General features: G+C 44.9%; 3 protein-coding genes and 1 long non-coding RNA gene across 5 annotated transcripts; 2 read left to right on the forward strand and 2 right to left on the reverse strand.

The window, feature by feature from the left end:
- Positions 1–28667: 28667 nt before the first annotated feature.
- On the reverse strand, positions 28668–49968 carry LOC140065568 (uncharacterized). The gene is made up of 4 exons (XR_011847955.1): positions 49821–49968; positions 45361–45425; positions 37554–37592; positions 28668–29130 (listed from the first exon to the last, which is right to left on the reverse strand). It is a non-coding gene; the product is annotated as an uncharacterized lncRNA (long non-coding RNA).
- A 9568-nt stretch (positions 49969–59536) lies between these two features.
- On the reverse strand, positions 59537–88839 carry LOC140134626 (zonadhesin-like). Of its 2 annotated transcripts, XM_072155071.1 has the most exons (5): positions 88598–88839; positions 69416–69515; positions 68823–68885; positions 60143–60181; positions 59537–59973 (listed from the first exon to the last, which is right to left on the reverse strand). In XM_072155071.1, exons 3-5 carry the CDS (start codon positions 68857–68859, stop codon positions 59612–59614), a joined length of 438 nt encoding a protein of 145 aa, XP_072011172.1. In that variant the 5' UTR covers positions 68860–68885; positions 69416–69515; positions 88598–88839; the 3' UTR covers positions 59537–59611. The 2 variants fall into 2 exon arrangements, with proteins under 2 accessions (XP_072011172.1, XP_072011173.1); XM_072155072.1 differs by lacking the exon at positions 69416–69515 and having other exon boundaries at positions 88598–88838.
- A 10076-nt stretch (positions 88840–98915) lies between these two features.
- LOC140134629 (uncharacterized) lies at positions 98916–102714 on the forward strand. Its single transcript, XM_072155074.1, has 9 exons — positions 98916–99022; positions 99588–100007; positions 100316–100354; positions 100638–100682; positions 100894–101022; positions 101131–101181; positions 101389–101899; positions 102024–102175; positions 102304–102714. Exons 2-7 carry the CDS (start codon positions 99589–99591, stop codon positions 101447–101449), a joined length of 744 nt encoding a protein of 247 aa, XP_072011175.1. The 5' UTR covers positions 98916–99022; position 99588; the 3' UTR covers positions 101450–101899; positions 102024–102175; positions 102304–102714.
- Positions 102715–126267: 23553 nt separating this feature from the next.
- On the forward strand, positions 126268–130298 carry LOC140134628 (uncharacterized). Its single transcript, XM_072155073.1, has 12 exons — positions 126268–126322; positions 126426–126459; positions 127023–127442; positions 127750–127788; positions 128038–128082; positions 128294–128422; positions 128516–128566; positions 128778–128834; positions 129223–129258; positions 129382–129521; positions 129650–129985; positions 130091–130298. The coding sequence occupies exons 3-10, from the start codon at positions 127024–127026 to the stop codon at positions 129428–129430; spliced, it is 825 nt and encodes a 274-aa protein (XP_072011174.1). The 5' UTR covers positions 126268–126322; positions 126426–126459; position 127023; the 3' UTR covers positions 129431–129521; positions 129650–129985; positions 130091–130298.
- Positions 130299–144179: the final 13881 nt, after the last annotated feature.

Raw genomic sequence — 144179 nt, forward strand, 5'->3', positions numbered from 1 at the left:
CATATACCGGGAAGAAGGTGAACTCCTGCGGACCTGAGCGGGGGAGCGACACATGCAGGATATCGGGCGCACAATCTTAGTGAATCCTGGCACAGGGCATTATCGTCGGACAATGCACTTTTGTGAGCTCCGCAGGACCGGGTAAGTAAATGTGCCCCCATTGTGTACACTGCTGCCACCCCGGTGTCCCTCAGTACAAAACCCCTTCCATACATCCTATATGTGATCTTAACCTTTCAATAATAAGATATTCTGATGTAGTGCTGGAAATCATATATGATCTATATATATCACAGCACAGACCTCCTTCATATGTTACAGTAGATCCGGGGATTGTGGCGCTGTCCACTGCTTGTGGTGCTGAATTACACCGATCAGAAAAGTTGCAACATATATGGTATATATCACATTGGAATAACTATCCAGGATGTATGTGAATGGATGTGTAATGTAATTATGACATGTCCTATCACTATATAATCCTAAATCTGATCAGGTGGGGTGCAGCGTAACATTGGGAATGCTTCATCTGTTAGTTACGGCACAGAGCTTTGCATTATGACCCAGAGCACTTGCTGGGAATGTGGCCGCTCTTGTGATACTGGTCTACATAATAAGAATAATTCTGTATTTATATATCACCTACAGATTATGCAGCGCTGCATGGAGTTTGCCAAATCAGTCCCTGTCCCCATGGGGCTCACAATCTAATCAACCTACCAGTATGTTTTGGAGTGTGGGAAGAAACTGGAGGACCCGGAGGAAACCCACACAAACGTGGAGAGACCATACAAACTTTTTGCAGATGTTGACCTGGATGGGACCCGAACCCAGGACCCCAGCGCTGCAAGGCTGTAGTGCTAACTTCTAAATATGTGACAATAAACTGTGTACAATCTACCTGCCCTATTAAGCATTAGGGGTCACTAGGTAGGACGTGGCAACTGAATATTGTGGGCGATACTGTGGCTGATTCTTCAAAGCAGGAGAGGCTTCGAGGGTTATTTATCATTTCCTGGGCTTTTGTGGCGTAAAAAAGTCTCAAAGTAGTCACATTTGAGACTTTTCACTGCTAAAAAGTCTCTCAGGATTATATACACCTCTTCATTAATCTGGGGTAAAGATAGAACTACTGCTAGAACAACACCAAGCAAAGCAGAGTCATGACTTGGGTCTTTTGCAAAAAGTCTCACAAAAAGTCTCATAGTTACTCCAGTCCGCTGCTGGTCTATGTGCTGAGACGTTTTATGTATTTTGAGACTTTTTTGGGACTTTTTGAAAAAAAAAATCACAAACAGAAAATAGACCATAAGAACATTTATTGAAGGGCCAAAGCCACTTTAATGAATCTGATGGGCAGCAGATCTCCAAAATTAGACATATAGCTGTCCCAAGTAGCTGATCTAAGGATAAATAACCCCCTTGGTGTTAGTGGGCTCTGTGAGGGTGGACATGACTTTCATTTTGCTGAGGAACATGAAGATGAATGTACTAGGTCTTCAGTGAGGATCAGGAACAATGGAGTTTTTCTGGGTTTCTCCTGGTATAGAAAGTTATTGGGCCACATTGGACCATGCGCCAGTTTTCTGGCGGACTTTCTAACATTGTTTTATGTTCAAACTGCTTGCACAGGTATTTCATCTGGTCCATTGTCTATCAATCCCTAATGATCAGGTAAATAGTAATACCGTATAGATAAAGTGGTTGTGTGCATACATGGGCCCCACTCCATTCATAGGACCGTAAGTGATCACCGATAATGGAAGTGAATGGGGTGGTACCTATGCATTGGCACTCAATGGCAGTGGCTTAAGTTGGCGTAACAACACCAGAGGTGCTATAGGCCCCTGACTATAATGTATGGTTTATATTACTAGTGACACCTAATGGGCCCCTAAGCCTCTTTGGCCCGGTTGCAACCTCTGCACCCGCTCAATTTACACCCCAGCTCAATGGCATTGAAGGGAGTTAGAGAACCCTATTTCCTAGAAAAAATATCTATATGGTTGGAGAATCTATTATACACCGTGTTATTACCACTCCTCTAGAGGCTAAAAGGTCAAGAAATAGACTTTTTTGGAGTCTAAAACCAAAAAATTCCACAGGAAGACAATAATTACCCCCCTTACCGCTGCCCCTTACCGCTGTGTTGTAGCCAACAATTCGTCCTACAAAATGTCACCATCCTTACACACCCATCCTCATACCTAGAGGTATATAAACAGCATCAATAATGGGGCTCATCGCCCGCGGGATACGGACAGGTAAGTAAATGTGCCCCAATATGTTACTGCAGAGGAGATACATAACTTATCAACATTACAGTCCAATAAATCCACCACAGATTGGCCGTGATCTGATTGGTCAGATATTCATCACAGATCTGTGGATGGAGTCACAGCCTAGAAATCAGTCAAATAGATAAAAACAATGTTTGATAATTTTATTTGCATTAGACGCATCTCCAGAACTTTGGATGAGGTCCCTGTGGATGTGGACAGTGTGGTGGAGTATTGTAGTATTTAGTACTCTGGGCAGTCCTCGGGTAGGACGCATCTCTTGGAGCCACATGAGTCGTGTGTATATCCAGGGCGACAGAAGCAGCCTTCAAAACATTGACTTGAACACATTACTTGAGGGTCCCCAGGTTTCTTGCAGTAGAGGGGGCAGTCATTGCCACATTTGGAATATGTAGTGTTCCCCCCGGTGCAGCAGGCTTCTTTTTTTTACACATTTTCCAGTATTATCCGCTACCGTGCCTTTCTTACACACACATCCGGATCTACAATCAAAAGTGCACATAGGGGTGAGGTTATCGCAGGTCGCCGGGCAGTGGGCCCGACAAGGGCTTATCTCTTTACCTTCTTCACAGGTCACTACAAGAAGCAAAAATAAGTTAGTAAGATTAGAAAAATATGTTGATGGGAACCTGATCCCCCCCAAAGCTCAGTACGGAATCAAACATTGGGGCACATTTACTTAGGCTTTGCATCACTTTGCGAAGCACTTTTTTCGGGCTGTGTCTTATCTTCTATGGGAAAACGGCTTGCACAGATATTTAAGAAGTTGGTGCGCTGTGATTGTGTTGCTATTGACCCCTTTTGCGGCGCAGCTGTGCCGGCTTCCATGTGACACAAATTTGTGGGCGTCCCGTAGGACGATCTGACTGATTCGGACTGAGCGCAGGATTTACCTTTCAAATTGTGTCGCAAGCCCAAGCACTTAGATTTATCGGGCGCGCGATCTTAGTGAAACGCGGCACAGTTCATTATCATCGAACAGGTAAGTGAATGTGCCCCATTGTGTTTCAGGTCTGATCATGCCTTAATGATAAGTTATGACCAATAATAATTCAATGTATATGTTTTAACGTCACATAGAGTAACAAATTTGAATAAAAACTCCCCTAATTCGGTATATTCTGATCACTGAGACCCTTATCCAACACATCCCATGATGGAAGGGGTTGCTGCGGAGTGGACCCCTCCTTGTATCACAGCAAATCTTCTGATTCTGACCTCAAACAGGAGGCATCCTTCCCTGCTCTCTCACAACTGTTGAATACTTTTCACAGGTTGACCAATTTTAAGATAAAATTGCCACAAGGGGGTGGATTAAGGGGCAAAAAGATTTAGCTCCCTTCTCATGGTCCACCTCTGACAGAACAGTCCAATATTGCTGGATGGAAAATACCCTTCAACTCTTGGCTGGGCTGCTCAAACCTTCCGAAAATTATAGTAATACCCAAGGTCACTTACCTACTGCAGCCTCTACCTATTCACCTCCCTTATTCATTCTTTTGATGGGGAATTATCTTCCACTATGTCATGGATGGAATAGACCATGGAGTGGAATATCTTGGGTTATTCGGTCCCAAACTCTATGTAGAGTAAGATGTGGAGAGAAATTCAGTGATCCAGCTCTTGATCCCTCAGCATAAGAAGAGCTTATGCTTCAACCCAATTTGAACCCCTTGATCAAGAGACCGGGCAAGTACGGCACAAACTCTAAAAAAAATTGACATTATTTGGCATCACCAGTCATCCTTGACTAGATTGGGTGATTTGCTAGACCTTGGAGCACCTGGTGGCTGTCAGTGGGGTGGTCAACGCTGGTTAGTAGAGGCTTTCTATAAATCTTTCTCGATTTTGTATTGGATAAGGAGCCATCGTGAGGGATGTTGTGAGAATCTTTTGCTTCTACCTCCCCACCTCATACCAAAACAGCTTGAATGTATGAGCTCATTATCCAGGAGGAGAGCCACCAATGTTGCCCCTAGATTTATAGTTGCATAGAAAAGTGAACTGATGGTTAAGTTTACAGATCATGGGGTGAAGTTCATATTCCAAAATAGTTTTGGTTCTTCCAGAAAACTATCTATAAACTAGTGAGTGGGGGGTGGGGATGGCTACACAACACATTCACCGCATTACTGACCTACTGGGTGTGTTAGGTTTCCCCAACTGTGTAGAGTAGAGGATCTCAGTGGTCTACATCTTCATAGGTGTAAAATGTTTCAGAAGACCTGGCCTCGGTGGGCAGTAGCTATACGAGACCCATTGGGTGGAATTACCTTATATACTCGAGTATAAGCCTAATTTTTCAACACAAAATTTGTGCTCAAAAACCCTAACTCGGCTTATACTCGAGTCAACTAAAAAAATAAAGTCAAAACTCACCTTTCTGACATCATCTGACATCATAGGTCCTCTTCTGTCTGAGACAGTCTGAGACAGAAAAGGACCTATGGGGGACGTCGGAAAGATGAGTACAGTGTTATTTTTTTTCCTACTACAGGGGTTGGGCAGGCTGTATTCTACAGGGGCTGGCAGACTATATACTGGGAGGCTGTAACCAATGCATTTCCCACCCTCGGCTTATACTCGAGTCAATAGGTTTTCCCAGTTTTTTGTGTTGAAATTAGGGGTTTTCGGCTTATACTCGGGTCGGCTTATACTCGAGTATATACGGTACCACTTCTGTTCTGACAAATAATTTCCCTTAAGATGTTTCCACCCCTTAATAAGATAGTCCATGACTCCACAAATGTGATTACATTCTTCCCTCCCATCCTATTTGGACATTAGGAAATTGGGCACCTTCTTCTACGTATAACTCAGTTTTGTTCTATTGATGCTGTTTTGTGTTGTTTTAATTAAGTTGAATTTAAAAAAAAATACTATAAAAATCCATCTGATAAGAAAAATGAATAAAATCAACTAATCACATCTTTATAGGGTCACATCCTTACTCTTTTCAGCTTTTGAATATACCATCAGGAGAAACAGGCCTGCAAAAAAAAAAAAAGACAAATGGAAATTTTGGATATCAGGAGTGAAAATCCATCTTTAGAGCATCATTGTTTAGTCTTAGTAGATGTTTTACAGTCACTAAAGTGTTTTGAACACCCGTAGAAATCCGGCAGCAGATTCAAACGCCCCTAAGTTGGGCTCTGTAGCATCTGTATGCTTCTGATTTCATTGTAAAGATTAGAATCTCATCTTTCCAATCACTTCAGGATGGAAACTCTAAGTCTACAGAACTAGAAATACAAGTTTGTAAAGATATAGCTGCAGACTATGGTATAGGGACTGGGCCTGACCGGAACCTCCCCTTCCATCCTATAAAATTGACATTTCTCATCTGAAGTTCATATGATTTCAGGTTTTTTTTCGTTATTAGGAAATCAGGCCCACAAGTGAAAATGTGGATCAACCGGTGGGGCCCTGAGCTTTGTGGGGTATTGCTGGCTCACAGTTAAGAGGGACTAAGTTCAAAGCAAAGACCAGACAGCAGGTTACTGATAGGGCTCCCGGGTCCATAACAGTCCAAGGCAATAACTATAAAAGCAAACTATGGTGTAGAGCAGTGGGGCCTATTAAAAGATTTTACTTATGGGCCCTAGTCATTGCACTCCCCCAACGATGGACCCTTTAAAGGAAACCTACCATTTGATTTCATGCATTATGAAGCAAACATACCTTGAGAATGCTGTAGCGACACTGATGCAGAAACATATCATGTTAACTCCCTGATCCAAGTGGTTTTGCTGAAAAAACTATTATAAAATTATGAAATGATAATGAGCCTCTGTCGCTCCTATGACTGCCCCGGTGCTTCTCCTCTTACCCTAATTATCCACTGCTTCAGAGAGTGATGTATTCACTGTGTTGTCCCCGACAGGCATAAGTAATAAATTGCTGCACCCTCCAACCAGCTGCTGTCTATGAGTCATCAAACTCAACTTGATTAGTCCTGTCTGGACAGCTCAGGAGACGCTGTGTAATGTGTTTATGAACGCCAGCCTGTATGCAACCAAGCTTTCCCAAAGCCCTGAATTTAAAATATTTTTTTAAGTAAAACCACTCGGATGAGGGATTAAACAAGATATGTTTCTGCATCAGAGTATTAGTATTCTCATAGTATGTTTGTTTCACAATGCATGAAAATATATGGTAGATTTCCTTTTAGTGGGGTAAAAGCTGGTGACAGAATCCCTTAAAAGTGAAACTTTAGGTTTAATTTTTAAGATGCTTATTAAATGAGTTTTATATATATCGTAAGAAATAGATAGAGAAAGAAACAACAGTATACCAATATATACTATGGGGCAGATTTATCAAGCAGTCTGAAAGTCAGAATATTTCCAGTTGCCCATGGCAACCAATCACAGCTCAGCTTTCATTTCACCAGTGCTCATGAATATTTTAAAGGGGAGCTGTGATTGGTTGCCATGGGCAATTGGAAATATTCTGACTTTCAGACTGCTTGATAAATCTGCCCCTATATGTTTTATATTAGATATTGATTAGTTTTTAGTACAATAAATCAGGCATACATATCATGTACAACAGATACAGATACATAACACCTCCGATACATATCACTGGGCATAAAAATGTCCTGGTCTTGTGCCTTATACAGAATACCAGAAATAAAGAAGAAATAAATTAAAAAGAAAGCAGATAAAACACAGATATATAATGTATTCTACTCACTCAGGGATGACAGGAGCCCCGAGGTGGGTTGCACCATCTTTAGTTTACAAATTCTGACTTTTCTTTTCTAAAATTTGAATTAATTTGATTGGTGTTAAAATAAAAAATTGCTATTTTTGACAGTAGTTACCTTATATACTCGAGTATAAGCCTAGTTTTTCAACACAAAATTTAAGCTCAAAAACCCTAACTCGGCTTATACTCGAGTCAACTAAAAAAATAAAGTCAAAACTCACCTTTCTGACATCATCTGACATCATAGGTCCTCTTCTGTCTGAGACAGTCTGAGACAGAAGAGGACCTATGGGGGACGTCGGAAAGATGAGTACAGTGTTATTTTTTTTCCTACTACAGGGGCTGGGCAGGCTGCATGCTACAGGGGCTGGGCAGGCTGTATGCTACAGGGGCTAGACAGGCTGTATGCTACGGGGGCTGGGCAGGCTGTATGCTACAGGGGCTGGGCAGGCTGTATGCTACAGGGGCTGGGCAAGCTGTATGCTACAGGGGCTGGGCAGGCTGTATGCTACAGGGGCTGGAAGGCTATATACTACAGGGGCTGGACAGGCTATATACTACAGGGGCTGGAAGGCTATATACTACAGGGGCTGGGCAGGCTGTATGCTACAGGGGTTGGGCAGGCTGTATGCTACAGGGGCAGGGCAGGCTGTATGCTACAGGGGTTGGGCAGGCTGTATGCTACAGGGGCTGGGCAGGCTGTATGCTACAGGGGCTGGGCAGGCTGTATGCTACAGGGGCTGGGCAGGCTGTATGCTACAGGGGTTGGGCAGGCTGTATGCTACAGGGGCTGGGCAGGCTGTATGCTACAGGGGCTGGCAGACCAGGGCCGATTCTAGCATATTTGCTGCCTGAGGCGAATATTAAAATGCTGCCCCCCCCCCCCGCTCCCTCTTAAGTAAATGCGGAAAACTTTACTAACAAGTAACAACCCTACAGACAGCTCCCTGACACTGTGTGACTGACTACAGGATCTGAGAGATATTAGTGGCATCTAGTACCTTATAGATGACAATCTCTTCCATCAGGAGGACTTTATTCCGGATTCTCCAATCCATGACGTATCACTGCTGAATTCACGGCCGGATATCTTCAGCTCCGTGCAGCATCTCCACCCGGGACCCTAAAAATACCACAGTCACTTACAGTATAAAGTCTCCTGGATAACAACACTGCGCTCCTAAATAAAATATACCCCTCACAACACAACTGATCGCACGCTACCAACTTATAAAACATCCCTTCATTATATATATTCTACTGGAATTATAGCAGGCACAGCACCAATCAATATACAACACCCCCAATTTATTAATACAGACCCCTAACATTTTGTTTAAATTATGCAAAGTAATCTATGGTATCCTATAACTAATATATCCCATCCTGTTATTATGTTACATGATTTTACATACAGTGCAACCCTGACCAATGTGAATATATAGCACCCCCTAATATACAGCCCCCCAGCTTAGTAATATACTGTATCCCATATACAGCCCCCCAGCTTAGTAATATACTGTATCCCATATACAGCCCCCCAGCTTAGTAATATACTGTATCCCATATACATCCCCCCAGCTTAGTAATATACTGTATCCCATATACATCCCCCCAGCTTAGTAATATACTGTATCCCATATACAGCCCCCAGCTTAGTAATATACTGTATCCCATATACATCCCCCCAGCTTAGTAATATACTGTACCCCATATACAGCCCCCCAGCTTAGTAATATACTGTATCCCATATACAGCCCCCCAGCTTAGTAATATACTGTACCCCATATACAGCCCCAGCTTAGTAATATACTGTATCCCATATACAGCCCCCCAGCTTAGTAATATACTGTACCCGATATACAGCCCCCCAGCTTAGTAATATACTGTATCCCATATACAGCCCCCAGCTTAGTAATATACTGTATCCCATATACAGCCCCCCAGCTTAGTAATATACTGTATCCCATATACAGCCCCCCAGCTTAGTAATATACTGTATCCCATATACATCCCCCCAGCTTAGTAATATACTGTACCCCATATACAGCCCCCCAGCTTAGTAATATACTGTATCCCATATACAGCCCCCCAGCTTAGTAATATACTGTATCCCATATACATCCCCCCAGCTTAGTAATATACTGTACCCCATATACAGCCCCCCAGCTTAGTAATATACTGTATCCCATATACAGCCCCCCAGCTTAGTAATATACTGCATCCCATATACAGCCCCCCAGCTTAGTAATATACTGTATCCCATATACAGCCCCCCAGCTTAGTAATATACTGTATCCCATATACATCCCCCCAGCTTAGTAATATACTGTATCCCATATACAGCCCCCCAGCTTAGTAATATACTGTATCCCATATACATCCCCCCAGCTTAGTAATATACTGTATCCCATATACAGCCCCCCAGCTTAGTAATATACTGTACCCCATATACAGCCCCAGCTTAGTAATATACTGTATCCCATATACAGCCCCCCAGCTTAGTAATATAGTGTATCCCATATACATCCCCCCAGCTTAGTAATATACTGTATCCCATATACAGCCCCCCAGCTTAGTAATATACTGTACCCCATATACAGCCCCAGCTTAGTAATATACTGTATCCCATATACAGCCCCCAGCTTAGTAATATACTGTACCCCATATACATCCCCCCAGCTTAGTAATATACTGTATCCCATATACAGCCCCCTCCCAGCTTAGTAATATACTGTATCCCATATACAGCCCCCTCCCAGCTTAGTAATATACTGTATCCCATATACAGCCCCCCAGCTTAGTAATATACTGTATCCCATATACAGCTCCCCAGCTTAGTAATATACTGTACCCCATATACAGCCCCCCAGCTTAGTAATATACTGTATCCCATATACATCCCCCCAGCTTAGTAATATACTGTATCCCATATACATCCCCCCAGCTTAGTAATATACTGTATCCCATATACAGCCCCCCAGCTTAGTAATATACTGTATCCCATATACATCCCCCCAGCTTAGTAATATACTGTACCCCATATACATCCCCCCAGCTTAGTAATATACTGTACCCCATATACATCCCCCCAGCTTAGTAATATACTGTATCCCATATACAGCCCCCCAGCTTAGTAATATACTGTATCCCATATACTGCCCCCAGCTTAGTAATATACTGTATCCCATATACAGTCCCCTCCCAGCTTAGTAATATACTGTATCCCATATACATCCCCCCAGCTTAGTAATATACTGTATCCCATATACATCCCCCCAGCTTAGTAATATACTGTACCCCATATACATCCCCCCAGCTTAGTAATATACTGTACCCCATATACATCCCCCCAGCTTAGTAATATACTGTATCCCATATACAGCCCCCCAGCTTAGTAATATACTGTATCCCATATACAGCCCCCCAGCTTAGTAATATACTGTATCCCATATACAGCCCCCCAGCTTAGTAATATACTGTATCCCATATACAGCCCCAGCTTAGTAATATACTGTACCCCATATACAGCCCCAGCTTAGTAATATACTGTACCCCATATACATCCCCCCAGCTTAGTAATATACTGTACCCCAAATACATCCCCCCAGCTTAGTAATATACTGTATCCCATATACAGCCCCCCAGCTTAGTAATATACTGTATCCCATATACAGCCCCCTCCCAGCTTAGTAATATGCTGTACCCCATATACATCCCCCCAGCTTAGTAATATACTGTATCCCATATACATCCCCCCAGCTTAGTAATATACTGTACCCCATATACATCCCCCCAGCTTAGTAATATACTGTATCCCATATACAGCCCCCCAGCTTAGTAATATACTGTATCCCATATACAGCCCCCCAGCTTAGTAATATACTGTATCCCATATACAGCCCCAGCTTAGTAATATACTGTACCCCATATACAGCCCCAGCTTAGTAATATACTGTACCCCATATACATCCCCCCAGCTTAGTAATATACTGTATCCCATATACATCCCCCCAGCTTAGTAATATACTGTATCCCATATACAGCCCCCCAGCTTAGTAATATACTGTACCCCATATACATCCCCCCAGCTTAGTAATATACTGTATCCCATATACAGCCCCCCAGCTTAGTAATATACTGTATCCCATATACATCCCCCAGCTTAGTAATATACTGTACCCCATATACAGCCCCCCAGCTTAGTAATATACTGTATCCCATATACAGCCCCCCAGTTTAGTAATATACTGTATCCCATATACAGCCCTCCAGCTTAGTAATATACTGTACCCCATATACAGCCCCCCAGCTTAGTAATATACTGTACCCCATATACATCCCCCCAGCTTAGTAATATACTGTACCCCAAATACATCCCCCCAGCTTAGTAATATACTGTACCCCATATACATCCCCCCAGCTTAGTAATATACTGTATCCCATATACAGCCCCCCAGCTTAGTAATATACTGTACCCCATATACATCCCCCCAGCTTAGTAATATACTGTATCCCATATACAGCCCCCCAGCTTAGTAATATACTGTATCCCATATACAGCCCCAGCTTAGTAATATACTGTACCCCATATACAGCCCCAGCTTAGTAATATACTGTACCCCATATACTGCACCCCCAGCTTAGTAATATACTGTATCCCATATACAGCCCCCCAGCTTAGTAATATACTGTATCCCATATACATCCCCCCAGCTTAGTAATATACTGTATCCCATATACAGCCCCCCAGCTTAGTAATATACTGTATCCCATATACAGCCCCCCAGCTTAGTAATATACTGTATCCCATATACAGCCCCCAGCTTAGTAATATACTGTACTCCATATACAGCCCCCCCAGCTTAGTAATATACTGTATCCCATATACATCCCCCCAGCTTAGTAATATACTGTATCCCATATACATCCCCCAGCTTAGTAATATACTGTACCCCATATACAGCCCCCCAGCTTAGTAATATACTGTATCCCATATACAGCCCCCCAGCTTAGTAATATACTGTATCCCATATACAGCCCCCCCAGCTTAGTAATATACTGTATCCCATATACATCCCCCCAGCTTAGTAATATACTGTATCCCATATACATCCCCCAGCTTAGTAATATACTGTACCCCATATACAGCCCCCCAGCTTAGTAATATACTGTATCCCATATACAGCCCCCCAGCTTAGTAATATACTGTATCCCATATACAGCCCCCAGCTTAGTAATATACTGTACCCCATATACATCCCCCCAGCTTAGTAATATACTGTATCTCATATACATCCCCCCAGCTTAGTAATATACTGTATCCCATATACAGCCCCCCAGCTTAGTAATATACTGTATCCCATATACAGCCCCCAGCTTAGTAATATACTGTATCCCATATACAGCCCCCCAGCTTAGTAATATACTGTATCCCATATACAGCCCCCCAGCTTAGTAATATACTGTACCCCATATACATCCCCCCAGCTTAGTAATATACTGTACCCCATATACATCCCCCCAGCTTAGTAATATACTGTACCCCATATACAGCCCCCCAGCTTAGTAATATACTGTATCCCATATACATCCCCCCAGCTTAGTAATATACTGTATCCCATATACAGCCCCCCAGCTTAGTATTATACTGTATCCCATATACAGCCCCAGCTTAGTAATATACTGTATCCCATATACATCCCCCCAGCTTAGTAATAAAATGTATCCCATATACAGCCCCCCAGCTTAGTAATATACTGTACCCCATATACAGCCCCCCAGCTTAGTAATATACTGTATCCCATATACATCCCCCCAGCTTAGTAATATACTGTATCCCATATACATCCCCCAGCTTAGTAATATACTGTACCCCATATACAGCCCCCCAGCTTAGTAATATACTGTATCCCATATACAGCCCCCCAGCTTAGTAATATACTGTATCCCATATACAGCCCCCAGCTTAGTAATATACTGTACCCCATATACATCCCCCCAGCTTAGTAATATACTGTATCCCATATACATCCCCCCAGCTTAGTAATATACTGTACCCCATATACATCCCCCCAGCTTAGTAATATACTGTACCCCATATACATCCCCCAGCTTAGTAATATACTGTATCTCATATACATCCCCCCAGCTTAGTAATATACTGTATCCCATATACAGCCCCCCAGCTTAGTAATATACTGTATCCCATATACAGCCCCCAGCTTAGTAATATACTGTATCCCATATACAGCCCCCCAGCTTAGTAATATACTGTACCCCATATACATCCCCCCAGCTTAGTAATATACTGTACCCCATATACATCCCCCCAGCTTAGTAATATACTGTACCCCATATACAGCCCCCTCCCAGCTTAGTAATATACTGTATCCCATATACACCCCCCAGCTTAGTAATATACTGTATCCCATATACATCCCCCATCTTAGTAATATACTGTATCCCATATACATCCCCCAGCTTAGTAATATACTGTATCCCATATACATCCCCCCAGCTTAGTAATATACTGTATCCCATATACATCCCCCCAGCTTAGTAATATACTGTACCCCATATACAGCCCCCCAGCTTAGTAATATACTGTATCCCATATACATCCCCCCAGCTTAGTAATATACTGTATCCCATATACAGCCCCCCAGCTTAGTATTATACTGTATCCCATATACAGCCCCAGCTTAGTAATATACTGTATCCCATATACATCCCCCCAGCTTAGTAATAAAATGTATCCCATATACAGCCCCCCAGCTTAGTAATATACTGTACCCCATATACAGCCCCCCAGCTTAGTAATATACTGTATCCCATATACATCCCCCCAGCTTAGTAATATACTGTATCCCATATACATCCCCCAGCTTAGTAATATACTGTACCCCATATACAGCCCCCCAGCTTAGTAATATACTGTATCCCATATACAGCCCCCCAGCTTAGTAATATACTGTATCCCATATACAGCCCCCAGCTTAGTAATATACTGTACCCCATATACATCCCCCCAGCTTAGTAATATACTGTATCTCATATACATCCCCCCAGCTTAGTAATATACTGTATCCCATATACAGCCCCCCAGCTTAGTAATATACTGTATCCCATATACAGCCCCCAGCTTAGTAATATACTGTATCCCATATACAGCCCCCCAGCTTAGTAATATACTGTACCCCATATACATCCCCCAGCTTAGTAATATACTGTACCCCATATACATCCCCCCAGCTTAGTAATATACTGTACCCCATATACAGCCCCCCAGCTTAGTAATATACTGTATCCCATATACAGCCCCCCAGCTTAGTAATATACTGTACCCCATATACAGCCCCCTCCCAGCTTAGTAATATACTGTATCCCATATACATCCCCCTCCCAGCTTAGTAATATACTGTATCCCATATACAGCCCCCCAGCTTAGTAATATACTGTACCCCATATACAGCCCTCCAGCTTAGTAATATACTGTATCCCATATACAGCCCCTGCAGCTTAGTAATATACTGTATCCCATATACATCCCCCCAGCTTAGTAATATACTGTATCCCATATACAGCCCCCCAGCTTAGTATTATACTGTATCCCATATACATCCCCCCAGCTTAGTAATATACTGTTCCCCATATACATCCCCCAGCTTAGTAATATACTGTATCCCATATACATCCCCCCAGCTTAGTAATATACTGTATCCCATATACAGCCCCCCAGCTTAGTAATATACTGTATCCCATATACAGCCCCCAGCTTAGTAATATACTGTATCCCATATACAGCCCCAGCTTAGTAATATACTGTATACCCCCAGCTGAAATCTGGACCCATATAAATATATAACCCCCCAGGAAAAGAATAATCTGGCCTCATACAATATATACAGCCCCCCAGTATAAAATTATTCTGGCCCCATATAATATATAGAGCACCCCCCCCCCCGCCCCAGTTTAAATGTATCTGGCCCCATATAATATACACAATACCCCCCCCCCCCCCCTGCCCCAGTTTAAATGTATCTGGCCCCATATAATATACACAATACCCCCCCCCCCTGCCCCAGTTTAAACAATTCTGGCCCCACAAAATATATACAGTACCCCCCCCCCCAGTATAAAACAATTCTGGCTCCATAATACAATATATACAGTAAACCCCCACCCCCCCCCCCCCCAGTATAAAACAATTCTGGCCCCATAATACAATATACACAGTAACCAAGACCCCCCCCCCCCAGTATAAAATAATTCTGGACCCATACAATATATACAGTGACCAACCGCCCCCCCCCCCCCCCGCCCCCAGTATAAAACAATTCTGGCCCCATGTAATGTATAACCCCCCCCCACACAGTATACATCAATTATGGCCACATATAATGTATACAGTGTTCCCTCCCCCCTCCCACGATAACGACACCTCCCCACTCCCCCACATAAAATAAATGACAGCACATGAAAAATAAAAAAAAATCACACTCACCTGCAGGCAGCTGCTCCCTCGGCGCGCGGCCCCGGTCTTCACGCGGCTCTTCTGTGAGACGCGGCTCCGCACAGTGACACAGGCGCATGACGTCATGACGCCTGTGTCACTGATTAGAACGGAGCGACGCAGCTGCCGGAAAGGCGCTGCGTCGCTCCGCATATAAATCGCGCCTGTGTCTTAAAGAGACAGGCGCGATTTATTTAGCTGGTGGGCGATTCGGGCGTAATGGACACCCGAATCGCCCACTTTAGAGCGGCGAATTTCGCCGCCCTTTACAGGGACCCGCATTCTGCCGCCTGAGGCGAGATTTTCATCTCGCCTCATGGCAGATGCGGCTCTGTGGCAGACTATATACTGGGAGGCTGTAACCAATGCATTTCCCACCCTCGGGTTTCGGCTTATACTCGGGTCGGCTTATACTCGAGTATATACGGTACATTTAAAGAGTGCAGATATTTCAGGTATTACTGCGAATGTGCTTCTATTATTCATTGTTCTTTTTTGTTTCCTTCACCCTTGCTGTATATGAGAACCAATGGGGCACGCTTACTTACCTGGTCACCAGAGTCCAATGATAATGCCCTGTGCCCGAATCACTAAGATCGTGCACCCGATATCCTGCATGTGTCGCTTCCCCGCTCAGGTCCGACATCTTTCTCCTGGTGCATGTAAGTTTGCAACACAATTTTAAAGTTAAGTCCTGCGCTCAGTCTGAATCAGTCGGACCGTCCGACGGCACGTCCCCTAAATTGTGTCGCATAGAAGTAGCGCAGCTGTGCCAAAAGTCCAACATGTGTGCCAAAATCCCAGCGCAGACACTAGTTAAATACCTGTTCAAGCCATATAATGGGGGTCATTTACTAAGGGCCCGAATCGCGTTTTTCCGTCGCATTACCAGAATATTTCCGATTTGCGCCGATTTTCCCTGAATTGCCCCTTTTTTGGCGCACGCAATCGGATTGTGGCGACGGAAATGCACGCGACGGAAATGGGGGGGGCGTGGCCGTAAGATAACCCGACGGATTCTGAAAAACCGTATTTAAAAAAGCAAAAGTGTCGCTTGACACGCGCTTACCTGCACCCAGGGTAGAACGGTGAACTTCCGTGAACTCCGACGGAATTCAGCGCAGCAGCGACACTTGGTGGACATCGGGCGCACTACCTTAGTGAATCGCCGGAAGACCCGAATCCTCCACTGAGAACGCGCCACTGGGTTCGCGACAGGACCGGGTAAGTAAATCTGCCCCATTGTCCGAAAAAAGGTGCACAGTCTGACGAAAGTGCGATCCGTGACCCACAGCAAATGAGCCCCTATGTGCTGAATCTGTTTATATTACGGCTCTTTCAGCACAAATTCCCCTCATTGTACACCGAGAAAAATAAGTATTTGACCAACTGCAGTTTTCTCACCTAAAAAGAAAGAAGACGTCTATCATTTTATAACTTCAACTGTGAGAGACCGGTTATCACTTTGTATCGAGGAAATAACATTGGATCATTTCTTCAAAATGTATTTACATTTCATTGCATGAACATTTGATACAATTGAAACACAGAACTTAATATTTGGTACAGAAACTGTACTATTGGACAGGACCTAATTAGTTGGGGGTGGCCTTATCTTTAAGTATCCCGCGTTGTCACGCCGCGCACAGTTAGCCCGAACCCCTGATGAAGCCAGTTTACTGGTGAAACATGTTGGGGGGCTAAAATTTGCATGTTTTAATCAGCAGTGTGTGTGTGTCCATTGAGCGAGACAGCTAAATCCATACATATGGTTAGCTCGATATAGGGTGGTTGAGGGATTTTTAGGGTAGTCTAGGGTAGTCAGCTAATATCTAACTTCACTATAGGGTCAGGAGAATAAGTAATAATCACAGCTTCACCTCTTTAGCTGCCACACTACCATAGCGGTCCCGTATTGGGGATCACGGTGGCAGCCCTCAATAGGGCAAACTTGCCCAGAGAATTTCCACAGTAATAACATCGTAGTGTGCACAACAATCTGTGTGATTGGATACCCCCTGTGAGGGTTACAGAGTGTGACTGACATATGACAATTACTTGTGTCTATCGCCATCTCTAGTCCCTATAGACTATTACCATCCTTTACACTCGTTCCCTGGCTACCTATTCACTACCAGCCTGAGCAACAATCACTGTGACTGTCAAAGACTATGGGGGTCATTTACTAAGGGCCCGATTCGCGTTTTCCCGACGTGTTACCCGAATATTTCCGATTTGCACCGATTTTCCCTGTATTGCCCTGGGATTTTGGCGCATGTGATCGGATTTTGGCTGGCACGCACGCGACGGAAATCGGGGGGCGTGGCCGAATGAAAACCCGACGGATTCGGAAAAACCGCCTCCTTTAAAAAACCGGAAGTGTTGCGGAGCTTGCACTTACCTTCATCCATGATAGGCCGGTGTATTTGAGTGCGTTCCGATGCTCAGCGCCACCTGGTGGACGTCGGAGGAACTACCTTGATGAATCCCGGCCGGACCCGAATCCACCGCAGAGAACGCGCCGCTGGATCGGGAATGGACCGGGTAAGTAAATCTGCCCCTATAAGCCAGCTGATAAACATGTGCAGATAGCACCCTAAAAGGTGCGTGTTCAGCTCACCCCACAGTGTGATGGTCCACAGTCCTCTGGTATCAGCCATGGTGCACGAAAAAGGAAAGACTACCGCCAGGTCTGCACATGTTTTTCGTTTGCTACCGTTCGTGTTCCTGCTCCCCACTAGCTGGTCTATACATTTAAACATGTCTCAATCCGGAGCACTGCCTGTTACTGCTAATGACATGTCGGGTGTTGCCAATAATGATGGATTTGTATCAAGACGCCATAGAGCTGCGGAAATTTTTAATACTATTGCGGCAACGTGCAACCCAATGTCGGAATCTTTTGTTATGTGGGATAAACTACTGAAACTTTCAGAAAAGGAAGTACGGACTTGGTGGGACTGTGAAACATTAAATTCATATATCAGTAAGGATAAAAAAAACTTCCGACCACGGAATATTCTCCTACATTTATGGAAACTTGGAATACAATATTAAGTAAATGCTCACTGAAACTCATGCATTTAACCCCATAGCGCAATAAGACGTACCTGTACGTTTTATTGCGCATGGGGTAGTATGAAGAGGGTTCACGGGCTGAGCCCTCTTCATACACGCCGGGTGCTTGCTTCACAATGAAGCAAGCACCCGTCGCTAACACCCGCGATCGGTCCTTGTACCGATCGCAGGTGTTAACCCTTTCATCGCCGCCGACAAAGCTGCCGGCGGCATTAACGAGCGTGGGCGCCGCCATCTTGGCTCCGATCGCCGCTCCCCGTGACGTCATCGGGGAGCGGCGATCCATTGCCATGACAGCCTCGGATCACACAATGATCCGAGGCTATCATGTTTTAGGCCATCTATTACAATGTGCGATCAACAAGGCATTTCCGCCCACAGAACTGCCGCTCACTGGATGTTTTTTCTTTTTCGGACCATTCTTTGTAAACCCTAGAGATGGTTGTGCGTGAAAATCCCAGTAGATCAGCAGTTTCTGAAATACTCAGACCAGCCCTTCTGGCACCAACAACCATGCCACGTTCAAAGGCCACAAATCACCTTTCTTCCCCATACTGATGCTCAGTTTGAACTGCAGGAGATTGTCTTGACCATGTCTACATGCCGCCATGTTATTGGCTGATTAGAAATTAAGTGTTAACGAGCAGTTGGACAGGTGTACCTAATAAAGTGGCCGGTGAGTGTAGATTCTAAATTTATTTTACTCACTCAGTGTGAAACCTGGGCCTGTTTCGATAAACACAAAACGGATATCCTGGCACGAATGGTGGAAAGACGCACACAAAGCTCTTCCTCAACAGTTCTCAGTTTCTCCCTGGTTTTAGTATACGGTGCTGATTATTATGTGGCTCATATACTGCAATATAAAGGAGTAGAATGAGAAGTACTATGGCCATGAGGCCAGAGTACAAGTGCCAGCTCATATACTCAGCATATGAGTTGGTACTTGTAGTACTCCAGCCTCATGACTATAGTATTTCTCATTGTTATATGCAGTATACTGCTGGAGTACTACAAGTACCAGCTCATATGCTGAGTATTCTGCCAAGAGTTCATATACTCAGGCAAAAGTTTATATAGTCAGCATTATTGGCGGGCATTACCTTGGCGGTGGGCAAATGCGAGAGTCTCTCCACTCTCAGGATGATGCGCCGGCCTCGGTGATATCATTTTGTCGCGCGAGGTTCAAAGCTTGCGCATGTGTTATTGTACACGTCTGCTACATTGTAAGAAGCCGTGACAGTGCATCGCTGCGCATTGCCGGGAAACAAAACACAGGGGGCACCATAGTTTGGGGAATTTTCCCCGCGGCACATCCGACCATGTGTCACGGCACACTGGTTGAAAATCACTGATCTAATCAATCAAATGATACCTCCTCCAACCAACGTGAAGATCAACAGAACAGAGACATTACCACACCGCGGTCAAAAAACGTCACAGGAGGGGGGGAAGGAAACATAAACGGCGGAACCGCAAGGAGACAAAGAAGTAACAAATAATGTCTTGAACTTATCGGCTAACATCTTGACACAACCACAAATCGATGTATTAGCCAAGGGGCTTAATTTCTCACCTAGCTGTGACTTTGATTTATTTAGGACGATTCTAGATGTTAATAAGTTGGCTAGAGACATTACGGTCAGGATGCATTTTGATAATAATGTGAATGAGGACCAATCTGATGTTTCTTATGAAAATGAATACATGAATGACTTAATGGCACCTACTCACAATGTGGTACGGGCAGACCTTTCTCCACACGCAATCCTGATTTCTACCCAGTGACGTCTAGCCCGTCCATTTTGGATAGATTTCAGGAGCTTGTGGAGGGGGATAACATTAAAGCCAGAAGGCACAATTCCAGTCAATTCAGGTATAGGGGTAACTTAACAAAGAAAGAAAGGGAGTCCCTAAAACAATTGAGCGATAACCCCAATATAGTAGTGAGACTGGCAGACAAGGGGGAGTACAATGTTGGTCAGGGACTCTTCCTTATATAAGTATTTGAATGAGGAGGCGTTACGGGATGACACCACCTCCCGCCCTTTGTCCAGCAATCCGACAGATGTCTTTTCGAATAAGCTGAGTAATCTATTGGAGGAAGGGGAACACTTAGGTATAATTACCACTAAACTTAGGAAGTATTTGATGGTGGACCACCCTATATCCCCAGTCTTTCACTCGCTCCCCAAAATCCATAAGGGGATTTTCCCCCCTCCACTAAGACCGATAGTTGCCGGCATTGGGAGCTTAGGAGACAAACTGGGGGAGTGGGCCGACCACCACCTACAACCTCTTACACGAGTCACGCCCACTTTCTTCCAGGATACCAAGCACGTACTCCAGATTATGGAAGACTTTCGGTGGGGCGATGAGTAGAAGTGGGCGACATGCGACGTTGCCGCGCTGTACTCATCCATCCCGCATAAGTTGGGCCTACACTTCCTAAAGTTACACATGAACAAATACAGTACCGATGGGGATGACTTAAAAGAATTTATTTTGTTGCCCACTGAATTTTTCTTGTGCATAACTTTTTCATTTTCGACGGTAGATGTTACCTACAGGTGGAGGAGGCCCCTATGGAGGTTGAGATTCACATATCAATTTTGGGGCGACAACATCAATTTCCTCGATGTGAACCTGGCAGGTAGAGGAAGCAAAGTAGTCATCTCTCCCTATAGGAAAAGCACTGGCAGTAACTCAATGGGGCAGATTTACTTACCCGGCCCATTCGCGATCCAGCGGCGCGTTCTCTGCACAGGATTCGGGTCCGGACGGGATTTATGAAGGTAGTTCCTCCGCCGTCCACCAGGTGGCGCTGCTGCGCTGAAAATCATCTGAACGCGCCGGAATACACCAGCTTGGACCAAGTGAAGGTAAGCGCTTCCCAAGCGACACTTTTTCGGTTTTTAAATGCGGCGGTTTCTCCGAATACGTCAGGTTTTCGTTCGGCCACACCCCCCCCCGATTTCCGTCGCGCGCATGCCGGCGCCGATGCGCCACAATCCGATCGCGTGCGCCACAATCCCAGGGCAATTCAGGTACAATCGGCGCAAATCGGAAATATTCGGGTAACACGTCGGGAAAACGCGACTCGGGCCCTTAGTAAAATACCCCCATTTTTGTTGGCATCTTCGTAAAGAAACTATAGCGAGGCTGACCGGTTTCATACAGAAAAAGAAGCAGTGAAAAAACGATTTGTATGAACGTAAATATAACAAGAGTGATGTCCTCAAAGCCGAAAAGAAAATTTCAGTTGTGTCAATTAGATTTATTGCGTAACAATAAAGTAGCTGTACGTGGCAGTAACAAGGAGAAACCATTCGTTTTTTCAACCATGTATAGTGATCAGTTCTCCGAAATTTTGTGTGTCCAAATAAAGTATCTAATTGGTATTTTGTTTCTTTTTACTTTTCTGCAGTTTTATGTCATGTCCCCTTCTTATCGATCTTCCTCATGTAAGTACACAGTGACTCATCTGACTTGTCCGCGAGACGTCCATTGTTACAGTTCCTCTTCCTTTGTCTTTCTTTTTTGGCTGCAGGAGAATTTTATGAGTTTGCCAAAATCTCCGGCTCAAACATTACATTTTCATTCTATTTTCTCCTTGAGTATTTGCTTCTTAATATCTACAGACACTTCTTTATCTGCATTACTTCTGAGCACAGATTTTACACTATTTATAATAGCAGTCCCCGGGTTATGTACAAGATAGGGTCTGTAGGTTTGTTCTTAAGTTGAATTTGTATGTAAGTCGGAACTGTATATTTTATTATTGTAACCCCCAGCCATATTTTTTTTTGTTCTCTGTGACAATTGGATTTTAGAAATGTTGGATTGTCATAAGAACCAGGATTATCAATAAAGCTTCATTACAGACGCCTGTGATAACTGTTACACCTGTCACCAGAACACAGTTTTTAGGTTCTCCCGCGTCCTCCCAGTCAATACCAAGCATATCCGAAAACAATATTTGACAGATTTCAGGCTTGTTTCTTTCAAACAATAACTTTTATAAAACTTTACCTAGTCGTCCCGTGGGAGTGGTCATCATGGCTCAAAGTAAGTGCCCCCTTTCCACCAACAGCTCGTCCTCCTCGATTTTGAATTTAGAAACCCTCCCACCTCCCTCCGCTACTTTGCTTCATGCCTCCGCCTCCTCGAGGACAAAGCAAGCGATTCTAGCGCATGCGCTGTCAGCAACAGATTGCGGACATGCGCAGATAGGAGTGGAGAAGTGCCATGGCTTCCGCTCTACCTGCGCATGCGCCAGATTCAGCACAGAGTTGGTAGACAGTGAGGCGGATGCAGGAACGCAGACTCCGCAGCGAGTTGCGTCTAGCCATTGCAACCCAGTGCTCAACGAGTTGAATGAACAGGTCCGCGAGAGTATGCAGGAAGGCAAGGAGCAATGCAGGGGAGGGAGGTGGGAGGGGTTTTTTTTAATTCAAAATCAAGGAGGACAAGCTGTTTGTGGAGAGGGGGGCACTTACTTTGAGCAACGATGACCACGCCCAGAGGACGACTAGGCAAGGAGCAAGGTAAATTGTTTGAGAGAAACAAGCCAGAAATCTGATGAAAACTGTTTTCAGGTATGCTCGGTATTGACTATGAGGACGTAGGGGAACCTAAAAACAATGTTCTGGTGACAGGTTCCCTTCAAGCAAAGTGTCCTTCTTAAATATCCCTTAAAGGGTTATTCCCATCTGGGCCTTTACATTTATTTTAATTCATTTTCCATATGTAAAAATTTCTTCAATTGGATAATTTAAAAAAAAACGTTCCTGTGTGAAGATAATTTCTCATAAATGTAGTCATGTTGTCCCTTGGAAACCAGATAGCTTCCTTGGATACGACCACCTCACACTCTGGCAGCGGTGGCCAGACATGCGCTATAGAGTCCACCAGGATTCAGCAATGGGTGTGCAACATGCAGTAATTCCCGGACATTTTATATACAATAACGTTTTTTTTTTTTTTGTGCAATCCCGCCAGCAGAGGTGGCCGTATCCAAGGAGTCAGTCTTGTTTCTAAGGGACCATATGACTACATTTATGAGAAATTATCTTCACACATGTAAATTATTTTAATAACATCTAATTGAAGAAATGTTTATATATCTGGCAGATTAATGAATCTGGATGTGAATGCCCAGACGAGACGAGAATACCCCTTTAAAGATCAATTGAAATACCCAAAACATTATATACTGTAATTTTGAATTCGGTGCCATATTTGTGTAAATAGGAAAAGATGAGGCAGAGATAGGAGATGAAAATATAAACGTTACAAACACTGGAACAGCTAATACTAGGGGAAAGGTAACGCTACATATGGAATGAAGGATGGAAGGAACATACTGGGGCTCATTTATTAAGGGCTCCACGGACGCAATTTCGTCAGGTTTCCCGATTTTTTTCTTTTCTGCGCCAAATTCTGATGGATTTTGGCGCAAGCGATTGGATTTTGGCGCAAGCTTTTTGCCGCCGGCTTTCACACGACAGAAATCGGAAGGGGCGTGGCCACTGGAAAACCCGACGGATACGGAAAAAAACAAAAAATTTAAAAAATAAATTGTGTCTCAAAATCAATCACTCACATGCACCGGGAATAGGTTGGTGAACTCCAGCGGACCTCGGCGGACTTCAGCGTAGCTGCGACACCTGGTGGACATCGGGGCACGGCCTTAGTGAATCGCCGGAAGACCCGTATCCTCGTCTGAGAACGCGCCACTGGATCGTGACAGGACCACGTAAGTAAATCTGCCCCACTGCCTCTGGTGATGGAGTACTGGACAATGCCACTATACTATACACTACATAGGGATCCACATGGTATCACCATCACCATGGATTCCTGTATATACTTTGGAAAGGGGTTATTCCTGATTTTTAAGCTCCTCTATGTTAAGGAACAGTTTTTGGGGTGAGTTCAGCAACAGTTGGCTATTGGGTCAAAATTATGACCATAATCGGCCATTGTTGCGGGGCCAGTAGGTATATAATGTCCAGCAATGGGGGGGGGGTCATGGTTTCTCCTATGATCCCGTGGTAGTTATGTATATAAAGTAGGTGATGTCAACTATTCAGCCCACAAGTTCAGGACCATTTGCTGCTGCTCTCCACCCGATCCTGCGTACGAGTGGTCACTTAAGGAGTAATCTGAGCTTACGGCTAGGTTAAATTCAGTGGTTTATGGTTATGGTTTTTAGTATGAAAGGTTATTACAAATTATTGTAGATATCCAAAGGGAAAGGGTAACATCCGGCACTCCAAAAAAATATACTAGAAATTCTTAAAAATACTAATGTATCCAGTTCTTATTCATGATCTCAGACCATGAATGAGAACTGGATACATTAGTTCGAAACGCGTAGGTCATCCTTCTGGAGCATGGAGCATATGTCCTTCTTTTAAATCAAATGCAATAAATATTATGTATTTTTAAGATTTTTTAAGTATATTTTTTGGAGTGCCGGATGTTACCCTTTCCCTTTGGATATCGACAATTACTATAGCTGATCGTCACTGCTTCCTTGCACCCTCCACCATAACAGGACTTCTTATTTTGGTATACGTGAGTTAGCTGGCTATTTTTTCTTTTTTCTGGATTAAAAATTATTGCTCATTTTAAAACTTTAACAAAACAACTTATGTATTCAGCTGTATTGCTTCCACTTGTCTTCTTATTGCTAAAATTATTCATAATTGTTATCAAAATGGGTGTTTGAGGAGTTTAGGGTGGGCATGTGTTATGTATATTACCAGGTGGGATCCCGGCTAGCAGATGCACACAAACAAATGTGTATAGATACATAATAAGAAAAAAAGAAGAAAGCAGAAAAAGTGTCATCACTCACCTCAAAATATCAAGAACAGAACAACTTTGTGATGTTGTAACAGATTGGTTGTGATGGGAACAGGTCCAGGGATCTGTTATCAGGGTGGAAAGTAATGATGCAAAAGAGAAAACTGCAAATGCTTATACCCAAGAGGGGTAGGAGGAGGAGAAATGTAAACAGAGGAGGAGAGATGCAGAGGGAGGAGAGAGGAGGAGAGATGTAGAGGGAGGAGGGGAGATGTAGAGGGAGGAGGGGAGATGTAGAGGGAGGAGAGCAGAGGTGAGATGTAGAGGGAGGAGAGAGGAGGAGGGATGTATGTATAGGGAGGAGAGAGGAGGAGAGATATAGAAAGAGAAGAGAGGAGGAGAGATGTAGAGGGAAGAGAGATGTAGAAGGTGGAAAGATGTAGAGGGTGGAGATAAGAGGAGACATGTAGAGGGAGGGGAGAGTTGGAAAGATGAATAGGGAGGAGAAATGTAGAGGGAGGAGAGCTGAGGAGGGAGGAGGAGAGATGTAGAGGAATGAGAGATCTAGAGGGAGGAGAGAGGAGGAGAGATGTAGAGGGAGGAGAAAGGAGAAGGGATGTAGAGGGTGGAGAGGAGGAGAGATGTAAAGGGAGGAGAGAGGAGGAGAGATGTAGAGGGAGGAGAGATCTAGAGGCAGGAGAGCAGAGGCGGGATGCAGAGAGAGGAGAGAGGAGAAGGAATGTAGAGGGGGAAGAGGAGGAGAGATGTAGAGGGAGGAGAGAGAAGGAGAGATGTAGAGGGAAGAGAGATGTAGAGGCAGGAGAGAAAAGGAGACATGTAGAGGGAGGAGAGAGCTGGAGAGATGAAGAGGGTGGAGAAATGTAGAGGGAGGGGAGATCTAGAGGGAGGAGAGCAGAGGCGAGATGTAGAGGGAGGAGAGAGGAGGAGGGATGTATAGGGAGGAGAGAGGAAGAGACATGTAGAGTGAGGAGAAAGGAGAAGGGATGTAGAGGGGGAGAGGAGGAGAGATGTAAAGGGAGGAGAGAGGAGGAGAGATGTAGAGGGAGGAGAGAGGAGGAGAGATGTAGAGGGAGGAAAGGAGGAGAGATGTAAAGGGAGGAGAGATGTAGAGGGAGGAGAGAGGAGGAGAGATGTAGAGGGAGGAGAGATATAGAGGGAGAAGAGATATAGAGGGAGGAGATAGGAGGAGAGATGTAGAGGGAAGAAAGAGGAGGAGAGGGAGGAGAGATATAGAGGGAGGATAGAGGAGGAGAGATGTAGAGGGAGGAGAGAGGAGGAGAGATGCAGTGGGAGGAGAGTGGTGGAGAGATGTAGCGGGAGGAGAGAGGAGGAGAGATGTAGAGGGAGGAGGAGGTGGAGAGATGTAGAGGGAGAAGAGAGGAGGAGAGATGTAGAAGGAGGAGAGAGGATGAGAGATGTAGAGGGAGGAGAGAAGAGGAGAGATGTAGCAGGAGGATAGAGGTGGAGAGATGTAGCGGGAGGAGAGAGGAGGAGAGATGTAGCGGGAGGAGAGAGGAGGAGAGATGTAGAGGAAGGAGAGAAGGTGGAGAGATGTAGAGGGAGGAGAGAGGAGTGATGTAGAGGGAGGAGAGAAGAGGAGAGAAAAATTCTTTTTTTGAAACTTCTTGGGAAGAGGAGTTGTTGATGAACCTCTATCTGGAGAGCAAGCTGCGGCGCTCTACCATAGGACATGGCTGATATGTAACTTGTTGCTTTATTGGAATAAACCTCAAGAAATATCGCTCAGTGCTTGTCTTCTCTGATCATGAGGGTCTTTCATGACACACCCTACATTAGCACCTCCACACTGGTGCACCCTACATCAGCTCCTCCACACTGGTGTACCCTACATCAGCTCCTCCACACTGGTACATCCTACATCAGCTCCTTCACACTGGTACACCCTACATCAGCTCCTCCACACTGGTACATTCTTCATCAGCTCCTCCACACTGGTGCACCCTACATCAGCTCCTCCACACTGGTGTACCCTACATCAGCTCCTCCACACTGGTACATTCTTCATCAGCTCCTCCACACTGGTACACCCTACATCAGCTCCTCCACACTGGTACATCCTACATCAGCTCCTCCACACTGGTACATTCTTCATCAGCTCGTGCACACTGGTGCACCCTACATCAGCTCCTCCACACTGGTACACCCTACATCAGCTCCTCCACACTGGTACACCCTACATCAGCTCCTCCACACTGGTACACCCTACATCAGCACCTCCACACTGGTACATTCTTCATCAGCTCCTCCACACTGGTACACCCTACATCAGCTCCTCCACACTGGTACACCCTACATCAGCTCCTCCACACTGGTACACCCTACATCAGCTTCTTCACACTGGTACACCCTACATCATCTCCTCCACACTGGTACACCCTACATCATCTCCTCCACACTGGTACACCCTACATCAGCTCCTCCACAGTGGTACACCCTACATCAGCTCCTCCACACTGGTACACCCTACATCAGCTCCTCCACACTGGTACATTCTTCATCAGCTCCTCCACACTGGTACACCCTACATCAGCACCTCCACACTGGTACACCCTACATCAGCTTCTTCACACTGGTACACCCTACATCAGCTCCTCCACAGTGGTACACCCTACATCAGCTCCTCCACACTGGTACACCCTACATCAGCTCCTCCACACTGGTACACCCTACATCAGCTCCTCCACAGTGGTACACCCTACATCAGCTCCTTCACAATGGTACACCCTACATCAGCTCCTCCACACTGGTACACCCTACATCAGCTCCTCCACACTGGTACACCCTACATCAGCTCCTCCACACTGGTGCACCCTACATCAGCTCCTCCACACTGGTACACCCTACATCAGCTCCTCCACACTGGTACACCCTACATCAGCTCCTCCACAGTGGTACACCCTACATCAGCTCCTTCACAATGGTACACCCTACATCAGCTCCTCCACACTGGTACACCCTACATCAGCTCCTCCACACTGGTACACCCTACATCAGCTCCTCCACACTGGTACACCCTACATAAAGGTTCTACCCCCCTGGTTCTCAGAGAACAGATTTGCATAGGCTCAGAATTCCAAGGGGACCCTGTGTCTGACTATATGGAGGCCTAGTGAGGTTCAGTGTGGTATCTATTGTTTGGTGTTGATCTCTGTTTTCAGCTGCAGCCTGAGATCCTGATAAATGAATGAATATAAATATCATAAAACTCAATTTCACAATTATTTAATTTCATTGTGACTTTTCTTCATATCATCGGACAAGGTCACCTTACAGCTTGTCACTGGATAATAAAATGTACAGTATATGGGACATTTTAGCCACTTTTGGGGGCGGGGCAGTCCTGAGGAAGGACACATTTGTTGGTGCCCGCTGGTATCCAGTATCCGTCTTTACAACCGCAGCCTATGTCACATAAGTAATTACAGAGTGATGTAGGATCATAATATCTTGCACAAGATTGCTCACATCTGTTAAAACAATTTTTATATGTGTAGTTGCCGGTGCAGCAGTCTTCCTTATTCACACACGTGCCGGATTCGTTTTCTAGCGTGCCGCTTTCGCAGAAACATTTGGACACACACCCTCCCTGGCATTGTTTATAAAGGGAATCGCAGCTTCTTGCACAGGGGTCTTCACACGCCACATATTCTTTGCCTTTTTCACAAATCACTTGAAAAAGAATTGCATTTAATAAAGTTTTCTTTGTCAATATTTTGATATTTATAGATATAAACTTTGCAATCATAGTTTAATTAACTCCTTTTTGTAAATTACCTAATTGTAACCAATGATTTATGCTTATTCTTTGCTTGTGTGCTCAACTCATAGACCTCCTCTTGTTCATGGAATTTAGTTGTGAGCTGGTGCTAGTTCAAGGTTGATGAGAAAATTCCCCTCCGGCACTCGGATAGACGATAAAAACCTCACTTTATTTTATATATAAAAAATACAGTGGGGCACATTTACTTACCTGTCCGGAGGAGTTTAACAGAAAGTGCATTGTCCGTGTATAATGCCCTGTGCCGCGATTCACAAAGACTGTGCGCCTGATATCCTGCATGTGTCACTTCCCCGCTCAGGTCCCCGGAGTTCACCTTCTTCTTCCCAGTGCATGTAAGTGCATTGGATTGTGACACAATTTGAAAGTTAAATCGCCGAGCCCAGCCTGAATCAGTTGGATCGTCCGACAGCCCGCCCCCCAATTTCTGTAGCATAAAAACTGCACCAAAATTCGATCGCGTGCGACACGATCCCCTGTTAAATATCTATCACAGCTGTGCAAAACCCGAAAATGTCGGAAAGTCTGAAAAAAATGCATCCACAGACTCTTAGTAAATAAGCCCCAAAGTGTTCACATTTGCGGCTCAAATCAGATCAATGGGGCACATTTACTAAGGGTTACGGAATACACTTTTGTCGGTTTATTGCTGTTTTCGGGATTTGCGCAGCTTTGCCAGGTATTTAACAGGGATTTGCGCTGAGATTGTGTCACATGTGTTCGCATTGTGGTGCAGTTGCGCTAGTTTTCATGCGACAGAAATCGAGGGGGCGGGCCGTCGGACATTCTGACTGATACGGACTGAGCGCGGGATTTAATCCCTAGGCGCACCAGGGCGTTATAGTACGTCCCCGGGGCTAAATGATAAGCGCACGGGGACGTTCTATAACGTCCTGCTTCTCGCACCGGCTCACAAACGGAGCCAGCACCAGAAGCAGCGGCTGTCAGCTGTCTATCACAGCTGACAGCCTGCGCTAACAACCGCGGATCCGATCGCGGTCGTTAACCCCTTACACGCCGCGGTCAAGCATGATCGCGGCGTGTAGTGGTGTTTGCGCTGTGGATCGGATCCCCTGTGCCGCTTACCGGGGGATCCAATCCTCTTCTGGGCAGCTCCGAGGACTGGCATGTGCCCCGGAGCTGCCCGGTCTCCATGGCAGTCAGACCCCTTCCGGGTCTGACTGTAAAGTGTCTGAGCATGCGCGAGCATGCCAGACAGATTACACTGCTCTACAATAAAATAGAACTTGAACAAGCAATCAGAGTATCGCTGATTCAAGTTCAAGTATGTATAAGTAAAAAAACACTAAAGTTAATACATTAGAATAAATAAATAAAAAATAAATACATAAAAATATAAGCCCCTAAAACGTCACTTTCCTATAAAAACACTTAATAAAGTATAAAAAACACAAAAAAAAACCTGCATATTTGGTATTGCCGCGTCCGTAACAATCTGTATTAAAAAAACAGAATTGTTACTGGACCCGCACAGTAAACGCCGGAGAAAAAAAACGCAAAAACTTCCCGAAAAAATATTATTTTTAATTAATGCCCTATAAAAAAATGCTCTAAAAAGTGATTTAAAAAATGTTATGCACTCTAAAATAAGCCCACTAAAAAGAACAACTATTATCGCAAAAAATAAAAAAGTTATGCATATGAAAAGATGGTGATGCTAAAATGAACAAGATTTTCTCCAAATTGGTTTTTATTCAGTACAATTGAATAAAATACACAAACCCCCACATATTTGGTATCGCTGCGTCCGTAACAATCTGCATAATAAAACAGAATCGTTATTAGATCCGCAAAGTGAACCCCGTAAAAAAAAAAAGTAGCTCCAAAAAAAGATAATTTTCAATTATTACCCTATAAAAAAATGCTCTAAAAAGTGATTTAAAAAATGTTATGCACTCTAAAATAAGACCACTAAAAAGAACAATCCTTCTCGCAAAAAATAAGCCCTTAAACAGATTTGTGAGGCGAAAAATAAAAAAGTTCTGCATATGAAAGACGGTGATGCTAAAATTAACAACATAATGGGGGTCATTTACTAAGGGCCCGATTCGCGTTTTCCTGACATGTTACCTGAATATTTCTGATTTGCGACGATTTTCACTGTATTGCCCCGGGATTTTGGCGCACGCGATCGGATTGTGTCGCATCGGCGCCGGCATGCACGCGACGGAAATCGGGGGGCGTGGCCGAGCGAAAACCCGAAGGATTCGGAAAAAGCGCTGAATTTAAAACAATAAAAGTGTCACTTGGGACGCACTTACCTTCACTTGGTCCGGCTCGGTGAAGTTGAGTGCGTTCAGATGCTTTTCAGCGCAGCAGCGCCACCTGGTGGACGGCGGAGGAACTACCTTGATGAATCCCGGCCGGACCCGAATCCACCGCAGAGAACGCGCCGCTGGATCGCGAACAGACCGGGTAAGTAAGTAAATCTGCCCCACAGTATTTGCCAAATTACTTTTTATTCAGTAAAAATGGGAAAAAATAAAAAAACTCTATATAAATGAGGTCTTTTTGTAATCGTGGTGACCCATAGAATAAAAATAATATACTATTTTTATGGTATGGTAAAAAAAAAACATAAAAATGTTCCTAAAAATTGATAATTTTCATTTCCTCCACCAACAAAGAGTTAATAAAATCTCACCAATTAGCTATAGATGCCCCAAAATTACGTACCAGAAAAGTGCATCTCATGTGGCAAAAGAAATAAGCCCCTGTAGGTCCTCAATAAAAAAAGAAAGAATTATAGCCAGTACAATGTGACATAGCAAATCTGATCTGCACGGCGCCTCCTTCCCTTCTATGCCCGGCCGTGCGCCCATACAGCAGGTTACCAGCACATATGGGGTATCGGTGCATTCGGGAGGAATTGGGTATCAAACTTTGTGGAGCCTTTTTTCATTAAATCCATTGTAAATGTTTAATTTTCCACCCAAAATGAGTGTATTGTCAAAAAATATTACAATCTGCAGACTGCACCTCCATTTTGTTTTAACCCCTATAAAACACGTAAAGGGTTAACAAACTTCTTAAAAGTGGTTTTTCATACGTTGAGGGGTTTAGTTTCCACAATGGGGTAATTTACGAGTCTCGCTATTATTTAGGCCTCTCAGTGTCAATTAGAAGTTGAGCAGGTCCATCTAAATACGGGTTTTGGTGATTTTACGAAAAATGTGAAAAATGGCACCTAAATTCTGAGCCTCATAACATTCTAGTAAAATATGTGGAATCTTAAAAAACCATGCCAACATAAAGCAGACATTTGGGAAATGTAAGCTATACATTTATTTGGGTGCTTTGACTATCTATATCAAAAGTAGAGAATTTAGAACTTTTAAAATAAAGAATTTTTCCAAATTTTTGCCAAATTTTGTTTTTTTTTTCATAACTAAACGCAAAAGATTTCATTCAAATTTTTTTACAAATTTAAAGTACAATGTGTCACGAGAAAACAATCTCAAAATCCCCTGGATATCTCATAGCGTTCCAAAACTATAACCACTTATAGTGACACAGGCCAGATTTGAAAAATGGGAGCGCGTCCTTAAGCCCAAAAGAGTGCCGAAGGGGTTAAGATGCAAATTGTGTCACAAGACAATGCACTTGCATGCACCAGGAAGAAGAAGGTGAACTCCTGCGGACCTGAGCGGGGAAGCGACACATGCAGGATATCGGGTGCACGATCTTAGTGACTCCCCGCACAGCGCATTATACACGGACAATGCACTTACATGCACCAGGAAGAAGAAGGTGAACTCCTGCGGACCTGAGCGGGGAAATGACACATGCAGGATATCGGGCGCACGGTCTTTGTGAATCACGGCACAGCGCATTATACACGGACAATGCACTTGCATGCACCAGGAAGAAGAAGGTGAACTCCTGCGGACCTGAGCGGGGAAATGACACATGCAGGATATCGGGCGCACGGTCTTTGTGAATCGTGGCACAGGGCATTATACACGGACAATGAACTCCTCGGACCGGGTAAGTAAATGTGCCCCAAGGTGTTTAGTTTACAAACAGTCTGAATCATGGTCTGGGGTAACTAAGGAAGCACCGGGTGTTTCTGGTAACTCCTCCCCCAAAGTATCATTATTGATCAGTATCGGTGTCAGTATCAGCCAGGGGCAGGGTCTAATAGGCAAATGCTTAGGACAAAGCAGGGGGTCTTCATTAGGCTTTTCTTGCTTATAATATCACTTAGCTATCATGCCGTGGGATGTTGGCACAGGTAGTCAGATTGTTCTCTCCATACATTATAGATCACTAAGCATTGTCGGTCCTACCCAGAATTACCAGCAGTGTGTAGCATGGCCGGTACAATTCTGGGGTGAATCCAGCGCTGCCTTTTTATATCCTACTCAGCATTTTTTTGTGCAGAACAAGAGGACAACGAAAACACTAGACAGGGTTAACTTTTTTTTACAGAACATTGCCTAAGGCAAAGATAATGTACCCATATTCAAGTGTCATTAAAATGTAAATTTTATTTTAATCAAAGTAAAAAATTCCTAAATTGTTTGAAGTGAATAAACTCTTTTAAAAAACCCAATGCTGTGTGGACTGTATTATTATGGCCTTTCAGAAGAAATAGTAACTAGTAGTTGTTTTACATTCAATATGCTGTAACATATTTCTTCATCTGCTGCTGTGTAACGCTAATTAAGTTGTTGGATACATTGTAGCATGTGTGTCTATTGCTGACACTAGATGTCAGTGTTGTTGTGCTTCTGACTAAGCCTGTATATTCCGATATTAACTTTTTACATAGCAGCCTGGTTTATAGTGGCCAATAAATATTTTTTGGCACTGTGTAAGCATCATTTAAGAGTGAATGTACCCTACTATTCAACAGGTTTAAGAATAGAGGCTATCCCAAAACACATCTATATAGAGCATACCCCAGAGCCAAAAGAACTGAACGGGATACACTTATAAGAACTACTGAGAGGAAAGAACATCAGGACCAAATATGTTGCATAGCAACATCAGATCTCTGGAATCATCAAAAAATACTGGCCTATCCTGCTGGCGGATAACGATTTGAAAGATAAACTCACTACATACCCAGCAATCACCTATCGGAGAGGAAAAAACCTGAGGGACTACCTGGTGAGGAGCCACTTTACAAGAGGACCCATAAATGAGACCTGGCTGCACTCCATCCAAATAGGGTCATATCCATGTGGGAATTGTACCTTTTGTAAATTTATGCCCCCAACCAGAAAATTCACTAACCCCAGTAATGGTGAAGAGTTCACCATTAGACAATATATGAACTGTAAAAGTGAGGGGGTCGTGTATGCAGCGCAGTGCACGTGCCCCCTACTCTATGTCGGAAAAACCGTTCAAGAATTGCGCAGACGCATATCAGGACATCTGAGTTCCGTCACCACCAATAAAGACACCCCAATTTCTAAATATATCAGACTGGTACATAGGGGAGATGTCAATTGTTTGAAATTCTGGGGAGTGGAGAAGCTAAAATTGGGTCCCAGAAAAGGTAACCTTGACAAACTGTTGTTACAAACGGAAGCACGATGGATCCACAAACTAAAATGTAGAAGCCCGCAAGGCTTAAACAAAGGCTTTACCTTCCTATAAAAAATACTGGCTGCCCTCTCTATACACCTCTTTAAAGGAAACCTACCACTTCTGAAGGTAGGTATGAGATGCAAACACCGGGCACCAGCTCAGGGTGAGCTGGTGCCGGTGCTTAGTTTCGTTAGTGTTAAAACCGCGGTATTGCGGTTTTAACACTTTTTAAACTTTATAGCAGAAACTGCTATAAAGTTTAAAAAGTGTTAAAACCGCAATACCGCGGTTTTAACACTAACGAAACTAAGCACCGGCACCAGCTCACCCTGAGCTGGTGCCCGGTGTTTGCATCTCATACCTACCTTCAGAAGTGGTAGGTTTCCTTTAAGCTCTATGGATCTGTGAAAAATTGATTATAAATTAATTCAAATTTCCCCTTGGTAGATAATGTATAGTCTGAGATGAATCAAAAGGGTGTAGAGAATCACTCCACTAATGGACAATGGCAAACATAAATGGAAGAATGAGAATCCCTTGAAAAATTAACTTCACAAAAATACTTTAATTAGAATCTACACATTGCTGATAACTTACACATAGTGAAGTAAATAACCATTAAAATCATCTTAATGTTGGCCATAACACGAAATCTGAGAACAGAGTTATAATGAACTGCTATCATTGGAAATGATCGCCCCCCATCAAATCTCTTATCTGTGATACAAATCACAAACATCTGTCCATCAAACAGCAATGATTCACAAGAAAGGGATTGTAGCTGAATATACACCGATGTCTCCCCAACGCAGAGCCCTATGGAAGCTAAACACGTGAGTTAAAGGACACCTGTCATCAGGTCTCTGCCACTAGTCCTGTCACCTCTACCTGTTGGAGCAGCTCACAAGGATCCCATCCCAGCCTTTATCTAGTTATTTCATACATTATTCATTGTAAAATCATCTATTTTTTATCATGTGAATGAGGCTGGTCACATGGTCAGAGGCAGTGATGTCACCCCTGTTACCCCTCCCCTCTCCTCCCCCTGTTCATGTCTGTGTGTAATGTATAGTAAAGCATGGCTAGTGTGTGTGCTGCATCTGCTGACATGCTGCATCCTCCTAATATACAGGTGAGAGACACAGACATCAGCTACACATGAATCTGACATGTTCTGCTGTAACATGGCTGCAGCCTGGAGCTGCTGTATCTCTCCTATACACACACACACACATGCACACACAGGCTGCAGGGGGCTTGGCCACCAGCACCAGGAAGCACATCATTATACAGCCTCACATCATTATACAGGCTGTCAGTCATGCACTGGGGGTGTGGCTGTACCTCCCACTCATGAATAAGGTGGACAGCTTGAATATGCTAATGCTTCATTGGACATCTCACAGGTCATTTGCATACAGCTTTAGGACCTCATTGCTTAGGTTTACAGGCATGTAGAGGGACAATGAAGGGATAGAGGCAATGTTCTCTAATGGCAGTTTATGAAAATATATTTAGTTTAGGGGGTTATTTTGCATGACGGGTTCTCTTTAAGTTCATGAGTAGATACATTAAAATCTGTAGACCGACTGTGAGCAATACTCTAGTTGATATATGAACATAATATACTTACCTTGTATGGCACGAACTAAGTGCCGGAGCATGTGCACATATAAATTCAGATGGCACGAACTAAGTGCCGGAGCATGCGCATAACAATCACGGGTGGCACTAACTAAGTGCCGGAGCATGCGCACATATAAATTCAGATGGCACGAACTAAGTGCCGGAGCATGCGCATAACAATCACGGGTGGCACTAAGTGCCAAGACATGCGCACCAGAGATTCGGGATCCGCATATTTCTTCGGCTCGCATGCGCCGAAGACGGGCAGCCATTGGGGAGAGGACCCACGATAATCGATCGACATTGGTTAGCAATGACATGTAGTCATTGCGGTAAGTGATTATTATTTGTTTAAAAATCTGTCATTCAATTAACGGACCCATGAGGTTAACCTAGACGGTGGAAACGACCACTGAATGGCTAAACAGTATACGGGGGAGGACCACTAAAGTTTATATAACCCTAGATTAAGCACGCCGCCACTACCTATAGCCCATTACCCCTGAGGAAGCCACGTTAACTGGCAAAACATGTTGGGGGGCTGATAGTTCTTGGTTTTAATATCAATGTAGTGTGGAACGTAGCTAAACAATAGCAAAAAGTTAGGCAGCTCAGAGCTGCAGATCGGAGCTAGCCATTAGTAGGCACACAGTGCCAAAAAATATTTATTGGCCACTATAAACCAGGCTGCTATGTAAAAAGTTAATATCGGAATATACAGGCTTAGTCAGAAGCACAACAACACTGACATCTAGTGTCAGCAATAGACACACATGCTACAATGTATCCAACAACTTAATTAGCGTTACACAGCAGCAGATGAGGAAATATGTTACAGCATATTGAATGTAAAACAACTACTAGTTACTATTTCTTCTGAAAGGCCATAATAATACAGTCCACACATCATTGGGATTTTTAAAGGAGTTTATTCACTTCAAACAATTTAGGAATTTTTTACTTTGATTAAAATAAAATTTACATTTTAATGACACTCGAATGTGAGAACTCAGCATTTAGCTCAAAAATTTGGATGCAGCAATAATGATTTTTATGATAAGGTCCTATGGACAAATACCCTAGGTGATAATAAGTTAGGTGATAATAAATAAGTAAGATAAATACTTACTTTCTACCGGTTGTACAGTTATCAGCATGAGGAGCACACCTGCAAAATATAAAAAAAACCTCTATCTTGGTATAAAGAGCTAAAAGCGTATAGAATATAGAAAATTAAAGGTCAATTGCCGGGAACAAAAGGAAACCAGATATGATAGTATCAACAGTTTCAAGGAAATCTACCACCAGGATGAAGGATTGTAAACCAAGCACACTTACATACTGGTGTGAGCCCCCTCTGTGTCACTGGTGTCCCAGCAACCCATGTCCTGGGTCGCCTGCGCACCCATGCCCCTCTCTTTACCCCAGTACCCCTGCCATCTTACTCACCTCGCCTCAATCCAGCGCTGGCTTTGGCAGTCCGGCGCGCACGTCCCACCCCCTTGGTCCGGCACGCAGGTCCCACCCTCTTGTGCCGGCTTCCGAAGATGCCAACCATTATGTTTAATGCCCTGCGCTGTTATGGTGATTTCCTGTTGTGACCCTGGTTTCGTTCCTGACTGCTGCCTTCCTTGACCTATTGCTATGTCCCAGTGTTGGGTACTCTGATCCTGTGCTGCCTGTCCTGACCTCCTGCCTGTCCAAGACTACGGTTCTGCCTAACGTTTCTGTACCTCGCCTTGGCTTCCAACGCAGAAAAAAGTTACAACTGTGGAATGACCTGGGGGTACCACGCGCACCATGTACTACCCGCTTTGCGGCGGGCTCTGGTGAAAACTGGGTACCACTTAGATTCTTTTTCGTTTAAATCTTTTTTATTGAAATTTTTGTGGTACAAAATTATTATACATTCACTGTATCACCAAATACATTTATTGTATCAATACATACAATGTATATCACGCTTAGTCTAATTTTTTATATATGATCTGTATTTGTTTATATAGCTATGACATAGCGTATTTCAAATAATTCCATGTAATCAAAGATGGTAGCGTTAACATATAAAACACAAAGAAACCATAAACATGTGAACATGTGAACATAGGCTCGTCCAAGTTTACGCTTGTTGAAGGATAAAAGATCTATATGAAATTGTAATTGAAATTGAAAGAATATTCTCCTTTTTTATTATTTTACTCTACACTTTATGGATACGTCTTCTCCCGAACATATTGGTCCTTGAGGCTTGTTAACACTTATTGTGCTGGTTTATGGGTCAGCCATGGAGCCCAAATTTCTTCTATAGGTTGTTTACGAAGTAGACCAAAGGCTAAGTGTTTCTCATATTCATAAGTAGTATTTACACTTGCTATGAATTCTGAAAAGGGGGGACATGTGGGGCTTTTCCAGTGTCTCGCTATTATAAGTCTTGCTATGGCTAGAGTCTTGCAGCTCAAAATTTTATGTTTCCATGAAAGGTTATGGAGGTCTAAGCTTAATAGTGCTGTTGCTGGGCTGCACTTAAGTGAATTACCTATCATTAGATGCAGCAAGTTGAAAACTCTGGTCCAGTATGACTGTAACATTGGGCAGTCCCAAAAAATATGTAATAGAGTACCTTTATTTCCACCGCACCTCCAGCATGTGGGTGATGAGAGTGGGTATGCTTGGTGAATACGGTCTGGGGTATAATACCACCTCAGTATAATTTTGATGGCATTTTCTATGTGAGTAGTGCATTTTAGAGCGGTGTGGGTGATGCCAATTGCTTTATTCCAGTCCTCTGGAGGTATTTTACAGCCTAGATCTCTTTCCCATAATCTAAAAGTATAGAAATTTTGAAATTGCATGAGAGAAGTTATATATGAATATATGGGTTGTAGACCTCTCAAGGGTTGTTGTATCATGGTATGAAGGCGAGGGTTGTATATATGAGTTAACTCTCCAGTTTTGTCAATAAAATGTTTCACTCTAAGATAGGTGAATAATGCATTACTAGGAAGGGTATAATGTCGCTGTAAATCACAGAAAGTTTTGATCTTGTTTTCCTCCAGTAATTGCTTAACGGTCTGGATCCCTTTATCTCTCCAGACTTGCATATTGAGATCTGGTAAAGCATACTCCATTGTTTCAATTGACATATCCGATAGTTTTAAGTTGGTATGTTTTAGTGTTGTAGATTTATGTGATTGAGCCCAGATGTCCAAAAGATTACGTGTCATAGGGAGCATTGACTTGGGATGAGGGAAGTTCCATAGGGAGGCTGACAGTAATGTATCTATTTTGGTGTTACTTGCTGTGACTTCCTCTATGTGCATCCAAGGGAGTAATGTTTTGGTTTTAAGCCACTGCGATGCTTGTTGGAGCACCGTGGCGCAGTAATATCCTTTAATATCTGGGACTCCCAGTCCTCCTGCGAGTTTGTGTTTGGATATGATTTTGTGTGAAGTACGTGGTTTATTTCCTTTCCAGATGTATGAGGTCATGATGTTGTGGGCTCTAATAAAGAACCTGTTCGGGAGGGCCATAGGTAGAGTGCGGAACAGATAAAGTAATCTAGGGAGGAGAAGCATCTTATAGGCAGCTATTCTGCCCAGCCAAGATATTTCTTTATTTAACATCAGTTTAGCTTCTTTGTCTAGTTTGTTTAATAAAGTTTCGTAGTTCTCTGTGTAGAGTTTAGTGGATGGAAAAGTAACTTGTACTCCCAGATATTGAATATTATGTGTTTTCCAGTCAAAGGGATATTTCTTTTGTAAGAAGAATAGGGAGTCTGGTTTTATGTATAATGGAAGGGCTTGGGTTTTGGTGGTATTGAGTTTATAGTAAGAAATGTTTCCAAAGGCTTGTAAGATGGACATTGCTGCTTCTAGGGAGTCTTCAGGATTGGTAAGGGATAGGATAATATCATCTGCATATAATGCAATTACATGTTTCTTATTACCTACATTAATACCCTGTATTGAGGGAGAGTGTTGGATAGTTTGAGCAAGAGGTTCCAATGATAGGTTAAAAATCAGGGGGGATAGGGGACATCCCTGTCGTGTGCCATTCGATATGTCAAATGGCTTCGACAAGGTACCGTTGGTATAAACTCTTGCAGAAGGTGCAGAGTATAGATTTTTTACTGCGGAAAGAAAGGTCCCCTCGAAACCCATGCATGTGAGAGCCGAGAAGGCGTACGACCAGTGGATGCGGTCAAACGCCTTCTCGGCGTCCAGAGCTAGCAATACAGCAGGTGTTTTTTGTTGTTCCAAGAGATTGACTAAATCCACTATTTTCCTGGTATTATCCGAAGCTTGCCTATTTTTTATGAAACCTGTCTGATTGTCATTTATCAGACTAGGTAGGTATTTCATTAGGCGAGAGGCTAGTATTTTTGCATAGATTTTAGTATCAATATTTAATAATGATATTGGCCTGAAGTTTTGGGGGCATTCGGGTGCTTTACCAGGCTTCGGGATGGTGACTATTAGAGCCTCTTGATTTTCTTTTGGGAAACATTTTGAAGTTATCATGGTGTTAAAAGTTTTTGTCATATGTGGTATGAGCAACTCTGAGTGTAATTTATAATATTCCCCTATGATTCCATCTGGTCCTGGGGCTTTATGTGATGGGGTTTCTCTAATGGCTTGTCTGACTTCATCTAAAGTGAATGGCAGATTTATGTGTTCCTTTTGGGATTCTGATATAGCTTTAAGTTGAAGCTTGCTTAAGAAGGCATTTATTTCTTGCTGGGAAGGTTGGTAGGTGAAAGGGTCTTTCTGTAGATTATATAGGGTTTCATAATAATCCCTGAATCTGTTAGCTATGTCCTCCGGAGTTATTAATTTTCCCTTATTATCTGCTGTGAAAAGGAATGGTATTTTTGCCTTAAGTTGTTTGTTTTTAAACTTTTTGGCTAGGATCTTTCCTGCCTTGTTACCTTGGGCATAATATAAGGCTCCAGTTTTTTGGAGTCTCTTTTCATATACATGTAATAAGAGCATGCGTAGTTGTTCCCGTTTGTTTAAGATTTTTGTTGCTAAGTTTAGGTTTGGGGATTGTTTATTCAACACCTCCAATCTTTGTATTTCCTGTGTAATGGCTTCTGCTTCTTGTGCTCTGCGTATTTTGTCTTGGATTCCCAATTTAATGAATGTGCCTCTAATATATACTTTATGGGCGTTCCATAATAAGATGGGGTCTGGGACAGACGTAGTGTTGAACCTAAAATATTCCTTCAGATCTCTTTCAAAGATAGCTTTGTATTTAGGTTGTTTCAATAAATATTCGTTGCATTTCCAAATATAGGTAGGTGTTTGTTCTTGTGTGTCTGATATATTTATGGAAATGGGAGCATGGTCCGACCATGTAATAGTGGCTATGTTAGTTTCATCCACCCTGGTGAGCAGATTTTTGCTAATTAAGAATAGATCAATCCTAGAATAGGAATTGTGTACAATGGAGTGGAAGGTGTAGTCTCTCTCTGAACTATGTTGGGCTCTCCATATGTCAAATAGGTTTGTTTTGCTAATGGCGTGGTTCAGACTCTGCGTACGTCTAGTGGGGGCTGATGTACTATCCATGTCTGGGTCTGGAATTATATTAAAGTCTCCTCCCATAATTATTTCCCCTTGTGAGTGTTTTTGTATAATGCGCATCATTTTATGGAAAAAGTGTGTTTGGTGTTTGTTTGGTGCGTAAATGTTGATCAGAGTAAACACTTCATTGTTAATCATACATACAAGTAAAATATACCTTCCCATTGTGTCCTGAATTACCTTAATTTCTTGAAAAGCTATGGAGTTTTTGATTGCTACAATAACACCTCTACTTTTTGTACGAAAATGAGAATGATATATCTGGGTAAACGCGGGGTTATGAATTCTATGTGCATCTTTTTCCAGAAGATGCGATTCTTGCACATATAAAATATCAGCTTTTTGGTCCCGCATTTCTTTCCAAAGTTGTGCCCTTTTAAATGGGCTATTAAGGCCCTTGGTATTAATCGATATGATTTTTACTCCCATAGCATATTCAATATTTGAGCTAATTCTGGACTTACAATCCCCTTAACTGTTTGGATAGATGGAAGAATATCTTCAATTACTTTTAACAATGTACATTTTACTTTGGTTATGCATATTGAGCCTTTTTTAACGAAAACATAACTGTAATAAAGAACAAAGTTGAGCATACTAATAGCTCCTATGTGAACTAAGGATTGCAGCATATATGCTGCTCAGGTTGGGGTATGTAACACAGTTCGGGTGTAACGTTACCAGTCCTGTAGATTGAGTGAGTAATGAAACAGGTGTCAACTCCTCTCCGAACTTCAGGTGTTTCTTTTGTTCTTTGACCCGACTTTATGCCATTCTTCTTGTATTGCAGCTGGGGGGTTTCTTGATTTCGTTAGGTTCTCCGGAGTTGGGATTCCCCATCTTTTAAGTAGTGTGGTCCCCTCTTCTGTTGTCTTCACCACCGAGATGATACCATTTTTAGAGATGAGTAGTTTCGTGGGAAAACCCCATTTGTATGGGATTTGATTCTCTCTGAGAGCAGTAGTAATAGGCGTCATCATTCTTCTGAGTCTCAGTGTTGCTGCTGATAAATCGGTATAAAGTGATATATCTTGAAAAGGTTGGGGGAGAGTACCTTTCTTCCTAGCAGCAAACATGAGTCGGTCTTTGACCGTGTAAAAATGGATCCGTGCCAAAACATCTCTTGGGATTTCTTCCGCCAAGTGTCTTGGCCGTGGTAGTCTGTGTGCTCTGTCAATGGCCATGTCTGCATTTGTGCAATCAGGAATTAGGGTCTTAATAAGCTTTTGGATATAAGAGGTTAATTCATTTTGAGGTATCAGCTCTGGTATGCCTCTGAATTTTATGTTATTCCGGCGTGACCGGTCTTCCAGGTCAGCCAGTTTGGCTTGAATTTGTTTGACCTCTTCCTCTAGTTTATAATGATCATCGATAAGTTCATTGTGGGATTTTACAACTTCTCCCATCTTATCCTCTATATGATGCACTCTATTCCCCATTTCTGTCATATCAGCTTGGATAGGGGTTATTAGCTTGTGTATGTCTCCCTGAAATGAATGTCTCAGAGCACAAAGCATGGTCTTCATTGCTGACTCTGTAATTACCTTATCCGATGCTGGAAAGGATTCAAAGGCATCTTGTAGCATAGTGCCAGGGCTCTCTGCATGAGGCGCTTCATCCTCGGAGAGGTCCTGGTCAGGGCATAGTCTCGGCCGCTGCTTTGCCGGGCTTTGGCCTGTGGGAGATGGTAGCGGCGGCCATGTTTTGGCGCTTGTGAGCTCCATGAGGTCCGGGATGCTTGCCGTCGGCTCATTTTCAGCTCTTTGGCTCATTAGTCGGGACTCCGATATCGGTGATGACGGCATCGAGCAGGATCTTCTGCTGGTTTGTGAGTGCTGGCTGTCTGTCTCCTCCGCGAGATAGTTTGTTCTCACAGACCTCGTGCGTGGCCGCTCAGCGCCATCTTGTTTCATCTCCGGAGTTTGGGAAAGGTAGAAATCCATAAGTTTGTGGGGTTTGTGGTCGTTCCCCCTTTTCTTTGTGGTTTGCCTACTCTTATAAGCAGGGTTAGAGCTCATTTTGTCGGGTATTAGCTGTGAGAAGCCGCTTCAGATCTGGTTCGGAGCCGGAGCTAGCACCTCATGCGACCGTGCAGTCCGGCAGTCAAGCCACGCCCCCGTACCACTTAGATTCTGGTCCAAGGTGTCAGCTTACGTCACCGTCCATCATGGTCCAGTGGGTCCAGTACCCCTGGAGCTTGACACTTTGTCAGGATCCACTCTTATTTTAACCTCTTATACCCTCGTTTTAACAAAAAAGGGGCTTTAAAAAATATGCAAAAGATCCTAAGGGGCTCCAGGCTCAATTAACATCTATGGAGCCCAGAGCCCTTCAGACTCATTTGCATAAATTTTAATACCTTGTTTTGTAAAAACAAGGGCATATAAAACTAAAAGAGGGGGCACACACCAGTATGTCATGGTGCTTGGTTTACAATCCTTCATCCTGGCGGTAGATTGCCTTTAACTACATTATTTAGAACTACTGAGGTTAGGTAAGTTTCCATGATATTATGTTATATCCTACTTAAAACCTTGAATATCTTCCAGAAAAAAAAGCATTTGTAATAGTGAGGAACAGAGACATTGAAAAAAACTTACATATTGAAGCTTCATTTGTGAATGTTCAGCCTGAGCTTGGTCCTTTACCTAGATCACTGAACCCTATTTCTGCTTAGCTTAATCCCACCGTATAATACTGCATTTTCTATCTGAAGGGTCAATGTCCCAAAATCTATGAAAAGGCAGCTTGAAAATTTTGGATTCAGCCTTTCTTCGTTAATCTTATCACAAACTCTGCACTAATATAGAAGACAGGGTGTAATCGGTTGACAGGATAAACCCATGGCTGCCCCATCGACCATTCTTCCTAATAATCCGGTACAAGAGAGGAGTCTCCTGAGCATTTACATTGTCAATCCAGGACCAGACAGTGACTGTACTATTGCTCATTTTAAAGAAAATAATGGAACACCTTGCACCTTGAATAGGAGCAGACCCATTGTAGAGCCGTGGAGCCTTCTGCCATCTGCTGAATCCTGTTCAATGTGCAAGCACCAGGGGCAGACCTGAGAGGCGGTGGTATTATGCTTCTGTATGTGGCGTCACCTTAGAATTTTACCATGGAATTATATTCCAAACCAATGTTGGTGCAGTTTTGCTTACAATTTGTGTTTCATATCATGCTGAGACTTCCTGCTGTGAGAGGGGAGCAGAGAGCTGCTAGAGTCTACAATCTGAAAACTTTACCTATTGTGTATAATCATAACCCTTGTGGAAAATACTTCTTTACAATTGTGACATTTCTCTTATAGTGGACACAGTAGTAAGCAGTATGATATAGGCAACTTACCCCAGCATAACATCTGCACCACATGGATTTGTGTCATCTTCATCTTTAAGATTCAGACTGTTTACCTATTAATTGTGATTGAATCATTTATTAGATACAATGAAATGTCTGTAATTCAGGATCAGTACAGGATAATTAATGTCATGTATGTACACAGTGACTGCACCAGCAGCAGAATAGTGAGTGCAGCTCTGGGGTATAATACAGGATGTAACTCAGGATCAGTACAGGATAAGTAATGTCATGTATGTACACAGTGACTGCACCAGCAGCAGAAAAGTGAGTGCAGCTCTGGGGTATAATACAGGATGTAACTCAGGATCAGTACAGGATAAGTAATGTCATGTATGTACACAGTGACTGCACCAGCAGCAGAATAGTGAGTGCAGCTCTGGAGTATAATATAGGATGTAACTCAGGATTAGTACAGGATAAGTAATGTCATGTATGTACTCAGTGACTCTAGCAGCAGAATAGTGAGTGCAGCTCTGGGGTATAATACAGGATGTAACTCAGGATCAGTACAGGATAAGTAATGTCATGTATGTACAGTGACTGCACCAGCAGCAGAATAGTGAGTGCAGCTCTGGGGTATAATACAGGATGTAACTCAGGATCAGTACAGGATAAGTAATGTCATGTATGTACACAGTGACTGCACCAGCAGCAGAATAGTGAGTGCAGCTCTGGAGTATAATATAGGATGTAACTCAGGATTAGTACAGGATAAGTAATGTCATGTATGTACTCAGTGACTCTAGCAGCAGAATAGTGAGTGCAGCTCTGGGGTATAATACAGGATGTAACTCAGGATCAGTACAGGATTAGTAATGTCATGTATGTACAGTGACTGCACCAGCAGCAGAATAGTGAGTGCAGCTCTGGAGTATAATACAGGATGTAACTCAGGATCAGTACAGGATAAGTAATGTCATGTATGTACACAGTGACTGCACCAGCAGCAGAATAGTGAGTGCAGCTCTGGGGTATAATACAGGATGTAACTCAGGATCAGTACAGGATAAGTAATGTCATGTATGTACACAGTGACTGCACCAGCAGCAGAATAGTGAGTGCAGCTCTGGGGTATAATACAGGATGTAACTCAGGATCAGTACAGAATAAGCAGCAGATTAGTGAGTGCAGCTCTGGTGGGGGGGGGGGTTGCTGGTGACAGGTTCCCTTTAAAGGAAATCTACCACCAAGATGAAAAATCGTAAACCAAGCACACTAACATACTGGTGTGTGCCCCATCTGGAGGAATTCAATCTTTTTTTTAGCTTCTTATACTCTTGTTACACAAAAAAATGCATTAAAAATTATGAGCCTTAGGGGCTCCGGGCTCCATGGATGTCATTTGAGCCCAGAGCTCCTCAGGGTCCTTTGCATAATTTTTAAAGTTTTTTTTTTGTAAAATCAAGGGCATAAAAAATTTCAAGCAGATGCTGCCAGAGGGGGCTCACTCCAGCATGTACATGTGCTTTATTACACAGAAAGGAATAGAATGGGGAAAAAGGGAAAAAGTGGTGAGTGTCTGATATAAAATGTAACCTTTATTGAATCAACAGATAAAATTGTATCTTTTTACTTATTAAAACAAACAACTAAACGTTGTGGCATTTATGTCTCTGTGCCACCTAAAGTGATACATTCACAGCTCCAGGGATCATAACGGAGAGGTCCCCTTTCTTGGATTATTAAACTCTCCTTTATGTAGGTAGTTAACCCTTATCAGTGCAGTACGCAGAGGCATCTATAAATAACAGGCTAGGTTGCCGCGACAAGCTGGGAAAACAAACCCGACCAGACGGAGCTAATTCCACATCAATGTAGTATACTATAATGTGACCCAGCCGCTACACTAATATATGAAGCCAGAGGCTTCAGTGCTCCTACAGCGGAGCTGTAACACTTGGCAAGCGTGTGCGTCCAGACACTCGCGGCAGCTCCCAGCGCGATACCAGGAAAGAATGCCAGTATGCCAGCTAGTGGAGTTATCTTATAGTAAGTATGGATTCCCTAAGCTGTGAATGTATTTTGACAGAGTCCTGACACGTGTTTCGCCAGGTCTCCCCGGCTCCTTCTAGGGCGGTGGTTCTCAACCTTTCTAATGCTGTGACCCCACAATACAGTTCCTCATGCTGTGGTGACCCCAAACCATGCAACTCGCAGTAAAAACACAGTAAAATTGCGGCTCCGATGGCTTTAGGCGACCCCCGGTTTTGGTCATTCGACCCCCGCTGGGGTCCCGACCCACAGGTTGAGAACCACTGTTCTAGGGGGAGACAGACATATTGGCCAGCAAGTACCCGGGATTCTTTCCATGTGGCACATGCTCTGCGTGCCAAGTCCTGATACAGATGAAAACCTTTCAGGACAAAGATGGGGATACATATGAGATAAAGGAGCATATTACTTGTTCTTCAGTTGGGGTTATCTACGCCCTACAATGCCCGTGCAATCTTTTGAACATAGGCAAAACCATCCGGGAACTGAAGACCAGAATAAGAGAGCATCTAAATAACATCAACAATTATGATAAAATGAAAAGTGAAGCGCTGAAAATAAAATTGCAGCCCACACCAATTGCAGAACATTTAAAAAAATGTCATATGTGTAGTCTGAAAGGGCTCAAAGGATGGGCCATCACCCAAATAAGGGAGGGAAGGTTGGAGCTAACTAGGATGGAGAACTCAGCAGCAGCCAGGTGAAGCTCAGACATGTCTCAGAGTGAAGCTAGGTTGGAACCCATGTGCATCATGCACATCTGCCAGGGAGCAGCAGAGCCCCCCAGCCCAGCGCCCCTGGACACGCCAGCCATTACCCAAATAAGTTTGGGCATTCGAGGTGGAGACCTGGATGCCACACTCCTGGTTAATATTTGGATGGGTTAATAACCTCTTACCTCTCTGAGATAATGTATGGAATACAGAATGATATTAGTAGTGAAAATGAAGGGAATATCACATAGAACGTTTCACTTTATTTTGAAGGTCATTTAACTATTCATGTACTGGTGGTGTACAATTCATTCCTTATGCTTTGCAATATGCTTTACTTAATATGACACTGTTTTTGCAACCTGTGATAATACAAAATATTATTTTTACACAAGATGAGCATTGGTATCGATTTCCGTTATGCCAGCGTAATGTATACTGTTTAATCTACCTCACTTTTCCTGCTGTTCCAAACAGCCAATGAAGTAAGAGCTTCATCTCATAAGTTGCCTGGGACTGCAGGAAGGTTTGGTCCTGTTTGGTGAACTCTGTCCTGTGGTGATGGCCTGAGTGCCCACAGAAAGGGCTCTGAGTGCCACCACTGGCTCCCGTGCCATAGGTTCGCCACCACCGCCCTAGAAGAAGCCGGGGAGACCCGGCGAAACACGTGTCGGGACTCTGTCAAAATACATTCCCAGCTTAGGGAATCCATACTTACTATAAGATAACTCCACTAGCTGGCATACTGGCATTCTTTCCTGGTATCGTGCTGGGAGCTGCCGCGAGTGTCTGGACGCACACGCTTGCCAAGTGTTACAGCTCCGCTGTAGGAGCACTGGAGCCTCTGGCTTCATATATTAGGGTAGCGGCTGGGTCACATTATAGTATACTACATTGATGTGGAATTAGCTCCGTTTGGTCGGGTTTGTTTTCACAACTTGACGCGGCAACCTAGCCTGTTATTTATAGATGCCTCTGCGTACTGCACTGATAAGGGTTAACTACCTACATAAAGGAGAGTTTAATAATCCAAGAAAGGGGACCTCTCCTTTATGATCCCTGGAAGATTTAACTCAGAAGCTGTGAATGTATCACTTTAGGTGGCATAGAGACATAAATGCCACAACGTTTAGTTGTTTGTTTTAATAAGTAAAAAGATACAATTTTATCTGTTGATTCAACAAAGGTTACATTTTATGTGAGACACTCACCACTTTTTCCCTTTTACCCCCATTCTATTCCTTTCTGTGTCATGGTGCTATACTATAGGTAGTGACCACCGTGAGTGTGTTCTGTTTAGGATTAACACTTTGTTTACCAGTGTAAATGTGCTTTGTTTGCAATCCTTCATCCTGGTCATAGATTTCCTTTAAAGATTAAATGAAACGCTATAACATTATATTAGACATCTCTGAACTTTATGTTGTAGTTATGGAACTAGGAACAGGTGCAGGAGGAGAGAACAGACTTTGCTAGACGCATATACTATTATAGTAGAATTATAGTATAGTATATAGTATATACTGCACTGGTCGCATAGAGCTGCTCAGATCTACTTCAAAATAGGAAGGATCTGACAGTAATGAAGAGAAAGGAGATGGGAATATACAGAATAGACACAGGAAGACTAGGAGAGAAGTAACACAGGAAACATAGGAAAGGATGGATGGAGGTGCAGGCAGTTTACCGGATAATAGCACTATAGTGTTATCTACAGAAATAAAAAGGGTCATCACTCACCCCAAAATACAAAGATGAGAAGAGTTTTGAGATCTTGTAGACAATGGCTCCAGGGATCAGGTCTAGTGATCTGTTAGCAGGATGGAAGGTAATGATGCAAGAGAGGAAACTGCAAAGACTTAAAGACCAGAGGGAGGAGAGGAGGAGGAGAAGAGGAGGGATGTAATGGGTGAGGATAGGTGGGACACCATAGGGATGGATATACTGGGGTGGACTGAATAGGGCTGCACCCTGAGCTAAAACTGGTTTCTGCATTTTGGAATTGCTTCAAATGAACTAATTCTGACTTGGTGAAAACTTAGACAACAATGGGGCACATATACTAAGGCTTTGGGCCCCTTTGCGACCCTCTTTTTTTCAGACTGTGCCCTATCTTCAATGGAAAAGCGGCTTGCATGGGTATTTAAGAAGTTTGTGCACCGTGATTGTGGCGCACGCAACCCTTATGTGCGCTGGCTTCCATGTGACACAATTTAGGGGACGTGCCATCAGAGAGTCCGACTGGTTCAGACTGAGCCCCATTCAGTGCAGAAATTTGTGTTGCAAGTAGAACAGTGTAGCCGTGAAACAAAAAGGATTGTGTGCCACACAAATGTGGCATTTACACTTCTTATGTACAAGCAGTTTGCACTAGAAAAAAAGTGCAACGTCCGACGGAAAACAGGCAAAAGGTCAATAGTAAATGTGCCCCATTATGTCTCCCATACAGGAGTGAACTTAAAGGAAATCTACTTCCAGGATTGGGGATTGTAAACCATCACACTGACATGCAAGTGTGTGCCCCCCTTTGCGCTCTTCTTTTAGATTCTTATGCCCTTATTTTTATTAAAAACAGGCTTTGAAAATTATGCAAATGAGTCTGAGGAGCTCCGGGCACAATTAACAGCTATGGAATCCGGAACTCCTCGGGCTCATTTGCATAATTTTTAAAGCCTTAAATCAAAGACATAAGGAACTAAAAGAAGAGCGGATCATAACAAGGGGCACACACCAGTATGTCATTATGTTTGGTTTACAATCTTTCATCCTGGTAGTAGATGTCCTTTAAACTCTGCCTGAGGCGAGCTATACAATGTCAGCCCCTCTGACAGTCCAGTAGTAAAATATAAGGTTATTTTTTAGTATTTGGGTTCTCCATGTAGTGTCTTACTTCAATGCTAGCATCAAGTATGAAGAGACACTGGGGCTTATTTACTAAGGGTCCGCGGATCACATTTCCATCGGACTTCCAGACATTTTCAGGATTTGTGCCACTGTGACAGGGATTTAGCAGGGAATTGTGTCACATGCGATTGGATTTTGGTGCAGCAGTGCCGGCTTTCATTTCACAGAAATCGGGGGGCGTAATGCACTTAAATACACCAGACAATGACAATGCACTTAAATAGACCAGGAAGAAGAAGGCGACACACATGCAGGATATCTTCCTGAATCGCGGCAGATGTGCATTCTGGTCGGACAATGCACTTTCGGGTATCAAGCAGGACGGGTAAGTAAATGTGCCCCACTATTTTTAATTCCCAGTTCCTGTTTTGTAGTAGTTAATTACACCCCTGATGCTGTCCCCAATCTTTAGTCACGGGTGCTCCCAGGACCCATATCGCTGGTGGCAGGCTAACTCGTATCCCTCTGTGCCAGCCTGCACAATGCCCGTGCTTCTCACCTGTCCTCGTTCCTGCCTCCGGTCCATCAGCTCTGTGCTCGCATCCCCGGCTCCTAGTGTCCCCAGACCTGTTCTTTTTTACGCTCCTCCACTGCCAGCCCTGACCTTCTGCTCTGCATCTGCATCTGACCCTGAACCTTTACTGCCTGTCTTGACCTCCTGCCTGTCCCTGACCACGAACCTGCAGTCCTTTTCTGTACCTCACCTTGGCAGCCACCACAGACAAAGTTGCTCCCGTGGAATGACCTGGTGGTACCACGCCGCAACAAGTCAAACCCGCTTTGTGGCAGGCTCTGGGGAAAACCGTGTGCCACTTAGACTCTGGTCCCAAGTGTCGACTTAGGTCATCATCTGCAGTGGTCCAGTTAGTCCTCTACCCCTGGAGCCTGACAGCTTTATCTGGTGCTGCCTGAAGGAAGAGGCTCAACTGACCTCATGGCTGGTGCACACCTGCTCCCATACACTGCACACAGACAGAAGGAAAATCTGCCACGTAACTTTCTTTTTTAGAAGCAAAAGCAGCTTCAGGCCCAATATTCAGCAGTAATACCCTAAACTAAAATGAGTCAAGCACAAGACGATTGGGAATGTTTTGGACAAATAATCAAATCTTCTGATACAAACCTTCTGAAAATATAGAAGGAAGACCCAGTCCAGGGGAATATTCCATGACCCAGATCACTGATGTGCCAGGTAGTGGGTGCCCTGGAGGAGTCAGAGCGAGCCAAGAGTGAACAATAGAGTCCAATATTCTCCATGGTAAATAGCTGGAGGGGTTTTGGTATTTCCTCCTGTTACTTAAGACTATCATATGACATTGAAAACATTTGCCAATACTTCTGTGCAGACTATTGCAGCCGTGTAATTTATTCCTTAAAGGAGTCTGGTACAATATAGTGTCACCGTGGTGGTTTTAGTTGATAAGTAGAGATGAGCGGGATTGCTTTTAGGTTAGGGGGTTTTGCTGGGCTGGCAGCCGTGGAGCCAACTACGACAAATTGATGCTCATACCTATTGACTCTGGCTGTGATTGGCCAGGATCTTCTACTTGCCTGCCTCACTACCTGCCATGGGACGATCCCTCCGGTGAGAGCTTCTGTTTCAAAAGATGATCCTCCAACTGCACCGGATGTGAGCTGGAAGTTACAGGCATCTGAAGTTACTACCTGGCTGCGAGCAACCCGTCCTGCGTACCAGCTATCTCCTACCAGCTTTCCAGCCTGCTGAACCTGCTTCTGATGTCAGGGCTGTTGCCTGTTGTTTGAAGTTGAATAAAGAACTGTAAGTTATTTTGCACAACGTTGCCTTCATCTGATCCCTGGATACGGCTGTCTACCACCACGGCTCCCGATCCATCACCAAGAGACTCATCCTACAGACACTCAGGGGTTACCCCAGGGAGAACCAGTACTTCAACCTCTCCCTCCATATTTCTTACACACACCACCTGCTGGAGACCTGCCAGATTGTAGGAAAATCGTCTGGTCCCAATACCTAGCACCGTGACTACAGCGTGTTCAAGGCCACATAAGCCAACCACTCCGGTATTCTGGACCCCGACTGTCTACAACCACCAAAGAAAGGCCAGGCCCCAGGGTGGGATTTTGCACTGTGACAGTGATTCACTTATATCAGTGAGAGAATGCCCACCAAGCAGTACTCAATCACAATCTACATGCAGCATGCTTTTCATGCTAGGCTAGGCTAACACCACTGCCACTGACTTTGCCATCTTGGCCGGTAGCTGGGCCAACACCACTGCCACTGTGCCATCCAAACCAGCAGCTAGACTAACACCACTGCCACTGTGCCATCCAAACCAGCAGCTAGACTAAAACCACTGCCACTGTGCCTATCAGACCTAACACTAGGCTAACACCGCTGCCACTGTGCCATCCAAACCAGCAGCTAAACTAACAACTCTGCCACTGTGCCAGCTAGGCCAGCAGCTAGGCTAACACCACTGCCACTGTGCCAGCCAGACCAGCAACTAGGCTAACACCACTACCACTGTGCCAGCTAGACCAGCAGCTAGGCTAACACCACTACCACTGTGCAAGCCAAACCAGCAACTAAACTAACAACTCTGCCACTGTGCCAGCTAGGCCAGCAGCTAGACTAACACCACTGCCACTGTGCCAGCTAGGCCAGCAGCTAGACTAACACCACTGCCAGTGTGCCAGCCAGACCAGCAACTAGGCCAACACCACTGCCACTGTGCCAACCAGACCAGCAGCTAGACTAACACCACTGACACTGTGCCATTTATACCAGCAGCTAGACTAACACCACTGCCACTGTACCAGCTAGACCAGCAGCTAGACTAACACCACTGCCACTGTGCCAGTTAGACCAGCAGCTAGACTAACACCACTGCCACTGTGCTAGCCAGACCAGCAACTAGGCTAACACCACTGCCACTGTGCCAGCTAGACCAGCAGCTATGATAACACCACTGCCACTGTGCCAGCTAGACCAGCAGCTAGGCTAACACCACTGCCACTGTGCCAGCTAGACCAGCAGCTAGAGTAACACCACTGTCACTGTGCCATCTATACCAGCAGCTAGGATAACACCACTGCCACTGTGCCAGCTAGACCAGCAACTAGGCTAACACCACTGCCACTGTGCCAGCTAGACCAGCAGCTAGACTAACACCACTGCCACTGTGCCAGCTAGACCAGCAGCTAGGATAACACCACTAACACTGTGCCAGCTAGACCAGCAGCTATGATAACACCACTGCCACTGTGCCAGCTTGACCAGCAACTAGGCTAACACCACTACCACTGTGCCAGCTAGACCAGCAACTAGGCTAACACCACTACCACTGTACCAGCCAGGCCAGCAACTAGGCTAACACCACTACCACTGTGCCATTTATACCAGCAGCTAGACTAACACCACTGCCACTGTACCAGCTCGGCCTGTAGCTAGACTAACACCACTGCCACTGTGCCATCTATACCAGCAGCTAGGCTAACACCACTGCCACTGTGCCAGCTAGATCAGCAGCTAGGCTAACACCACTGCCAGTGTGCCAGCTAGACCAGCAGCTAGGCCAACACCACTGCCACTGTACCAGCTAGACCAGCAGCTAGACTAACACCACTACCACTGTGCCAGCTATACCAGCAGCTAGACTAACACCACTGCCAGTGTGCCAGCTAGACCAGCAACTAGGCTAACACCACTACCACTGTGCCAGCTAGGCCAGCAGCTAGGCTAACACCACTACCACTGTGCCAGCTAGACCAGCAGCTAGGCTAACACCACTACCACTGTACCAGCTAGACCAGCAGCTAGGCTAACACCACTACCACTGTGCCAGCTAGACCAGCAACTAGGCTAACACCACTACCACTGTGCCAGCTAGACCAGCAGCTAGGCTAACACCACTGCCACTGTACCAGCTAGGCCAGCAGCTAGGCTAACACCACTACCACTGTGCCAGCTATACCAGCAGCTAGACTAACACCACTGCCAGTGTGCCAGCTAGACCAGCAACTAGGCTAACACCACTACAACTGTGCCAGCTAGACCAGCAGCTAGACTAACACCACTGCCAGTGTGCCAGCTAGACCAGCAACTAGGCTAACACCACTGCCACTGTGCCAGCTAGACCAGCAGTTAGGCTAACACCACTGCCACTGTGCCAGCTAGACCAGCAGCTAGGCTAACACCACTACCACTGTGCCAGCTAGACCAGCAGCTAGGCTAACACCACTACCACTGTACCAGCCAGGCCAGCAACTAGGCTAACACCACTACCACTGTGCCATTTATACCAGCAGCTAGACTAACACCACTGCCACTGTGCCAGCTAGGCCAGCAGCTAGGCTAACACCACTACCACTGTGCCAGCTAGACCAGCAGCTAGGCTAACACCACTACCACTGTACCAGCCAGGCCAGCAACTAGGCTAACACCACTACCACTGTGCCATTTATACCAGCAGCTAGACTAACACCACTGCCACTGTACCAGCTAGACCAGCAGCTAGACTAACACCACTGCCACTGTGCCATCTATACCAGCAGCTAGGCTAACACCACTGCCACTGTGCCAGCTAGATCAGCAGCTAGGCTAACACCACTGCCAGTGTCCCAGCTAGACCAGCAGCTAGACTAACACCACTGCCACTGTACCAGCTAGACCAGCAGCTAGGCTAACACCACTGCCAGTGTGCCAGCTAGACCAGCAGCTAGACTAACACCACTACCACTGTACCAGCTAGACCAGCAGCTAGGCTAACACCACTACCACTGTGCCAGCTATACCAGCAGCTAGACTAACACCACTGCCACTGTGCCAGCTAGACCAGCAACTAGGCTAACACCACTACCACTGTGCCAGCTAGGCCAGCAGCTAGGCCAACACCACTGCCACTGTACCAGCTAGACCAGCAGCTAGGCTAACACCACTACCACTGTGCCAGCTATACCAGCAGCTAGACTAACACCACTGCCAGTGTGCCAGCTAGACCAGCAACTAGGCTAACACCACTGCCACTGTGCCAGCTAGACCAGCAGCTAGGCTAACACCACTACCACTGTACCAGCTAGACCAGCAGTTAGGCTAACACCACTACCATTGTGCCAGCTAGACCAGCAACAAGGCTAACACCACTATCACTGTACCAGCTAGACCAGCAGCTAGGCTAACACCACTGCCACTGTGCCAGCTAGACCAGCAGCTAGGCTAACACCACTACCACTGTGCCAGCTAGACCAGCAGCTAGGCTAGACCAGCAACTAGACTAATACCACAGTCACTGTGCCAGCTAGACCAGCAACTAGGCTAACACCACTACCACTGTGCCAGCTAGACCAGCAACTAGACTAATACCACAGTCACTGTGCCAGCTAGACCAGCAACTAGGCTAACACCACTGCCACTGTGTTATCTAGACCAGCAGCTAGACTAACACCACTGCCACTGTGCCAGCTTGACCAGCAACTAGGCTAACACCACTACCACTGTACCAGCTAGACCAGCAACTAGGCTAACACCACTACCACTGTACCAGCCAGGCCAGCAACTAGGCTAACACCACTACCACTGTACCAGCTAGACCAGCAGCTAGGCTAACACCACTGCCAGTGTCCCAGCTAGACCAGCAGCTAGGCTAACACCACTACCACTGTGCCAGCTATACCAGCAGCTAGGCTAACACCACTACCACTGTGCCATTTATACCAGCAGCTAGACTAACACCACTGCCACTGTACCAGCTAGACCAGCAGCTAGGCTAACACCACTGCCAGTGTCCCAGCTAGACCAGCAGCTAGACTAACACCACTACCACTGTACCAGCTAGACCAGCAGCTAGACTAACACCACTGCCAGTGTGCCAGCTAGACCAGCAACTAGGCTAACACCACTACCACTGTGCTAGCTAGGCCAGCAGCTAGGCTAACACCACTACCACTGTGCCAGCTAGACCAGCAGCTAGGCTAACACCACTACCACTGTGCCAGCTATACCAGCAGCTAGACTAACACCACTACCACTGTACCAGCTAGACCAGCAGCTAGACTAACACCACTGCCAGTGTGCCAGCTAGACCAGCAACTAGGCTAACACCACTACCACTGTGCTAGCTAGGCCAGCAGCTAGGCTAACACCACTGCCACTGTGCCAGCTAGACCAGCAGCTAGGCTAACACCACTACCACTGTACCAGCTAGACCAGCAGCTAGGCTAACACCACTACCATTGTGCCAGCTAGACCAGCAACTAGGCTAACACCACTACCACTGTACCAGCTAGACCAGCAACTAGACTAATACCACTGCCACTGTGCCATCTAGGCCAGCAGCTAGGCTAACACCACTACCACTGTGCCAGCTAGACCAGCAGCTAGGATAACACCACTACCACTGTGCCAGCTATACCAGCAGCTAGGCTAACACCACTACCACTGTGCCATTTATACCAGCAGCTAGACTAACACCACTGCCACTGTACCAGCTAGACCAGCATCTAGGCTAACACCACTGCCAGTGTCCCAGCTAGACCAGCAGCTAGGCTAACACCACTACCACTGTGCCAGCTATACCAGCAGCTAGACTAACACCACTACCACTGTACCAGCTATACCAGCAGCTAGACTAACACCACTGCCAGTGTGCCAGCTAGACCAGCAACTAGGCTAACAACACTACCACTGTGCTAGCTAGGCCAGCAGCTAGGCTAACACCACTACCACTGTGCCAGCTAGACCAGCAGCTAGGCTAACACCACTACCACTGTGCCAGCTATACCAGCAGCTAGACTAACACCACTACCACTGTACCAGCTAGACCAGCAGCTAGACTAACACCACTGCCAGTGTGCCAGCTAGACCAGCAACTAGGCTAACACCACTACCACTGTGCTAGCTAGGCCAGCAGCTAGGCTAACACCACTGCCACTGTGCCAGCTAGACCAGCAGCTAGGCTAACACCACTACCACTGTACCAGCTAGACCAGCAGCTAGGCTAACACCACTACCATTGTGCCAGCTAGACCAGCAACTAGGCTAACACCACTACCACTGTACCAGCTAGACCAGCAACTAGACTAATACCACTGCCACTGTGCCATCTAGGCCAGCAGCTAGGCTAACACCACTGCCACTGTACCAGCTAGACCAGCAGCTAGGCTAACACCACTACCACTGTGCCAGCTAGGCCAGCAGCTAGGGTAACACCACTGCCACTGTGCCAGCTAGACCAGCTGCTAGGCTAACACCACTACCACTGTGCCAGCTAGACCAGCAGCTAGGCTAATACCACTGCCACTGTGCCAGCTAGACCAGCAGCTAGGCTAACACCACTGCCACTGTACCAGCTAGACCAGCAGGAAGTCTAAAATGTAATAGGAGAAAGTTTAGAATATGAATTGTAATTTAGAATAACAAGTTATATATACCCCACTGGCACTGGTTCTCCCTACATTATGTGGGTGCTGCTGGTTAAAATACCTCCCTATTCAGGTACAACGGGTTTGAACAAATAAAAAAAAATGTAACTTTAACCGCGCTTCCGGTAAGTATAGTTCACACACTAATAGATTCCTTTCTTTAAATGGATCATTTCCAAGTGTCTTGCATACTCCTCGATGTAGTGAAATCCTCGTATTTGGTACCGTTTACCTGGAGCGCGGTTAAAGTTACATTTTTTGAGATTTATAATTTGGTTTTGTGTACCACTGTCTGGATTACATTTGGTGTAACCTCTAGCTTAAAGTGGTTGTCTTGGAGCCGGGCTGGGTCACGCTTTTTAAATAAAAATGTTTATTCACCTCGTCAGATGCTCCAGGTGTCCTGCACCAGGGTCCATCGTAGTTGTGCCCCTTTATGTTTAGAGGGACACGGAGGCTCTGTTCTGTCTACTTTCTGGCAGCTAGGCATGCCCAATTGTCACACTGGGGCAGATTTACTTACCCGGTCCGCTCACGATCCAGCGGCGCGTTCTCTGCGGTGGATTCGGGTCCGGCCGGGATTCATCAAGGTAGTTCCTCCGACGTCCACCACGTGGCGCTGCTGCGCTGAAGAGCATCGAAACGCACTCAAATACACCGGCCTATCCTGGATGAAGGTAAGTGCAAGCTCCGCGACACTTACGGTTTTTTAAATGCGGCGGTTTTTCCGAATCCGTCAGGTTTTTGTTCAGCCACGCCCCCCGATTTCCGTCGCGTGCATGCCTGCGCCGATGCGCCAAAATCCAGGGGCAATACAGGGAATATCGGTGCAAATCGGAAATATTCGGGTAACACGTAGGGAAAACGCGAATTGGGCCCTTAGTAGATGACCCCCTATGTCTCAGCGCCTAGTGCAGTGGACTGTTGGGCATCTCCACTACTCGGAAGTAGATGGAGCGGAGTGGCTCTGGCGCCACGGGACACCGGGATCCCCGGACAAAGTGGGTATACATTTTTTTAAAAAGTCTGCCTCATACTATGCAGAAAGAAGAGGTGCGCTTGTACTCACACAGATAAGTATGTAGTCAGATGTGTGGGCATGACATGTATGTGTATGTAGTAGCAGCCTCGGATATAGAAGAACAATGTTTGACTATGATTTTTATTAGACACATCTCTATAGCCTTGGACAAGGTCTCCTCACATGTGGACAATGTAATGGATTACTGTAGTTTTATTATGGGGCAGTCCTTAGGAAGGACGCATCTCTCGGAGCCATATGACAAGTGCTGATATCCATCGATACAGAAGCAGCCCGGACCACACTCTGTTGGACATACTATTCCAACTCTGAATGGTGAAGGGCAGACGTTCCCGCAGTTCTTGCCACAATCGGAATATGTAGTGTTCCCCTCGGTGCAGCAGTCTTCCTTCTTCACACATTTTCCGTTTCCATTATCTATGGTGTCTCCCGTGCAGAAACATCCTGCTGTACATTTAAAGGGACATTTAGGCTGAAAGTTATTGCATGTTGGGGGACAGGGGCTCCCACATGCATTATGTTTTTTTCCTTCTTCACATGTATCTGCAAAAAGTAATAATAAAGTAAAAAATGTAATTACACTATAATAATAGTAGCACTTTTCTCCAATAAGATAAATCAGCCATCTGGTTACTCTTACACAAAAGATGATTTCTAAGGAGTAAAACTGAGACAAGAAGAGACCAAATGAATAAGAACATTAAATCCTTACCCTTGGGGTCTTCTGTGGTTACCATCAGGAGGAGCAGACCTAAAAGATGAAAGACAAAATGAAAATCATTGGGGGGTTAAGAAAAATCCAACATGTACAATGAGACGTTTTAGAGATTAACCAGAGGACATAGGATATAATAGTATCAGCATCCAACAAGATGAGATGTATGAGAGGAACTACTGAGGGTAGGTAAGTATCCTCTATATTACACTCCTCCCTCTATAACTTTGATGTATTTGTCCTGGAATGATAAGGCAAGGGATAAAGATGAGACGACTGAGAATTTACATTCCCCAAAAAGAACCAGATATTCACTGTTGCTTTACCTCTAAACTAAACCAAATGGACTTGGGTTGAAGAAATAACTGGACAATTATGTACTAAATAGTGAACTACTGGGTAAAGCTGCAGCTGAAATATACTTGGGGGAATTGTTGGACAGTAAACATAATTTTAGTGATCTGTGCCAGGTGTCAGCTGCTAAAGAATAAAAAAATATGGGACGTATCAAGAGAGAAATAGATTCACACAATAAGGATATAGTTGTACCTTTATCAGGGCTGGCACCAGCACTGGGCATGGCTGGGAATGTGCTGGGGCCCAGGGATAAGAAGCACATAAGGATTCCCTAGTGGTTGAGAGGGGCTGTATATAAAATAACCATGATGTTTGGGATGATAAACTAAGGAATATTTTAGGGAACAGGAGACTGTATTAGTTTCGGAATTTGTAATCCCGCCACGTGAGTTCACTGCAAAGGGGCCCACTGTGGCTCTGTCGCCCAGGGGCCTACTGAAACCTGGAGCCGACCCAGACAAGTCACTGGTCAGGCCACACATGGAATATTGGGGCTCATTTACTCAGAGTAGCGCTGTGCACTTTGTGGCAGATGCAACATTTTTTGTGCCAGCGCTGCGCTGGCTTCCATGCAACACAAACTGGGGGGCGTACCATCGGACAGAACGTGGGATTTAACTTTCAAATTGTGTCAAAGCCAAAGCACTTAGATGCTCCACTATAAAGATGGTGAACTCTGTCAGAGCTGAGCGGGGAAGCGACACATGCAGGATATCAGGCGCACAATTTCAGTAAATCACCGCACACTGCATTATAGTTGCACTTTCGGTGAACTCCGGTTACCGGTTAAGTAAATGTGCCCCATTGTGTACAGTTTTGGGCACCAATGTATAAAAAGGACAAAATTCAACTAGAACGTTTACAAAACTTGGAGTTATCTAGCTCTGAAAAAGACTGTGCAATGTAAAAATATTGGAAGCAGAGCATCCTCTACACCTAGGGCAGAGGCGGTTCTACAATCACCATAGAAAGTGGACATCCTCTACACCTAGGGCAGAGGCGGTTCTACAATCAACATAGACAGGGGGCATCCTCTACACCTAGAGGAGAGGCGATTCTACCATTACCATAGACAGGGGACATCCTCTACACCTAGAGGAGAGGTGGTTAACCATCACCATAGACATGGGACATCCTCTACACCTAGAGGAGAGGAGATTCTACCATCACCATAGACAGGGGGCATCCTCTACACCTAGAAGAGAGGAGGTTCTACCATCACCATAGACAGGGGGCATCCTCTACACCTAGAGGAGAGGTGGTTAACCATCACCATAGACATGGGACATCCTCTACACCTAGAGGAGAGGAGATTCTACCATCACCATAGACAGGGGGCATCCTCTACACCTAGAAGAGAGGAGGTTCTACCATCACCATAGACAGGGGGCATCCTCTACACCTAGAGGAGAGGTGGTTCTACCATCACCATAGACAGGAGACATCTTCTGCACCTAGAGGAGAGGTGGTTCACCATCACCATAGACAGGGGACATCCTCTGCACTTAGAGGAGAGGAGGTTCTACCATCACCATAGACAGGGACATCCTCTACACCTAGAGGAGAGGAGATTCTACCATCTCCATAGACAGGGGGCATCCTCTACACCTAGAGGAGAGGAGATTCTACCATCACCATAGACAGGGGGCAACCTCTACACCTAGAGGAGAGGAGGTTCTACCATCACCATAGACAGGGGCATCCTCTACACCTAGAGGAGAGGAGATTCTACCATCACCATAGACAGGGGGCATCCTCTACACCTAGAGGAGAGGAGGTTCTACCATCACCATAGACAGGGGGCATCCTCTAGACCTAGAGGAGAGGTGGTTCTACCATCACCCTAGACAGGAGACATCTTCTGCACCTAGAGGAGAGGTGGTTCGCCATCACCATAGACATGGGACATCCTCTGCTCCTAGAGGAGAGGAGGTTCTACCATCACCATAGACAGAGAGCATCCTCTACACCTAGAGGAGAGGAGATTCTACCATCACCATAGACAGGGGGCATCCTCTACACCTAGAGGAGAGGAGGTTCTACCATCACCATAGACAGGGGTCATCCTCTACACCTAGAGGAGAGTTGGTTCTACCATCACCATAACCATGGGGCATCCTCTACACTTAGAGGAGAGGAGGTTCTATCATCACCATAGACAGGGGGCATCCTCTACACCTAGAGGAGAGGCGGCTCTACCACCACCATAGACAGGGGGCATCCTCTACACCTAGGGCAGAGGTGGTTCTACCATCACCATAGACAGGGGGCATCATCTACACCTAGAGGAGAGGTGGTTCTACCATCATCATAGACAGGGGGCATCCTCTACACCTAGAGGAGAGGAGGTTCTACCATCTCCATAGACAGGGGGCATCCTCTACACCTAGAGGAGAGGTGGTTCTACCATCACCATAGACAGGGAACATCCTCTACACCTAGAGGAGAGGAGGTTCTACCATCACCATAGACATGGGGCATCCTCTACACTTAGAGGAGAGCAAGCTCTATCATCACCAAAGACAGGGGGCATCCTCTACACTTAGAGAAGAGGTGGTTCTACCATCACCATAGACAGGGGGCATCCTCTACACCTAGGGCAGTGGCGGTTCTACCATCATCATAGACAGGGGACATTCTCTACACCTAGAGGAGAGGAGGTTCTACCATCACCATAGACATGGGGCATCACGTACACCTAGAGGAGAGAAGGTTCTACCATCACCATAGACAAGGGGCATCCTCTACAAATAGAGAAGAGGTGGTGCTACCATCACCATAGACAGGGGGCATCCTCTACAACTAGAGGAGAGGTGGTGCTACCATCACAATAGACAGAAGGCATCCTCGACACATAGAGGAGAGGCCGTAATACCATCACCATAGACAGGGGGCATCCTCTATACCTAGAGGAGAGGCGATTCTACCATTACCATAGACAGGGGGCATCCTCTACACCTAGAGGAGAGGAGATTCAACCATCACCATAGACATGGGGCATCCTCTACACCTAGAGGAGAGGAGGTTCTGACATCACCATAGACAGGGGGCATCCTCTACACCTAGAGGAGAGGTGGTTCTACCATCACCATAGACAGGAGACATCTTCTGCACCTAGAGGAGAGGTGGTTCACCATCACCATAGACATGGGACATCCTCTGCACCTAGAGGAGAGGAGGTTCTACCATCACCATAGACAGGGGGCATCCTCTACACCTAGAGGAGAGTAGATTCTACCATCACCATAGACAAGGGGCAACCTCTACACCTAGAGGAGAGGAGGTTCTACCATCACCATATACAGGGGCATCCTCTACACCTAGAGGAGAGGAGATTCTACCATCACCATAGACAGTGGGCATCCTCTACACCTAGAGGAGAGGAGGTTCTACCATCACCATAGACAGGGGGCATCCTCTACACCTAGAGGAGAGGAGGTTCTACCATCACCATAGACAGGGGGCATCCTCTACACCTAGAGGAGAGGAGATTCTACCATCACCATAGACAGGGGGCATCCTCTGCACCTAGAGGAGAGGAGGTTCTACCATCACCATAGACAGGGGGCATCCTCTACACCTAGAGGAGAGGAGGTTCTACCATCACCATAGACAGGGGGCATCCTCTACACCTAGAGGAGAGGTGGTTCTACCATCACCATAACCATGGGGCATCCTCTACACTTAGAGGAGAGGAGGTTCTATCATCACCATAGACAGGGGGCATCCTATACACCTAGAGGAGAGGCGGCTCTACCACCACCATAGACAGGGGGCATCCTCTACACCTAGGGCAGAGGTGGATCTACCATCACCATAGACACGGGGCATCCTCTACACCTAGAGGAGAGGTGGTTCTACCATCACCATAGACAGGGGGCATCCTCTACACCTAGAGGAGAGGAGGTTCTACCATCTCCATAGACAGGGGGCATCCTCTACACCTAGAGGAGAGGCGGTTCCACCATCACCATAGACATGAGGCATCCTCTACACCTAGAGTAGAGGCGGTTCTACCATCACCATAGACATGGGGCATCCTCTACACTTAGAGGAGAGCAAGCTCTATCATCACCATAGACAGGGGGCATCCTCTACACTTAGAGGTGAGGAGGTTCTACCATCACCATAGACAGGGGGCATCCTCTACACCTAGGGCAGTGGCGGTTCTACCATCATCATAGAAAGGGGACATTCTCTACACCTAGAGGAGAGGAGGTTCTACCATCACCATAGACAGGGGGCATCCTCTACAACTAGAGGAGAGGTGGTGCTACCATCACTATAGACAGGGGGCATCCTCGACACATAGAGGAGAGGCCGTAATACCATCACCATAGACAGGGGGCATCCTCTATACCTAGAGGAGAGGCGATTCTACCATTACCATAGACACGGGGCATCCTCTACACCTAGAGGAGAGGAGATTCTACCATCACCATAGACATGGGGCATCCTCTACACCTAGAGGAGAGGTGGTTCTATCATCACCATAGACAGGAGACATCTTCTGCACCTAGAGGAGAGGTGGTTCACCATCACCATAGACATGGGACATCCTCTGCACCTAGAGGAGAGGAGGTTATACCATCACCATAGACAGGGGGCATCCTCTACACCTAGAGGAGAGGAGATTCTACCATCACCATAGACAGGGGGCAACCTCTACACCTAGAGGAGAGGAGGTTCTACCATCACCATAGACAGGGGCATCCTCTACACCTAGAGGAGGGGAGATTCTACCATCACCATAGACAGGGGGCATCCTCTACACCTAGAGGAGAGGAGGTTCTACCATCACCATAGACAGGGGGCATCCTTTACACCTAGAGGAGAGGTGGTTCTACCATCACCATAGACAGGAGACATCTTCTACACCTAGAGGAGAGGTAGTTCGCCATCACCATAGACATGGGACATCCTCTACACCTAGAGGAGAGGTGGTTCTACCATCACCATAGACAGGGGGCATCCTCGACACATAGAGGAGAGGCCGTATTACCATCACCATAGACAGGGAGCATCCTCTACACCTAGAGAAGAGGCGGTTCTACCATCACCATAGACATGGGGCATCCTCTACACTTAGAGGAGAGGAGGTTCTATCATCACCATAGACAGGGGGCATCCTATACACCTAGAGGAGAGGCAGCTCTACCACCACCATAGACGGGGGGCATCCTCTACACCTAGAGTAGAGGCGGTTCTACCATCACCATAGACATGGGGCATCCTCTACACTTAGAGGAGAGCAAGCTCTATCATCACCATAGACATGGGGCATCCTCTACACTTAGAGGAGAGGTGGTTCTACCATCACCCTAGACAGGGAGCATCCTCTACACCTAGACCAGTGGCGGTTCTACCATCATCATAGACAGGGGGCATCCTCTATACCTAGAGGAGAGGAGGTTCTACCATCACCATAGACATGGAACATCATGTACACGTAGAGGAGGTTTTACCATCACCATAGACAGGGGGCATCCTCTACAATTAGAGGAGTTGTGGTGCTACCATCACCATAGACAGGGGGCATCCTCGACACATAGAGGAGAGGCCGTAATACCATCAACATAGACAGGGAGAATCCTCTAAACCTAAAAGAGAGGTAGTTCTACCATCACCATAGACAGGGGGCATCCTCTACACCTAAAAGAGAGGTAGTTCTACCATCACCATAGACAGGGGGCATCCTCTACACCTAGAGGAGAGAAGGTTCTACCATCAACATAGACAGGGGGCATCCTCTACACCTAGAGGAGAGGTGGTTCTACCATCACCATAGACAGGGGGCATCCTCTACACCTAGAGGAAAGAAGGTTCTACCATCACCATAGACAGGGGGCATCCTCTACACCTAGAGGAGAGGAGATTCTACCATCACCATAGACAGGGGGCATCCTCTGCACCTAGAGGAGAGGAGGTTCTACCATCACCATAGACAGGGGGCATCCTCTACACCTAGAAGAGAGGTAGTTCTACCATCATAATAGACAGGGGGCATCCTCTACACTTAGAGGAGAGGAAGCTCTATCATCACCATAGACAGGGGGCATCCTCTACATTTAGAGGAGAGGTGGTTCTACCATCACCATAGACAGGAGGCATCCTCTACACCTAGAGGAGAGGAGGTTCTACCATCACCATAGACAGGAGGCATCCTTTACACCTAGAGGAGAGGAGGTTCTACCATCACCATAGACAGGGGGCATCCTCTACACCTAGAGGAGAGGTGGTGCTACCATCACCATAGACAGGGGGAATCCTCGAAACATATAGGAGAGGCTGTAATACCATCACCATAGACAGGGAGAATCCTCAAAACCTAAAAGAGAGGTAGTTCTACCATCACCATAGACAGGGGGCATCCTCTACACCTAAAAGAGAGGTTGTTCTACCATCACCATAGACAGGGGGCATCGTCTATACCTAGAGGAGAGGTGGTTCTACCATCACCATAGACAGGGGGCATCCTCTACACCTAGAGGAGAGAAGGTTCTACCATCACCATAGACAGGGGGCATCCTCTACACCTAGAGGAGAGGTGGTTCTACCATCACCATAGACAGGGGGCATCCTCTACACCTAGAGGAGAGGTGGTGCTACCATCACCATAGACAGGGGGTATCCTCTAACCTTAAAAGAGAGGTAGTTCTACCATCACCATAGACAGGGGGCATCCTCTACACCTAAAAGAGAGGTAGTTCTACCATCACCATAGACAGGGGGCATCGTCTATACCTAGAGGAGAGGTGGTTCTACCATCACCATAGACAGGGGGCATCCTCTACACCTAGAGGAGAGAAGGTTCTACCATCACCATAGACAGGGGGCATCCTCTACACCTAGAGGAGAGGTGGTTCTACCATCACCATAGACAGGGGGCATCCTCTACACCTAGAGGAGAGAAGGTTCTACCATCACCATAGACAGGGGGCATCCTCTACACCTAGAGGAGAGGTGGTGCTACCATCACCATAGACAGGGGGCATCCTCTACACCTAGAAGAGAGGTAGTTCTACCATCATAATAGACAGGGGGCATCCTCTACACCTAGAGGAGAGGCTGTTCTACCATCACCATAGACAGGGGCATCCTCTACACCTAGAAGAGAGGTAGTTCTACCATCATCATAGACAGGGGGCATCCTCTACACCTAGAGGAGAGGCTGTTAGGCTGTTCTACCATCATCATAGACAAGGGACATCCTCTACACCTAGAAGAGAGGTAGTTCTACCATCATCATAGACAGGGGGCATCCTCTACACCTAGAGGAGAGGCTGTTAGGCTGTTCTACCATCACCATAGACAGGGGCATCCTCTACACCTAGAAGAGAGGTAGTTCTACCATCATCATAGACAGGGGGCATCCTCTACACCTAGAGGAGAGGTGGTTTTACCATCACCATAGACAGGGGACATCCTCTACACCTAGAGGAGAGGAGGTTCTACCATCACCATAGACAGGGGACATCCTCTACACCTAGAGGAGAGGAGGTTCTACCATCACCATCGACAGGGGACATCCTCTATACCTAGAGGAGAGGAGGTTATACCATCACCATAGACAGGGCCATCCTCTACACCTAGAGGAGAGGAGGTTCTACCATCACCATAGACAGGGGGCATCCTCTACACCTTGAGGAGAGGAGGTTCTACATTCACCATAGACAGGGAACATCCTCTACAACTAGAGGAGAGGAGGTTCTACCATCACCATAGACAGGGGACAACCTCTACAGCTAGATGAGAGCAGGTTGTACCATCACCATAGACAGGGGACATCCTCTACAACTAGAGGAGAGGAGATTCTACCATCACCATAGACAGGGGGCAGCCTCTACACCTAGAGGAGAGGGGTTTCTACCATCACCATAGACAGGGGGCTTCCTCTGCACCTAGAGTAGAGGCAGTCCTACCTTCACCATAGACAGGGGGCATCCTGTACACCTAAAGGAGAGGAGGTTCTACCATCACCATAGACAGGGGGCATCCTCTGCAACTAGAGGAGAGAAGGTTCTACCATCACCATAGACAGGGGGCATCCTCTACATTTAAAGGAGAGGAGGAGCTACCCTCACCAAAATTTTGTTATGTCAGATATTTAGTGTCTCTGAAAAAGTATTTTTGGTCATAGAAAAAACGATTTTTTTAATGTTGCATTTAGTTGCAGTCGGGAAGGGATGTTTCCTTATTGTGAGACTATTAGCATCAACCTTGTCATTTTTTTCACGTTAACACAGTAGGTTTTATATGTATTGGTTGCACTTGATGAATTGACATATTTTCCAACTATTTGCACCAGAATACTACTCACTCAAGGATGACAATAGCATGAAATATGTTCGGATCATCTTTGGCTCTCAGGTTCAGACTCTTCCTGTAAATTATAGAATTGTCCATGTAAGTATATTTGGCTCCTTCGAGAGTCTTAGCCTTTTCCTGTGCTCCACATGCTGCCCTCTGTATATATATACACAACTTCCTGTTTCCCTCTCCTCCAGGCCCTCCTCCTGGCGTCACCCACTGTGCCTCCTTCTCTCACAGTTCATCTCACTCTCAGACACAAGAAGAGGGGAGGGGGAACGAGCAGGTGGAGTCATAATTTTCCTGCTACAGCTCCTCCTGCTCAGAATTAATGCTCAGAAACCTAGCTACAGAACGATCCATGGTGAGTCTACAGAAAGTCCAAAAGTAAGTTTCAGGAATGCTGTATCACTTGATGAACATTCAGTGATTCCTATTAAGGCAGTGAAAGCAAGTTATTTCAAATTTATTGCCCCACCCTCAGTCCCCAAGTAAAACCCGAGCTAGATGTTAGCTATGGGGTCTTCTCTGTCACATACACCTTATATAGGGACATATATATATATATATATGGACAAAAATAGTAGAAGCTCTGGTACTTACCTGGGTGATGCTCTGGGTGCAGGCTCCTTGTGATGCAGATACTACTAGTGCCTCATATATATACTGAGGGTTCAGGTGTGTCCTGGGTGTAACCTGTAACCTGAATTTAGTATATAATTTAACACCAGATAATTTGCAGTCTGTGATTGTGTAAGTTACAAAAATAGATGCAATCTATAAAAATATTCTGCTTAGAACAAATATTTTATGGAAATATGATGCTGCTTTCTTTACTAGAACATCTCCAGTGCTAGTAGATAATGTCCTACATGTAATACCCCATTCCTACTGTAATACGCTCTGTAGGAATCACATGTAACCCTTACCATACCATTTCTCAGCAATACCCACTGATCAGCAGGGAAGACTGAAGCCAGATCTTATATTAGAGGACCAGCCTCTATATGATATATAAGACATGGGGAGAGAGAACTCCACCCAGAATAGGTTTATACTGTTCTTCATATCTCACAGCTGTCAAAAATTGCAAAGAGGAACTAAATTTACAGTATTGTATCCCCTTACCCGGCCCCATATGCCCAATCATTGTATAAAGAAGATCAGTGGAGAATGTGTTTTGTGACTGACTCTGGCACTCAAGGATGATCCAGACTTGTGCAGACCCACAATTCTCTTCTTGATATATTTGCTGATTTCTTTAGACTTTTCCATTATAATAATACAAAGAAGCAGTGGCCCATATTTAATTTAGTGTTTGCATTAGTTTTCTGTCTGACAAAGCAGAAAAAAATGTGCACCAAAAGGACCGTTGTAGTGCTTAGTCTGACCATGCACCAAGATTCTGTCTGCACCACAATTCTGCACCCAAAAAAATGGTGCATTCTTCCAGAGCAGTGTAGGGGGCCCCAGATTCATGAATGCTGTGCGCCACATTTCATGAATCTGTCACCCACTGCACACTCTACAGGCAGATCCTGGTACCGTGTGCTGCTCCCCAGTGGGAAGGGTGGTGTATCGGTGCCAGGGGCAGTGGTGGTCGCTCCTGTAGCTCACAGCGCTGCGGCTGCTGTTTGCTCTGGTAAGCAGGCACGATGTGAAGGAGCTGCTAGGGCTAGTGACAAAGCTACAGGAAGAGGAGACTGAAGGACAGGAGGCTACAGGAGGAGGCTGGAGGACAGGGGGCTACAGGAGGAGGATGGAGGACAGAAGGCTACAGTATGAGGAGGATGGAGGACAGAAGGCTACAAGAAGAGGAGGCTGGAGGGCAGGAGGCTACAGGAAGAGGAGACTGAAGGGCAGGAGGCTACAGGAAGAGGAGGCTGGCGGACAGGAGGCCACAGGAGGAGGCTGGAAGACAGGAGGCCACAGGAGGAGGCTGGAGGACAGGTGACTACAGGAAGAGGAGACTGGAGAACAGGAGGCCACAGGAGGAGGCTGGAGGACAGGAGGCTACAACAAGAGGAGGCTGGAGGACAGGAGGCTACAAGAAGAGGAGGCTGGAGGACAGGAGGATACAGGAGGAGGCTGGAGGACAGGAGACTACAGGAAGAGGAGACTGGAGAACAGGAGGCCACAGGAGGAGGCTGGAGGACAGGAGGCTACAACAAGAGGAGGCTGGAGGACAGGAGGCTACAAGAAGAGGAGGCTGGAGAACAGGAGGCTACAGGAGGAGGCTGGAGGACAGAAGGAGGCTGGAGGATAGGAGGCTACAGGAGGAGGCTGGAGGACTGGAGGCCACAGGAGGAGGCTGGAGGACTGGAGGCCACAGTATAATAATAATAATAATGGAACAAATTATGAGGGAACAAATAATCATCTCATTAATAAACCCTGTACTAAAACCACCCTGCTGGGACTGAATTACCTCATGTAGTGGGTGATCTTCATTACCAATATATTTGTGCACTTTCTCTACGCTGTAGTGTACTATCCCAGTCCTATAACACCAGACCCACAATTGAGGCTGATTTTCTGAATATTTTATTCAATCTTTTATTATCCCTAACCAAGATACAGTCCCCCCTGCAGCGAAGGCAAATAACACGGCACTTATAACCACTGTAGGGTAAAAAGAGCAAAGCATCACCTTATGCACATTAAAATATCGCAATCTGCGTAAAAAGAATAGTTTGCTCTGTCCCCGTCTGTGTTGTTTTTCTACTTGCTGATGCCATTTTAATTTATCATCAATTATGATGCCTAAATATTTGTAGCTTCGCTCTCTCTCCACCTCTGTGGTACCAATATATAACGGTTCACTAGAACCTGTAACCTTCAGCGAAAATTCATTTCTAGCTCCTTTGTCTTACTAACATGCAGCTGCAGGGAATTATATGGACACCGGCTTGGAAATTACCCCACCGCTTCTTTATAGACTGTGGGGGCACGAGCGCCAGCGTATGATTGCCCCGCCGCTGCCTATTCGCAGCAGCATACATCAAGAGGCGGAAGGCTATAGACGTATCGGGGCAGGAGGCTGAGCCATGTTTATTTTACGCCAGACAGTAACGCCCCGCGCTGGCCCACTCCCTCCGCACCACTGGCTACGCCCCCCCCCCCCCCATGCCCCTTCACGCCCCACTGACATGAAGGTGGCAGAGAGGGCTAAATAGTTGCAAGTGCTAGCAATACTGACGTGGCGCAGAGGTCCTGATAAATATGCCCCTGTGTCTACACCAATCCCACCAATATTTTTGTAAGAAACATTCAGTTTAGTTTTTCCTGAAGTTAGATGTGTAGATAATAAATAAAAAGGGTGCCAAAACCGTCCCCTGCAGAGCACCTATGCTACACACTGCCTAGTCCGACCATGTGTATGTGGAGGCTGGAGGAAAGGAGACCACAGTATGAGGAGGATAAAGGACAGGAGGCCACAGTATGAGGAGGCTGGAGGACAGGAGGCCACAGTATGAGGAGGGGAAAGGACAGGAGGCCACAGTATGAGGAGGGGAAAGGACAGGAGGCCACAGTATGAGGAGGCTGGGGGACAGGAGGCCACAGTATGAGGAGGATGGAGGACAGGAGGCCACAGTATGAGGAGGGGAAAGGGCAGGAGGCCACAGTATAAGGAGGGGAAAGGACAGGAGACCACAGTATGAGGAGGCTGGGGGACAGGAGGCCACAGTATGAGGAGGGGAAAGGACAGGAGGCCACAGTATGAGGAGGATGGAGGACAAGAGGCCACAGTATGAGGAGGATAAAGGACAGGAGGCCACAGTATGAGGAGGCTGGGGGACAGGAGGCCACAGTATGAGGAGGGTAAAGGACAGGAGGCCACAGTATGAGGAGGCTGGGGGACAGGAGGTCACAGTATGAGGAGGGTAAAGGACAGGAGGCCACAGTATGAGGAGGCTGGGGGACAGGAGGCCACAGTATGAGGAGGGGAAAGGACAGGAGGCCACAGTATGAGGAGGATGGAGGACAGGAGGCCACAGTATGAGGAGGGTAAAGAACAGGAGGCCACAGTATTAGGATAACAACGTGGAACCGGCACAACACGAATCACTTCACAGGGGTAAGGTGCCAAATTCTTCTTCTTTATTGGTTAAAAGTCACACAACATGAGGAGACAAATCGGTTGACGCGTTTCGACGGTTCCCCGTCTTAATCTTAACCTGTCTGTTGTAAAAACACGCTCACCTTTATGGAGGATCGGCTGAATGAATAGGAGAGGGGAACGCCCTCTTTCCTGTGTGGTTGCCCGGATCGAGCCGCGCCCCCGTGATCACATGACAAATCACATGATCGGGAGCGAAGCTCGGCAACGGGACAACCACAGAGCTATACAATGCTCGGACATCGGGCCGCGTCTCCAATACCTCGCGATCCGCTAATATCGGGTCAACGAGATCGGAAGAGCAATCCGAAATCCAAAATAACAGGTGAGTATGTACTTTAAAAGAAAACAATTATAGAATAAAAATTGTCACAGCTTGTTACACGAATGTATATATACTAGCTAGACATACGATTTGTCGTACTAGGGAACTAGAGAAGTAAATTCCTATAGACTATAAAAGTGCTGTACTAGCACTATCAAAGTGCTGCGTCACTTGTTGCATGAGCCAAAAACTGAGGAAAACTTATGTCACAAGGTTGTTGCACATACCTAAACCATTTGAACAATTATAAACATTATGGAAGAGGCAACAGAGTAAGTATAGAATCCTATGTACCAACTGCTACAGCAACGAAAATAAAGAAAGGGGTTATAATTTCTCTTAATATGTCAATATAATGTCCTGTCTCTTGTTCATACCATGTGGTACTCTGCTCTCCAAAACAAAAATCCAATAGCTCTCCCTATTCAATAATTTTCTCTTCATATTACCGCCCCTAATTGGAAGTGTGACCTTTTCAAAGCCCGTCCATGTGAAGTGACAAGTGGATTTGCCATGTATCTCTCTAAAGTGTCTTGACGCTGCTGAGATGCCAACTGATTCATTGGTGATGTCTGACAGATGTCTACGGATCCTGGTTTTTAGAGGACCCGTAGTGTGTCCTATATATTGTATCTTACACATATTACATTTGATAGAGTAAATGGCATTGTTGGTGTTACAGTTAAGGTATGACTGAATGGGGTAGCTTTTATCAGTACTGCAAGATTTTATATTGGTGTCTACTGTAATGTACCCACAGGCCTTACATAATGTGTGTCCACATTTGTAGCAACCCTTGGTGTTTAACCAAGTCTTATTGATTTTTTGGCTTTTAAATAAACTTGGTGAAACGACACTACCTATCGTGGGAGCTCTCTTAGCCACACATTTGACACCGTCGTTTAATAAAACATGGAGAGTTGGATCTTGTAGTAGAATCGGGACATATTTTTGAACTATTCTAGTAATATCCCTAAATTGTTTGCTGTATGTTGTGGAAAAGATTATAGGGGACTTTTTCTTCTCTATAGCATTACTGTCCCTTGTTTCTCTCTGTTCCAATTTATCTGTTAGTAAATCTTCCTGTTTCAAGCTATGTACTCTGTTTATAGCCTTTTCTACTGTTACATTACGATATCCTCTCTGATTGAGTCTGCCTTTAAGATTCTTTATCTCTTTCTCAAAGTCACCATCGTCGGAGCAGTTTCTTCTGAGACGTATTAGTTCTCCATAAGGTATATTTTGTGTAACATGGGGAGGATGACATGAGGATGCTAATAGGGTGGTATTCCTTGACATTTCTTTCCTATAGGGCACCACCCTAACCCTATTGTATTCTCCAATTAGGGTAACATCCAAAAACGGGATTGAATTCCCTCCAAACATGGATGTGAACTTTAGGTTCATTGGGTTGTCATTAAGATAGTTGACAAATTCTGTAAACACAAATTCTGTACCCCTCCAAACCCACACCAGGTCGTCTATGTAACGGCCAAACCAAACTATAGACTCCCGGTGCGGGTTGGAGGGCGAAAAAATGTATGTCTCCTCCCATTGTGACATATAAATATTGGCAAGGGAGGGGGAAAATTTTGCCCCCATTGGGGCCCCCTCCACTTGCAAATAATAAGTGCCATCAAAAAAGAAAAAGTTGTTTTGGAGTAAGAATCCGGTAGTAAGAATTAAATATTCTTTTAAAGCTGTACTGTATGTACTGTACCTATCCAGATGTCTCCGCAAAAAGAAAAGACCTAATTCGTGCGGAATAGAAGAATATAAGGCAGTGACGTCACAAGATGCCCATTTGAAATCCTCCTGCCATTCGAAATTTTTCATAATTCTTAACAAATGCTTGGTGTCTCGTAAAAAAGAGGGAGTGACCCTAGTAATTGGCTGGAGGAAATGATCCAACCATTCACCCAGTCTCTCACCCACTCCCCCTATCCCCGCCACTATAGGTCTTAAAGGTGGCGGAAAAAGGTTCTTGTGAACTTTGGGGAGTGAATGAAAGACTGGAGTGATGGGGTCTGTGACGTATAAATAGTCTTTCTCTCTTTGTGTAATAACACCCAGTGTAACACCTTCCTCTAGTATTTTTAGTAGTTGTTTCTGAACTGTGTTCGTGGGATTGGATTCCAAGGTCCGATACGTATTACTATCTTTTAATATGTTCTCATTGAGAATCTTATAGAGGGCGGCATCCATCACCACTATGGCCCCCCCCTTATCTGCAGACCTAATAATTAGATCTGGGTCCTCCTTAAGTTGTTTTAGAGCCTCCCTTTCCCCTTTTGATAAATTCTGACGTGTATGATGTGAACAATTATCCCTCATTTTTTTATGTAATGCTACCAATTCCTTCTCAACTATGTCCTGAAAATGATCTAAAACAGGAACTCGGGAGTTGATAGGATAAAAATCCATATTTTTGGTACAGAATTCATTATTGACACAATCATTACTCTCTCCTTGCCCACATTCTAATAACCTTAATGTCAATACATTATCCTGTTCTTGAAATTTACTCATAATGCCGTCTGTTCTCATAAGATCTGCTATGTATTCATTGTGGCTATTAGAAGTGGAAGTGGAACTCCCAATACTGTCTGCTTCCACTCTATCTGATACATTAACATCATTAAAATGTTTTTTCACCGTGATATTACGAGCTAATTTATTGATATCCAAAAGTGTGTTAAATAAGTTAAAGTCCACTGTGGGAGAAAATTTTAAACCTTTTGTTAATACTCTAATCTGGTTATCAGACAATATTCTACTAGAGAGATTGATGACTGGTTCCATTAGGTGTTCTTCTTGGCCCGAGTTTTCACTCCTGGATCTCTTGTGTTTGCGACCTGCCCGTCTAACCCGTTTTTTGACGGTTTATTCGATTGCTTTTGGTTCTCTCCTGGTTTTGACTTCTGCACTGTATCTTTATTTTTGCGTCTCGCCCCCGTTCGCTCTTCCTCCACTTGTGAAGACATCTGGTTCGAAACAACACTGTCTCTGGATTCCTCTGTGTCCGAAAAACTGACTCTGGAGTTGTAGTATCTCTTATTGCCCCTTTTATTCCGCTTCTTCAGAATGGATTTGGGGGTACTTGTGTTGGTGTATGTACCTTGTTCCCGTCGTTTCCATACATAAACCTCATCGTTCTGGTAATCAATAACATCACGTTCAAATTTCTTTCTTTTAATTGCGGTGATGTTATCTTCCATCGCTTTGACTTTTTCAGCCACAATGGATGTCTGTTGCATGTACATTGACTCCGGCAACTCCTTTTGTAGTGAGTCTCTTATGCCATTGATTTCTGCTTTGATGTCCATCAACAATGTTTGTTCTTGTTCAATTATTAATCGCATCAATTTCATTGAGCATTCACTTAAGGCTTCATGCCAATTCTTTAGAAAGGTCTTAGAGTACTCGGTAGTGGGTATCTTTTTAATTCTCAACCCTCTGGGTATCATGTTTTTTTCTACATAAGAACTCAAAGTTTCAGAGTCCCACCATATACGAGCCTCTTTTTCACACAGTTTCAATAGTTTGTCCCATAGTACAAAATCACTAGACATAGAGTCAGAGTTTGCGGAGCCTATATTGAAAATAGCTGCTGCTCGGTTTCTCCTAGTATCATCTTCGGAAATATTCGTGCTTCCGGACTCTATGTCTGACTCCTCTAGTTGTGACATGTTGTTAAAAATATCAATTTAAGGTCTAGGATTTACGGGGAGACTACGGCTTCTGGCTATGTATAGACACAGATAAAAAATATGTATTACAACCTCCACTAAGAGTAGCAAAGGGTAACAAAATAAAGCCGGCTCACCCAACCTTCAGACCTTCTTGGCCGTACTCTCACTGTGGCGGTGTCCTGGTGCTCGGCAAAGGCAAACCATAGCCATGTAGCATAAGTGAAAACAACGTGGAACCGGCACAACACGAATCACTTCACAGGGGTAAGGTGCCAAATTCTTCTTCTTTATTGGTTAAAAGTCACACAACATGAGGAGACAAATCGGTTGACGCGTTTCGACGGTTCCCCGTCTTAATCTTAACCTGTCTGTTGTAAAAACACGCTCACCTTTATGGAGGATCGGCTGAATGAATAGGAGAGGGGAACGCCCTCTTTCCTGTGTGGTTGCCCGGATCGAGCCGCGCCCCCGTTGACCCGATATTAGCGGATCGCGAGGTATTGGAGACGCGGCCCGATGTCCGAGCATTGTATAGCTCTGTGGTTGTCCCGTTGCCGAGCTTCGCTCCCGATCATGTGATTTGTCATGTGATCACGGGGGCGCGGCTCGATCCGGGCAACCACACAGGAAAGAGGGCGTTCCCCTCTCCTATTCATTCAGCCGATCCTCCATAAAGGTGAGCGTGTTTTTACAACAGACAGGTTAAGATTAAGACGGGGAACCGTCGAAACGCGTCAACCGATTTGTCTCCTCATGTTGTGTGACTTTTAACCAATAAAGAAGAAGAATTTGGCACCTTACCCCTGTGAAGTGATTCGTGTTGTGCCGGTTCCACGTTGTTTTCACTTATGCTACATGGCTATGGTTTGCCTTTGCCGAGCACCAGGACACCGCCACAGTGAGAGTACGGCCAAGAAGGTCTGAAGGTTGGGTGAGCCGGCTTTATTTTGTTACCCTTTGCTACTCTTAGTGGAGGTTGTAATACATATTTTTTATCTGTGTCTATACATAGCCAGAAGCCGTAGTCTCCCCGTAAATCCTAGACCTTAAATTGATATTTTTAACAACATGTCACAACTAGAGGAGTCAGACATAGAGTCCGGAAGCACGAATATTTCCGAAGATGATACTAGGAGAAACCGAGCAGCAGCTATTTTCAATATAGGCTCCGCAAACTCTGACTCTATGTCTAGTGATTTTGTACTATGGGACAAACTATTGAAACTGTGTGAAAAAGAGGCTCGTATATGGTGGGACTCTGAAACTTTGAGTTCTTATGTAGAAAAAAACATGATACCCAGAGGGTTGAGAATTAAAAAGATACCCACTACCGAGTACTCTAAGACCTTTCTAAAGAATTGGCATGAAGCCTTAAGTGAATGCTCAATGAAATTGATGCGATTAATAATTGAACAAGAACAAACATTGTTGATGGACATCAAAGCAGAAATCAATGGCATAAGAGACTCACTACAAAAGGAGTTGCCGGAGTCAATGTACATGCAACAGACATCCATTGTGGCTGAAAAAGTCAAAGCGATGGAAGATAACATCACCGCAATTAAAAGAAAGAAATTTGAACGTGATGTTATTGATTACCAGAACGATGAGGTTTATGTATGGAAACGACGGGAACAAGGTACATACACCAACACAAGTACCCCCAAATCCATTCTGAAGAAGCGGAATAAAAGGGGCAATAAGAGATACTACAACTCCAGAGTCAGTTTTTCGGACACAGAGGAATCCAGAGACAGTGTTGTTTCGAACCAGATGTCTTCACAAGTGGAGGAAGAGCGAACGGGGGCGAGACGCAAAAATAAAGATACAGTGCAGAAGTCAAAACCAGGAGAGAACCAAAAGCAATCGAATAAACCGTCAAAAAACGGGTTAGACGGGCAGGTCGCAAACACAAGAGATCCAGGAGTGAAAACTCGGGCCAAGAAGAACACCTAATGGAACCAGTCATCAATCTCTCTAGTAGAATATTGTCTGATAACCAGATTAGAGTATTAACAAAAGGTTTAAAATTTTCTCCCACAGTGGACTTTAACTTATTTAACACACTTTTGGATATCAATAAATTAGCTCGTAATATCACGGTGAAAAAACATTTTAATGATGTTAATGTATCAGATAGAGTGGAAGCAGACAGTATTGGGAGTTCCACTTCCACTTCTAATAGCCACAATGAATACATAGCAGATCTTATGAGAACAGACGGCATTATGAGTAAATTTCAAGAACAGGATAATGTATTGACATTAAGGTTATTAGAATGTGGGCAAGGAGAGAGTAATGATTGTGTCAATAATGAATTCTGTACCAAAAATATGGATTTTTATCCTATCAACTCCCGAGTTCCTGTTTTAGATCATTTTCAGGACATAGTTGAGAAGGAATTGGTAGCATTACATAAAAAAATGAGGGATAATTGTTCACATCATACACGTCAGAATTTATCAAAAGGGGAAAGGGAGGCTCTAAAACAACTTAAGGAGGACCCAGATCTAATTATTAGGTCTGCAGATAAGGGGGGGGCCATAGTGGTGATGGATGCCGCCCTCTATAAGATTCTCAATGAGAACATATTAAAAGATAGTAATACGTATCGGACCTTGGAATCCAATCCCACGAACACAGTTCAGAAACAACTACTAAAAATACTAGAGGAAGGTGTTACACTGGGTGTTATTACACAAAGAGAGAAAGACTATTTATACGTCACAGACCCCATCACTCCAGTCTTTCATTCACTCCCCAAAGTTCACAAGAACCTTTTTCCGCCACCTTTAAGACCTATAGTGGCGGGGATAGGGGGAGTGGGTGAGAGACTGGGTGAATGGTTGGATCATTTCCTCCAGCCAATTACTAGGGTCACTCCCTCTTTTTTACGAGACACCAAGCATTTGTTAAGAATTATGAAAAATTTCGAATGGCAGGAGGATTTCAAATGGGCATCTTGTGACGTCACTGCCTTATATTCTTCTATTCCGCACGAATTAGGTCTTTTCTTTTTGCGGAGACATCTGGATAGGTACAGTACATACAGTACAGCTTTAAAAGAATATTTAATTCTTACTACCGGATTCTTACTCCAAAACAACTTTTTCTTTTTTGATGGCACTTATTATTTGCAAGTGGAGGGGGCCCCAATGGGGGCAAAATTTTCCCCCTCCCTTGCCAATATTTATATGTCACAATGGGAGGAGACATACATTTTTTCGCCCTCCAACCCGCACCGGGAGTCTATAGTTTGGTTTGGCCGTTACATAGACGACCTGGTGTGGGTTTGGAGGGGTACAGAATTTGTGTTTACAGAATTTGTCAACTATCTTAATGACAACCCAATGAACCTAAAGTTCACATCCATGTTTGGAGGGAATTCAATCCCGTTTTTGGATGTTACCCTAATTGGAGAATACAATAGGGTTAGGGTGGTGCCCTATAGGAAAGAAATGTCAAGGAATACCACCCTATTAGCATCCTCATGTCATCCTCCCCATGTTACACAAAATATACCTTATGGAGAACTAATACGTCTCAGAAGAAACTGCTCCGACGATGGTGACTTTGAGAAAGAGATAAAGAATCTTAAAGGCAGACTCAATCAGAGAGGATATCGTAATGTAACAGTAGAAAAGGCTATAAACAGAGTACATAGCTTGAAACAGGAAGATTTACTAACAGATAAATTGGAACAGAGAGAAACAAGGGACAGTAATGCTATAGAGAAGAAAAAGTCCCCTATAATCTTTTCCACAACATACAGCAAACAATTTAGGGATATTACTAGAATAGTTCAAAAATATGTCCCGATTCTACTACAAGATCCAACTCTCCATGTTTTATTAAACGACGGTGTCAAATGTGTGGCTAAGAGAGCTCCCACGATAGGTAGTGTCGTTTCACCAAGTTTATTTAAAAGCCAAAAAATCAATAAGACTTGGTTAAACACCAAGGGTTGCTACAAATGTGGACACACATTATGTAAGGCCTGTGGGTACATTACAGTAGACACCAATATAAAATCTTGCAGTACTGATAAAAGCTACCCCATTCAGTCATACCTTAACTGTAACACCAACAATGCCATTTACTCTATCAAATGTAATATGTGTAAGATACAATATATAGGACACACTACGGGTCCTCTAAAAACCAGGATCCGTAGACATCTGTCAGACATCACCAATGAATCAGTTGGCATCTCAGCAGCGTCAAGACACTTTAGAGAGATACATGGCAAATCCACTTGTCACTTCACATGGACGGGCTTTGAAAAGGTCACACTTCCAATTAGGGGCGGTAATATGAAGAGAAAATTATTGAATAGGGAGAGCTATTGGATTTTTGTTTTGGAGAGCAGAGTACCACATGGTATGAACAAGAGACAGGACATTATATTGACATATTAAGAGAAATTATAACCCCTTTCTTTATTTTCGTTGCTGTAGCAGTTGGTACATAGGATTCTATACTTACTCTGTTGCCTCTTCCATAATGTTTATAATTGTTCAAATGGTTTAGGTATGTGCAACAACCTTGTGACATAAGTTTTCCTCAGTTTTTGGCTCATGCAACAAGTGACGCAGCACTTTGATAGTGCTAGTACAGCACTTTTATAGTCTATAGGAATTTACTTCTCTAGTTCCCTAGTACGACAAATCGTATGTCTAGCTAGTATATATACATTCGTGTAACAAGCTGTGACAATTTTTATTCTATAATTGTTTTCTTTTAAAGTACATACTCACCTGTTATTTTGGATTTCGGATTGCTCTTCCGATCTCGTTGACCCGATATTAGCGGATCGCGAGGTATTGGAGACGCGGCCCGATGTCCGAGCATTGTATAGCTCTGTGGTTGTCCCGTTGCCGAGCTTCGCTCCCGATCATGTGATTTGTCATGTGATCACGGGGGCGCGGCTCGATCCGGGCAACCACACAGGAAAGAGGGCGTTCCCCTCTCCTATTCATTCAGCCGATCCTCCATAAAGGTGAGCTTGTTTTTACAACAGACAGGTTAAGATTAAGACGGGGAACCGTCGAAACGCGTCAACCGATTTGTCTCCTCATGTTGTGTGACTTTTAACCAATAAAGAAGAAGAATTTGGCACCTTACCCCTGTGAAGTGATTCGTGTTGTGCCGGTTCCACGTTGTTTTCACTTATGCTACATGGCTATGGTTTGCCTTTGCCGAGCACCAGGACACCGCCACAGTGAGAGTACGGCCAAGAAGGTCTGAAGGTTGGGTGAGCCGGCTTTATTTTGTTACCCTTTGCTACTCTTAGTGGAGGTTGTAATACATATTTTTTATCACAGTATGAGGATGGTAAAGGATAGGAGGCCACAATAGGAGGATAAAGGACAGGAGGCCACAGTATGAGGAGGATAAAGGACAGGAGGCCACAGTATGAGGAGGGTAAAGGACAGGAGGCCACAGTATGAGGAGGGTAAAGAACAGGAGGCCACAGTATGAGGATGGTAAAGGATAGGAGGCCACAATAGGAGGATAAAGGACAGGAGGCCACAGTATGAGGAGGGTAAAGGACAGGAGGCCACAGTATGAGGAGGATGGAGGACAGGAGGCCACAGTATGAGGAGGATGGAGGACAGGAGGCCACAGTATGAGAAGGATGGAGGACAGGAGGCCACAGTATGAGGAGGATAAAGGACAGGAGGCCACAGTATGAGGAGGATGGAGGACAGGAGGCCACAGTATGAGGAGAATGGAGGACAGGAGGCCACAGTATGAGGAGGATGGAGGACAGGAGGCCACAGTATGAGGAGGATGGAGGACAGGAGGCCACAGTATGAGGAGGATGGAGGACAGGAGGCCACAGTATGAGGAGGATAAAGGACAGGAGGCCACAGTATGAGCAGGGTAAAGGACAGGAGGCCACAGTATGAGGAGGGTAAAGGATAGGAGGCCACAATAGGAGGATAAAGCACAGGAGGCCACAGTATGAGGAGGGTAAAGGACAGGAGGCCATAGTATGAGGAGGAAGGAGGACAGGAGGCCACAGTATGAGGAGGATGGAGGACAGGAGGCCACAGTATGAGAAGGATAAAGGACAGGAGGCCACAGTATGAGGAGGATGGAGGACAAGAGGCCACAGTATGAGGAGGATGGAGGACAGGAGGCCACAGTATGAGGAGGATAAAGGACAGGAGGCCACAGTATGAGGAGGGTAAGGGACAGGAGGCCACAGTATGAGGAGGGTAAAGGACAGGAGGCCACAGTATGAGCAGGGTAAAGAACAGGAGGCCACAGTATGAGGATGGTAAAGGATAGGAGGCCACAATAGGAGGATAAAGGACAGGAGGCCACAGTATGAGGAGGGTAAAGGACAGAAGGCCACAGTATGAGGAGGATGGAGGACAGGAGGCCACAGTATGAGGAGGATGGAGGACAGGAGGCCACAGTATGAGGAGGATGGAGGACAGGAGGCCACAGTATGAGGAGGATGGAGGACAGGAGGCCACAGTATGAGGAGGATAAAGGACAGGAGGCCACAGTATGAGGAGGATGGAGGACAGGAGGCCACAGTATGAGGAGGATGGAGGACAGGAGGCCACAGTATGATGAGGATGGAGGACAGGAGGCCACAGTATGAGGAGGATGGAGGACAGCAGGCCACAGTATGAGGAGGATAAAGGACAGGAGGCCACAGTATGAGGAGGGTAAAGGACAGGAGGCCTCAGTATGAGCAGGCTAAAGGACAGGAGACCACAGTATGAGGAGGGTAAAGGATAGGAGGCCACAATAGGAGGATAAAGGACAGGAGGCCACAGTATGAGGAGGGTAAAGGACAGGAGGCCACAGTATGAGGAGGATGGAGGACAGGAGGCCACAGTATGAGGAGGATGGAGGACAGGAGGCCACAGTATGAGGAGGATGGAGGACAGGAGGCCACAGTATGAGGAGGATAAAGGACAGGAGGCCACAGTATGAGGAGGATGGAGGACAGGAGGCCACCGTATGAGGAGGATGGAGGACAGGAGGCCACAGTATGAGGAGGGTAAGGGACAGGAGGCCACAGTATGAGGAGGGTAAAGGACAGGAGGCCACAGTATGAGCAGGGTAAAGAACAGGAGGCCACAGTATGAGGATGGTAAAGGATAGGAGGCCACAATAGGAGGATAAAGGACAGGAGGCCACAGTATGAGGAGGGTAAAGGACAGAAGGCCACAGTATGAGGAGGATGGAGGACAGGAGGCCACAGTATGAGGAGGATGGAGGACAGGAGGCCACAGTATGAGGAGGATGGAGGACAGGAGGCCACAGTATGAGGAGGATGGAGGACAGGAGGCCACAGTATGAGGAGGATAAAGGACAGGAGGCCACAGTATGAGGAGGATGGAGGACAGGAGGCCACAGTATGAGGAGGATGGAGGACAGGAGGCCACAGTATGATGAGGATGGAGGACAGGAGGCCACAGTATGAGGAGGATGGAGGACAGCAGGCCACAGTATGAGGAGGATAAAGGACAGGAGGCCACAGTATGAGGAGGGTAAAGGACAGGAGGCCTCAGTATGAGCAGGCTAAAGGACAGGAGACCACAGTATGAGGAGGGTAAAGGATAGGAGGCCACAATAGGAGGATAAAGGACAGGAGGCCACAGTATGAGGAGGGTAAAGGACAGGAGGCCACAGTATGAGGAGGATGGAGGACAGGAGGCCACAGTATGAGGAGGATGGAGGACAGGAGGCCACAGTATGAGGAGGATGGAGGACAGGAGGCCACAGTATGAGGAGGATAAAGGACAGGAGGCCACAGTATGAGGAGGATGGAGGACAGGAGGCCACCGTATGAGGAGGATGGAGGACAGGAGGCCACAGTATGAGGAGGATAAAGGACAGGAGGCCACAGTATGAGGAGGGTAAAGGACAGGAGGCCACAGTATGAGGAGGCTAAAGGACAAGAGGCCACAGTATGAGCAGGGTAAAGGACAGGAGGCCACAGTATGAGGAGGGTAAAGGATAGGAGGCCACAATAAGAGGATAAAGGACAGGAGGCCACAGTATGAGGAAGGTAAAGGACATGAGGCCACAGTATGAGGAGGCTAAAGGACAGGAGGCCACAGTATGAGGAGGGTAAAGGACAGGAGGCCACAGTATGAGGAGGGTAAAGGACAGGAGGCCACAGTATGAGGAGGGTAAAGGACAGGAGGCCACAGTATGAGGAGGTTAAAGGACAGGAGGCCACAGTATGAGGTGGATGGAGGACAGGAGGCCACAGTATGAGGAGGATGGAGGACAGGAGGCCACAGTATGAGGAGGATAGAGGACAGGAGGCCACAGTATGAGGAGGATGGAGGACGGGAGGCCACAATATGAGGAGGATGGAGGGCTGGAGGCCACAGTATAAGGAGGATGGAGGACAGGAGGCCAACATATGAGGAGGATGGAGGACAGGAGGCCAGAGTATGAGGAGGATGGAGGACAGGAGGCCACAGTATGAGGAGAATGGAGGACAGGAGGCCACAGTATGACGAGGATGGAGGACAGGAGGCCACAGTATAAGGAGGATGGAGGATAGGAAGCCACAATATGAGGAGGATGGAGGACAGGAGGACAAAGCATGAGGAGGATGGAGGACAGGAGGCCACAATATGAGGAGGATGGAGGACAGGAGGCCACAATATGAGGAGGATGGAGGAAAGGAGGCCACAGTATAAGGAGGATGGAGGACAGGAGGCCACAATGTGAGGAGTATGGAGGACAGGAGGCCACAGCATGAGGAGGATGGAGGACAGGAGGCCACAATATGAAGACAATGGAGGACAAGAGGCCACAGCATGAGGAGGATGGAGGACAGGAGGCCACAATATGAGGATGATGGAGGACAGGAGGTCACAGTATGAGGAGGATGGAGAACAGAAGTACACAGTATGAGGAGGTTGGAGGACAGGAGGCCACAGTATGAGGAGGTTGGAGGACAGGAGGCCATAGTATGAGGAGGCTGGAGGACAGGAGGCCACAGTATGAGGAGGATGGAGGTCAGGAGGTCACAGTATGAGGAGGATGGAGGACAGAAGGCCATAATATGAGGAGGCTGGAGGACAGGAGGCCACAGTATGAGGAGGATCGAGGACAGGAGGTCACAGTATGAGGAGGATGGAGGACAGGAGGCCATAATATGAGGAGGCTGGAGGACAGGAGGCCACAGTATGAGGAGGATGGAGGACAGGAGGCCACAGTATGAGGAGGCTGGAGGACAGGAGGCCACAGGAGGAGGCTGGAGGACAGGAGGCCACAGGAGGAGGCTGGAGGACAGGAGGCTACAGTAGGAGGAGGATGGAGGACAGGAGGCCACAGGAGGAGGCTGGAGGACAGGAGGCTACAGTAGGAGGAGGATGGAGGACAGGAGGCCACAGGAGGAGGCTGGAGGACAGGAGGCCACAGTATGAGGAGGATGGAGGACAGGAGGCCACAGGAGGAGGCTGGAGGACAGGAGGCCACAGGAGGAGGCTGGAGGACAGGAGGCTACAGTAGGAGGATGGAGGACAGGAGGCCACAGGATAAGGGGAATCACATGGATAGGGTAGCCAAAAAACGGGTTGGTGCACGATGCGCTGCCTGTAATTAAGTTAGATTTAGTTAGATGTAGTTAAGTTAGATTTCTTTTGTTGAAAGTTTAATCATATAGATAATGGACTATATGTTTTGGGGGTGGACCACCTCCTTTATCACGTCTGTAAGTGGTACTTTGGATGAGTTTGCTAGGGGCCGGCAGGGAGCAATATCAGATGCAGGCTAGCTCTGCAAGAAACAGTTGAGCTGGAGTGGCAGGTCTGTACAGCCTGCTGCGTGTGGCCCTCCATATTTTTGTATTCTGTGTTTGTTAGTTTGTATATATATATAAACCTATGATGATATCTGTATGGGGTGGAGTGTGTTTATGTTCATTTATGTTAATTGATTTCTTTGTGGGTGTGTCTTGTCTTTTAGGTTGGGTGCAGCTCATGGTATTTAGTGTTTATTTTGGTGTGTAATAAGTTATTGTTATCTCTAGGTGTTTTTGCTAAGTGTGAATGGGGCTGGACCAGCAGGTGAGTTATTGTATATACAGGCAGTCCCCGGGTTATGTACAAGATCGGTTCTGAAGGTTTGTTCTTAAGTTGAATTTGTATGTAAGTCGGGACTGTATATTTTATAATTGTAACCCCAGACACAATTTTTTTGGTCTTTGTGACAAATGGATTTTAAAAATGTTGGGTTCTCATAAGAACCAGGATTAACATTAAAGCTTCATTACAGACACCTGTGATAACTTATAGTTGACCATTGTAGCGTAAGGATAACGTACAGTAAATTACCAACATCCAGAGGTCCGTTTGTAACTAGGGGTTGTCTGTAAGTCGGGTGTTCTTAAGTAGAGGACCACCTGTAGTTTGTATATATTGGGGGTCATTTACTAAGGACCCGATTCGCGTTTTCCCAACGTGTTACCCGAATATTTCCGATTTGCGCCGATTCTCCCTGAATTGCCCCGGGATTTTGGGGCACGCGATCGGATTGTGGCGCATCGGCGCCGGCATGCACGCGACGGAAATCGGGGGGCGTGGCCGAACGAAAACCCGTCGGATTCGCAAAAAACGCCGCTTTTAAAAAAAATATCTGTTGCACAGCTTACACTTACCTTCACTCAGCCCGGCTCGGTGAACTCCATCGCGTTCCGATGCTTTTCAGCGCAGCAGCGCCACCTGGTGGACGGCGGTGGAACTACCTTAATAAATCCCGGCCGGACTCGAATTCAGCGCAGAGAACGCGCCGCTGGATCGCGAATGGACTGGGTAGGTAAATCTGCCCCATTGTATATTATGTTTGGTTTATGTTATGCATTGTTGTTATGTTTTCTATTTTCAATTTTAATAACAGATCTACAGAATGTAACTCAGGTATGTAATGTACTGTCATGTAGACTCCCAATGTCTCACTAGTAAGATGTCTTTTAGACACTGTTCTTGTCTTTCGCATTGTTATCCTTCCTCTTGTGAGTTCGCCAAGATAAAGCTGAGACTGTATTTACATCTTACATTTAGAACAGTTGCTTCTCATTCTCTGCAGCCTCTTCTATATCTGTACTATCTACCATAGGTGATTTTTACAGTTCTACTCCAGAGACCTGTTTGATCAGTGATTATAAATCTGCACATTCCGCTTCCATTTATGATCCACATTCTATCAGCTATAGCACAGTTTGTCTTGGTGCAAACATCCCTTAGACTAGAGCAAATGACAGTCCAAGAATATATAGAAGACAACAATTAAGCATAAGTTATACACAAGGAAATAGTAAGGAGAGAAAAGCCAAGACTCACATACAGCAGTGATCACATAAAAGCGATAAAACAGGAGGCTCTGACACAGAGGAAGAAATATAAAAAGAGAAAAAAACAGACGGTACACAATGAAGATATTTAAGACTAAGAAAGAAATAACACATATTAATTGAAGGATGGCAATAGACAGCAGCATAACCCCTCCGGTAATGGAGCTCTGGATATAACTACATGTGATATCCCGGCTTAAAGATATAGAAACTCTCGGAAGAGAAAGGTAAAGAAATAAAAGCAGAAAGAAACTATAAGCAGAAAAAAAAAAACAAAAGAGAGGGATAAAAAGTGACACCTTCTCACCTTAAAATATAAGGAAAGGAAAAGTTTTGTGATCTTGTAACCAATGGCTCCTGATGGGATAAGGTGCAGTGATTTGTTTTCAGTGTAGAAGGTAATGGTGCAGGAGGAGAGACTGTTACTAGGTATATCCAAGAAGGAGGAGACAGGTGAAGAAAAGGAAGAAGAGAGGAGGAGAGATGTAGAGGAGAAGAAGAGATGTAGAGAGAGGAGAAATGTAGAAGGTGGAGAGATGTTGAGGGAGGAGAGAGGAGGAGAGATGTACAATGGGAGAAGACATGTAGAGAGGGGAGAGATGTAGATAGTGGAGAGTTTTAGAGGGTGGACAGATATAGAGGGGCGAGAGAGGAGGAGAGATGTAGATTTGGAGAAGATATGTAGAAAGAGAAGAAAAGTACAGGGTATAGGGAGGAGGAGAGATGTAGAGGAGGAGAAGATATAGATCATGGAGAGATGATTAGGGAGGAAAGATTTAGATAGAGGAGGAGAGAAGTAGATACAAGAGAGTGGAGGAGAGATGTAGTGGGAGAAAAGAAAAAGAGAGATGAATGGGGAGGGGAGAGGAGGAGAGATGGAGAGAGAGGAGAGATACACATAAATGCAGTATAAACACACTGGGGGTCATTTACTAAGGGCCCGATTCGCGTTTTCCCGACGTGTTACCCGAATATTTCCGATTTGCGCCGATTGTACCTGAATTGCCCCAGGATTTTGGCGCACGCGATCGGAATGTGGCGCATCGGCGCCGGCATGCGCGCAACGGAAATCGGGGGGCGTGGCCGAACGAAAGCCCGACGTATTCGGAAAAAACGCCGCATTTAAAAACCGAAAATGTGTCGCTTGGGGAGCGCTTACCTTCACCTGGTCCAGCTCGGTGTATTCCGGCGCGTTCAGATGATTTTCAGCGCAGCAGCGATATCTGGTGGACGGCGGAGGAACTACCTTTATAAATCCCGGCCGGACCCGAATCCAGCACAGAGAACGCGCTGCTGGATCGCGAATGGGCCGGGTAAGTAAATCTGCCCCATTATATACACACATACAGCATATACATACAGCATATACACACATACAGTATATACAAACATATACAGCATTTTCATACACACCATATAAATTCATAAAATTTATATAAAATATACAGCATTTACATAAACACACATAGAGCAGATACACACATACAGCAGATACACACATACAGCACATGCATATATTTGTAAGTGAGCACAGAATAAAAATGTAAATGAGATCATTGTAAAAATCAATCATCAAAATTATGGGTCAATATCTTTATTGAACAAACTGTTGTACAAATCTTTTTCAGAAATGCAAAGAACAAAATACACTTGTGCTCATATTGGTTTATTGATTTACATTTGCAGATCAGTTCCTTTCTGAGTAAGAACACCTACTGAATATCAATAGTACAACACATTCTTCTATGATAGGGGCAGCTGCTGAAAAGTGCTGTCACGTCTGAGAACCCCTCGCAACATTGATGCAATGTACATGTATAACAAATATAAACGTTTGGGGATACACATGAGGGAAGTGGGTGAGGAAGGGATGGAGTGAGCGTAATATACTGTTTTATTCACCTGCTGTTGTGTTCCAGGATTACAGGGGTACGTGTCATGAAAGTGGGATTGAATGGGGCACATTTACTTACCCGTCCCTGGCGCGATCCCCGATCTGGAATGTCCAACGATAATGAACTCTGCCGCTATTTACTTAGATTGTGCACCCGATATCCTGCATGTGTCGCTTCCCCGCTCAGGTCCGCCGCAGTTCACCTTCTTCTTCCCGGTGTATGGAAGTGCTTGGCTTGCGACACAATTTTAAAGTTAAATCCCGCGCTAAGTCTGAATCCGAAGCCCCCCCCATTTATGTCGCATGAAAGCCAATGCGATTGCACTGTGGCACCTCCCTAGATGAAGAAGTGTAAAGCCCCTGGCACTGTGGCACCTCCCTAGATGAAGAAGTGTAAAGCCCCTGGCACTGTGGCACCTCCCTAGATGAAGAAGTGTAAAGCCCCCGGCACTGTGGCACCTCCCTAGATGAAGAAGTGTAAAGCCCCTGGCGCTGTGGCACCTCCCTAGATGAAAAAGTGTAAAGCCCGTGGCACTGTGGCACCTCCCTAGATGAAGAAGTGTAAAGCCCCTGGCACTGTGGCACCTCCCTAGATGAAGAAGTGTAAAGCCCGTGGCACTGTGGCACCTCCCTAGATGAAGAAGTGTAAATCCCCTGGCACTGTGGCACCTCCCTAGATGAAGAAGTGTAAAGCCCCTGGCACTGTGGCACCTCCCTAGATGAAGAAGTGTAAAGCCCCTGGCGCTGTGGCACCTCCCTAGATGAAGAAGTGTAAAGCCCGTGGCACTGTGGCACCTCCCTAGACGAAGAAGTGTAAAGCCCCTGGCACTGTGGCACCTCCCTAGATGAAGAAGTGTAAAGCCCATGGCACTGTGGCACCTCCCTAGATGTAGAAGTGTAAAGCCCCCGGCACTGTGGCACCTCCCTAGATGAAGAAGTGTAAAGCCCCCGGCACTGTAGCATCTCTCTAGATGAAGAAGTGTAAATCCCCTGGCACTGTGGCACCTCCCTAGATGAAGAAGTGTAAAGCCCGTGGCACTGTGGCACCTCCCTAGATGAAGAAGTGTAAAGCCCATGGCACTGTGGCACCTCCCTAGATGAAGAAGTGTAAAGCCCCTGGCACTGTGGCACCTCCCTAGATGAAGAAGTGTAAAGCCCATGGCACTGTGGCACCTCCCTAGATGTAGAAGTGTAAAGCCCCTGGCACTGTGGCACCTCCCTAGATGAAGAAGTGTAAAGCCCCCGGCACTGTAGCATCTCTCTAGATGAAGAAGTGTAAAGTCCCCGGAACTGTGGCACCTCCCTAGATGAAGAAGTGTAAAGCCCATGGCACTGTGGCACCTCCCTAGATGTAGAAGTGTAAAGCCCATGGCACTGTGGCACCTCCCTAGATGAAGAAGTGTAAAGCCCCCGGCACTGTGGCACCTCTCTAGATGAAGAAGTGTAAAGCCCATGGCACTGTGGCACCTCCCTAGATGTAGAAGTGTAAAGCCCATGGCACTGTGGCACCTCTCTAGATGAAGAAGTGTAAAGCCCATGGCACTGTGGCACCTCTCTAGATGAAGAAGTGTAAAGCCCATGGCACTGTGGCACCTCCCTAGATGTAGAAGTGTAAAGCCCATGGCACTGTGGCACCTCTCTAGATGAAGAAGTGTAAAGCCCATGGCACTGTGGCACCTCCCTAGATGAAGAAGTGTAAAGCCCGTGGCACTGTGGCACCTCCCTAGATGAAGAAGTGTAAAGCCCCCGGCACTGTGGCACCTCCCTAAATGAAGAAGTGTAAAGCCCCTGGCACTGTGGCACTTTCCTAGATGAAGAAGTGTAAAGCCCCCGGCACTGTGGCACCTCCCTAGATGAAGAAGTGTAAAGCCCCCGGCACTGTGGCACCTTCCTAGATGAAGAAGTGTAAAGCCCCGGCACTGTGGCTCCTCCCTAGATGAAGAAGTGTAAAGCCCCCGGCACTGTGGCACCTTCCTAGATGAAGATGTATAAAGCTCATGGCACTGTGGCACCTCCCTAGATGTGGATGGAAAATAAAAATTGATAAGGATTTCAATGCAAAATTGTGCGGATGAGGATAAAGAACCTCGACTAACATCCAAACAAGTCCAAGCTGCCCTGCAGCCCGAGGGCACAATAGTGCCATCTGTACTATCCGTTGGCGTCTGAATGAAAAGGGACTGTTCGGTAGGACTCCCAGGAAGACCCCACTTTTTACACAGAAACATAAAAAAAGCCAGGCTGGAGTTAGCCAAAACTTACCTCAGAAAGCCTAGAACGTTTTGGGAGAATGTAGAAAAAGTAGAGCTTTTTGGGAAAAGGCATCAACATAGAGTTTATCGGAAATAAGAGGCCTTCAAAGAAAAGAACACGGTCCCTACAGTCAGACATGGCGGAGGTTCCCTGATGTTTTGGGGTTGCTTTGCTGCCTCTGGCTCTGGACTGCTGGACTGTGTGCATGGCGTTATGAAGTCTGAGGACTACTAACAAATTTTGCAGCATAATGTAGGGCCCAGTGTGAGAAAGCTGGGTCTCCCTCAGAGGTCATGTGTCTTCCAGCAGGACAGTGACCCAAAACACACTTCAAAAAGCACAAGAAAATGGTTTGAGAGAAAGCGCTGGAGACTTGTAAAGTGGCAGCAATGAGTCCAGTCCTGAACCCCATAGACACCTGCAGAGAGATCTCACAATGGCAGCTTGGAGAAGTCACCTTCACATCTCAGGGACCTGGAGTAGTTTGCCAAAGAAGAATGGTGTAACATTCCTGCAGAACCTTGTAAGAAACTCATTGATGCTCACCGGAAGCTCACTGTCATTTTATCTAAAGGTTGTGCTACCAAATATTAGGCTGAGGGTGCCAATACTTTTGGAGTTTTTGGAGTTTTGTGTAAAATGTTCAATGATTTGATGTTTTTTTCATTATCTTTTGTTTTGTTTTTTTCAATGCAAGCAAAATAAATAAAGATATTAATACAATTTCTGGATGAAAACAAGTATTATCTGACAGAATTGTAATGGTGCCAGTACTTTTGGCCACCGCTGTAGGTTGCTGATGTATTCACATATTCACAGTAAATGTACAAACACACACATATATATATATATATATTATAGACAGATGTATACATTACCACTCGTATAAAATATATGTATCTAGAAAAAATGGAATAAACTTAACTTTGTGTAATTCATAGGGATCCATAATGGAAGGTTTGGGAATGTTCAGTTTAAGTTCTTGTACAGATAATAGAGATCCTCTGACGTTGTAGGAAATACAGGAGACGGGTGAAGACTCCAGATGGCAGAGACAGAACATAACAGGTGACGCTGTGCCAGGTGGTGGATGCCCCGCAGCAGTCAGGGTGAGCCAAGTAAGTACAAGGAGTCCTGTATTGTCTGTGGTACATGGCTGCAGGGGATCGGTATTTCCTTGTATTCGGTGGCATAAACAAGATACCATTGGCCCTGGTGTGAAATTTGGATAAGGGCCCCATATACCTAAACCGTTGCTGCTGCCGTCATCCCACGCATTACATTTGAGAATAAACCAATCTGCTACACAGACATATACTCACAGCACCAAAAATATATACCATGTATATACTGTCTAGGAATAGCACCTTATATAACTTCTTTGCAGAAGCCCCACTTATTCATATACTGCGCAGCAGCCTCTCCTCACACATGTTATGTGAAGCAGCCGCCACTCATAAATGAAATTTCCAACAAACTTTCTTCACAAACATAATGTCCATCGGCCTCCCCAAACAAGAAAAATGTGCAGCAGCTCCCCTCACTAATGAAATGTCCAGCAGCCTCCCCTCACTAATGAAATGTCCAGCAGCCTCTCCTTATTAATAAAAATGTCCAGCAGCCTCCCCTCACTAATTAAATGTCCAGCAGCCTCCCCTCACTAATTAAATGTCCAGCAGCCTCCCCTCACTAATTAAATGTCCAGCAGCCTACCCTCACAAATGAAATGTCCAGCTCCCTACCCTTATTAATGAAATGTCCTGCAGCCTCCCCTCACTAATGAAATGTCCAGCAGCCTCACTAATGAAATGTCCAGCAGTCTACCCTTATTAACCCCTTCATGCTCCGTGGCGGATATAGCTGTGAAGGGTGTATGAAAAGGGCTCACGGGCTGAGCCCTCTTCATACAGAGATGGGCTTGGCTGCATATCGCAGCAAAGACCCGTCACTAACACCCGCGGACGGTGCTTGCACCGATCGCGGGGGTTAACCTGTTGTTTGCCGCCGGCAAAGTCGCTGGCGGCACTGTAAGCATGGCGGCGCATGGGGCCGCCATCTTACCTCCGAACACCTGAACATCATCAGGGAGCGGTGATTGGTTGTGATGGTAGCCTCGGGTCTTTGTTTGACCTGAGGCTCAATGGCTTCTGCATATTCATTACAATGACCCAGTGGCTCATTGTAATGTATAGTGTGCAGAAATGCCATATACTGCGATACAGTAGTATTGCAGTATATGGTAGGAACGATCAGACCATCTAGGGTTAATGTACCCTATATGTTCTAAGATATAGGGGAAAAAAAACAGAAAAAAAAATGTCAAAAATTAATATTAATTAATAAATAAAATATTAAAAGTTCAAATCACCCCCCTTTCCCTAGAAGTGATATAAATTTTAATAACCAGTAAAAATCACAGACACATTAGGTATCGCCACGTCCCAAAATGCCCCATCTATCAAAATATAAAAACAGTTATAATCGGCGGAGACCTCCGAGACGGGAAATGGCGCCCAAATGTCCAAAATGCAACTTTTACACCTATTTAAATGTCATAAAAAATATTTAAAAAATTTATCAAAATGTCACACAGTCCTCAAAATGGAAGCATTGAAAGCGTCGGCTAATTTCTCAAAAAATAACACATCACACATCTCTGTACACCAAGGTATAAATAACATCGCAGGAAAGTAAAATTTGTTACGCACAAAATAAGCCCTCAGACATCTCTGTACATGGAAAAATGAAAAAGTTTTGGATTTTTGAAGATGAAGAGCGAGAAATGAGCGAAAATACCCTGCGTCCTTAAGGGGTTAATGAAATGTCTAGCAGCCTCCCCTCACTAATGAAATGTCTAGCAGCCTCCCCTTACTAATGAAATGTCTAGCAGCATCCCCTCACTAATGAAATGTCTAGCAGCATCCTCATTATTCAAATGTCCCCACTGGGCCCCTTATCCTATTAAAAGAAAAAAATAAACTACCACAAAATGTACTTACCTCCCATGCTCCGGCTTCCTCTTCTCCCTCAGTAATGCTGCAGAGTAGACATAGACACGTCCATGCATCCTATGGCGGCGGTATTAGTGAACATACATGTCTCTGCCTTGGAATCATAGAATGTGTATTTGTTTCTTATGTGCAGGAGCATAACAAAACTCCGTTGGGCCCTGATGTGAACTTTTGATTGGGGCCCCATATACCTAAATTCTCACTGCCACCCCCATCCTGCTCATCACAATTGGGAATATACGTATGTATTCACAGCACCGTACTCTAACTCTTACCAAACTCTTATCATACTCTTATCATACTCTTACTCTTACCATACCGTACTCTTACCATACTCTTATCATACTCTTATCATACTCTTACCATACTCTTATCATACCGTACTCTTACCATACTCTTATCATACTCTTATCATACTCTTACCATACTCTTATCATACTCTTATCATACTCTTACCATACTCTTACCATACACTTACCATACTCTTACCATACTCTTACCATACACTTACCATACTCTTACCATACTCTTATCATACTCTTATCATACTCTTACCATACTCTTATCATACTCTTACCATACTCTTACCATACTCTTACCATACTCTTACCATACACTTACCATACTCTTACCATACTCTTATCATACTCTTATCATACTCTTACCATACTCTTATCATACTCTTACCATACTCTTACCATACTCTTACCATACTCTTATCATACTCTTATCATACTCTTACTCTTACCATACCGTACTCTTACCATACTCTTATCATACTCTTACCATACTCTTATCATACTCTTACCATACTCTTACCATACTCTTACCATACTCTTACCATACTCTTACCATACTCTTATCATACTCTTACCATACTCTTACCATACTCTTATCATACTCTTATCATACTCTTACCATACTCTTACCATACTCTTATCATACTCTTACCATACTCTTATCATACTCTTATCATACTCTTACCATACTCTTACCATACACTTATCATACTCTTACCATACTCTTATCATACTCTTACCATACTCTTACCATACTCTTATCATACTCTTACCATACTCTTACCATACTCTTATCATACTCTTACCATACTCTTATCATACTCTTACCATACTCTTATCATACTCTTACCATACTCTTATCATACTCTTACCATACTCTTATCATACTCTTACCATACTCTTATCATACTCTTATCATACTCTTATCATACTCTTACCATACTCTTATCATACTCTTACCATACTCTTATCATACTCTTATCATACTCTTACCATACTCTTACCATACTCTTATCATACTCTTACCATACTCTTATCATACTCTTATCATACTCTTATCATACTCTTACCATACTCTTACCATACTCTTATCATACTCTTACCATACTCTTACCATACTCTTATCATACTCTTATCATACTCTTACCATACTCTTACCATACTCTTATCATACTCTTACCATACTCTTACCATACTCTTACCATACTCTTATCATACTCTTACCATACTCTTACCATACTCTTATCATACTCTTACCATACTCTTACCATACTCTTATCATACTCTTACCATACTCTTATCATACTCTTACCATACTCTTATCATACTCTTACCATACTCTTATCATACTCTTACCATACTCTTATCATACTCTTACCATACTCTTATCATACTCTTATCATACTCTTATCATACTCTTACCATACTCTTATCATACTCTTACCATACTCTTATCATACTCTTATCATACTCTTACCATACTCTTACCATACTCTTATCATACTCTTACCATACTCTTATCATACTCTTATCATACTCTTATCATACTCTTACCATACTCTTACCATACTCTTATCATACTCTTACCATACTCTTACCATACTCTTATCATACTCTTATCATACTCTTACCATACTCTTACCATACTCTTATCATACTCTTACCATACTCTTACCATACTCTTACCATACTCTTATCATACTCTTATCATACTCTTACCATACTCTTATCATACTCTTACCATACTCTTACCATACACTTATCATACTCTTACCATACTCTTATCATACTCTTACACCAGAGATCAAAATTAGAGAGTAACACACAATTTCCTAAATGTCAAGGCCCTGGTGTTATGAAATGTGCTTAAAATGCTCATTTTACTCATGTTATGATATAGTCTGCTTGTTCATACTATATACTATAATACTACTGCAATGTTACTGATGATCTCTAATAATCTGTGATTTATCATTATGATTATACATGGAAAGCCTATGAGTCTCTATGAGACTACAGGCTGCCGTGACAACCGATCGCCACCCTCCAATGATTTCACGGGGGGCAGCAATCGGCTATCCAAGATGGCAGCGCCCATCAGCTGCAATATCCACACTTAAAACTGCCTAAAGAACGAGAGGGGGGGGGGGGGGGCTGGCTATGACATCCATGCTAGAGGCGTGCATATTTAAGATAATACCAAAGCACCAAGCCATCTGTATTTTTTCTTTGCGGAAAATGCTTATTCACAGTATAAGCCAAGATCAGATCCTGGATCAGTATAACAAATGTTTAGTTAAAAAAGCCCCTTCCCAAGTGGTAGATATCTTTATATAGACAATCTTTATTAGTAGTTATACCCACCACTAGGAGTAGTTCTACACATAACCTTGTGATAAGTTGTAACTAAATTGTAACCAGAGTCTCCGGTTAGGACACGATCTGTTACAGGTTCTGACCACGTGGAAACATTGTAGCAGAAGTAGTTTATAGAATTGGTATAAAGATGAATCCGCTCAGAGATTGTACAACACTGATATCTGCTTAGTAGGTGAGATATAAAGTACTGGGCAGATATTTCTCCTCCCGCTTTGTGCTGTAGGTAATGATGGAGGAGACGTCAGTGATAATAACTCATAGTAAATGTCCTTTATGTATCTGATACAATAACCTGATCTTTGTTTCTATATCTTTCACTTATCATCAGTTTATTTTCCTAGTTTTCAGGTTTTCTATTATATTTTTTATAGGGAAAATGATGAAATAACAGAAGAAATAACATAAACCCTATAAAAATCCTCCACATCTTCCCATTGTACAAAGACTTTTATGTACAATCCCCGAAACAATTCTTTCCGTTGTTATTACCAATAGCAAAGCAGCCGGAAATAATATATATGGTGGAAAACAAAACACTTTAAATAAAGTTTATTGATAATAGAATGTGGTGTTGGCTCCTCCCCTTACATCACCCTGCTTTTTGATTGGCTGCCTTATCATTCTAGAAAAGCTTCTGCTGCTTATGATGTCATGGAATGTTGTGGCGCTGGCTCCTCCCTCCTACAATATGACATCACACGGCTTTATAAGGAGCTGCGGAACTAAGAATCCTCTGAGGGTTTGTTGTAGGTGTTGGAGGTAAGTTCACTATGTCCTCAGCTCCAGTTTTGTCCTTCATTTTCTTCTATCGTGTCTCCTCCTCTTTAGTAATGGCCACTTCTTTCTTTTTCCTCTGTTGTAGAGTTGGTGTCGGTGAGATATAGAGTGCGATTGCGGTAAGTTCATCTTTCTTGTAAATGTACAATGTCTTCCTGCAGCCACCACTAGGGGGAGCTCACTGTATACAGGTCCCTCTGTATATAATAATCAGTGTATAAGTCTGTATGTAGTGAGCGCCCCCTTGTGGTGGCTGTAAGATGCATATTAAGAACTAGATGTGGCAACCCCACCCCCCTGAGTTTTGCTCTAGAGCCCCTCTATATTACTGATAACTGTGGACAATAGAGGGAAGGGTATTGAATGCAGTTTTATAGTAAATTGTATTTTGGGTCCCCATTGGTACCTTTTCTGGGTTCATGAACCTTTCACTGAACCGTTGGGTGCTGTAGAGGTCCGCTATGGTTGTTAGATATCAGGGTCTTATAGATCAGGTATAGTAGAAGGGATACTGAGAGAGGACTAAAGATGATGATGAAAAATCAAGCCAAAAATAGAGGGAACCATAAAGTCTTCACATCTTAGGTTGAGATATTGGGTACAAGTTGATGATGTCTATTATGTCTCCATCTATAGAGATCGTAGAGGATGTTCTGGGCACTAATTATCTTTTTTTACTTACAGAATGGATGACTACGAGGAGGCAGAGGTGGAGGAGTTTGTGATGGAGGAGGATAATAACATCGGAGAGGAGGAGATGGAGGAGACAGGAGTGGAGGCGATTTACATCAGGCCGGAGGAGAGTGATGAAGAGGAGGGTAACATCGGAGATGATGAGGAGGAGACGGAGGTGGAGGAGACAGGAGTGGAGGCGATTTACATCAGGCCGGAAGAGAGTGATGAAGAGGAGGGTAACATCGGAGAGCGAGAGGAGGAGGAGGTGGAAGAGACAGAAGTGGAGGCGATTTACATCAGGCAGGAGGAGAGTGATGAAGAGGAGGGTAACATCGGAGATGATGAGGAGGAGGAGGTGGAAGAGACAGGAGTGGAGGCGATTTACATCAGGCCGGAAGAGAGTGATGAAGAGGAGGAGGAGATGGCGATGTAAGTAAATCTGTGACTCATTTCATTATTTACTTAGGACATTGTGTAGAGGAAAGTCCAATCGATAATATGCAGCTTATAATATCCCGACCATCATATTCCCCAGCGTCACCATCATACATGAGACACCTATAGAGGAAAGACCCCAATATCTCTCCCAGTGTAACACAGGACATAGAGGCACATGAGGTCTTGTACATGATCTGATTGGTTGTTCCGATGGGAATATATAGTGACGTCACATTGTATTATGTCTATGACGGAGAATCTCCTGTATATATCATGTATCTCATCATGTTCCCCAACAGGTGGTGGAGGCGCGTGGCCATGTCTGACCAGCCAGTACGGTAATTACATGATACTACTGTTCTGTATAAGATTCTGAACTTATATGAAGGGGTTAATTCTGTTGGTACTTTATAGATAATACATATGGATATAGATATTTATTATAATTTGATATAATGGATATAGATATTTATTATAATTTGTAAATTTCTATTTTGGGAACCAGTCATAAAGGAGATGTAGGGTATAGGGGGGACATGAGGTCTAAAAGGGGATACAAGGGGTAAATGGGGGACATGTACGGGGCAGTTCCAGTAACCAGCGCTGTGTTTTCTATTTTAGGATAAGAACAGTGATGAAGTTGAGACCATTTGCACTTGATACCATGTAAGTTTATGATCTCACAAACTTTGTTACATCCTATAACAGTTACCATCACACACTGGATTATTGTGGTTCATCCCATTCTGTTATATGGAGGAATATAGAACCACTATAGACAATTCTTATCCAGTCTTCATATAATCTGCACCTAGTAGTGGTTATAGAAAAATCAGATTCATCAATAGAGAAATCATTTATGTTTTGTATCGTATAGCGAGGAGGATGCACAGGAAGAGGAGGAGGGTGCACAGGAAGAGGAGGAGGATGCTCAGGAAGAGGAGGAGGAAGCTCAGGAAGAGGAGGAGCAAGTGGTTGCAGAGGTGGAGGAAGTGAGTCCGAGAAGGTGAGTGTACAGAGCTCAGATATTAAAAAATGTTTATATACAGAGTATATACTATATATATACTTAGTACTAATGATCCTACATTATTTTCTGTATTTTCTGTTATAGACCTTTAGGACAGGAGGTGATGGAGGTCGGGGCGACTGAAGAGTCTCCCCTGTAAGTATATAAAAGAAATAGGACTGAATATATATTGCTGGAGTGCACATAGGGGGTCACATACTTTTCTGTGTTGAGCTCTGCCACTCTGAGTATCCACAGAACATGACCCAGAACAATGTCAATGTATAGAACCTCCTAGACTGTTCCTGGGACACGTCCTCCATGATATGGAGATGGTTTATCTACTTATTTTTTTTCCTTTAGGCCAAGACGCAGGTGGTGGAGACCAAAGTGTTTCCAGAATGGAAGCAGCAAGAAGAGGTAAGTGATATTTCTCTTGAAGGGATTTTCCCAACAAGTTAGGCCCTGTCCACTAGATAGGCGATCTCCGTCAGCTCCATAGAGATGTATGAAGCAGAACGGTCATGCACGGACGTCTGCTCCATCAATCTCGGAGGGGACAAGGGGTCCGACAGAGGTACCTGGGACCACATCGGACCCCTCATTTTTGTGATCTGTGGTGGTCTCCTCCACCGGTCAGCCAGTTAGTCCCTAACTTGCTTGGTGGGAAAACCCCTTTAAAGAGTCTTGCAAATGTATATATAGAAAGCCCCCATTGTGTATCAATTCTCTTCTCGGGCAGGAGGGTACGGGGTGTACATGTTCTAGCACCAGGGTCTCCCCTATATGTTCCTATACAATGACATATTAATAATGAAATATTATCTTTCTGCAGCAGAAGCAGCAGCAGCAGGGGAGAGAGAAGACCTTCAAGGTAAATACCCAACTTTCTAAAACTCTTTTCACTTCTATCTTATGAGGCGATATTCAGATGATGGTAGAGGGTCTCCACATCAAGTCTCATCAGTTATATTGTCACTTGGTCTTGTCTCTTGCAGGTTCCTCAGATTCCTCCTGTGTTGCATCAGCATAGACACGGTAGAGTAGAAGAACCATGAAGATACATGAGGAGGACAAGTCCCTGGGCCCTGACTACTGTAACAGCTCTCCAGATGCTGCCACCCTCACCTAGACATTAATGGGATCCATGGTAAGTCTTCTCCATGTAGTGGTGCTCCTTTCCCAGGTGGAAGACTCCCAGCATCATAAGGCTGATGGTAGAGGGTCTTCACATGAGGACTCACCAGTAACAACTTCTCTTGGTTTTGTCTCTTGCAGGTTCCTCCATTTCAACTACTAAAAACATGGAGTAGAACCACCAGATCCTTGGCTCTGCCATCCTGAAGGAAGACATGAACGGCATCAATAATCACCGTTCTTATAGATGGAAGAGTCTCTTCTGTGTCTTCCATTGGGCAGAGCCTCTGTTACTTTGTTCCTGGTTATTTCTTCTGCATCTGATATGTTGGAATTGATCTGAAAGAGGAGAGAAGTTCTGCTCCACTCATCAGCAGAAGACTTCCAGCGTAGGATACAGGAGAAAGACAAGTCCCCTGCCTTCTGTAAAGCCCTCCAGATGCTGCTCCCCTCACCAAGACATTGCTGTGATCCATGGTAAGACTTCTCCTTGGAAGAGTCCAAGCAGCTTCAAGATGATGGTAGAGGGTCTCCACATCAGGGTTCACCAGTAACACTTTCTCCTGGTCTTGTCTCCTGCGGGTTCCTCCGGTTCCTTCTTTGCTGCCGCCATCTAGAAACTATGGAGAAGAAGCATCTGATCCCTGCTCCGGCCATCCTGTGGGAAGACATGAACAGACCCATTTCTATAGAGAGATGACTTGGAACCAGCACAGATGTGTCATCCTTAACTGCATCCAGTGTTAATTATACTACATTATATATATTACAAAAATAAAGCACTAAAATATAATGAAGGAGTTTTTCAGTCCTTTATACAACATTTGAAAACCTCCACTGAGGGTCATAGTTGCTTCACTGTCACGGAGCCCCCACAAGATGTATCTGCATCACATCCAGTATCCAGTGATGTATGTAGCAGGGCTGTGTGTGTTCTGTCACATGAATAATCCTACAAGACAGTGAGAGGAGGGGTAATTGTTCTGTGTTACATACTATAAAGGGGCAATCTAGTTCCGGATGCTTTAAAGGGGATGTAAAAAACGGTCAAAACCGGTTGCGCTTTTAAGCAGACTGAAAATGCATGCCTAAAAACGGACCAAAAAAAAGTAAGAGACCGGCTCCAACACTTCATCAGGCACTGCTTTTTATTCAGTGATAGACAATTGATACTAGATACAGGAGAGATATACTACAAGAAAAAACATGTGTATATAGGACCAAAAATGCTTTATTAAACAATACAAATGATAAAAACACTAAAAAAGCTATAAGAAGCTCAACAATACAAATCCTGTGTACAGGGCAAAATAGAAGGTACAAATAGACGGCAATGTGCTAATTAGCTCCAAGGAAGCTCAATAATATGGTACCAAAGAATCAATAAACATTGGAGCAGAGAAAGGGCATTAGTGCAGAATCAATGTTACAAACATCATGAGATAGTTACATAGTATTACATAGTTTTACAGTCATGTGGTCATGAGTCAAAATAGCCCATCTGAGACACAGGAGAGGAACCCCACGCGTATCGCCTGACAAGCAGGCTTCCTCAGGGGATGTCCGTGCACAACAAACAGTGCGCCCTCTTATAGTCGCTATGGCCTGGGAGGAGAGACCGGTAGGGAGATCACATCCGGGTGCCGGCCACGCCCACCAGATGCCGTGACTCAGACAAAGTAAAAGATATAGTAATTAATAAGAGGTATGTCATGGAGCATATTACATCCACATCTAAGCTAAGTCTAATGGTCAAACACTGAAGCAGCAAAGTTTACACATCCCCAATGTATAATGTTCGCCGACCGGAAGTACGTCATATGCGAACTTTTTTCTTGTAATATATGTGATTTCTTGATGTGTGGATGTGATATTACATAAAAATCCAGTCCCCGTTTATTTTGAATGTGTATAACTCTTGCAGGAGGCTTGGAACCCCAATGCCCCTGTGTTTCTGGACTGTTTTTGATATTTATTTTTTTAACAATTTTTTTGGTGACCACTTCTTATTCTGAAATATTCTCTGTAGTAGGTGCGTCTTCACAAGTGGACACACGATGGATTTGCAGACGAGGGCAGCATCATGGAATACTCATTCTGTGGGCATTTTTAACGAACGTAATGACAACACTGGAAATTTGGAGTTTATCAACTTATCGAATGAACTGATGAATGCACATAAGGTACTAACAAGGGTATGGTGGAACATCCGTAGCCCAGAAGAATACCTTAAATTACACATATTCCCAAGAGGTCTGAGAGTACAGATATTTCCATCCTGGGAGGTAGATCCCCAAGAAAAGGATAATATGTTATTATGTTAATAATATGTTATTAGACTGGGACAGAATCTTTATTAATCATCAGCGGGAGCACATTAAGACACTCGAAACTTGCCTGGGGTCATTTGATATGGCCAACCTGGTTGAACCCTTTCGTAAAAAACTGAAAGAGTCGATTGATACATACGAAAAGGATGTCATCCAGGGTAAACAAGATAAATTTTTGAGGGACAAGAGGGATTATGAAAAGGGCAGAGCGTACCGATGGACACACAGGGGGAATAGAAGACGTCCCTTCCCTCATCCCTCACGTGGGAAAACATCCAATACTGAGGTGATTGAGAATTCACAATCATCTGAATATAGTGGAGCAGAAATCTCTTTTTAGGTTGGTGGGAGGAGAATGTCATCTATCCATCTAACATCTTTAAGGAACATGTGGCGGGCTGGTACCGCTACATCGATGACATTCTCCTCCTGTGGAGTGGCAGTGCTGAGGAGTGTATGTCCTTTATTGCGCATCTGAAGGATAACCTGTGGCATATCAAATTGACACATAACATCTCTACTCAGGTTGTGGATTTCTTGGACATCAAAATCCTCTATAAGCATCCGAAAATTTGTACCAGCCTCTATCAAAAGGACACTGCAACAAACAGCCTCCTCCATTTTTCAAGCTTCCATCCGAATCATCTAAAAACAGGCATTCCCACTGGACAATTTTTGAGAATTAAGCGTAATTGCAGTGAGCAACAGGACTTCGACCACCATGCATTAGATTTGACGAAACGGTTCAAAAACCGGGGTTATTCTCACAGGGTGATCTCTAAAGCCTATGTACGAGCCAGGAAAAGCGAGAGAAAAGATCTTCTAACCCCGAAGCCTCGCCCCATAGATACCAAGGTACGACTCATTACCACCTTCAATAATCAGTGGGGCGACATTAGAAAAATCTTGGACAAAAATTGGGGCATTCTCCAGAGTGATGTCCGGATAAACGCACATATCGCAGAAAGACCATTATTAACGGCCAAAAGAGCCAGAAACATCAAAAACCGTTTGGTTCCAAGCCACTTCCAACGACCCACTGTACCTGTAGGACGTGGCCACAAATTACAAGGATCATTTCCGTGTGGTGAATGCACAGTGTGTCCACATATCATCAAGGCAAGTGAGTTTGTGGACCCCACTCATCATGGAAGGTTTCAAATCAACGACTACATCAATTGCAAGTCTAAAAACGTTATTTATGTTCTCACATGCCCTTGCCCAAAACTATATTTTGGACAGACGACACAGGAGCTACGTAAAAGATTCCAACAGCGCATCCTCAGATCTGCAAAAAGGTAAGATCCCTACATCTGTGGCGACACACTTTTTGCAACAGCATGGTGGACGTTCCAGAGATTTCAGGATCCTAGGGCTTGAAAAAGCCCAACAACAGTTGAGGGGTGGAAATGTGGTTCCTCAATTATTGAGACGCGAATCAAGGTGGATATTCCACCTAGACACAGTAGCACCAAAAGGCCTCAATGAGGAACTGCTATTTACCAGCTTCTATAAGAAATGATAACAAAAATGAATTGGTAGCAGTAGCGTACCGACCGCGGTCGCAGCGGTCGCCATTGAGACCGGGCCCATCGGACGGGGGGGACCGGGCGACCGTCTCAATGGCGACCGCGGTCGGTACGCCACTGGCAGTCGGCAGGGGCCTCCGTCCGTCCGGACAGGAAGCTCCTGCCCGTCCCTGTATAGTGCTCGATGCGGCAGTAAGCGGCCGCTCGAGCACTATAATTGGAGCGATGTGGCCGGAAGACAACCCCGGCGGATATCGCTCCATGAACTAGGATGCGCGGCACATCATCACGCTGCTGCGCACCCCTTCCTGCCCGCCCGCGGCAAGAAGAACGAAGACGCGGGACCCGCTGCCAGAGGTGAGTATAGATTTTTTTAAAGGGGCTTATTTTATAAAATCATTCATTTGATCTGATAACTCATTGGGGGGGGGCAAGAATATGTAATAATTAATTGTGGGGGGGGGATATGTAATAATTCATTGTGGAGGGGGGTAGAATATGTAAAAATTCATTGTGGGGGGGGCAGAATATTTAATAATTCATTGTGGGGGGGGTAGAATATGTAATAATTCATTGTGGGGGGGCAGAATATGTGATAATTCATTGTGGGGGGGCAGAATATGTAATAATTCATTGTGGGGGGAGAGAATATGTTATAATTAGAGATGAGCGAGCACTAAAATGCTCAGGTACTCGTTATTCAAGACGAACTTTTCCCGATGCTCGAGTGCTCGTCTCGAATAACGAGCCCCATTGAAGTCAATGGAAGACTCGAGCATTTTTCAAGGGGACCAAGGCTCTGCACAGGGAAGCTTGGCCAAACACCTGGGAACCTCAGAAAAGGATGGAAACACCACGGAAATGGACAGGAAACAGCAGGGGCAGCATGCATGGATGCCTCTGAGGCTGCTTAATCGCACCATTATGCCAAAATTATGGGCAACAGCATGGCCATGACAGATTGACAAAATGAAGCTAGATAGCATCTAAAACATCCAATAATTGACCCTGACACTATAGGGGACGGCATGCAGAGGCAGCGGCAGCAGCGGCAGGCCAGAGAGTCTCATGGCGACATACCCTAAATGGACTCAGGTTTCACCAAAGTGGGTGAGCAAGAAGCGCTGAAATGATTTCATATGTGAACAAAAGGTTGACGGTATATTCAGTCGATAACACAGCATGGTGGCGACATAGTGACCAAGTTCCATAACGTATCTGGTGAAACACCTGAAAATTCTGCCAGACACAGCTCGTTTGATAAGGGGATTATGTGCTGCATATTTCGCCTGTCCAAGCCCCTGTCTCTCGGCTCCTCCCCACCCCAAATGGGCCTGGGGGCCAGAAGCATTTACTTTGAAAAAATTATAATTTTCAAAGCAGACGGGGTCGTTTGAATATTTCACCTAGGAATAATGGAATAGCATAGTGATTCTATTTTTAATTGTTTTTCGGAAATGGTTCCATGATTAGGAGCGACAGTATAAGGCATCCATATTGCGCTGCTGTGATTGCAACTTCAGGTCTCCAGCATGGCGGCGACAGATGGGCCGCGTTCCACTATGTATCTGGTGAAACACCTGAAAATTCTGCCTGACACAGCTCGTTTGATAAGGGGACCATGTATGGAGGCAGTGAACTAGTAGTAGATTAAAGGTGCTGCAGTTAAAACTATGTTAGTTGGATATTGAGATGGAGCTGGCGCTCCGCTGCCAGGCGAGCTTTCGCCAATCCAAGCCCCTGTCTCTAGGCTACTCCCCAAACAGCACTTCTAAGAACCTTTTGTATAAGATCAAGTGTAGTAGCGTTCTTATAAGTTTAGGATATGGCGGGTGAGGGGAATGTAAACAGATGCGCAAGAAGCGCTGAAATAATATTGGTAAATGATAAAAGTTTGCCAGTATATTTTGGGGATTACACAGCAGGGTGGCGACAAAGTTAACAAGTTTGATGTGGAAGCCATGAAAACAACCCAAAATTCTGCCTGACACAGTTCGTTTGATAAGGAGACAATGTATGGAGGCAGCTATATGGACGACTTTTGGAGGCAGCTATGGCGATGACGTGTGGAGGTAGCAATGGAGACAACGTGTGGAGCCAGCTAAAAAGACGACATGTGGAGGCTGCTATGGAGACAATTTAATTTGGATAGTGCCTGTATGTGGCAGTCCAAAAAAGTTTTCAAACCAGAGGAGCAGGTAGGTGGTCCTCCAGAAAAATTAAATAGATTTAGTGCCTGTATGTGGCACTCCCAAAAATTGTTTAAAACAGAGGACCGGGTAGGTGGCCCTCCAGAAAAATTAAATACATAGAGTACTATAGCTAGAGCCAGTTGGCCCTGGCAAAAAATAGCCAGTTTCCTCTGCTTTAGTGTACAAAGAGGAGGAGAAGGAGGACGATGAGGAGGAGGAGTGCATACATTATTCAGGTTGAGCTTCTTTCACCTGGTGGAGAATGAAAATCCGGAGAAATCCAGGCTTTATTCATCTTGATAAGCGTCAACCTGTCAGCGCTGTCAGTCGACAGGCGTGTACGCTTATCGGTGATGATGCCACCAGCTGCATTGAAAACCCGCTCGGACAACACGCTAGCGGCAGGGCAGGCAAGAACCTCCAAGGCGTACAGCGCCAGTTTGTGCCACATGTCCAGCTTTGAAACCCAGTAGTTGTAGGGAGCTGTGTGATCATTTAGGACGATGGTATGGTCAGCTACGTACTCCCTCACCATCTTTCTGTAAAGATCAGCCCTACTCTGCCGAGACTGGGGACAGGTGACAGTGTCTTGCTGGGGTGACATAAAGCTGGCAAAAGCCTTGTAAAGCGTACCCTTGCCAGTGCTGGACAAGCTGCCTGCTCGCCTACTCTCCCTCGCTACTTGTCCCGCAGAACTACGCACTCTGCCGCTAGCGCTGTCAGAAGGGAAATACTGTTTCAGCTTGTGCACCAGGGCCTGCTGGTATTCATGCATTCTCACACTCCTTTCCTCTCCAGGGATGAGAGTGGAAAGATTTTGCTTGTACCGTGGGTCCAGGAGAGTGAATACCCAATAATCGGTGCTGGAATAAATTCTTTGAACGCGAGGGTCACGGGATAGGCAGCCTAGCATGAAATCTGCCATATGTGCCAGAGTCCCAACGCGCAAGAATTCACTCCCCTCACTGGCCTGACTGTCCATTTCCTCCTCCTCCAACTCCTCCAACTCCTCTTCTTCTGCCCATACACGCTGAACAGTGAAGGACTGAACAATGGTCCCCTCTTCTGTCTCGCCAACATTCTCCTCCTCTTCCTCCTCATCCTCCTCCACCTCCTCCAATATGCGCTGAGAAACAGACCTAAGGGTGCTTTGGCTATCAACAAGGGAATCTTCTTCCCCCGTCTCTTGTGACGAGCGCAAAGCTTCCGACTTCATGCTGACCAGAGAGTTTTTCAACAGGCCAAGCAGCGGGATGGTGAGGCTGATGATGGCGGCATCGCCACTGACCATCTGTGTTGACTCCTCAAAGTTACTCAGCACCTGACAGATATCAGACATCCACGTCCACTCCTCATTGTAGACTTGAGGAAGCTGACTGACCTGACTACCAGTTCTGGTGGAAGTTGACATCTGGCAGTCTACAATCGCTCTGCGCTGCTGGTAAACTCTGGATAACATGGTTAATGTTGAATTCCACCTCGTGGGCACGTCGCACAACAGTCGGTGAGCGGGCAGTTGGAGGCGGCGCTGCGCTGCCCTGAGAGTGGCAGCATCTGTGCTGGACTTCCTGAAATGCGCACAGATGCGGCGCACCTTCGTGAGCAAATCAGACAGATTGGGGTATGTCTTGAGGAAACGCTGAACTATGAGATTTAACACATGGGCCAGGCATGGCACATGTGTCAGTCTGCCGAGTTGCAGAGCCGCCACCAGGTTACGGCCGTTGTCACACACAACCATGCCTGGCTTCAGGTTAAGCGGTGCCAGCCACAGATCAGTATGCGCAGTCATGCCCTGTAATAGCTCTTGGGCGGTGTGCCTTTTATCACCTAGGCTCAGCAGTTTGAGCACCGCCTGCTGTCGCTTAGCGATGGCACTGCTCCTGTGCCTAGAGCTACCGACTGACGGCACCATGCCCACGGATGGTAATTCGGAGGAGGAGGAGGTGGAGGAGGGGTGGGAGGAGGAGGAGGCATAGTAGGCCTTTGAGACCTGGACCGAGGTAGGCCCCGCAATCCTCGGCGTCGGCAGTATATGAGCAGCCCCAGGGTCAGACTCGGTCCCAGCCTCCACCAAGTTAACCCAATGTGCCATCAGCGATATATAGTGGCCCTGCCCGGCAGCACTCGTCCACGTGTCCGTGGTCAGGTGGACCTTGTCAGAAATGGCGTTGGTCAGGGCACGGATGATGTTCTCTGACACGTGCTTGTGCAGGGCTGGGACGGCACATCGGGAAAAGTAGTGGCGGCTGGGGACCGAATACCGAGGGGCGGCCGCCGCCATGAGGTTTCGAAAGGCCTCGGTCTCTACCAGCCTATAGGGCAGCATCCCCAGGCTAAGCAACTTGGAGATGTGGACGTTGAGGGCTTGGGCGTTTGGGTGGGTTGCGCTATACTTCCTTTTGCGCTCCAGCGTCTGGGGTATGGAGAGCTGAACGCTGGTGGATGCTGTGGAGGATCGTGGAGGCGAAGATGGGGTTTTCGCACGGGAGGTGTTTGGGCCGTGGTCCTGGGCAGGGGGCTGACTAGCAGATGACACAGGGGAAGGAGCAGCGGTGTGCCCGGCCGGAGGTGAACGGGCTTGGTGCCATTGAGTGGGGTGTTTAGCATTCATATGCCTGCGCATACTGGTGGTAGTTAAGCTAGTAGTGGTGGAACCCCTGCTGATCCTGGTTTGGCAAAGGTTGCACACCACAGTCCGTCGGTCATCCGGTGTTTCTTTAAAGAACCTCCAGACTTCTGAAAATCTAGCCCTCGCCACGGGAGCTTGACTACGGGCAACATTTGGCGCTGATGCACCAGCTCTGGCCCTGCCTCTCCGTCTGGCCCCACCACTGCCTCTTCCAACCTGTTCTGGTCGAGGACTCTCCTCCGTCTCAGAAGCACTGTGTTCACCCGGCCTCTCAACCCAGCTTAGGTCTGTCACCTCATCATCCTCCGATCCCTCAGTCTGCTCCCCCCTCGGACTTCCTGCCCTGACAACAACTTCACCGCTGTCTGACAACCGTGTCTCCTCATCGTCCGACACCTCTTTACACACTTCTTCCACTACATCAATAATGTCATCATCACCCACAGACTGCGACTGGTGGAAAACCTGGGCATCGGAAAATTGCTCAGCAGCAACCTGACAAGTGGTTTGTGACTGTGGGAAGGGTCCAGAAAACAGTTCCTCAGAGTATGCCGGTTCAAATGCCAAATTTTCCTGGGAGGGGGCAGACTGGGGGGAAGAAGGCTGAGGTGGAGGAGCTGGAGGAGTGCCGATTTCGGTGACATGGGTGGACTGCGTGGAAGACTGACTGGTGGACAAATGGCTAGAAGCATTGTCCGCAATCCACGACATCACCTCTTCTCACTGTTCTGGCCTCAACAGTGCTCTACCACGAGTCCCAGTAACTTGAGACATGATGAACCTAGGGAGTGCAGCTCTGCGGCGTTCCCCTGCTCCCTCATCAGCAGGTGGTGTCTCACCCCGCCCAGGACCACGGCCTCTGACCCCTGCAGTAGTTGGACGCCCACGTCCACTCCCTCGTCCTCTACCCCTAGCCCTCGGGTTAAACATTTTCCAAATTAAAGTGTAAACTTTAAAAAAAAAAAATTTTTGTGTTTATTTTTTTTATTTTTATTTTTTTTTTAACAAAACGATGCTATCCTATTGCTATGGCTAGTTTCTAACCTACACTGACAGCACACAACTGGATTTTGTGCTGTGCCTGATGACTTTGAGCTATAAAATGAAATAAAGGTATAAAAAAAAAAAAAATCAGCAGACTCTGCCTAATTCTAATCAAACCCCTAATAAATTGTCCCACTTTGGTGTTTGAGGTGGATATGTGTGTCACTAAGAGCTAAACACAACGGTCGCAGGTCTCCCAGCAAATTCCTTCCAATATGGTACTAGCTGCACTACTAGTGCCAGCAAGCCCAGCCACAAGCAAACCAAAAAAAAGGAAAATAAAACGTTATTGTAGCCCTAAGAAGGAATGTTGGGTTCTTGTAGAATCACTCCTGCCTAACACTATTCTAATAGAACACCCTAACGCTTTCCCTGACCAGCAGCAGCTCTCTCCCTAGCGGCATCCAGACACAGAATGATCCGAGCAGCGCAGGCAGCGGCTAGTCTATCCCAGGGTCACCTGATCAGGCCAGCCAACCACTGCTATCGACGTGTAAGGGTACCACGTCATGCTGGGTGGAGTGCAGAGTCTCCTGGCTTGTGATTGGCTCTGTTTCTGGCCGCCAAAAAGCAAAACGGCGGGAGCTGCCATTTTCTCGAGCGGGCGAAGTATTCGTCCGAGCAACGAGCAGTTTCGAGTACGCTAATGCTCGAACGAGCATCAAGCTCGAACGAGTATGTTCGCTCATCTCTAGTTATAATTCATTGTGGGGGGGCATAATATATAATAATCACTGAAATATTTTTTAACAGAAAGGGTTTTGAGGTTTTTTTTTAGGTATAATTGGGGAAGCGGGCAGGAATTTTGTCCCGGGGCCCAGTGGACTCTAGTTACGCCACTGATTGGTAGACATGTCGGTCTAGTCCTTGGGATGGTCCATTCATTTTTTACTATTGCACTTTACTACTTGGAACATCATATTTGTTGTTTATACTATTTATCACTTAATTACTACACCTTATTTACTTCACTTTCACACACTATGTTTTCTCCACTTTTCTTTGGTCCCTCCTATTGAATATGATTGGTTGTCTTGGGACCTCATAATTTATACAATCTGTATATTTATTAATTCCACACATTCATCTGGTCTTTTGTTGTTGTGTTTGTTTGTTTTCTCACACATGCATTTTTGTGTTTCAGTTTCTGCATATTATACAATTTGATTATTCACTGTACGATGCACACTGAACAAGACACCCTATTCTAAGCCTGTTCCAAGGAAACATCGTGACCGCTGTGTCCAGCCTCAAAGTAGAATGCCTGGACTGGCTCCAGCTCTGCACCCCTCTTCTCCAAATAAGCAACCCTCTTTATTCTAGAATTCTGCCTTTATATGGAATGCATTCATCGATTGCTACCTGCACATGTATGGATTTATATAATCCATACGTGATTCTTTTAATCTTGGCACTTTATAACATCTATTCCCTATATTTGTATATGTCCACTACACATATACTTCTGCTTTCATATCGTGTGATCTTGCTTGTTACTATGCAATCCGAACATTTATTAGGTGGTCTTTTTGACTATTTTGATCCATTTCTTATCTGTATTAAAATATACATGCTATAGATATAATATTTGTACTTACCTTTGCCTTCTGTCTCGCTGTGCTTTGGGAGGAGAATCTTCAGGGCCCTTTTTTCGCCCGCCTGTTCGTTTTGATATATCCTGCACCTGTACCTTATATACTTTTAGACAAAAATCCTCTTGTGGATCAGCACCGAGCGATAGACAAAGACGGGTGCAAAAATCTTCCAAACGGGTTCTGACACAACACACCGTAGTAGTAAAGATACTACCTTATATACTTCGCTGTCCCATGGTGTTTGGCATCTTCATAAACAGTTTCCATACTCTAGAGCAGTGATTTTCAACCTTTTTTGAGCCGCGGCACACTTTTTATACTTAGAAAATCCTGGGGCACACCACCAACCAAAATGACACTAAAACAGTCATATTATACATATAGTTAATAATATAGATTCTAAATTTATTTTACTCACTCAGTGTGAAACCTGGGCCTGTTTCGATAAACACAAAAGGGATATCCTGGCAGGAATGGTGGAAAGACGCACACGAAGCTCTTCCTCAACAGTTCTCAGTTTCTCCCTGGTTTTAGTATATGGCGCTGATTATTATGTGGCTCATATACTGCAAAATAAAGGGGTACAATGAGAAGTACTATGGCCATGAGGCCAGAGTACAAGTGCCGGCTTATATACTCAGCATATGAGCTGGTACTTGTAGTACTCCAGCCTCATGACTATAGTATTTCTCATTGTTATATGCAGTATACTGCTGGAGTACTACAAGTACCAGCTCATATGCTGAGTATTCTGCCAACAGTTCATATACTCAGGTAAAAGCTCATATAGTCAGCATTATTGGTGGGCATTACCTTGGCGGTGGGCAAATGCGGGAGTCTCTCCACTCTCAGGATGATGCGCTGGCCTTGGTGACGTCATTTTGTCGCGTGAGGTTCAAAGCTTGCGCATGTGTTATTGTACACGTCTCCTACATTGTAAGAAGCCGTGACTGCGCATCGCTGCGCATTGCCGGGAAACAAAACACAGGGGACACCATAGTTTGGGGAAATTTCCCCGCGGCACACCCGACCATGTGTCGCGGCACACAGGTTGAAAATCACTGCTCTAGAATGTATACTTGATGGTGATTACCCACCTTATGTCATAATAGACATCTAGTCTCATGTATTTATTCTTTATCTTTTATTTTTTTCATTCATATTCTTTATTTTTTATTTTTTTTATTTTCCTATTTTTTACCTTATTTCACTTTCTAGGGACACGCGATCTACTTTATGTATAATACATCGTGCTATGGGTGATATAATACCATCTTTACGTTCTCGATTCGTTTTTGTTAGTTGCACTTTGTATTTAGTATGTTTGCATGCGCCGATATGCAACATACACTTTGTATTGCACAACAGGTGATATATTGGGGGTCATTTACTAGGGGCCCGATTCGCGTTTTCCCGACGTGTTACCCGAATATTTCCGATTTGCGCCGATTTTCCCTGTATTGCCCCGGGATTTTGGCGCACGCGATCGGATTGTGGCGCATCGGCGCTGGCATGCACACAACGGAAATCGGGGGGTGTGGCCGAACGAAAACCCGACAAATTCGGAAAAACCGCCGCATTTTTAAAAAAAATGTGTCGCGGAGCTTGCACTTACCTTCACTAGGAATAGGCCGGTGTACTTGAGTGCGTAACGATGCTTTTCAGCGCAGCAGCGCCACCTGGAGGACGTCGGAGGAACTACCTTAATGAATCCCGGCCGGACCCGAATCCACCGCAGAGAACGCGTTGCTGGATCGCGAATGGACCGGGTAAGTAAATCTGCCCCCATTAAGTTTTAGGACTCGTCTTCGTCAGTTGCACTTGTGTGTTTTTTATGTTTGTATGCGCTGACATCTACCATTACCTACTGTATTGCACAATAGGTGATATACTTACCATTATTTACTATTTATTTGTCACTTTGGCAGCGGCGTATATAATCTTATGTAATGCACTACAACATGCCCATCATTTTGTTACTTGCACCTGGTAAAAAAAAAAATATTTTCAATATATGAACTGTGATTTGATGTCCGATCGCTAATGGAACGCATAGAAGTAATGGAATGCACATGACCCGGATGTGATCTCACTTCCGGTCTCTCCTCCCAGGCCACAGCGACTATAAAAGGGCACACTGTTTGTTGTGCACGGACATCCCCTGAGGAAGCCTGCTTGTCAGGCGATACGCGTGGGGTTCCTCTCCTGTGTCTCAGATGGGCTATTTTGACTCATGACCACATGACTGTAAAACTATGTAATACTATGTAACTATCTCATGATGTTTGTAACATTGATTCTGCACTAATGCACTTTCTCTGCTCCAATGTTTATTGATTCTTTGGTACCATATTATTGAGCTTCCTTGGAGCTAATTAGCACATTGCCGTCTATTTGTACCTTCTATTTTGCCCTGCACACAGGATTTGTATTGTTGAGCTTCTTATAGCTTTTTTAGTGTTTTTATCATGTGTATTGTTTAATAAAGCATTTTTGGTCCTATATACACATCTCTTTTCTTTTTTCTTGTAATATATGTGATTTCTTGATGTGTGGACGTGATATTACATACAAATCCAGTCCCCGTTTATTTTGAATGTAGATACAGGAGAGAATTATTGGGGACATGTATCTTTATTTCTGCTAGTCACATTGGGGCTCATTTACTAAGGGTCCGAGGGTTCATCGGGTTTCCTGAATATTTCCGTTTTGCGCTGAATGACCCCGAGATTTTGGCGCATGCAATTGGATTTTGGCACATTGGCGCCGGCTTGCACACGACAGAAATCAGGGGTCTTGGACGTCGGACAACCCGACACATTCAGAAAAACCGTGGAATTGAAAAAAGTGCAGCGTTTGGACCCTTAGTAAATGAGCCCCAATATTTTACTACATTTTGATAAGGGTTAATATCAACTACTATTCATGTTTTTAACCCTTCTCTATGCAGAACTATCTAAGAACACACTTTCTCTCTTATTGCCTTTCATTTCGTGATAGTTTTTTTTCGAAAATTGACTGATACGATGAACATCTGATCCTCTTCACCTAATGTCGCTACATATTATCAACACGACCAGAACATGTCCATAAAGTTCTGGAATAAACCTCCATTATTTACACCTGTGTTATTACGTTCTCACTCAAATTCTTATGAAGCGCCGAGGGTTCTCTTATACAAAGTGACTTTTATTGTCTCATTGCTCAGTTTCTGGATATAAAGTTATTATTTGGGTTACCAATTTTTTGGATTGCGGACGGAAACCGGAGGACCTGGAGGAAACCTACCCAAACACAGAGAGAACATACAAACTCTTTGCAGATGTTGACCAGCGCTGCAAGGCTGTAGTGCTAACCACTAATCCACAGTGCTGCCCATCAATCTCCGTATCATCTATCTCATCACATCCTCTTAATGACTGTGACTGGTCATAAAATAGTTTTCATTTGGGGCCCCACTTTTAGTTTTGCCCAGGGCCCCACTTTGTCTAGAACCGGCCCTGAGAGGGGGACAGGATATTCTATGACATTCATGCTAGAGGCGTGCATATTTAAGATAATGCCAGAGCGCCGAGCCGTCTGTGCTATAGCAAGAGGAGCCCCAGAGGATAATTAGCATAATCTTAGAATCGATTTTTTCTTTCTTCAGAAAATGCTTATTCACAGTATAAGCCAAGATCAGATCCTGGATCAGTATAACAAATGTTTAGCTAAAAAAAACCACTTCCCAAGTTCCCAAGTGGTAGATTTCCTTTGAATAGACAATCTTTATTAGCAGTTATACCCACCACTAGGAGTAGTTCTACACATAACCTTGTGATTGTAACTAAATTGTAACCAGAGTCTCCGGTTAGGACACGATCTGTTACAGGTTCTGACCACTTGGAAACATTGTAGCAGAAGTAGTTTATAGAATTGGTATAAAGATGGATCCGCTCAGAGATTGTACAACACTGATATCTGCTTAGTAGGTGAGTAAATAGAAAAATAAGCAGCACTCCGGACGTCAAGGTCAAGTGAAAAAAGTGGTCTTTTTTTATTCCATGTAAAGTAGCGACGTTTCGGCTCGTGTTTGAGCCTTTTTCAAGCCAAACAATTAGTGCATGGGGTGGGTATATGTACACAATTCAACAGTCACATGACCTACAATAAGCCCGCCCTTAACATCTCAATATACAAAGTTAGTGTGGAAAATACAATATTAGAAGTACAGTGCCTGTGTACAGCTTATACAGAATGCATTAAAGTACGTATGTGACATTATATACGTGAAATTAGATAATATGCAAAACAATGCGTTATATATAATCGTCATACAAATATAGATATAAAGTGCAATAAGTGCTTAAAATCCACTACTAGAGTGGGAGGACATACCACCGCGTGCTCAAAGGTCTCCGATCTATACTCCGCTTGTTGCTGTGTGTGCATTGGAGCCAGCGGTTCGCTGGCACGCATATTTGGAACGCAAGCCGGGATCCACCCAATTGCGCATGCGTCAAGAATATAAGACCGGAAGTTGCTGTGCGTTGCCATGGAATCGAACATACAAAGAACATTGCGAACTATTATCGCTAGATAATGTTATGAAGTCATGGTATATAAATAAAGTAAGATTGATGGGCACACTAGTCATGCTTAACCATATAACAAGTAATGTCACCTTTTTATGAAGGAATAATATAACGCACTGTGGGGGTCTGGGGAGTTCCACCTGTCACCGATCCCCAACTTTATGACCTCCTATATGCAAATAGTACATCCTCCAATTGGTAGACATACATATAGCCAGCAGACAAATATATGTGTAGCCAATCCAAAAAAGATTTTTTTGAAACCACGGCAAAATCCGGGCATGAAAAGCACACTGCGCAATTCTAAAGAGTAATCAGAGAGCTGTAGAGACACATGGGGGTCATCCTCAATGGCTTCCAAGTGTAATAATATATTCGATCTGAAAAGATATTAATGTAATATTAGTATATCAATAGTAGTATACACTGAATTGATCAAATCACATATACGGGGATGATAGAGAAGAATTACAGTATCATTCTAATGCATATGCCACAAATCATATTATATATTCAATTTGTAATCCACATTAAGCCCATTGGGTTTCAGGGCATTAAGTGTGAAGATCCAATAAAGTTCACGTTTTTTTAACAATCGTTCTCTGTCACCTCCACGTCTTAGTATAGGTATGTGGTCTATGAGACGGAAATGTACCGTATTTTCCAGACTATAAGGCGCACTTAAAAGCCTTGGATTTCCTTGGAAATCCAAAGTGCGCCTTATAGTCCGGTGCGCCCTATGTATGGCGCTGGGCAGCGGACCATACTTACATAGGTCCTCGCTACCGGAGACCGGAGACAGCAGATCTCCAGCGGGAACTGCAGACCACGCGGCACAAACAACTTCTGCCGCGTGGTCTGCAGTTCCCGCTGGAGATCTGCTGTCTCCGGTAGCGGGGATCTATGTAAGTATGGTCCGCTGCCCTCCTCCACCTCCCCCTCACCTTCCCCACACACCTTCCCCGCGTCGCCGCGTCTCGTCGGGTCTCGTCTTCGGGTCGCGTCGCGTCGCGTCTCTTCTAGTCGGGTCTCCGCTCCGCCCCCGGACCTCCGCCACGCCCCCGGACCCTGCGCCTTATAGTCTGATGCGCCTTATATATGGAATTATTACATATATAAGGCGCATCGGACTAATGCGCCTTATATTCCGGTGCGCCTAATGGCCCGGAAAATACGGTAAGTGTTTCCCCTTCACCACGACGGCACCAACCAGAGAGAGGGATCCGCCCCCAGGGACAGGAAACCTGAGCATAAAAAACATGCTCCTCCTATTCTGCCTCAGTGGTTTCCTGTCCCTGGAAGGGAGCTGAGCGTGGGTGAAGGAACCTCTGGTTGGTTCCGTCGGGTGCCCACAGTTTCTGCTTACCGAGGGGCGCGTCGCGTCTCTCTGCGGGAAAGCCGGCTCCACGTGGACCTCTCCTCCTGTCCTGCGCCTCGCCGGATGCGCTGTTGTGCGGATACGCGCGACCGGAAGTGGTCACTCTTCACTTCCGGGTCGCATCGGTGCTGCCGGAACGGAGGTGGACAAAGTGATGGCAGGGGAGAGAATCCCGGTGAGTTAACCACCGGGGTATTTTTTGAGCAGACTGGGCTCGTTCTGTGCATATGTGTATATGCAAATAAGATCGAGCCGACAAAGTAGGAACCGGAAGGGGGTGTGGCCTGGCTGGATTTTCTTCACATTTAAGCGCCATGCAACAGTAAGCATTTGGTGCTTTGCAGCTCAGGCCAGGAGAATGGCGGATAAGCGTGAGCTCCCTGAACCCCTGAAGAACCCAACTCCGGTAATGATGGTGTGGTGAGTTACCCGATGGGGCATTTTTACTTACACACACTAATGTTCTGATTCTTAACGGTTTTTTAGGGAGAAGATACTCCCAAGAAAGCCACTAGGAAAACACACCACAGGGAATGTAGGATGTGCAGTAGGAAGTTGCCGTCTGGTTACGAAAAGAATACTTGTTCCTCCTGTATTGGGAAAATTATCTCAGAGGAATCCTCCTCATGGCTGGAGACCCTTCGTTCAGTAATTAGAGAAGAGGTCCAATTGACAGTAAAAGAAACGATTAATCCGACACCTATATTACCGGATAAAAATCTTCCGGGTCCTTCCACTGTAACAGCTCTGGAAGACCCTTCAAACTCTGAAGAAGAGGGTATTATTCAGGATGAGACAACCTCTTCGCTCTCTGAAGAGGAATTGACGGGGCGTCCTTTATTCCTAATGGAGGACACTGATCAGTTGTTAAAAATGATTAGAGCCACTATGGACATTGAGGAAAAGAGAGAGCCAAAATCAGTCCAGGACATTATGTTTGAAAGTTTAGCGGAAAAGAAAAAACGCACTTTTCCCATTCACAACACTATCTCCACACTAATTTCAAAGGAGTGGGAAAACCCTGACAAGAAATCTTTTATTTCCAGGGCGATTAAAAGGAAATACCCTTTTGATTTGGAGCAGACTTCATCCTGGGGCCCTCCACCTAAAGTGGATTCTTCAATCATAAAAATGGCCCGTGGGGCTTTCCTACCCTTTGAAGATATTAGTTCCCTAAAGGATCCTCTAGATAGGAAAGCGGATGGATACCTTAAAAAAACTTGGGAATCTTCGACAAATGCGTTTAAACCGGCTGTGGCAGCCGCTTGCACGGCCCGTGCAGTACTGATGTGGTTAGGCCATTTGGGGAATGATATACAAAATAAAGTCCCTAGAGAAAATCTGCAGTCCTCTATTGCAAATATACAGAAAGGAGCAGCTCTTTTAGCAGATGCCTCGATTGATAGTCTAAGACTATCTGCAAGATCGGCGGCACTATCAAACTCTGCAAGAAGAGCCCTCTGGCTAAAAGACTGGTCGGGCGATTTGGCCTCTAGGAGTAGACTGTGTAATATACCCTGTAATGGAGATTTTTTATTTGGTCCCGTCCTGGATGATTTGCTAGAAAAAGCGGGGGATAAGAGGAAAGGATTCCCTTCCCCTTATGTTCCCTATAAATCAAGATCCTTTCGGTCCTTTCGTAGGGCAAGGTTTGAAAGGAGAAAGGAAGACTCCAGACCAAATTCCTCCAGACCACAGAGGAATAGGGGTTTCTTGTTTAACCAATCTAGGAATCAGTCCAAACCAGCCCGTTCCAATCCACAATGACATGAGGCCCCAGGTAGGAGGAAGACTCTCCTTTTTCCTCCAGGCCTGGAAAACAATATCGGACAGCAACTGGATCCTAAGTACCATCTCACAAGGGATAACCTGGGACTTTACAACTCTCCCTCAGAATTCAGATTCAGAATTACAAAAGTCCCGTCCGGAAAAGGTGGACTAGCAATGATGTCGGAAATTGCTACTCTTCTTTCCAAAAAGGTACTGTGTCAGGTACCGTCGGGGGAAAAGGGTCAAGGATTTTATTCAACTCTTTCCTGGGTGAAAAAGCCCAACGGGTCATTAAGAGCTATAATAAACTTAAAAGGTTTAAATTCACATCTTCAGATCCCAAGTTTCAAAATGGAAACTTTAAAGTCTGCGGTAAATCTGCTATTCCCAGGATGTTTCATGGCGTCAATAGACCTGGCAGACGCTTATTACCATATTCCAATTCATCCGGAATACCAGAAGTACCTAAGACTTGCGGTTCAGGTAGATCAAAGGATCTTACATTTCCAGTTCAGAGCACTTCCCTTTGGCATAGCCATCGCACCAAGGGTTTTTACAAAGGTTATTTCAGAAATGGCAACCTTTATAAGAAAAGAGCCAGGTCTGTTCATCCCGTACTTAGACGATTTTCTACTAGTTGGGGCCTCAGAACATGCAGTAAGGAACCAGGTAGACAGGGTATGCAAAATCCTAGATTTCTTGGGTTGGATCAGAAACCTAGAAAAGTCTTGTATAACCCCGTCAACACAAAAAAGTTTCCTGGGTGTACTGCTGGATTCCCAGTGTCAAAAAACTTTCCTTCCTCTAGAAAAACAAGAGAAAATTACAAAAGGAGTAACCGACCTAATCTCCACTCCCGAAATCTCCATCAGAGGAGCCATGTCTCTTCTGGGTTGTCTAGTGGCAAGCATTCAGGCGGTCCCCTGGGCTCAGTATCACACAAGGGAACTCCAAAATTTTCTCCTCAGCACATGGGACAAGCGTCCAACATCCCTAGACAAGAAAATAAGAATTCCAGACGTAGTACTAAAATCTCTAGACTGGTGGTTAGCTCCCCAAAACTTAACACAAGGTCTCCCATGGGTGTTAGACTGGGAAAGAATAATTACTACAGATGCCAGCCCCTGGGGATGGGGGGCCCAAGTAGTAGATCAGTCTTTTCAGGGCAACTGGGAACCTCAGGAAGACGGCCTATCCTCCAATGCAAAAGAGTTATTGGCAGTACTAAAAGGGCTAAAAACAGCGCTTCCACTCTTGCGGGAACAGAGGGTGTTAGTAAGGTCAGACAACACTACTACTGTAGCCTACATAAACAAACAGGGAGGCACAAGAGGGTTACACCTAATGCAAATTACTTCTCAGATCTTTCAGTTAGCAGAAGTTCACTTCAAATCCCTAAATGCAGTACATATAAGGGGTACAGAAAATGTCCAGGCAGACTTTCTGAGCCGAAATATCATCTCCCAACATCACATGATAACAAAATTGTGGGGGTATCCAGAAGTAGACCTCTTCGCCAACAAAGGGAATCGGAAAGTAAAAAACTTCTTTTCCCTAAATCGCAGAGACCATCCCCTGGCCATAGATGCATTCTCCCAGAATTGGGGACACTACCATCTACTCTATGCCTTCCCTCCCATGGTGTTAATACCAAGAACAGTGGGGAAGATAAAGCGGGACAAAGCAAGAGTGATTCTCATTGCCCCATTTTGGCCACGCCGTGCTTGGTTTTCAAGTCTCAGGGATATGTCAATCGCAGACCCGTGGATACTGCCCGACAGGAAAGACTTGTTATTCCAGGGTCCTATCTGTCATCCTCAAGTGAAAGGGCTTCATTTAACGGCATGGCTCTTGAAAGGTTAATCCTACAAAATAGGGGACTCTCTTCTCGGGTAATATCCACTCTGCAGAATAGCAGGAAGCCTATCACCTACAAAATTTATTTTAGAACATGGAAGGCTTTCTTTTCATTTGTAGGAAATCATGACATACACATAGATAACCCAGACTTTAAGCTTATTCTAGGCTTCTTACAGTTGGGGCTTGAAAAAGGGTTAAAACCAGCGACATTGAAGGTTCAGGTGTCAGCCCTAGCAGCTCTTTATGACCAGGATATAGCTAGTCATCCCTGGATATCTAGATTTATTAGGGCCTCAGTGAAACTTCGTCCTTCTATTAGATCTAGACTCCCCCCTTGGGACCTGTCATTGGTCCTGAAATCATTATCGGGTCCTCCATTTGAGCCGTTAGAAAGTATCCCAATTAAGCTTCTTACATTAAAATCAGTATTTTTAACAGCCATCACCTCGGCAAAGAGAGTAGGTGAGGTAGCAGCGTTGTCATGTAGACCCCCCTACTTTTCTGTTCTACATGATAGGATTATTCTAAGACCCGATCCTGAGTTTCTTCCAAAAGTGGTCTCTAATTTTCATAGGTCCCAAGAGGTAATACTTCCATCATTTTGCACAAATCCTAGGTCAGAAGGTGAAAAATCTTTTCATAACCTTGATGTTAGACGCAGTATTCTCCAATACTTAGAGGTTTCAAAATCCTGGAGAAAATCAGATAGTTTATTTGTTCTCTTTTCAGGAAGAAAGAAAGGCTCCAAGGCTTCATCTGCAACCATCGCCAGATGGATTAGAGTCACTATACAATTGGCTTACGAACTGGCTGAGAAATCTGCCCCAGAGAATATTCACGCCCATTCTGTCCGGGCACTAGCCACCTCTTGGGCAGAATTCAGACATGCCTCCTTAGACCAAATTTGTCAGGCTGCATGTTGGACTACCCCCCACACCTTCTTCAAACATTATCGGGTGAATGTGGCGGGGTCATCTGAACTTGCTTTTGGGAGGAAGGTTCTCTCCTCTGTTATCCCTCCCTAATACTTTTCTCTGAAAATCTCTCTGGTTGGTGCCGTCGTGGTGAAGGGGAAAACAGTAGTTACTTACCGGTAATGATGTTTCCTCGAACCACGACGGGACCTGGTATATTCCCACCCAGGGTGTTCTTTCCTAAAATTCTATGTTTCTATAGGATAATTCACGGGTGTTGCAAACAAAAAAAAAAAAAAAAAAAGACATATATATATATTATATATATATATATATATAAATTACGCATACATGGAAAACGATATATAGATTTATATGTTTCTGATGTACTAATGATATGGCTCTTCCAAGTCTCTGTAAACACTGAGGCAGAATAGGAGGAGCATGTTTTTTATGCTCAGGTTTCCTGTCCCTGGGGGCGGATCCCTCTCTCTGGTTGGTGCCGTCGTGGTTCGAGGAAACATCATTACCGGTAAGTAACTACTGTTTTCTCTGTATGGCCAGCCTCTATGAAGTGTTTTGAGACCGGTAAGTCTTTTCTTCCAGATCTGATGGTATATCGATGTTGGTTCAAACGAACCTTGAACTCCAATGTAGTCTCTCCTACATAAATATATCCGCATGGACAATATAGAATATATACACCATGTATGTACTGATGCATGTCAAAAAATATTTGATGTTGTATTCTACCCCATTGTGCGTAAAGCTGGACCCTTTATGTATCAAACCACAATTTATACAATTACAACAGGGGTAACAACCCTTTCTAGTGTGTCCAAATAATCCAGGCTGTCTACTTGTTTTGAAGGTGCCCACATCTGAGTGGATTAACCTGTCCCTAATACTTTGTGCTCTGCGATATGAAAAGAGGGGTCGATTGTCAAATTCTGGAATTGTCATGTTACTCCCAGATAGTTTTGACCAGTGCTTGCGGACTATTCTTGCTATTCTGTCACTTTGGTCATTAAATGTGGTGATGAAGGGAATTCTCTTCATCTCACCCGATGTGGTCTTATTCCTAAGGAGATCTTCTCTTGTTACCCTTTCAGATTTCTGCAAATTGTGAGAGATGATCACATTTGGATAGCCCCGTCTTCTAAATTTTCTAGCCATATTGTGTAAATTCTTTATAGTTTGCTCTGGGTTGCTAGTTATCCTCTTAACCCTGAGCATTTGACTATATGGAAGTGATTTAATGGTATTGCGGGGGTGATTGCTCTCATATTGCACATTATATCTATATTTGTATGACGATTATATATAACGCATTGTTTTGCATATTATCTAATTTCACATATATAATGTCACATACGTACTTTAATGCATTCTGTATAAGCTGTACACAGGCACTGTGCTTTTAATATTGTATTTTCCACACTAACTTTGTATATTGAGATGTTAAGGGCGGGCTTATTGTAGGTCATGTGACCGTTGAATTGTGTATATATACCCACCCCATGCACTAATTGTTTGGCTTGAAAAAGGCTCAAACACGAGCCGAAACGTCGCTACTTTACATGGAATAAAAAAGACCACTTTTTTCACTTGACCTTGACGTCCGGAGTGCTGCTTATTTTTCTATTTACTTATACATGGAGGAGTCCTTGACCCGACTCAGTCAAGCGTGCACCCACCATTGATTTTCTACAAAGTGTGCTGCCTGGACTTTCCTTGTGCTTAGTAGGTGAGATATAAAGTACTGAGCAGATATTTCTCCTCCCGCTGTAGGTAATGATGGAGGAGACGTCAGTGATAATAACTCATAGTAAATGTCCTTTACTTCTCTATGTCTCTGTTACAATAACCTGATCTTTGTTTCCATGTCTTCCACTTATCATCAGTTTATTCTCCTAGTTTTCAGGTTTTCTATTATATTTATTATAGGGAAAATGATGAAATAACAGAAGGAATAACATAAACCCTATAAAAATCCTCCACATCTTCCCATTGTACGAAGACTTTTATGTACAATCCCCGGAACAATTCCTTCTGTTGTTATTAACAATAGCAAAACAGCCGGGGACATTATTTCTATAATATGGTGTAAAACAAAACACTTTAAATAAAGTTTATTGATAATAGAATGTGCTGCTGGCTCCTCCCCTCACATCATCCTGCTTTTTGATTGGCTGCCTTATCATTCTAGGAAAGCTTCTGCTGCTTATGATGTCATGGAATGTTGTGCCGCTGGCTCCTCCCTCCTACAATATGACATCACACGGCTATATAAGGATCTGCGGAACTAAGAATCTTCTGAGGGTTTGCTGTAGGTGTTGGAGGTAAGTTCACTGTGTCCTCAGCTCCAGTTTTGTCCTTCATTTTCTTCTATCGTGTCTCCTCCTCTTTAGTAATAGCCACTTCTTTCTTTTTCCTCTGTTGTAGAGTTGGTGTCGGTGAGATATAGAGTGCGATTGCGGTAAGTTCATCTTTCCTGTAAATGTACAATGTCTTCCTGCAGCCACCACTAGGGGGAGCTCACTGTATACAGGTCCCTCTGTATATAATAATAGGTGTATAAGTCTGTATGTAGTGAGCACCCACTTGTGGTGGCTGCAAAATGCATATTAAGAACTAGATGTGGCAAAACCCCCCTGAGTGTTGCTCTAGAGCCCCTCTATATTACTGATAACTGTGGACAATAGAAGGGAATGGTATTGAATGCAGTTTTATAGTAAATTGTATTTTGGGTCCCCATTGGTACCTTTTCTGGGTTCATGAACCTTTCACTGAACCATTGGGTGCTGTAGAGGTCCGATATGGTTGTTAGATATCAGGGTCTTATAGATCAGATATAGTAGAAGGGATACTGAGAGAGGACTAAAGATCATGATGAAAAATCAAGCCAAAAATAGAAGGAACCATAAAGTCTTCACATCTTAGGTTGAGATATTGGGTACAAGTTGATGATGTCTATTATGTCTCCATCTATAGAGATCGCAGAGCATATTCTGGGCACTAATTATCTATTTTTGCTTACAGAATGGATGACTACGAGGAGGCAGAGGTGGAGGAGTTGGTGATGGAGGAGGATAATAACATCGGAGAGGAGGAGATGGAGGAGACAGGAGTGGAGGCGATTTACATCAGGCCGGAGGAGAGTGATGAAGAGGAGGGTAACATCGGAGATGATGAGGAGGAGACGGAGGTGGAAGAGACAGGAGTGGAGGCGATTTACATCAGGCCGGAAGAGAGTGATGAAGAGGAGGGTAACATCGGAGAGCGAGAGGAGGAGGAGGTGGCAGAGACAGAAGTGGAGGCGATTTACATCAGGCAGGAGGAGAGTGATGAAGAGGAGGGTAACATCGGAGATGATGAGGAGGAGGAGGTGGAAGAGACAGGAGTGGAGGCGATTTACATCAGGCCGGAAGAGAGTGATGAAGAGGAGGAGGAGATGGCGATGTAAGTAAATCTGTGACTCATTTCATTATTTACTTAGGACATTGTGTAGAGCAAATTCCAATCGATAATATGCAGCATATAATATCCCGACCATCATATTCCCAGCATCACCATCATACATGAGACACCTATAGAGGAAAGACCCCAATATCTCTCCCAGTGTAACACAGGACATAGAGGCGCATGAGGTCTTGTACATGATCTGATTGGTTGTTCCGATGGGAATATATAGTGACGTCACATTGTATTATGTCTATGACTGAGAATCTCCTGTATGTATCATGTATCTCATCATGTTCCCCAACAGGTGGTGGAGGCGCGTGGCCATGTCTGACCAGCCAGTGCGGTAATTACATGATACTACTGTTCTGTATAAGATTCTGAACTTATATGAAGGGGTTAATTCTGTTAGTACTTTATAGATAATACATATTATAGATATCTATTATAATTTGTCAATTTCTATTTTGGGAACCAGTCATAAAGGAGATGTAGGGTATTTGGGGGACATGAGGGGTAAAAAGGGGATACAAGGGGTAAATGGGGGACATGTACGGGGCAGTTCCAGTAACCAGCGCTGTGTTTTCTATTTTAGGATAAGAACTGTGATGAAGTTGAGACCGTTTGCACTTGATACCATGTAAGTTTATGATCTCACAAACTTTGTTACATCCTATAACAGTTACCATCACACACTGGATTATTGTGGTTCATCCCATTCTGTTATATGGAGGAATATAGAAACACTATAGACAATTCTTATCCAGTCTTCATATAATCTGCACCTAATAGTGGTTATAGAAAAATCAGATTCATCTATAGAGAAATCATTTATGTTTTGTATCGTATAGCGAGGAGGATGCACAGGAAGAGGAGGAGGATGCACAGGAAGAGGAGGAGGGTGCACAGGAAGAGGAGGAGGAAGCTCAGGAAGAGGAGGAGCAAGTGGTTGCAGAGGTGGAGGAAGTGAGTCTAAGAAGGTGAGTGCAAAAATGTTTATATACAGAGTATATACTATATATATATACTTAGTACTAATGATCCTACATTATTTTCTGTATTTTCTGTTATAGACCTTTAGGACAGGAGGTGATGGAGGTCGGGGCGATTGAGGAGTCTCCCCTGTAAGTATATAAAAGAAATAGGACTGAATATATATTGCTGGAGTGCACATAGGAGGTCACATACTTTTCTGTGTTGAGCTCTGCCACTCTGAGTATCCACAGAACATGACTTAGAACAACATCAATGTATAGAACCTCCTAGACTGATCCTGGGACACGTCCTCCACCCATGATATGGAGATGGTTTATCTACTTATTTTTTTTCCTTTAGGCCAAGACGCAGGTGGTGGAGACCAAAGTGTTTCCAGAATAGCAGCAGCAAGAAGAGGTAAGTGATATTTCTCTTGAAGGGATTTTCCCAAAAAGTTGGGCCCTGTCCACTAGATAGGCGATCTCCGTCAGCTCCATAGAGATGTATGAAGCAGAACGGTCATGTGCGGACGTCTGCTCCATCAATCTCGGAGGGTCCAACGGTGGTACCTAGGACCCCATTGGACCCCCATTTTTGTGATCTGTGGTGGTCTCCTCCACCGGTCAGCCAGTTAGTCCCTAACTTGTTTGGTGGGAAGACCCCTTTAAAGAGTCTTGCAAATGTATATATAAAAAGCCCCAATTCTCTTCTCGGGCAGGAGGGTACGGGGTGTTCTAGCACCAGGGTCTCCCCTATATGTTCCTATACAATGACATATTAATAATGAAATCTTATCTTTCTGCAGCAGAAGCAGCAGCAGGGGAGAGAGAAGACCTTCAAGGTAAATACCCAACTTTCTAAAACTCTTTTCACTTCTATCTTATGAGGCGATACTCAGATGATGGTAGAGGGTCTCCACATCAATCTCATCAGTTATATTGTCGCTTGGTCTTGTCTCTCGCAGGTTCCTCAGATTCCTCCTTTGTTGCATCAGCATAGACACGGTAGAGTAGAAGAACCATGAAGATACAGTCCCTTGGCCCTGACTACTGTGACAGCTCTCCAGATGCTGCCACCCTCACCTAGACATTAATGCGATCCATGGTAAGTCTTCTCCATGTAGTGGTGCTCCTTTCCCAGGTGAAAGACCCCCAGCATCATAAGGCTGATGGTAGAGGGTCTTCACATGAGGACTCACCAGTAACAATTTCTCTTGGTTTTGTCTCTTGCAGGTTCCTCCATTTCAACTACTAAAAACATGGAGGAGATCTACCAGATCCCTGGCTCTGCCGTCCTGAAGGAAGACATGAACGGCATCAATAATCACCGGCCTTATAGATGGAAGAGTCTCTTCTGTGTCTTGCATTGGGTAGAGCCTCTGTTACTTTGTTCCTGGTTATTTCTTCTGCATCTGATATGTTGGAATTAATCTGAAAGAGGAGAGAAGTTCTGCTCCACTCATCAGCAGAAGACTTCCAGCGTAGGATACAGGAGAACGACAAGTCCCCTGCCTTCTGTAAAGCCCTCCTGACGCTGCTCCCCTCACCAAGACATCGCTGTGATCCATGGTAAGACTTCTCCTTGGAAGAGTCCAAGCAGCTTCAAGATGATGGTAGAGGGTCTCCACATCAGGGTCCACCAGTAACAATTTCTCCTTGTCTTGTCTCCTGCAGGTTCCTCCAGTTCCTTCTTTGCTGCCGCCATCTAGACACTATGGAGAAGAAGTATCTGATCCCTGGTCCGGCCATCCTGGGGGAAGACATGAACAGACCCATTTCTATAGAGAGATGACTTGGACTTGGACCCAGCACAGATCTGCATCCAGTGTTAATTATCCTACGTTCTATAAATTACAAAAATAAAGCACAAAAATAAAATGAAGGAGTTTTTCAGTCCATATTTATTCTGCTGTCACGGAGCCCCAGGGCCGGCGCTATGGGTAGGCAAAGGTGGCAATTGCCCAGGGCCCCCAGGGAGAAAGGGGAGAATCTCTTCTTTCAAATGAATCTTGAATTTTGTTTCTAGGTGCCAGGGATCCAGAGATATTCAGGTTTAAAGTGAGAATATCAGGTGCCATTTTTATATATAAATATCACTTCCAATGGCAGTTTAACAGTTAATATCTCCGTTTCTCTGCATTTTAGAAACACAAATGTAGATTCATATAAAAGAGGAGACTCTCTTCTTTCACAGGAAAAAAGAAGTGAGGCTCTATGAGTCACAGAACAAGAGATACAGCCCCCTGAAGTGTCTCCCCCTCTTCAGATTCTTAGCCATCAGGCTGCAGGGAGCATTTGCTGTACACAGGAGCTGCTGCACCTCACAGATAATAGAAATAATCACTTTATATGTTACTAGTACTACATTTTGAGAAGGGATAATATCAACTAATATTCATGTTTTTAACCCTTCTCTATGCAAATCTAAGAACACACTTTGGGCCACATGTATCAATCGTTTTTTTTCTGTTGTTTTTGCGCCTTTTCATTCAGGCGCACCATTGCGACTAAATGCAAAATTAGCTGCACAGCAAAAATACCCAGCTTTCCCTCATTTATCCTAGCAATCCAGATGTTTTGATGCGCCTAATGATATTCATCACTTGCGACTTTTCATTTAGGCGCAAAAACAGGCACAAAAACACTCCAGCCCGGAGCTGGCGTTAACTGAGAAGAAAGCACTGAGCCCCTTTGCAGAACAGCTCATTTCTAGTAGCAAAGCTCAGCCAGACACTGCAGACACTAGAACAGATCATACAGACATGAGATACTCTGCAGACACTAGTACAGATAATACAGTCATTAGATACTCTGCAGACAGGAGCTACAGACTCTATTTACAGTTCATCACCTTCTATTTACAAAACATTCTGCAGAATCTTGAGCTCAAAGCAAGAGAGAAGAGAACTTTACAGAATGTTGCACATAGTACTGACAAGTGTCCCCCATGTCATTCTGCACAGTATCACCAGTGTGTCTGAGGGGGATATTGTGCAGAATTACAGGGGTGCGGCAGGAGCACTGGGGGATCCCCTCCAGGAGAAGCCCCTGCTGAGGAGGTCACTGGGTGCTGGGTGTCACACACCTGGGTGCTGCTGTGAGTGTTATCTTCATTCTGGGCTGTGGGAGAAGCAGAGAGCAGCTTGTAGCAGGATCACATGTAAGTGCCCGAATCTAACATTGCGCCTAAACTGCGCCTAAACTGTGTAAAAGTAAAGTGATTAATAAGAGGCAGGAAATTAACTTATCACAGATGGTTGTAGATTGTGATAATTCTGGAAAACAGTGCACCAGAATTTAGGCGCAACTACTACACCTAGGCGCACAAAAGTGATAAATGCGGCCCATTCTCTCTTATTCCCTTTTATTTTGTGATAGTTATTTTTTGTTGGGAAAATTGACTGATACGATGAACATTCAATCCTCTTCGCCTAATGTGACTACACCACGACCAGAACATGTCCATAAAGTTATATGTAGCACCAAAAACACACACATGTCCTGGTATAACGTTTTTATTTCCCACCATCCTCCATTATTTACACCTATGTTATGACGTTCTCACTTTCATTCTTATGAAGCGCGGAGGGTTCTGTTATTGTGCAGCTAATGCAATGGTGCACATCTACAAGTGACTTTATTATCTCATTAGAGAGGTTTATGGATATATAGTTATTTATTTGGGTTACCATTGTGTAAGGAACAGACAATGATACATCTGTGTGAATTTTCTGCAGTTCCCTTTGCTGCATATTTTGGTGAATATACACATGTGGGGTATGTATGCTCTCCTCACATCTTACTGTTTTAGGAAAGTAGATTTTCTTTATATAAGTATCTGGATTTGTACATATTTTAGAGGAAATTTTGAATGTTAATTGCCAAATGCATAGCCTGGTTGTCTGCTTTCAAAATTCTATAGGTTTTATGGCGCCTTTACTTTTTATTCTGTTTTATTGCTATATTTTGCAGGTTGTGACTGTCTAAAAATGTCTAGCTGAAAAGCAGATATCTAGTTATTACAGTTTTAGTGATATTACCTTATATACTCGAGTATAAGCCTAGTTTTTCAGCACAAAAAATGTGCTGAAAAACCCAAGCTCGGCTTATACTCGAGTCAAAAAAATAAATATATCTAAACTCACCTTTCCGGCGACCCCTGTATATATTCTGTGCAGGGTCTGGGGCAGGGTCTGGCAGGCTATATACACTGGGGCAGGGGCTGGCAGGCTATATACACTGGGGCAGGGTCTGGCAGGCTACACACACTGGGGCAGGGTCTGGCAGGCTATATACACTGGGGCAGGGTCTGGCAGGCTATATACACTGGGGCAGGGTCTGGCAGGCTATATACACTGGGGCAGGGTCTGGCAGGCTATATACACTGGGGCAGGGTCTGGCAGGCTATATACACTGGGGCAGGGTCTGGCAGGCTATATACACTGGGGCAGGGTCTGGCAGGCTATATACACTGGGGCAGGGTCTGGCAGGCTATATACACTGGGGCAGGGGCTGGCAGGCTATATACACTGGGGCAGGGGCTGGCAGGCTATATACACTGGGGCAGGGGCTGGCTGGCTATATACACTGGGGCGGCTGTGACCAATGCATTTCCCACTCTCGGCTTATACTCGAGTCAATAGGTTTTCCCAGTATTTTGTGGTAAAATTAGGGGCCTCGGCTTATACTCGGGTCAGCTTATACTCGAGTATATACGGTAGGTGGATTTATTTATGTGAACATATCAATAGGGCACATTTGTGAACTCTACAAATGTCCATGTATTACATTTAGGAGATGTGAAGGTAAACATTTTCTGTTTGGATCAAATTTTTTGCCATCAAGGTCAAATTTTAAGTATTTTTAACAAAATGTTTCAATTTGAATCAAAATTGCATGAAGGCGCCTATGTCTATAAAATCTTTGATGCAATTTTGAAAATGGGGCAAGTGTTTGCTTTCAGAAAATATCGGTCCCCCTCCCCAATGGGCCTCACAGTCTAATCAACCTACCAGTAATTTTTTGGAGTGCAGGAGGAAACCGGAGGACCCGGAGGAAACCCACGCAGACACAGAGAGAACATACAAAATCTTTGCAGATGTTGACCAGCGCTGCAAGGCTGTAGTGCTAATCACGGAGCCACCGTGCTGCCCATAAATCTCCCTATCATCTATCTATCTCCTATAAAATTCTCCCATATTACAGTTTGTTTTACCATACTAAAGGAGCCTCTTACTGACTGTGACTGGTCATAAAATAGTTTTATTTTGGGGCCCCACTTTTAGTTTTGCCCAGGGCCCCACTTTGTCTAGAACCGGCCCTGCGGAGCCCCCACAAGATGTAACTGCATCACATCCAGTATCCAGTGATGTATGTAGCAGGGCTGTGTGTGTTCTGTCACATAAAAAATCCTACAAGGCAGTGAGAGGACGGGTAATTGTTCTGTGTTACATACTATAAAGGGGCAATCTAGTCCCGGATTCTCTTATGGACCAGCTCTAACACTTCATCAGGCACCGCTGTGTATTCAGTAATAGACAACTGATACTAGATACAGGAGAGAATCATGGGGGGGGAATGTATCTTTATTTCTGATATTGTATTGTTTTAGCGAATTTTGGCGTTTTTGTAACTTTTCACTTCGACTTTTGTTTTAGTTTTTCTAGTGCGCCTTGGTCTGCACCTTGTGCATTATGTATCTTTGTTTTCCGGATGTTCCGTGCACCGTTTCACTTGTATCACATTTTTTTTGCCTATTTCTGTGCCTTTTTGGTACAAATCTGCACCTGGTCCAGGACAGGTGGAAAGGAAAGATTTTTTTAACATGTAAATTAGAATTATTTCCCATACTTTAAATGTATAAAATTTTGCACATAAACCTGTTTTTTGAACCTTATTCTTAAATTTTTTCTTTGACATTTTTTTAAGTGCATTGGTTACTTTTAAGGGGGTCACACAATGGGGCACATTTACTAAGGGTCCACAGCCGCGAATCCGTCGGGTTTTTCCCGAATATTTCCTCTTTGCGCTGTATTTCACTGGATTGAGGCGCACGCGATTGATTTTTGGCGCAATCGCGCCGACTTTCGTGCGACAGAAATCAGGGGGGCGTGGCCACCGGACAACCCGAAGGATTCGGAAAAACCGCAGAATATAAAAAGCCATTTGTGTCGTAAGATCAAGCACTCACATACACCAGAAAAAAGCAGGTGAACTGCGGCGGACCTCGGCGCAGCAGCGACACCTGGTGAATATCGGCGCACGGACCTTAGTGAATCCCGGCAGAACCCGAATCAGCGGCGGAGAACCCGCCGCTGGATCGCGACTGGACCGGGTAAGTAAATGTGCCCCAATGTGTTTCGGTTGCGTTTCAAAGACATTACAACAGCGGAGGAGAAGTGATTTGCCTAATTACTTTACTGTTAACATTTAACATAAAAATGCATTAACATGTGCATTTTGTAAATACAAATTTTAACTGTAATGTAATTAGGCAAATCACCTCTCCTCAGCTGTTGTAATGTCTTTCAAACGCAACCGAAACGCAACGTGTCACCTCACCCTTAACACCACGTGTGGGGCTTAAAATTGCTGGACACTGCCGCAAATCCAAAATTGACAGTAGTGTCCACTCCTGTATATAACCCCCTCACATGGAAGGGGTTAACTGAAGATGGATGATATGCTCCCCTGGGTTTTCCTATTATGCAAAGTCTTAATGCGGAGGTTGTCTTTGTCCAGCCGAAACACTGTGGGGCAGATTTACTTACCCGGTCCATTCGCGATCCAGCGGAGCGTTCTCTGCGGTGGATTCGGGTCTTCCGGTGATTCACTAAGGCAGTTCCTCCGACGTCCACCAGGTGACGCTGCTGCGCTGAAGAGCATCGGAAAGCACTGGAGTTCACCGAGCCGGGCTGAGTGAAGGTTAGCGCGAGTCGGAAATGCGGTGGTTTCTCCAATGATTTCCGTTGTGTGCATGCCAGCGTCGATGCGATCTGATCGCGTGCGCCAAAAACCCAGGGCAATCCAGGGAAAATCAGCGCAAATCGCAAATATTCGGGTAACACGTTGGGAAACCGCAAATTGGGCCCTTAGTAAATGTCCCACTGTGTATCCGTGAAGTTCGGCTCAAACAAGCTATATGTTGGAGCAGTTGTTTAAAACTGTCCTGGGCCGCATTTATATGGAATGGATTCGCAGGCTGGTAGTGGGGCGATCCAATCCATCTCCCTGTTAGGCTATGTCAGGTGTTGAGTTGCTCAGCACCTTGGACACAGGTGGTGAAAGCAGCATAATCAGTCTGCATAGAGCTGCTGAGCAGAGCTGAGAGAGGTGGCTCTGAAAGGAAGCTGGAGAGTCAGCACAGCCCTGACTGCCATCCTGAAACAAGCGATGACCTTGCAGGTGACGTTATATGTTAGTAGTGTTAGGGGAGTAGCTAGCACCCTGATGGGTAGGAGTTTGTGATAATTTTGATGCCTGAATGTGAAGGCTGTTTTATTTTGTACCTGATCCTTGAATAAACGCAGACGAGACCTGTTTTGCATTGTACTCTGGCGTCACTGTCTTGGACTGCATCACAAATCTCCACTACCTCAGTCTCTACTGGGCCCAAATCTCCCAAAACCCCTCACATGGCTTGTATCCTCTCCTGTATATAACCCCTCACATGGCTTGTATCCTCTGCTGTGTATAACCCCCTCACATGGCTTGTGCCCTCTCCTATATATAACCCCTCACATGGCTTGTGTCCTCTCCTGTATATAAGCCCTGACATGGCTTGTATCCTCTCCTGTATATAACCCCTCACATGGCTTGTATCCTCTCCTGTATATAACCCCTCACATGGCTTGTATCCTCTCCTGTATATAATCCCCTCACATGGCTTGTATCCTCTCCTGTATATAATCCCCTCACATGGCTTGTATCCTCTCCTGTATATAATCCCCTCACATGGCTTGTGTCCTCTCCTGTAAATAACTCCACACATGGCTTGTGTCCTCTCCTGCATATAACCCTCTCACATGGCTTGTATCCTCTCCTGTATATAACCCCTCACATGGCTTGTATCCTCACCTGTATATAACCCCTCACATGGCTTTTATCCTCTCCTGTATATAACCCTCTCACATGGCTTGCGTCCTCTCCTGTATATGACCCCTCCCATGGCTTGTATCCTCCCCTGTATATAACCCCTCATATGGCTTGTATCCTCTCCTGTATATAACCCCTCACATGGCTTGTATCCTCTCCCGTATAAAACCCCTCACATGGCTTGTATCCTCTCCTGTATATAACCCCTCACATAGCTTGTATCCTCTCCTGTGTATAACCCCCTCACATGGCTTGTATCCTCTCCTGTATATAACCCCCTCACATGGCTTGTATCCTCTCCTGTTTATAACCCCTCACATGGCTTGTATCCTCTCCTCTATATAACCGCTCCCATGGCTTGTGTCCTCTCCTGTATATAACCCCTCACATGGCTTGTATCCTCTCCTGTATATAACCGCTCCAATGGCTTGTATCCTCTTCTGTATATAACCCCCTCACATGGCTTTTATCCTCTCCTGTATACAACCTCTTACATGACTTGTATCCTCTCCTGTATATACCCCTCACATGGCTTGTATCCTCTCCTGTGTATAACCCCTCACATGGCTTGTATCCTCTCCTGTATATAACCGCTCCCATGGCTTGTATCCTCTCCTGCATATAACCCCTCACATGGCTTGTGTTCTCTCCTGTATATAACACCTCACATGGCTTGTATCCTCTCCTGTATATAATCCCCTCACATGGCTTGTATCCTCTCCCGTATATAACCCCTCACATGGCTTTTATCCTCTGCTGTATGTTACCCCTCACATGGCTTGTATCCTCTCCTGTATATAACCCCTCACATGGCTTGTATCCTCTCTTGTATATAACCCCTCACATGGCTTGTGTCCTCTCCTGTATATAACCCCTCACATGGCTTGTATCCTCTCCTGTATATAACCCCCTCACATGGCTTGTTTCCTCTGCTGAATATAACCCCTCACAAGGCTTGTGTCCTCTCTTGTATATAACCCTTCCCATGGCTTGTATCCTCTCCTGTATATAACCCTCTCACATGGCTTGTATCCTCTCCTGTATATAATCCCCTCACATGGCTTGTATCCTCTCCTGTATATAACCCCTCACATGGCTTGTGTCCTCTACTGTATATAACCCCCTCACATGGCTTGTATCCTCTCCTGTATATAATCCCCTCACATGGCTTGTATCCTCTCCTGTATATAACCCCTCACATGGCTTGTGTCCTCTACTGTATATAACCCCCTCACATGGCTTGTGTCCTCTCCTGTATATAGCCCCTCACATGGCTTGTATCCTCTCCTGTATATAACCTCTCACATGGCTTGTATCCTCTCCTGTTTATAACCCCTCACATGGCTTGTATCCTCTCCTCTATATAACCGCTCCCATGGCTTGTGTCCTCTCCTGTATATAACCCCTCACATGGCTTGTATCCTCTCCTGTATATAACCGCTCCAATGGCTTGTATCCTCTTCTGTATATAACCCCCTCACATGGCTTTTATCCTCTCCTGTATACAACCTCTTACATGACTTGTATCCTCTCCTGTATATACCCCTCACATGGCTTGTATCCTCTCCTGTGTATAACCCCTCACATGGCTTGTATCCTCTCCTGTATATAACCGCTCCCATGGCTTGTATCCTCTCCTGCATATAACCCCTCACATGGCTTGTGTTCTCTCCTGTATATAACACCTCACATGGCTTGTATCCTCTCCTGTATATAATCCCCTCACATGGCTTGTATCCTCTCCCGTATATAACCCCTCACATGGCTTTTATCCTCTCCTGTATGTTACCCCTCACATGGCTTGTATCCTCTCCTGTATATAACCCCTCACATGGCTTGTGTCCTCTCCTGTATATAACCCCTCACATGGCTTGTATCCTCTCCTGTATATAACCCCCTCACATGGCTTGTTTCCTCTGCTGAATATAACCCCTCACAAGGCTTGTGTCCTCTCTTGTATATAACCCTTCCCATGGCTTGTATCCTCTCCTGTATATAACCCTCTCACATGGCTTGTATCCTCTCCTGTATATAATCCCCTCACATGGCTTGTATCCTCTCCTGTATATAACCCCTCACATGGCTTGTGTCCTCTACTGTATATAACCCCCTCACATGGCTTGTATCCTCTCCTGTATATAATCCCCTCACATGGCTTGTATCCTCTCCTGTATATAACCCCTCACATGGCTTGTGTCCTCTACTGTATATAACCCCCTCACATGGCTTGTGTCCTCTCCTGTATATAGCCCCTCACATGGCTTGTATCCTCTCCTGTATATAACCTCTCACATGGCTTGTATCCTCTCCTGTATATAACCCCTCACATGGCTTGTATCCTCTCCTGTATATAACCCCTCTCATGGCTTGTATCCTCTCCTGTATATAACCCCCTCACATGGCTCGTATCCTTTCCTGTATATAACCCCCTCACATGGCTCGTATCCTTTCCTGTATATAACCCCCTCACATGGCTTGTGTCCTCTCCTGTATATAAACCCTCACATAGCTTGTATCCTCTCCTGTATATAAACCCTCACATGGCTCGTATCCTCTCCTGTATATAACCCCCTCACATAGCTTGTATCCTCTCCTGTATATAAACCCTCACATAGCTTGTATCCTCTCCTGTATATAAACCCTCACATGGCTCGTATCCTCTCCTGTATATAACCCCTCATATGGCTTGTATCCTTTCCTGTATATAACCCCTCACATGGTTTGTATCCTCTCCTGTATATAACCCCTCACATGGCTTGTATCCTCTCCTGTATATAACCCCTCACATGGCTCGTATCCTCTCCTGTATATAACCCCTCACATGGCTCGTATCCTCTCCTGTATATAACCCCCTCACATGGCTTGTATCCTCTCCTGTATATAACCCCCTCACATGGCTTGTATCCTCTCCTGTATATAACCCCTCACATGGCTTGTATCCTCTCCTGTATATAACCCCTCACATGGCTTGTATCCTCTCCTGTATATAACCCCTCACATGGCTCGTATCCTCTCCTGTAAATAACCCCTCACATGGCTCGTATCCTCTCCTGTAAATAACCTCTCACATGGCTCGTATCTTCTCCTGTATATAACCCCTCACATGGCTTGTATCCTCTCCTGTATATAACCGCCTCACATGGCTTGTATCCTCTCCTGTATATAACCCCTCACATGGCTCGTATCCTCTCCTGTATATAACCCCTCACATGGCTCGTATCCTCTCCTGTATATAACCCCTCACATGGCTCGTATCCTCTCCTGTATATAATCCCTCACAAGTCTTGTATCCTCTCCTGTATATAACCCCCTCACATGGCTTGTATCCTCTCCTGTATATAACCCCTCACATGGCTTGTATCCTCTCCTGTATATAACCCCTCACATGGCTCGTATCCTCTCCTGTATATAACCCCTCACATGGCTCGTATCCTCTCCTGTATATATCCCTCCTCACATTGCTTGTGTCCTCTCCAGTATATAACCCCTCACATGGCTTGTATCCTCTCCTGTATATAACCTCTCACATGGCTCGTATCCTCTCCTGTATATAACCCTTACACATGGCTTGTATCCTCTCCTGTATATAACCCCCTCACATGGCTTGTATCCTCTCCTGTATATAACCCCTCACATGGCTTGTATCCTCTCCTGTATATAACCCCCTCACATGGCATGTATCCTCTCCTGTATATAACCCCTCACATGGCTTGTATCCTCTCCTGTATATAACCCCTCACATGGCTCATATCCTCTCCTGTATATAACCCTTACACATGGCTTGTATCCTCTCCTGTATATAACCCCCTCACATGACTTGTATCCTCTCCTGTATATAACCCCTCACATGGCTTGTATCCTCTCCTGTATATAACCCCTCACATGGCTCGTATCCTTTCCTGTATATAACCCCCTCACATGGCTCGTATCCTCTCCTGTATATAACCCCTCACATGGCTTGTATCCTCTCCTGTATATAACCCCTCACATGGCTCGTATCCTCTCCTGTATATAACCCTTACACATGGCTTGTGTCCTCTCCTGTATATAACCCCCTCACATGACTTGTATCCTCTCCTGTATATAACCCCTCACATGGCTTGTGTCCTTTCCTGTATATAACCCCTCACATGGCTTGTATCCTCTCCTGTATATAACCCCTCACACGGCTTGTGTCCTCTCCTGTATATAACCCCTCACATGGCTTGTGTACACTCCTGTATATAACCCCCTCACATGACTTGTATCCTCTCCTGTATATAACCCCCTCACATGGCTTGTATCCTCTCCCGTATATATAACCCCTCACATGGCTTGTATCCTCTCCTGTATATAATCCCCTCACATGGCTTGTATCCTCTCCTGTATATAACCTCTCACATGGCTTGTATCCTCTCCAGTATATAACCCCCTCACATGGCTTGTATCCTCTCCTGTATATAATCCCCTCACATGGCTTGTATCCTCTCCTGTATATAACCCCCTCACATGGCTTGTATCCTCTCCTGTATATAACCCCTCACATGGCTTGTATCCTCTCCTGTATATACTCCCTCACATGGCTTGTATCATCTTCTGTATATAACCCCTCACATGGCTTGTGTTCTCTCCTATATATATAACCCCTCACATGGCTTGTATCCTCTCCTGTATATAACCCCTCACATGGCATGTATCCTCTCCTGTATATAATCCCCTCACATGGCTTGTATCCTCTCCTGTATATAATCCCCTCACATGGCTTGTATCCTCTCCTGTATATAACCCCTCACATGGCTTGTATCCTCTCCTGTATATAACCCCTCACATGGCTTGTATCCTCTTCTGTATATAACCCCCTCACATGGCTTGTGTCCTCTCCTGTATATAACCCCCTCACATGGCTTGTATCCTCTTCTGTATATAACCCCCTCACATGGCTTGTGTCCTCTCCTGTAAATAACGCCCTCACATGGCTTGTATCATCTTCTGTATATAACCCCTCACATGGCTTGTGTTCTCTCCTATATATATAACCCCTCACATGGCTTGTATCTTCTCCTGTATATAACCTCTCACATGGCTTGTATCCTCTTCTGTATATAACCCCCTCACATGGCTTGTATCCTCTCCTGTATATAACCCCTCACATGGCTTGTGTCTTCTCCTGTATATATCCCCCTCACATGGCTTGTGACCTCTCCTGTATATAACCCCCTCACATGGCTTGTGTCCTCTCCTGTATATAACCCCCTCACATGGCTTGTATCCTCTCCTGTATATAACCCCTCACATGGCTTGTGTTCTTTCAAAAAGAAGCCAAAATTTGCGCCTGCCAGGATAGTAAAAACTGAACATGTATCACAAGAAAAAAAGACATGATTATACATAAGATGGAAAAAAAGACCTTCTGAGTTATACACCAAAGGAAAAAAAACTGATACATGCCCCCCCCCCCACTCTTTATTATTGTTATTATCCTCTAATTGGGCACCATTGCCCCCTGGTGGTTGTTCTTCATGTAGAAACTACTCTCAAATCCTTGTATCATTTATCCCATTGGGAAGGTGCTTTACATTTTTGCAATATATAGTAATAAAAGTTAAGTGTTAAGGGTCTCAGTGAGGTCTGTTGACTGGACCTATTTTGTACTTAGAGTTTGAAGAAATATGGACCCAGTCTACTAACCAGCCCACATCTGTATATCTAGGACTTCAACCAACTTGTCCCAAATAAATTATATTCCATTACTTGAGTAACTAGACTCAGATTTGAACGCATTTTCGGAAATAAAAATGGCTTGGATAGGCAGAGTCACAGCCTGTAAGATGATGGGGCTGCCTAACTTGATGTGAATTTTCCGCAATGTCTCACAATAGAGGCATCTCACGATTTTTGTTAAAAGAAAAAAAAAATTACAATCTAAAGCGAATCGATATTTGCGGCTAAACAACGAAAACCAGCGGCTCATATTTTATACCTACCATTACATAAAGCAGGATTGGGTCTCCCTCCCCGAGCGATTATAAAGCGGCCATTCTAGATCCTTCCAGACAGCGTTTATCTTCACTCTCTCACAAACAATGGATTCAAATCGAAAGACTTTTGCTAAATTCCCTTAAACGACCTGGCCCTTTTTTGTTTTTTCATTTCCATTTTTCACTCCCCGCAATCAAAACTCTATGGGGGTCATTTACTAAGGGCCCGATTCGCGTTTTCCCGACGTGTTACCCGAATATTTCAGATTTTTGCCGATTTCCCCTGAATTGCCCCGGGATTTTGGCGATCGGATTGTGGCTCAACGGCACTGTCATGCACGTGACGGAAATCGGGGGGCGTGGCCGAACGAAAACCCGACGGATTCTGAAAAACCGCCGCATTTAAAACAAAAAATCTGTCGCGGAGCTTGCACTTACCTTCACTCAGCCCGGCTCGGTGAACTCCAGTGCGTTCCGATGCTTTTCAGCGCAGCAGCGCCACCTGGTGGACGGCGGAGGAACTACCTTAATAAATCCCGGCCGGACCCGAATCCACCGCAGAGAATGCGCCGCTGGATCGCGAATGGACCGGGTAAGAAAATCTGCCCCAATAACTTTTTTTAATTTTTCCATGTACAGAGCAGTGACGGCTTGGTTTCTGCGTAACAAATTGCACTTCATAGTGACGGTATTTAATATTCCACGCCGTGTACTGGGAAAAAATTCCAAATGCAGTGAAAATGGTGAAAAAAAAACACATTTACGACCTTTTCTTGTGGTTTTTCACCTCAGGCATCAAATATGCTAGAATCGGCCCTGTGAAGAGGTGACACCAAGAACACCATGAACTATCCTTATCAACCTGGATAGATTAAAGGGGTTGTCCGAGAGTAATGAGAAAAAAATAAAAGTTGCCGGGCGGGGGCTGCTTAAAAAAACAAAGATCTACTTACCTTCCGGTGCCCTCCGGTATCTCACGCTGCTGTCACTCCAGTCCGTGCGCCATGTCAACAAACATGGCGCTGGATTCAGCTTGTGGCCGGGCACGCCTACCCGTCCCTATTCACAGCATTGTGTATGTCGGGTCCGGCGGAAGCTGAATCCAGCGCTGGACAGCAGCGCGGGATACCGGATTGCACCGGAAGGTAATTAGATCTATATTTTTTTAAGCAGCCCCCTCCGGACACCTTTAGTTTTTTACTCTCGGACAACCCCTTTAATAAAAGGAATCTCATTAGGTTATGGAGCCATAGAGGATAATAGAGGGAAGGGTCAATCGTCGTCTTCTTCATTGGGAAAATGATTTTGCTTTATCCCTGTCTAGTTGAGCTTTACATCTGGAAACAAGGCGCAAAATCCTATATCGCTGTGTTATACCCCCAGACGACTGGCGCTAAGTTATCCTTCTGTATCCAACAAATGCCGGAGATGTAAGGGGCAAAAAGCTTCTATTTCTCATGTACTTGGGGAAAGTCCTGTTTTAGGGGGATTCTGTTCTTAAGTTGAGTTTGTATGTAAGTCGGAACTGTATATTTTATCATTGTAAGCCCAGCCACAACTTTTTTGGTCTCTGTGACAATTGGATTTTAAAAATGTTGGGTTGTCATAAGAACCAGGAGTAACACTAAAGCTTCATTACAGACACCAGTGATATCTGTTACAGCTGATCATTGTAGTCTAGGACTAAAGTACAATAAATTACCAATATCCAG

Source organism: Engystomops pustulosus, chromosome 6, assembly GCF_040894005.1.
Source record: "Engystomops pustulosus chromosome 6, aEngPut4.maternal, whole genome shotgun sequence".
NCBI lineage: Eukaryota > Metazoa > Chordata > Amphibia > Anura > Leptodactylidae > Engystomops > Engystomops pustulosus.

What these genes read in the sequence shown, in the direction of transcription:
- LOC140134626 (XM_072155071.1), bottom strand. Translation starts at nt 68,859, where the DNA reads ATGATCCGAACATATTTCATGCTATTGTCATCCTTGA. An exon ending in CATGCTATTGTCATCCTTGA is followed by an intron (nt 60,182 to 68,822) that starts GTGAGTAGTATT and finishes TTCATCTTTTAG; the next exon opens with GTCTGCTCCTCCTGATGGTA. An exon ending in AACCACAGAAGACCCCAAGG is followed by an intron (nt 59,974 to 60,142) that starts GTAAGGATTTAA and finishes TACTTTTTGCAG; the next exon opens with ATACATGTGAAGAAGGAAAA.
- LOC140134628 (XM_072155073.1), top strand. Translation starts at nt 127,024, where the DNA reads ATGGATGACTACGAGGAGGCAGAGGTGGAGGAGTTGGTGATGGAGGAG. An exon ending in GCGATTGAGGAGTCTCCCCT is followed by an intron (nt 128,567 to 128,777) that starts GTAAGTATATAA and finishes TTTTTCCTTTAG; the next exon opens with GCCAAGACGCAGGTGGTGGA. An exon ending in GGAGAGAGAAGACCTTCAAG is followed by an intron (nt 129,259 to 129,381) that starts GTAAATACCCAA and finishes TGTCTCTCGCAG; the next exon opens with GTTCCTCAGATTCCTCCTTT.
- LOC140134629 (XM_072155074.1), top strand. Translation starts at nt 99,589, where the DNA reads ATGGATGACTACGAGGAGGCAGAGGTGGAGGAGTTTGTGATGGAGGAG. An exon ending in ATGTCTGACCAGCCAGTACG is followed by an intron (nt 100,355 to 100,637) that starts GTAATTACATGA and finishes TTTCTATTTTAG; the next exon opens with GATAAGAACAGTGATGAAGT. An exon ending in GAGGAAGTGAGTCCGAGAAG is followed by an intron (nt 101,023 to 101,130) that starts GTGAGTGTACAG and finishes TTTCTGTTATAG; the next exon opens with ACCTTTAGGACAGGAGGTGA.